We start from the raw sequence: 144,179 nt of genomic DNA on the forward strand, positions 1-144,179 counted from the left end.
ACCTTGAGTACTGTGTTCAGTTTTGGGCCCCTCGCTACAAGAAGGACATGGATGTGCTCGAGCGAGTCCAGAGAAGGGCGACCAAGCTGGTGAGGGGTCTGGAGAACAAGTCTTACAAGGAGCGGCTGAGGGAGCTGGGGTTGTTCAGCCTGGAGAAGAGGAAGCTCAGGGGCGACCTTATCGCTCTCTACAGTTACCTTAAAGGAGGCTGTAGAGAGGTGGGGGTTGGTCTGTTCTCCTAAATGCCTGGTGACAGGACGAGGGGGAATGGGCGTAAGTTGCGACAGGGTAGTTTTAGGTTGGATGTTAGGAAGTACTTCTTTACCGAAAGGGTTATTAAGCATTGGAACGGGCTGCCCAGGGAGGTGGTGGAGTCACCATCCCTGGAGATCTTTAAAAGACATTTAGATGTAGAGCTTAGTGATATGGTTTAGTGGAGTACTTAGTGTTAGGTCGGAGGTTGGACTCGATGATCTTGAGGTCTCTTCCAACCTAGAAATCTGTGATACTGTGATAGAACATTGTCATCTTCTTCTCATAAACACAAAAGGAAATCAAGCTGGCTGAGGAGCCAGAGACTCACCCTGAGTCACACTGAACTGTTGACAGTGCTTGAAAAGTATTCCTGACTTCTTGTTCAGCTCTCACCAGCTGCCTTCTCTGCACCCAGCACACTGTGTACCTTCCTCCAGAATCCCTGCGCAAACTGTTTCTGAGCCCAGGGATGAATCTGTCTCTGCATTTGCACACAGAAGGTGGTAATTCGGGGCACATTTCTGACCTGGAGTTCCAGTTGTGGCAAAGCTGTTATCCAAAAATTGCTGGGAGGTCCAGAAGAATACGTACTTTAAGTAACTCCTTTAAAATCTGGAAGTAACAGAGAGGTAACCAGTCAGGGAGCAAGGACAACCAGAAACCTGTAATAGTCATCTAGATAATCACATATACACTCATTTTGACACAGTGAAACCAACAGCTATTGGTTACTACAGACATGGCATACCTAACTGATAGTAGCTTCACACCTGAAGGGTAGCTCATGCTCATCATTAGCATATTTCACTACTGATGAGCTCTGGATAAAGGCAATGAAATGGGAGAATAACATAAACTGAGCTTCCCCCACTGCAGAAAAATGTGCCCCAGACCTGGAAGTGTTCAAGGCCAGGCTGGATGTGGTTTTGGGCAACCTGTTCTGGTGGGAGGTGTGCCTGCCCAAGGCAGAGGGGGTGGAACTGGATGGTCTTTAAGACCCTTCCAACCCAAAACGTTCTGCTCTTATATGATTGTAAGTCCATTTAGCTCACAGTAGAAGGGAGCAAACTGCTCCCATAACACCAGATGAAAGGAATTTTAAATTTCGTTTAAATCTACTATAGATAAATTTTCAATGCTCATAATATTAAACTGCAGGATATTAACTGAACATCAGAGTCCAGTCCTTGCTTTCTTATGCCTAAGAAGGTATATTTCTGGGAAATAATCCCACTTCTTTCTCCCCTCCACCCTCCCTAAAATCCCAGTAGTTTTACTTGTGCTTTTATGCAAATCTAGAGAATATAACTTCATATACATTAAGTTTTGTTTATTAGGAAGAATTAGATCCTTCGGCAAATGAATCATCTACCATGCAGCACCTCTTCTTCCTTAAGTAGGTAGAGCCTTAGGCCTTCCATCAAATTGTACAGTGTTCAGTTTTTGAAGTTGGACCAATTTTAATTCTAGTTCACAAATTATTTGATTGAGTCAAGTGCAGTCATGAGGTGGAAAAGTGGTGATAGATGACTATGATAAATGCACTTTAAAGAAAAGTGCCCCAAGAAAGCTGTGCAGATGTATTCAGCTGCATAATATCAGATTTCTATGAAAAGGGTAGCCATTGATATGCTAGAAGAACTCCCACTAATGGAATCATAATTAGCGCAAGCTACTTGCATCCTGTGCAAAGTCAACTTTCCCTTGTCACAGAGAAGAAAGTAGTAGTATTTTAGTAAAGCTTGATGCTTTGCTACTTTTATTCCCAAATGGACTTTAAATTATGGACTTTAAATTAAACCCTTTCTCAGACAATAATTGGTGACTGGAATTGCCTACTAGAGCTGTATTTGGATTTGTGATTTCTATATATGTTGTGCATGATATACTGAATTTTAGATTTAATGTTCAGTAGTGTGGGTTGTTCAAGGACCCCGTGGTGTTACTTGGGCAGTTAGTATCACGGCCTGCATGTTCAACCACCGTTTCTGTCTGAATTGGCTGCATCAAAAGTATTTTGGGTAGTTCACACTGAAGTCACTTTTCCAATTGCAATCAGGATATAACCAATGAATAATGAAAGCATTAGGTAAAAATAAAGGAAATTATTGGTATTGGTAATTTATCCAACAAAAATGATTTTATTATTATTATTATTATTTTTGTCATAGGATTTGAATGTTAGATTTTGGACCAAGTTTTTTTCCTGAAACCCAAGGGACTTCAGGGAAAAATTCCATCAGTGTAGAGTAAGGATATTGTCTCCCGCACTAAAGCTGCTCTTCTTTGCAATGGATGTGTGGATACCTGGGTCCCAGTCATCAAGGACGTTTGAACTGCTTTAAGCAGTGCTATAATGAACCTTCATTTCTAGGATGTCAAAGGAGACCTAGTCATCCTTATGCCCAAAAGCCTTTAATTTGTTACGGAGGTACGCCTAGGTTTAAACTCTGCCACTGTTGTTTGTAATATCATGAAACACTGTATGTACTACAGTACCAGGTCTGAGAGCCAAATAAAGAGTATTTGCAATGGACTCAGCAGAGGTCCAAATATAGCTGCTATTTGAGAAACTGGTCCTATGTTTCAATACGATACAAAGAATACAAATGAAATCTAGAAAACTGGGTTCTTTCACTTTGGTGTAATGCCACTGAAAGCATTGGAGCTTCTCTGATTTATAGGAGATGAGCATCTCAACTGTAATATTTTATTACTCGATTTTAGAGTATAAATGAACATGAGGAAACTGTGCAACTCTATAGTTTTTTTGTTTCTGTTTTTGTTTTTTAATCAGAAAAACAGGTTTTTCACAAACTTTTAGTGAGAAGTCATTCTTAGTGTGTAAATTCCATTATTGTTAGAGGGTGAATGTGTAAAGCATGACTGAATCAATCCCATAGTCTTTATTTCAAACCATTTCAGTATTAGTTATCAAAGCATTTTCTGTGGTTCACTACCTTGCTTAAATAGCAGGATTTGCAACAATATTACTTGGTAAGAAAGGGTTAAGAAATGAAAGATAAAGAGCTCCAAGTGTCATTGTTTTAGTACCAGCAGTGTTATGTCTCTGCTACAGTGCATAAAGAAAAGAAGAAATGCTGACAAGAAAGAAATACCACATTTTAAAAAACTTTCCTGAGTCTAAGAAACATACTTTTAAATTTGTGCCAGTTACAGTAATTAGTAAACTTGTTCTTAATAGTGTTGTTAAAATGTAATTTTTTCACACTTTCTCTGACTTTGACACTGCTGCTTTTTAAACTTCATTTTGCACTTTGTTCCATTGTTCTTTAATCTGCTGCACTTTGCATTTAGTATCACTGAAATTTCGCACTTACTATGTCAATAACATCTGGCAAAATTGCCACCTATTAAGAGTAAGTGTTCTTTTTTCTCCTGTGAGAAATGTGATGGTGTATTATATTGGTTTCCCTTGAGAGGCTAAGGAGACAATTTTAAAGCAGATAAATGCATTAAAGAAATAACCTGAACTATGAGAGAAGGTTAACGAAAGTCAGAAACTTTTTACTTTTTTTTTTTTACTTTTTTTTTTTTTTACCTTTGATAAAAGCATCCTGCACATGTGGGGAGTGAAAAAAATAATTTGGTTATGCAATCTTTTGCACATTTGGATGTATGCTACCTTTCATAATGCTGCTGCAGGATACGTTATGTTCTCATAGGCTTTTATCTACATCAATATTTTTCTGCCCATGTTGTATATGTGTCAGTTTAATGATGAATTGCAGCAAGTGTGCTGATAAGTTGAGCACTATCAGATCATTGTGGAAAAACAAGAATGGTTTTCCAGAGATGCTGTAGATGGAGGAGGCCTGGCTTTGCATCTTCCACCTACATTGTCAAGCACCATTCCAGTTCACCTGTGCACCAGTCTCCTTCTCACAGCATAAATATTCTACCAAAAGAAGGTGGGATGGGTTAGAAAGAAGTCATCGCTCTTTTCTCCTCTGCACTTTTTAGCCCAGTTAGAAAAGTTTCATGACCTTTTGCTATCACCTGTGCCTGGATGATTGACCCACTTTGGGCATACTGCTTTCAAGATCTTCCTGAGTTAGCACATACACGTGCATAACTGAAGGTAATCTGGCCTTAAAGTGTACAATATTTTCCTAAACTATGTAAATATATTGAGTATGCCTGCAATTCTTATATATGCATTACTAGTAAATGAAACTGAATTTACAGAAGTACAGTCTGAGTGACAGACTTTTCCTTTGCCATGGATAAAATCTGAGTGAAATTGAGCCACCCGTGCCATGCACATTCTGAAATGATGCTGGGTTTCCAATAATTGGAAATAGGCAAGAAGGGAAAAAGCTTCATAGAAGAAAATTCTGTAGCACCATTTACACCATTGGGTTGATTTTCGTAGTAGTGCCCTCCATGGCATTGCAGGAATGTGAGCCGGGAAGGGCTGAGGGAAATATAGCCTGTTCAGGAGACTGTCACAGCCATAGGGGATCTTTCTATTGACTTCAGGAGAGCTTTGGACTGAGCCCATGTTATAAATAAAAACTACACAAACTGATTGAAAAAAACAGGAGGGATGGGAACACAATGAACTGAGACACAGTGATGTGGGATTTTGGTACTTTGGCAGATGATGGAAGGGCATTCCTTGTCTGTAGATCTTCATGACAGGACCCTGTGGTACAAACACAGTGATACCTAGCTTTGAATGAGGGATGTGAGTTTTGTGTCCAGCTACATGCACAGCTCCAGTTAGCATAATGAGAACTACGCATACAATGAAACACAGAGAGAGTAGACTTGACCAGGAAAAAATCTGTCCCCATGGAAAAGCAACTTAGCAATTAGACTAAGGAAACGGATTGTTCTAAAATTGGTATACTTGATCTTTATTCAGCATATTGTTAAAGAAAAATAGCTACATTCTTCATCTTTGTACAGATACATGTATGAGACTGAAAAATGTAAGCAGCTTGTATCTGTTTGAATTCAAACGAAATTTTACTTGAGTAAAGAAACATAAGGACGAGTTCAATGCCTTAGTTACTTTGATATGTAAGATTATTATACAATACATCTCTTCTGAAGTAATTTGAAGTAATATTACAGATTTGTTATCTAGCTACAGTACAATGCGTCTTCCTATGGTTTTTGATTTGCACGTAATATTTATAATGTCATTTATTAGCTTATTTCAGTGTAAATCTACCCAGGTGATGTGTTACTGCTTAAACTTTGAATGTGTGTCTTGGAGGACACAGAAATAACAAAATAAAGCATGCTTGAACACTGTCATTCTTTTCTTTCTTTCACATATACAATTAAGGCTCAGGTATTTGCATGTGAATTGATCCTGCATTATAACATGGGGTTTACATACCACTGGTTACAAATAATGAGGTAGTGAAGAACAACAATTGCATGTCTCCTCCCAGTTTTTCCCTTTTCTTAAACTTCTCTTCTTCATTCTTTATTGGCTGCAATTTAAAATCTTTTCCTTGACATGAAAGCATTTTCTTCTTACAGAGTGTCTCCTCTGACACTTTATTTTAAAATAATTTTATATCACAAAAGATTTTTCTTAACAACACACAAATAAGACTCTAATGAGCACAAGCATGAATCAAATACTCGTGTGTTGTCCAGTGTTATCCAGCATGATACTGCAGGGCTCATCGTTAGCCTTCCTTCTAGAATTGAGTCACTTCCAATTTCTTAATTTAGAAAAGATGACTTGTTTCCTTGTATTGAAAATCCACCAAGAATTTACAGTGGTGGTTCATTAACTTCTTCCAGTTGGAGACAGAATTAGGGACTCAAGCAAGTTCTTAAGGTGACTGCATGACTAACCTACCCCCTTTTTTTTTTCTTCATTTAAAGACGTGGTAGATTACATGCAGCTAGCTCACATGAGCCTTGTTCACACTTTGTAATGCTGTTCTTGGTAGGTAGTTCCCATGATTTCCTGGGGAGGATTCAGAGAGTAAGTCAAGGTTTGGCAACTTTTCAAAGTTGAGGTGCCAGATGGTATTTTTCTTTCCCAAATTAGAAGTTAAGCGTGCTGTTAGAAACTCAGCAAGAGCTGGGAGGTACTGCCTTTCACAGAAGCAAGATGCTGCCAGTCACCTTATTGGAGGTATCATCTCTCTGCACAAAGCTGTAGTTTCTCAGTCCCTGTTGAACATGGAAGATGGGGGAATCTCTGCCTCTCACAGGTGCCCCCCTAAAGATGCACTTTGTCTCCCAGCTCCTGAGCCCGTATGAGCCCTGCTGCATATCATTCAGTGGCTGCTGCCTGTGGACCTTCTGTCCATCTAAACCATGCACTGATAACCTCCAGAAAAACAACATTATTAATAGAGCAGACATGCCATTGTCTGACCCAGATTAGGGGAACTGGTTTGAATTATCACAGTGGCCTGCCATCTGATAGTTGTTTTTCTGTGTGCTTTCTATGTTTGTTGTCACTGTGTTGTGGCTGTTTTTATGTTTTTTTTTTTCCCCTCCAAATTCAGATCTAAATAAGTGACAAAAAGTTCAGAAACTTGTCCTGTAGTGTCTATCTTTAGGCAGTTACACTGACAACAGGTGCTTCAGGGAAAACACACTTGTTACAGGTAGGCAAGTGATTTAGCTGCCAGCACCCATTTTCTGGCACCTGAAAGTTGGCAAAGATGATCGTCTACTTCCCTGTTCAGCGGCAGCCTGTCAACTGAAAGCTGCTGCAATTTGCATTTCTGAGTCTCTTTCATGTCCACAGAGGTCATGATCCCTAGACTGGGAATCATTGAACTTGTTTGTGAAGCTGCTCTTGCAAAATGGCATGCACTGAATTTACAGAGACACCTCATGTCATAAGGTTCTCTAAGTCTTCTACCTTGTGAGCTAACAGGAGCAAGAAATGTTAGAAAAATGGCACCTTTATAATCTGTGAAGTTAAAGAGTAACTGCTAACTGGTCTCCACTCAGTGCAAGGGAGACACAAGCATACAAAAAAGAGAGGAGAGCTTTATGAAGTGAGTTTGAAGTTTTCAGCTCCATAAAGTGGAATCGGCTCCAGTTCCTGTGAGTGAAGTTTTCAGTTCCATAAAGGTGATCTAGCCTATCCTTCCAACCAAACACAGGTGCTCCTCAGTTGTTTGAATGAGGTGGGTATAGCCAAGATGTGGCTCCTGAGATGACTCTCAGGAAGTGCTTACTTACAGCCCAGGTGATGAGTCCTGTCATGACATGAGTCCTGTCATGCAGCAAGCAGGAGGCCTGATGGTTTGTCTGAATTTGTTGTGTCAGGAAGAGAGGAGCCAGTAAAGCTTTGGAGGGCTTCACTGGACTGCTTTGACACCTGGCTACTTGTCAGATAGCAGAATGGCGCACTGTTTTCTTGGAGAGCTGCTTGCATCTCTCATATGTGGACCATTTCCTGAGCTCTTACCCTCCCTGCCTCCCTCGCAAAAGTTGTGTCTTGTGTGGTTTAGTTGGTAAAAAGAGCTCAAAAAGAGCTGTCATCTCATCTCTTGGAGTTGCAGGAATTGTAGAGCAATGAAGGAAGAAGGATAATGCATCAAGTGGGGGACAAATGAATGTAGCATTTCTCATGAGTGGGGACATTAGCAGATTCAGATCTGACTGGCTGGGGCATGTTGGAGGACCGTCATTGGAGGTACAGAACTTCCTTGCTACTCCCAGCTGACAGCTCATCTCCTATCATATTGGAAAAAAGCGTGAGGAAATCTATTTTGATGCTTTCTCCATCCATTTACCAACTAAACACCAGTTTTAAACAAAAAGGAATGCAAACCAGCTTGACATTTAGCAAGATTGCTCTGATACAACAAATATGTTGCAAGCCTGAAGACAGGTGCATTACCACTAAGAAGGATTTTGTTATGAATGTTCTCATTACAGTGTGTCATGGATAACTAACAGTATACAGTTTGTGCCTTGAGGTTCAGCTTTGCTGTTGTTATATCATTGTCACATGTTTTTATGTTAATCTTTTAGATTAAATGGTAAATAGAGAAGTCCTTATTCAATTAACAAAGAGGTAGTTATTAAGAGAGAGTGATTGAAATAAAATGGTGAGAAATTTAAGTTCTGTATCCTCTTAAATGTGAAAGTACAGAATACGAGAGAGCACAACCAGTACAGTAAGTGATAGAATAAAACCAATAAAAAGTAAAAGCAGTCCTGAAACCTGCCATAGCTCTATGTTCAGCAAGTAAGTGTTAAGGATTTACTTAAGCATTTTTACCCATGCAGCATGGTAAAGGTAATGTAATATCCTAAGTTCTGCATACACAAATGTAAATATCATGTGACTATTCACATGCATAATGTTAGATATTTACTCCCTCATTGGTTTCAAAAAGACACAGCTTAAAATTTGCTGCTTACTATAAATCTGTCACTGTAGTTTGTATCTGAAGTAAAAATAAAGGACTGTTTTAATTTGTTTATCTGTTTATTTGTTTAATTTGTCCGTCTTCCTTCCAGTAAATGACCCAATTGAGGGATGAATTTTAGTCCTGGACCTTTGTTGTGACCCGTATTCTGATCAGATCTGACTGCAATAATTGTCATTATTATTATTTAAGTGATTTCAGTAGACTTCTAACAGTAACCTGGACTAATGGAACATGTGCATGACTGTGCCAGCCAGTGAGGAAGAAGAGAACCTGCCGATGGAGCCAAGAGAGCAAACTGCAACCCACCACTCTCCTTGTTAGACAGCTAGGAAATGTCTTCTCTGCCCTTAGAGCAAGTAGGCAGATAGGCAGATATGAAGTGTGGTAATTATCTGTCCCTTATCTTATCAATAATTAATACTTTCCACTTGCATTCTGTTCTCTTCTTTCTAGTTACTACACCTTGTTCATCACCACACTCACTAGTGTCTTGTTCTGTGCGTTTCCACATCTGTTATGTGTTTGTTTTCTTGTACTCTTCTTGGGCAGAAAGGCACACAGAAAATTTTAGATTATTTTTTATAATCTGTAGATCTCTACATATATGTTGCTATATGTTTCAAAAGAAAGCAAGATCATGGTCATTATCATGGTTTTGTGGTGTGGTGGTGGTTTTCTCTGCCTTACCCTGCCAACTGTATGTCATCTGCAGGTAAAATACAGTATGTGCTCTGAGTCTGTATTGCTTTGCAGGTGTTTAGCTTATATTGGTATTTTTCTTTTAATAGTCCTCTGACATATCAATTGTTTTATGCACTGCAGCTTCCTAGCACTGCACAGACGCGATCTAATTGTAAAAGCCCAGCAGGACATTTAACTTAGTGTCTTATTTGTTTCATTCTCAGAACCATGTTTGCTGAGGATCCTTGGCTTTGTCCTGACTGCAACAGCAGGACCAGGGCTCTGATTTACTTTAACTTTCTGACACAGACAGAAGCCATTGAGGAACCTGTATGACTGGTCTAACTTAGCATAGCTTGGCAACAGCTCAGCGCTGCAGTCAGACAGCCTATGCTGGCTGCAGATGGTACCTTGATTTCTCCCAGCTGAAGCATCCCCTTAGCTTACACCCAGGCTCCTGCTGGGAGTTACTGCCTCCTCAGGTCTACCAGTGCAAGTCACAGAATAGCTTTCTACTCCAAAGTAGCCACACTGATCCAGGTTAAGGAAACAGTTTTTATTGAGTCAGGTTTGGGAGCAACTAGGTGAGCAGGCACATGGCAGCTATGATGGAGCAGATAATCACAGAATAAAAGAATATTTTGAGTTGGAAGGGACCCACAAGGATCACTGAGTCCAAATCCTGGCTTCACACGGGGCCATCTAAAAAATCATATATCTGAGAGCATTGTCTAAATGCTTCTTGAACTCCGGCAGGCTCGGTGCTATGACCACTGCTCCGGGGAGCCTGTCCCAGTGCCTCACCACCCAGCCTGACCCTCCCCTGTCCCAGCTCCATGCCGTTCCCTCGGGTCCTGTCGCTGTCCCCAGAGAGCAGAGCTCAGCGCCTGCCCCTCCGCTCCCCTCGTGAGGGAGCTGCAGGCCGCCGTGAGGCCTCTCCTCAGTCTGTTCTGTTCTGGGCTGAACAAACCTAGTGAATTCAGCTGTTCCTCACACATCTTTCTCTCTAAACCTTCACCATTTTGTAGCCCTTCTTTGAACACTCTTTAATAGTTTTATATCCTACTTATACTGTGGTGCCCTAAACGGCACAGAGTACTCAAGGTGAGCCTGCACCAGCACAGAGCAGAGCAGGACAATCCCTTCCCTCGACCAGCTAGCAACACTGTGCCTGTTGCACCCCAGCATACAGTTGGTCCTTTTATCTGCCAGGACACACTGCTGGTTCATACTCAACTTGCCATCGATCAAAATCCCCAGATCCATTTCTGTGGGGCTGCCCTTCAGCCTCTCATTCCCAAGTCCATACATATATCCAGAGGTTCCCCTTCCCACGTGCAGAATCTGGCACTTGCTCTTAAACTTCATATTGCTGGTGCCTGCCCAGCGCTCTGATTTGTCAAGGTCTCTCTGCAAGGCCTCTCTACCCTCAATGGAGTCAACAGTTCCTCCTAATTTAGTGTTATCCGCAAACTTATTCAGTATACCCTCAAGTCCTGCATCAACCCATTTAAGAAAACGTTGAAGAGAACTGGCCCTAAAATGAGGCCCTACAGAGCCCAACTAGTGACTGTCTGCCAGCCTGATGTAACCCCATTTATTATAACCCTTTGAGTCCAATCAGTCAGCCAATTGTTCACCCATTGCCATATGGCTTTGTCTAGCTGTATGCTGGGTATTTTGTCCAGAACGATACTGTGAGAAGCAGCATTGAAAGATTTACTGAAATCCAAAAAGATTACATCAACTGGCCTCCCTTGGTCAACTAGATGAGTGACCTTGTCATAAAAGGAGATTAGGTTTGTTAAGTAGGGCTTTCCCCTCATGAACCCATGTTGGCTGTGACCATTGACCACACTGTCCTTCAGGTATTTTTCAGTAAGTGGTGAGATATGGAGTGAGCAGGTGAAGGAGAGTCAGTCATCTGCAGTGGGAGATGAGGCCTAAGCACAGTGCATGTGCTGTCAGAGTCCATGCTAGGCTTCTGAGCTGGGGAAGCGGAGAGATTTTCTGTACCCACCATTTTTCCCTTTTACTGAGATGAGTCTAGCCCTCACACAGAATGGGATCAAACAGAGCTAAAACTTGTTTTTTAAAAGAGTGGAGCAGCTCTTATCCCAGTCAGTGAATGGTTTCTCTAACATGACTGTCACTGATGTATGGAGTATAGGATATGTATGGAGGATAGGATAAACTAATTTCTCCCAGTAGCTGCCTTTGCTTGAGCTCTGGCTTTATATACTAGGTTAATTGATTAGATCGTTTTCATTTTACTTTATCTTGCTAATATCTGAGGCTCAAACACTCTCACTGTGAGCAGTGATCAACTCCAATGTCATATGAAAGCTATAGATCTGGTCAGAACTTCAGCAGCAACAGCTTTAGGGAAAAAAACAAACAAACACAAACAAACAAAGAAACAAAAAAACACGATTGATATACTGACTAAGTAGGTTGCAATCTTCCCCTGCAGTAGGTGGTGCTCACTGCTTAAATAAAATTAGATAGTGACAGTGCCGGGCATACCAGTTTTGACCGGTTCCTAAAACCAAAGACTGTCAAATCACGATGGGAAGAAAAAAAATCTTTGAGAGCGTAAAGCCTTGTTTCATAGTCTGTATTTCATCTATCTAATCTTTCATTTTGTATTTTCACTTAAAAATACTCTAAAACTCCTCTGCTCTCTTGTTGTGTGGACACCTGGTATATTTTATTTCAGAGGTGACTACTTTTCAGTGGTTGGTGAAATTCTGCATGTATTTCATTATACTTTAGGCTATTTTTTGTTGAGGAAAATTGAATGGTAATTTTTATAAACACTAACTTCACCTGTTAGCTGCTGCTTCTAAAGCTTCAGAACAAAGTGAATTCAATGAGAATTTGGTCCCAAATGCTTTGGGAAACCCATATAACTGTCTGGATATATTTTAGGCTCTAAAATACCTTTTAAGACACGTGCTTCAGTCCTGTGTCACTTGTGTGGCTCTGCAGAGCTTTAATTTGTATACAGATCCAACTATCCTTATGTGCCTCTTCTCAGCCAAAATGTGCCCTACTTGCAGCCTTATGTGACATTACTGCTGCATGCCTCTGCAGATGCTGAATTGACTAACTTGCCCTCTCTGGCTTTTCCCTTTTTCAGCACCAGCTTTCTGGTTTCCTGAGCAAGCTCAGGGCATTCACCTACAGAGAAAGGGCACTACAGATAAGGGTACATTCTGGTTCAAATCTGATGATAAGTCTGTTCGAGTACTGGGTCCTGAACAGACATGGTCATAGAAGCTGAATAGAGCCACACATGTTCCTTTGTACTAAAAGTTTGGAATTCATACTGGAATTTTGGATTCAGGCCATCATTGAATTTTTAGGAAAGTTTGGATTAAGATCTGAATTTTGTGACTTATTTCTATAACAGTCTTTAACTGGATGCCAAATTTGTGAGGTCTGCTCTGTCTAAGTATTTGGATATTGGCCAGGTACTTGGATATTATTGCCTTGAAAACTAAAAATAATTGTCTCAGTAGTGAAAACCTCTGTTTTGAGACTTTTTTTTTTTTTTCTTCAAAGAAGCTGGACTGGTTACAACACCAGAATAAAAATGTATTAAACAATGTGTGTTAGAAATTTAGCAGTTTGATTTACTATTTATAGATTTGCAAGTCATTATTAATGTTCTGTAATAATATTTCACCTGGCTATAATACGTTTATTCCTTCATGTTTCTAAAGTGCATTGAGAACCTAGTAAAGGGCCACGTTAGTAGAGAAAAGTGTTTTTAAATGAGTTAAAAATTCCAGCTGTTTTCCCCAGAATAGATTTTGCCTAAAGTAAGAATGAATATTAAAGAAGGAATAGAACTTTTTCTACAGTGGATCTTTGCTGACAGTCTGATAAAAGAACATTTCTCTGCATGCTGTCTGTCTCTTTTTCTTGATGATACTTAATTTTAGGTTGGTTTAGTTATTACTTCGTTACATATTTTCTATAATAATGAAAGTTCACTGAGGCTGCCACTTGTCTCATGAGGGAAATCTCCAGTCGAGTAAAAATGAAGTAAACCTCTACTTTTCGGGCAGCAGAGTATTTTTTGTTTTGTTTCGTTTTTGTTTTTCCCGTAAATATCAGTATAGTGTTTAATAATGTCTTCTGGCTCTCCTGAGTAATATGTTGATCTACGAGACTCAGAGATACAAAAATAAAATCCTTAGCTCATTACCTTTAACCTGGCATTTTCTAAATGCAGCGTTCTGCATGGCTTGGTTTTGTTTTGTTTGAAATCATAGCATTTATATTACTATAGAACCTGTTGAAACCCAGGCTGTTAGAGTGCTAATGTAAATTATAAAAAGGAAACTAATTTGTGCTGTTTTCTTAGGATACAACTAAGATTATTTTTTTTGACTTGAAAACAAAACAAAACAAAACAAAAAAGATGATGTAAATGTCCATGAGTTAAACTGCCGCACTTTGTGTAACAAGGATAGAGGAAAAAAAGCTACCTCAAAATACATGTAAAAGTGTGTTTGAGGAGGCAACAATGAACTCTTAAAACAATGCTGTCACTGTTTCAGCACTTTAAAGTGACACTGTGGTTTTCAAGTATTAATAAACATCCAGGGGGAGCTAGGGAGTAGCAATTTTGCTTTTTCTAATGGTATATAAGGAAATATGAATAGAGAGAAAAGTAGTATAAATGACTAATTCTTCTTTTGGGGTTGGGGCTTTTTTTACTAGGAACTTTTGATGAGAAACTGGTCAGCCATTCTGAGAGTGGTGGAAAGCCTGTCAAGGTCACTGCCAAGGACAAGAGAGTCAATTAGTATGCAGATCAGAGCCAAGGAGTTCAAAGGTATTGTTCCAATTCAATCACATTAGCCAGGCCAGTAATGAACAAACGGCATGACCTTAATCAGGGAGCCTGAACCACTCACTAAAGGGAAGTATGTGTGTCTGTGTATGTATTTGAGGGGGACAGAAGGAGGGGTTAGGGTGGCAAAAAGGATGTGGTTTCTTTTGTTGTTATGTTTTGGTTTGAGCTTATTTATTTATTATTATTATTTTAAGAAAAGGCAAGCCCAGTTTGCTTGATTAGCCACCAGAATTGGAAACTTATTCTGGGTCCCTGTGTTCTGAAGTACAAAATTGCTTTTATTTTTGGGTGTTAACTGAAACAGGCTCAAATGGACAGGTGGCTAGAATATTTTAATAAATGCATTCAGTGATATGCTAAAGGGTATGCAGGAGGAGGGAGATAACCTTATGTAAAACAGTAAACCAAATTTTGCAATTACAGTCTCTCTCACACTGTGCTAATTTTCTTAAAGTCTACATGCAAGGAAAATTCTGGGTGATTTTTTTTCCCCTTACTTATAACAGAAAGTAATCCACGCTCTGGTTAATAACGGAGAGGACATTTATTTAGAACAAAAATATTTCTTTAGCATTTTAAGTCTAGAAAATATTGCACTATCCATAATTATATTTCAGATGTCCAAATCACTAGGTTGTTTCATAGGTTTCTCAGTACAATTCCCTGCATGTTTCAGTGTACTCAATATAGTGAAAAGGCAGCATTCTGTGTTATATTCACCTTAACAAATGCCCACTCTCTTATAAACTTACAAAATATCTGTTATTTTTAATGTATACATATACACACTCAAATACTTTCACAAAATGTGTACATGCAAATGACAAAATAATAAAATGACAGGACATATCTGTACTCATTTATATATTGTAATGTCTACATGTTTCTCTAAAGTGGTTTTTGAATGTGTACTTAGGACTCCATTGAAATTTCTACGTAAATCAGGACTATGTTCCCCGTTTTCTAAACCAATGATTGAATTTGGTAGCCAAATATATTACAATAACTCTTCAAAAGGTAACATTTTTCTGTATTTGAATAATGGATATTGTAAACACATGCTTTTTGCATGTGGAAATATAAAAACAACTCCACAAGAAATCAATATTAACTATTGAAAATGTGAATGATGTTTAAAATATATTCACATGGTTTACCTATAAGTTATTCTTTTGTGTTAGTATATGGCAATAACTTACAAGTTTTCTGTATCTCTCTGGGTAACATTTGCTCAACAATTACTTCAGCTGGAGCAGATTATCAAAGAAAGCTGCAGGCTTCATTGGGGAAACTGTTTGCAGAAATCACTTCATTTCTCTATAAATGAATCATGATAAGCAACTAAGATTTTAGGAATCAAGGGGGGTTGTTTTTTTCACTCTCTCCTTCTCTCTTCTTTACTGGGGAGGTAGTTCATCATATCTCACTTAAACGGAAGATGCATAACAGAAAAGAAACTATTCTAGGCTATGAAGCACCCTAGGGGTTCATGAATGTTGGGGGAGGAACACTGATTATACAATGCAATAACATATTGAGACACTATTTCAGTTTTACACTTGGTATCAAGTAAATACAGGATATCTCACCCATGAAGGGTGATTATCTTTCATGAAGGGAGGAAATGAGTTATTAAGGTCTTTCTCAGGAGCAAAACAAGGATAAGAATCTTTATTAATGTAAGAAACAATCTGTTTTTTTCCCCTACAGTAATATACTTCCTTTTTAGCAAAAATCTGTTTTTTTTTTTTTTTCTTGGTGGTTTTCTGTTTTTTTGTTGTTGTTTTGTCTTTAAATTGTCTATATCTCAGAGAGAAACTCATATCAGTTTTAGCTGACACCACTGCACTGCTTGAGAATATTGTTATAAAACATTGCCATTTTTATCTAGATCACAATTAATAATATTTTTAAGCATGAAATGTCTATCTAGTCCCATAAAAACACTTGTAAAGTATTTGATATTTTATTTGAGGATATTAAAAGATTGTTTAAAAATAAACATATGCCAACAGAGCAGAATTTTCACATGATTATTCAGATAGTCAATAGGTCTTCTTTGATCATATTATTATGATGCTTCTGCTGGATTTCAGTCTAAGACAGGCGTATTTTTTTTTTTTCCGTCTCTCTCTCTCTCTCTCTCTCTCTTTCTCCCCCTAAACAAGGTCATAGATTTTTTTTTTTTTTAAATGAGGACTAGAAGTTCCAAGTACAAGATTAAGTAAGTTCTAACAGTGTTATAAAAGTAAGTGCTTTTTTCTATAATAAAAGGTGTTTAAAAGGTTCGCTACAGCTTTAAACAGAATTACAATTTACTTCTTTCAAGTGTCCAGGCCATAAATTCTTCTCAATTCCCTCTCTCTCTCCTTGTCGGAATTAATGAGATCAGATTTGATCAGGGCAGTGATGTGTTCAGAGCCAAATCACACAACAGCGCGCGTGCGGTAATGGAATTTGCATCTAATGCATACATAAATCAAACATCTTTCTGGACATTTTCATATGCATAATGTCATTTCATCCAGTTCTCTCTGTGCAGAGGGGGAGATTTTTCTCTCTGAGAGAATGACTTTCTTTAATGCTTTCATTTTATTTTCGCTGACTACAATCCCCGAGAATGCGCTCGGTCGGAGAATCTTTCGGGGCGCGGTTGACAGTTCCTTTTCCAAGAGGGGTCCTTCACATTTATCATGCCTCTTCCTCGGGGGCTTTGTTATGCAAATGTGGCTGAAATTGATAATTCCAAAGTGCTTCATTTCGGTTCCTTGGCGGTTGGAGATGGTAGATAAAAAGAAACTGACAAGACACACTGATTGCCCTCAATGCTTGTAACTCTCTTGCTAACAAGGCTCGATATTGTTAAAAATTCCTATTGTTATCAGGGTGGCAGTTCCATTATGCAGGCCTTGCAAATTTCTCATTTGAATATTAACCCTTTAATCACCCTCCTCCCCTCCCCCCAGCCCCAAATCAATTGCTGTCAAATGGCACAGGACACAAAACAGTAAATTATTTCCCTATTATGGGTGAAATGTGTGTGGTGGTTGTGTGTGTGTGTGTTTTAAAACAACACTCCATTAATCATTTTTCAACATAAGCATGAGAATTTTTTTACCTTAAAAAAAAAGGTTTAACAAAACAGGTCTCACAAAGATAGACAGAACTGGGTTGTTTCAAGTTAAGCTTGGGAGAATATTTACATGGAAATATGTGTTTGCAGAAGTCAAATTCAGTAGCTCCTGGAGAGTGAAGTTTCATTATTTTTAACTTGTATGTACTTGCACTTTATGTTCTAACTTAGGTAGGCCTCAGGGAGGGGATAGTGTGTCTCTGTATATGAGAGTTAGACAGTTTTTAGCAGTCTGTCCTGCTGCCTGCAACATCCCTGTCTCAAGCTAGCCAACAACTAACTTCCAGCCTATAGGCAGGCGACTAAAATAAAGGAGAAAAACAGAGCTTGAAAACTACTCAGACTTCTGGATCTGTGTTTTTTTTTAACCTTGAAGGTTTAACTCTAACTTTATTTCTACAGTTAGGCACTTCTTATATTGTCAGATTTCACTTAATTACTTACAAAATACTTTTAATAAGTGGGAGAGGAAAGACTGTTTCCAGCACCTGATGCTGTAGTTCACAGGAGATTTGAGGCTCTCTCTAGCAACCACTGTATCAGGCTCTGGAAATGACATACAACTGGGCAATAGCAAGTTCAACTGAAGGCTTAGGTCACACTGCAAAAGAGCATGACTGGTTTCTAACTGATTTACAAATTGATTGATGAAATTGCAATGTCTGAAATTTCAAATATCCCTCTAACATTCCCTGATGTGTGTGTGTCCGTAGAAGGTGAATTCTTTCCCACCAAGCACATGCCTTCAGGCTCAGATTACAATTATAGGTTAATTTTAGTTTGTCATTTTTCTAGGGACACCTGACATAGTTCCAGTTAAAGTGAATCCTGGTGTGACAAAGGTAAGTACTGCAGATGCTGGAGGGAAGTGGAGAAGGGAGGAATTGGCTCCATAAAATGCAGCGTAGTTCACTGCTAGCACCAGGTAGCTGCAACAATATAATATTTCTCTACAATTACGAAGAAGATGCATCTCAACCAGCTCATGTCAAAGGAACATCAAAGTTTTCCACTTTCTTAGTTCTGAAGTCTTGCAGAGCTGTGTCTGCCAAATTATAGTAAATAAAAAAGACACTTGCACAACAGTAACCTCTTTTATATTGGACTGAGGATTTCTCTGCCTCCCCTTATTAAAAAAAAAAAAAGAAAGAAAAAAAGAAAAAAAAAAAGAAAACCCTCTCATGTTATTGTAGGAACTCTTGGAACACTCATACTTCTTTCTTTCATTTTTAGGTGTGATGGCAGATTAAATCCATGGCAGGAAACAGTGATAATGCCCACTGTAGAGCCATGTGAGTTACAACAGCTAAGTTTCCCATGTCGGTGCTTTTTCTTTCAATTATCTGAAAACACCCTGTTAATTTTTAATGTGATCGTACCCTCATTCTGTTACCAAAACTGCTACCTTCCCCCAACCCCTTTTTACTCAGAAATAGATTTCACTAAACCTGGCTGCTGTAAACTCATTATACGCTTCTATCATTTATTCTGTCCATTAGAGTAACCAGTGTTAGTGCTTTTCCCCCTACTTGAGCCTGTCAAGTACTGTTATTTATGCTCAATAGTATTAATATCTCTGGTTGTATTATGGTTGTGCACTCAAAATTGCTAATACAATCTAAACTTGGCAATAGTGACTGCATCAGCTATCAATAATCAAAAAGTCTCATGCAACTTGTAAGTATTAATAAGAGTCAATAATTACATAAATATAATTAACCTCTTCTGCTTGCTATAAAGAATCATCAGTAATTCCGATGGCTTTAAAAAGATCCCCTTTTTCAGAATCAGAGAGTGTGCCTATGTTATAAACAAGAGAATTAAAGATTTGACAGTATGATTGGAATGTTTCTTATTTTCAGTTACCCTTGGCAATGACTCTGCTATAACCTGACTATATTATCTGTTGTCTTTAGGTAGAAGAGGGCTTAAAAGTTGATTTTTCTTTCATTGCTTGATTTCTGTGGGCTAATTTCACCAACAAAAGGATATTCTGTTTTTCTGTAACAAGAAAACCTGTTAGGTAATTTGTGACCATAGAATTAGAGCAATACAGCTAAACTAATATATATGCAATGGCTTCATTATGCATAAGAGCAGGCACTCTTTACTTTGCAGCCCAAAACACACAAAGCACCCATTAGAATGAAGAGGCCTGTGATGTCTCTTCATGTGCAGAGTGTAAAGGTACATGAATGTCCTTGCTTGTTGGCATTTAATTTACCAGTTGCCTCTGTAGTGGAGCCTTGGCAGATTCAGCTTGAATCTGAAAGACAGGCTGTCATACTGAGAGTCTGCTGCCTACTGCTGAAATTGAGAGGCTTGGCAGATATGCAAACAGTAACTGGGTTTGAGTTGTTTTGATTACAAGTTAAACAGAAAGTCATTGGCAGGGCCAATATAAATCTGCTTAGTTTTTTTGGCAAAATCTGTAGAGGTATTTCTATAGATTCTGCAGAATTCTGTAGCACCTTGATTTCACATCAAAGAGCGTCCACCTCTGAACCCATTCTGCGGATAAATGTGTCAGAAACATGAGTGAACATGTTTAAGTTGCTGAGAGCTTCTGAATTCAGAAATATAAAGCACATTAACAACATGCTATACCACACCACCTTTGTACAGTTGTTAAATTCTGGAACCTGATGTTTGTTCCAAGCTCAGGTAGATTTTTGGAGTAGTAAAGTAAGGTGAGTTAAAAACTGTTGAAACAGGAAGGCAAAATGTTTTTTTAAATCAAAGTTCCAGGAGAAAAAAAAAAAACAGAAAAAAAAAAAAAACAGAAAAAAAAAAACACCACTGAACCAGGTCTTGCACTCAGTAATGTTGGCTGAAATGGAGATATTTTACCAATATTGTAAAATTGTATTGTTTTTTATTAATCAAGATTCACTGAAGTTGCTGCCTTCCTGAATGCAGTGTTTTCACAGTGATTTAGATTGGTACAATTTAGCCTGCAACTGGCTTTTTTTCTGCCTTTCTTCAGTAACTTGCCTGAAACACCTTATTTGTCCAAACACACAGAACTGATAAAATCCAAATGCTCATCCCAAATTTATTTCCTTACAGAGTTCATTTGTCTCCCTGCCTGATCTGCGACACTGAGTTGATAAAAGTAACCTAAACTGACACTGTATAAGCAAAAAAAAAGGAGTCTGTACACTTTAATTATATGTGCTTTTACAATGCAACCTCTGCTTGATTCCAACTTAGTGCTTTAAACACTAACACATCCTTTACTAAAATTGCCTTGCAATTTTAAGGCAAAACCATGTTAATTTTGGAGGGAGGGAAAAGAATACATATAATTGTCGCTCCTATTGTTTCTGTCTGGCTGGCTGTAGACAGATTTCTGCAAGGCTGGCTAGCAACAATACATTGATTTACAGAGGCAAGAATATCTCCACAATTGCAAGGCTAAGACACCTTTATTTGAAAACTGAGAATCTGCAAAATGTGGCAAAGTTCTTGGAAGGAACCCAAATGTATGGAATCTTTTTTTCATCTTTTTTTTTTTTTCTTCTCCACTTGTATCTGCTACTTTGCCTATTACAGCTTTCTAGGTGAAAAAAAAAAAAAAAGCCCTGAATTTGCACATCTTATTATATAGCTCAAGCTAAATTTTACAAGAAAATAATTTGGACAAGTTGGTTAGAATATAAGCAGTGCTATCTAAATGCTCTTTATCTCCAGATCTGGCAAACTGAAAAAAATCACATTATTTTCCTGAAAAAAGTAAGGGTTTGTTTTCTTTGAAAATTACTCCACTGATTTTCTCATGCTGAATGTCCCTTTCCTTTAAGCAAATGGAATAAAAGAGTTTATATGAATGGGACATATTGCACTTCTGGTAAAACAGATAACAACAGCATTTTAGGAATTTCATTTTCAGATCCAGGTTGAAAAGATACAGAAGCTTTTTGCTTCTTTTTGCCACCTTTCAGTGTTCTATATTCTTCTCTTGAAAAAAGTGAATTTAGGAACCTTTAAACATGCTCCTCCAATGCTGCAAGCCGATGCAAATTTTTAGAGAAAGCTTACAAATGTCAAATCTCTCTGAAAGTGATATACTTTATTACTGTTCTTTCTTATAATACAAACATTTCAGTGCAGCTCAGATCTTATTTTTCAAAATACACAGGATTTTGATATATGGACAACAGGAGAATATGTATTTTAGATATAATGCCATAAGTGCTTAAAAGTTATTTCTGAGCTGATTTAACATGGAAAATCTCCAGGTAGATTAATTTTATAGGCTGTTTTTATGGGTGTAACATTTCAAGATGAGAAAGCCGTGCTTCTGAAATTTAGTTTCGGCAGATTTCATTGGCACCTCCATTTCCATCTTTTATTACCTTAAAGTTGAAATTTAATCTCATTTTTTTTTCTGATTTTTACTTAATTTCTGACTGGAATGGCTGGAGCTGTATTTCTGCACTCAGGTTCTGTTGCCTCTATTGCTGTCTTGTTATTTACATCCCAAGGAAAAAAAATATATATATCATTACAATAGAGGTACTAAGATAACTGTGTTTAGAAATTACAAGATCTCTGATACTGAAGATTTTTACTGGGACAGGCAGCTAGAATGAGGTTAAGCAGATGTCCCCCAAAAGCCTCTTTCCAAACGGCTGCGTTAATTCACAATGGTAAGAGCAAGCTGCCCCTAAACCAGTTGCTTTATTGTGGTGAACACAGAGCCTGAAAGTGCAGCCCTTGCACAGGCAAAACTTCCAATTGAAACACGACTTTGTAAACACCTATTTCTAACATTGCCAACAGAGGCTGTGTTGCAGTAAAGGGGGAAAGTGGGCTCTCTAAAAGAAGCATGTTTAGTGATGTTTCTGTATGACTCTTAATGTGGATTCAACACACACTGCATTGGAGATGTGTGTAGCAAATGTCTATGCACAATAGCACGCATTTATGTATTATGTACTTTTCTGTATTTCTGCAACATACTCCAGAATGCATCGTAACTCCATATGAAAAGTGGCTTTTATGCATGTGTTAAGAATGCTTTATAATTCTCAATACCTCAGCCATTTGGTGGGTAGTTGCTGTTGTTATTTTTCTCTTTGTACCAAAGAGCTGGTATGTATTCTGGCCTGATGGCCTGCAAAATTACTAAAAAAGAGAGATATGTTTTTAGATTTCAGGAGTGCCAGTGATGGGAAAGAATAAGGAAGCATTTTAAATTCTGATGTGCGCAGGCTGTGTGTGTGTGCATATTTGGAAATTCACAAAATAACACTTTCAGGCTATGGTCTCAGTTTTTATAACTGAATTACATACCTTAAAAAATTGGTCTCACTAATATAAATGCTGAGAAACTCTCAACTATTGTGGTGCTTGTTGTAATAAAGAAATTCTCTGGGAGAGAATGACAGAGATACAAAACACTGAAGAATGATGATTTCCTCACTACCAATACGATTGCATAAATTAGGTGTACATAAGTTCCCAATGATTTATAGCACTTGAAACTTACAAAAAATGATTACATTTGATGTTTCCTTAGAAAATACAAAAAAGCTAATGCTTATTCACAGAGTGGTTAAAAGAATAAGGAGCTAAATTCAGATTTTAGCAGCTGTTTCTTCGAAAGATTTTTGTATACCATTTATATATTATCTGTAAATTTTCCTTGAAAATGTATTTAATTAGGTGAACTTGCATATATACTATTTGTTGATCTGAAAAAAAAAATCCTTTTAGTCTTTTTCCTCTTGCCTTCCTCACTGTTAGCCTATTAGTGGAAGTGGCATTTTATTGATTAGATATTTAATAACAATATTCTTCTATATTTGCACAACTATTTAACTGTTTGCATGGTAACTGGTGTAAAGGTGCCTAAGAATGGTACAAGTAAAATGGGAGAATGAAGAAATGTATTGGCTATGACAAGAAGAAGTAATTGCTTTTCCTCAAAAGATCAGATGTGGTATAGTTGTTTGAAAAACAATCTAAACAACATTTTGTTCACCATTGATTTTAAAAGCATTAAAATTAGTTTTTATGCAGCTATACTCATTAAGCTTTTATGTATACTGTGTAGGGTGAATAGTTAAAAAGCAATAAAGCATTCTGCAGTACAATATACGTTGCCAGTTGTCAGAAGAAATAAAATACATAGATTCAGAATGTTTCTTTCCTGAAGAATATTGTGATATTTGCCATGTTAATTACAATCCAAATAAAGCTATTTTATTTGTGTAGCCTTGTAGTTGTAAATGACTAATACAACTGTTATTGAAAGTGTTGTGTTTGGAGGTTGTGTGTTCATACAGATGAGAAACGAGCACCAGCCACATATATCCAGCAATTCTTGTGTTTTAAAATGAAATCTCATAGAAATTAGTATTCCAAAATCTTATTGTATTTTTTAACCTCAACGGGCAAAATGAAAGTGCCCTTTTGTACAGTACTCCCTTTAGTTTCTCATGTCAATATCTGCATTCATACAGAAACCAGTTCCTCTAATTTCACTGAAGTAGTTAACAGTTTACTTAAAAATAAAATCTGGAATACAACAGCAGACTAGTGGCAAAGGAAAGGAAACTTATTTTGTTATGAATCATAAGAGCATAACCTTTTATTTTGTATCTCAAAAATGAAGAGAGGAGTATGTGTACAGTACAATAACTTGCCATCAGAGAGAATAATGCATATAAAAATGAACTCCTGTTATTGCATTCAGGTGTGTTTGTGAATAAAAAATGGAATTTTGAAAAGTCAATTAAAATGCATTTTAAATTCTTTAACACCAGAATTCTTTAATGTGAAAAATTTGCTAGACAGTTTGTCAGTATTGCTGTAAGCACTGTGCTGTGATCATAACTACTTTCCTCCACCTATGACTGTTAGATGGCTCAGAAATGCATTACAGCTTCCTGTTCCAAAAGAGAATACTCTTGAAAACATGGAAGTACTTATAAAGTAAATAAGCTTTAATTAAATATCATTGTCTAGCATTAATCTTTATAGCTCTGTTCCCTATGGAAATAAAAGTGGATATTCAATTTGTTTTGATTATGCATGAATTTTAACAGCAGCTTTATTTGTATATTGCTCTGTTCTTCAAGACAGAGGCATATTTGTGTCGGCCATAAGCCATTAAGAAGAAGGTTCCTCATTAATGTGAACTAAGAGTGACTCATTTTTATTGTATGTAAGTAGATTGACATTTAGAAAAATTAAATATTATATTTAAGAATAAACAATTCATGTGTTGCTGGTATAACTTTGCCTTTCAGTCTGAAATCCCAGTTATTTTCAGAGTTAACTACAAAGTGAAATATAGAGTTTCTACTGTTAAATAGGCATCATTTTTGGCACCTTCTAGTTTCAAGGATCTTTGATTCCACAAGTCAAGGTAGACTCTTATCCTACAACAGAGTCTGCATAGTGGATCTGCCTGTCCATGAAGAAGAAGGATCAGAGCACATACTTAAATCCTATTTTAATAATGTCTTGTAAACTAACTCCAGTCAACAAAGCATCTTCACCCTGATGAAATTTTGATCAGTTTTACCATCTTCACATAAGAAAATTTCATGACAACCAGGTCAGGAAAGTCCACTGAAATCTAGCTGAGTGCTAGGGCACAGTGACATGGTGCATCACACTTCACCAAACTCTTACAGCTCTCATCAACAGAACCTCTGCTTTTGGCAAAGGGAAGTTAATTCATTTTTTGGCAAAAAATGAATTAGATCAGTACTCTGGTGCTGATCTAATGGTGCCCTCTGTACTAATTATTGTTCAGGGGAAAAAAAGGAGGAGAAAGGTGGTCTTTCCAGCCAGCCCAGTGTTGAAGAACAGTTCGTGCTCTGTCTTCTAGTGGTTTATGGTCTTCCACTAGTAAGCAAGACAGTTTTAATGGTGAACCAGGAGATAGGCCATAATGTCTAAAATAATGAAGTTCTGTGTCATGGCACAGTTTGAGGATGCTTGTCCTCAGCGCAGTAAACTATTTTTTTGTTTGTTTTTTTTTTTTTGGTAGCTGTGCTGTAAGACACACTTTGCCACTACACTATTGCTGTGCAGAAGATGTCAGAGAGTGTTTAAATAATGTGTAATGGCGTGTTGCTCTTTCATCACCTTGGGAAGTGGATGTTCCCTGTGACAGTCATTATGTGCTCAATGCTGAAGCTTAGAAAACAGTTTTAATTCTGTCTGTTGTGCCCACACAGTTAGGCCAGTGCATACATTCAGCACAGAAGAATTATCCTAATATATAAAATGAGATTTAATGCTGAAGCCTGAACAAGCTGCACCAGCACAGACCCTGGGAAACATCTGTGGCAGCAGCAGAGCTGAGGGTAGCTCCGTCTGGGTGGAGAATAGACCCAGGAGAGGAGTTCTCTGCACCAGGGCAGAGATCCCAACAATTCCTCTTGCAGTCTGTTTTCTTACTCAGCAAACTATGTGGATGGAGAGGAACAAACAAGAAAAGTGAAACATCAGATAAAAGGAAGGATATAGCAGAAAAGGGAAGAAGCATTCTTCTCATTCTTTCACACATAATTTCACATATAATAGGGGCTGCAAGACAGAATATTTTGGATGGCCATCAGACCATGTATGATCAGGATCCCAGACTTCCTGCAGAGTCAACAGAAAGGGATGGGTTCTTAATATTGGTGTTTTGAATTATACTTCAGAAGCTTCTCTGATTACATAGGAATCCTTGACATCTATGTTAGGTGCCTGAAGTTGGACAACAGAGGAAATAGTGTCGTACATGGTTGGTATTCAGAGATTACGTTTGCTGGGTAACCTCTCCTTTTCATTTAATGGAAGGTGGACAGCTCATGCTGGGATTTTGGCTACCTGGTGACTACGTTGGCAGTGTCACAGCTGCAGGCCACAGGTGTGCTTTTCTCTCCACAGGAGTCCAACAGATGTGGTTGAATAATATACTGTTAAAACTGTACATCTGTTTTATAGCTTTAGTCTTTAGCTATTGATTTTTGCAGTATATATATATTTTTTTCTGCTGGATGAAGATTCCCCTAGTATTAAGTTCCTATTATGTCTAGAGACATCTCTAAACTATAATCAAATTATCCCTTGCATTTCTTTAAATAAATTGAGTTCTTTATGCCTTTCACTCTAAGGCCTGTTCTCCAATCCGTTAGTTGCTCCAAAGTCTTTCCTGCTCCAAAGTCTTTCCAACATTTCTAGAACAGATCCCACTGCTATTAAAGATACATATAACTTTTCTACTTCTGTTCTGTATTCCCTTGTTTATCCATCTAAGGACCCAGTTAGTCCTTTTAGCTACAGTGTCACACATTAAGCTCATGAGCAGTACATGAAAGGGATTAATGGATCTAGGAGTCAATTTTTAAAAGTTTACACCAGAGTGAATGCTATTATAAGAGCCTTTAATGAGAATGAATCTGTGCAAATATCACTGTCGGCACCTCTTCAGCATTTGTTTTACAGTAGAGGTGGTTGCACATTAAATGTCTTTTGGCAAGGGACTTAAGGATTCCACTGGGAGCAATATAGCATCTAACTTTTGGTACTCTATGCCTTGAGAGATCATATTGTTTTCTACTTGAGTAAGTCCATCAAAACCTGCCCTTGCTCTGAAAATGCATATTTTTGTTAACACTCATTTTCAATCTTTCTAAACTTGCCAGTAAAATATATTTCAATGGGTTGGTTCAATGTGGTATGGACACAGAAAAGAGGATAGTTAACAGTAATGGGAAAAAAAGGATACAAACAGAAGCTGAAAGTTGAACTGAAAATGTTCTGAGTTGGAATTAAAAATGTTGATTATTTGCCATAATTTTGTCTCTAAATTATAATCAAGTGTTTCTGTTAGAGTTGCTACTTCCCAGTGTAAGTGAAACTCTGTGAGGAATAGTGATAACTTAGTAAAAGTATATGGATTAGGGGGTGAAAGAAATGCAGACATGAGGTTGTGGTGAGAGGAAATGGTGAAAGGCCATAATAACATAGCAGGAAATAGCAGAACATGTGGCAAACATTCTGAGGACTGCATGCATTTTACGTGTCAAATTACCTCCAAAGAGGTTCCTTGGAATTTAAAGGATAGTAGAGTAAGAAAGTATACTGCAAAGCTCACAGGACCTAATTATGTGGGACAGATTAGTCTGCAAGACCTTCATAATTTGTCTAAAGATGTGGGTGTAGGAGTAAGTTAATGAGCAGGTTATTGTGAGTGACTGTCTGAAATTCCAGTTGTGCCACATGTAAAAGAGCTTATGTTCAATAAACAGAAAACTGCTGGAGGTTTTAATGCATACCTGAAACAGCATAGTGACATAAGGGAGATAAGGACAAGGGGAAAGAGTTTGCAGCGCTTCACTTGAGCAATATAGACTCAAATGTCTCTGAAGACTGGTATCAAGCATTATAGAGCTATAGTTTAACAAATTATAATGAGCAAATTCTACATCATGATAATCAAACAGCTTTTCCTTGTCAAATGTGGCTCATCTACTACTTTGAAATACCTCAAGGTATTTAAAACACCAGCAGCAGAGCTAAGGTCTTAGAACAGTTAAAACAGAAACAGTATCTGCAATGATAGCCTTCAGTTGGAATTCAGTTGGTGGTAAAAGTAGATGATAAGCAAATGTAGTGGCCTGTCTTGTGTGAGAAATTTCAGATGAGTGGGAATAAAGGTGTCTGTGAGATGTCACTAAACTTAGCAAGGGCCCTCACAACCCTGTTTGTCTTCTTGCTGTCAAGAAATGTGGAAGAGTGGTTAAAATTGTAACATGGAGGTAGGAATTATGTTCAACTGCCCTTCTGTTTATTTCATGAAAGAACAGAAAAAAGAGCTTTGGGGTGGTGGTTACTTCACCGAGCCAGAGTAAAAGGTCTGCAGCCACTGTGCAGACCCTGGGGTGGACACAATGCACCACGCTGCTTGAATCCCAATATTATACCTTCTGTTTTACGAAATAATTGTGAAACTGGTGAAGTGTGTTGTATGCACTCTTTGCTGTCCTTTAATGGTTGGTCCATGTGGACAGTGGCAGACTACCACTATATTAATTTCTCAGCTAGTTGAAGTAGCAGAACTTTGTGTAACGATCCCAATAACACTGAGAAGGCATGCTGGGGATCAGGGTACTTTAGTTTTTTCAGTGTTCATGTAGTTCAAACTAGCTTAAAGCTGGCATTGTTCTGGTTTTGTCATTTAAGCATGACAGGGTATAGCATTGCAAGGGAATACCAAAAATATATCTTATTGTGCTATATATACTTAAATGGGTGAGAAAAGCAGCAAAATGACAGAGAACAGTTGTCAAAAAATTAAAATTAAGATATCTTTATAATATATTGCTGAGGATCTGGAAAGCTAGGTGATATACTAGGAAATCTGATTCCTACCTAAAGCTGAAAAAGTGTAAATAGCAAACTTTGAATCATTAGACCATAGATCAGTAATCAAACCAGCCTTCTGCATTGAGCATTTAGTGTGTTTGAAGTTCTGTTTAATTGTAGAGACAGTGAAAGATAGCTGAAAATCTGTTCTCATTGTAGCTGTCTGTTTCTTGTTTTCCACTACCTGTTTTTACTGGTTCCTTTAGTTTATGCATCCGGAGATGAGACTGAAAGGTCCTTCAGCAGCTCCAAGAAAATTTTGTTTTATTGGTCAAGGTGTCTAGCCAAATGATCCTAAGACATAAATAGTCTGTAATTCAGCCTGATAAACTGCTGCATCGCCAGAAAAGTTCATGTGGCGTACACTTTGAAGAAAAAATTCCAAAAAATACAGGGACTAATCCCTAGCATTAATCCCTGTCTGATGGGATGCATGGTAGTGAACACAGTCCTTTTTACAATTAAAACAATTTCCTCTTGAACAACAAATTATAGGTTTGTGTGCATCATTGTTGTCCAAAGAAGAGGATATATCTTGAGAGGTAGACTGTAGTAATTTTTTTTCCTTTAATTTTTATTTGTTTTAAATATACAGTCAGTCATAATCACCTTAGAAATGATTTGCACTGTGCGCAACAATGTTCTACTGGTTCAGAAAAATGAGAACAAAATGTTCTTTGTTCAGATAAACAAAGTGTTAATCCTTGTTCTAGATATTGATCATCCTTAGTAATTGCACTTCATTCCATTGCCATAGACTGTCAGTTGGGGAGGCATCATTTTTATGCTTTTTATGTGATTTTTAAAATAATGTTTATAGGGAGTGTACTTGCACTCAAAATGTGAATATGAGTTTTACCGGTGCTCTTAAACAACTTCCAGTGTCAGTGTAACTGCACACTGTGTGCCTGTAGTTACAGGTGTTAGCCTTTCTGTTGTGAAACCTTCTATTGAAGAGAGATTTGGGTTAAGGTAGACAGCAAGTATTTTTTGCATTGTTGTTCTATGTCCAAAATTCTAAAATGTGTCTATAATATTTGGACATTTTTATCATATGAGAACACACATATATATACCAAGTTGCTTACTTTCTCTTTCATTTCTTTGAGTGGCTTTAGATTAGGTGACAATCTAGAGACATATTACTTGTTTGATTTATTTTTTTTTTTAATGTTAAAATCAAACATACAAGTTGTATGGGATATAAAAAGATATTTAAAAATGCCTTTGATGAATTTATGAAGCTCTACACAGCAGGATTTCCAATAAGTCTGAGAGCAGTATGAATGTGTACCAACCCACATACACAGAGGCAATTGCACAAAAAAGTTAGTATATAGACATGGAAGCTGGTTTTATGAGTGAATATTGAAAATGATGCTCTCTTGTGTAGAGAGCACTAGTGCGTGTGAAACCCTATGTGCTTTTTACATAATATGCCTCTCTAGTTAACATATAACATAAAGTGTCACAGATCTTTTAGAGCTTGATTCACTATGAAAGAAACACAGCCATCTGTAGTGTGAAAGTTTATGACTCAATTGTCCACACCTTACAAAGTGATTCAGCAAAGACATATCTGGGCCGTGGAAACTTTTTCTTCCCTTATTCCATTAGTTCTTACTTTGAAAGAATAAAAAGATCTTTGAGATGTAGTATGCATTTTAACTCTTGCAGAGTGGGACTGTGTGTAGATTTAAGCATGTGCTTTTAATTATTATTATCATTTTTACTTCACAAGGCCATTTCCTGCTTCTGAGTCATATTTTGAATTTTCAAAGGTGGATTAATAAAACCTGAAAAATGGCAAGTCATTTTCAAAGTGATGGGCGTATGGATAGATTAGATTAGACAGAAATCTGGACAGACCGTTGGAGAAATGTTGTTAGACAAAATGGGACTTCTGCAATTACTTCTAGTCCAGTTGTGACCCATTTTGCAGAGGTTACACAGTGCTATTTTTCAGCCCTCTTTTTCTTACAAATGCAAAAGCACTATGTAGAGCTTCAGTTGTTATCCCATTCTCATCTTCTCATACAAACTATGAGCTAGTGTTCAAAATCCTTAATCTTTTGGAGTTTGATATTATGGGTAACATTCTTTTTCTTTCTTTCTCTATCTCTGTGTAAATAAAATGCATAACTTCCTTTTGATTACAGGCAAACCTTATTCAGCCTTGCTTGATATTCATTGCAGTCAAACAGCACTCATGTGGATAGGTCCCAGAGACCAGCTGATACACGGTAACTACAAGAACATCTCAATTTGCCCTCTTTATTTAGTATTCTTGCTAAGCCTGGCTGCGTGGTGTCTTCTTTTAGAACTCCTTGCATGTTTCCCTTCTTCCTATTTCTTCCTTGATTTGGGTGGATCCACACCTGACATTGTGAGCATCTGAGCTTCATTAACTTTAAGTCCCACTTCAAGTCTTACTGAGTTCTAACACTTCCTGACAGATTGGGGCAACCTTGTTAGATACCCTCTGGAGAACTGGTAAATCTTTTTGCCCTTCATGATAGCTGCCAAGTGGAAGGAGCTGAATGCACATCTAGCTTCACTTTGGAAATCACCTTGCTTCAGAAACATGCTACTTCTCTCATTTGATATGAAGACTTTGCCAAAATCCAACAGTTTCAGATGAGCCAATTTTCTGAGACAGAAGAGCAAGAAAAAGTCAAAGGTATCCCTCTTTTTTATTTTTTTTTGCCTTTCTTTCTTTATTTCTTTTATTTTTTTTTTCTTTTCTTTTCTTTTTTTTTTTTTTTTAATCTTTGCATTCTGCTCATGGAAAGATCTTGCCAACATGTCTGCTGCTTCTCCATCTCTCACCCATCAGATTTCTTAAAATAGCTAAGAACATAGAGTTTCTAAGCCCAAAAAACACACTTACTGGGAAAAAAAGGTCTGTATGAAGTTATAAAAATATATATTTATACTGTAAGCCCTGCAGCCTGGCTTCCTGCCTACGTTTGGGCATCTGTGCTGTCTCTGGATACCTCAACTGACACACACATGCCAGATCCAAAGAGGAAGAAATAAAGGGCACTGCTGGTTTAATGCGGAAGTCATGAACACAGCACAGTATCTTTGAGAGGTGGGTTTTGCCACCACTAAAGCCTGTTCATTATCACAGGCCTCGGGAGGGTAGGGATCTGTCTTTACCATTTGAAATTAAAACTTCTGTCATAATATATGCTGTCACTTCAAGCAAATTTCATTCATTCCTTTCATTCTCTCACTACAAATAATCTGGAATGTTTTGAGGTGAGTGCATCTTCAAGTGCTAATCCCAAAAAAGACATGCAGGGCATGGCAAAAGACAGAAGATTTGATGAGTTAACTTACCACTTAAGTTAAGGGACCTAGAACTAGTACTAAATTCATGGAAATAAAAAAGGAAAAAATCAGATTGGAAGGAAGAATGCTGGCATACAAATGAGGAAGAAAGAAAGGGAAGAGAAATTCTTGATATATGTAATAAGCTTCAGAAAAGCATATGGAAGACTGAAGGAAGAGTAGCTGAATTCAGGATCCACGATGCATGTTATTTAATTTCTCTGAACTTCTGTCTTCTCCCTTTGAAATTACCATAGACTTCACAATGGATTTTATTTACGGTCAGCAGAGATGAACATTCAGCAACAAGCAAAGGGTAATTGTTCCCAGATCGAGTATGACTAACCTTCTTGATCCCCCTAACAGACAGTCCTGAACCCCCCCACCCCCCCCCCCAGCAGCAAATGACACTGTGCCTAAGACTTCTAACAGTCCTGCTTGCACTTGGTCCGTCCCTTACTACCTGGGAACACGTGATGACCAAGGCTTTCAGACTTCAAAGGGTTTCTGCATCACAGGACTGCAAAACCATAAAGACAATCAGCTCCAGAGATATTTTTATCCTCTCTGCAGGATTCAAGGATATGCAGAGAAGTTAACAGATTTATGATACTGAGTTAGGAACCAGTTCTGCACTGGCTGAAGAGATTGTTGAACTTGTACAACACAGAGGGTATGGGCTAGGTGGGTTGTGCCATCTGCTTAGAAAGAAAAGGCAAGGGAGAGTTTTAACAGCTGTTTGTTGAGTCAGATACTCATCCCTGATTGTTTGTGCCACAGTGGCAGATTACTGCCAAAGAAATGCATCCCCTGTTGCTTAATAGACCTGACCTGGATGTTATAAAGATACACCTGCTGGAAACAAGCCTTATGATGTACTGCTCATAAAATACCAGTGATTCTGCTAGAGAAATGTCCTGAAATCAGCATGTTGAGTTCATCCTTGTGTCTCTTTGTAGCTAGTAGCAATATAGCAGGAGGCAGCAGGGATACATCCCAGTTAATTCTACAAGGTGATTAGGGCCTGAGCACGATGTTGCATGTTATATTCAGGTTTTCCCTGAGTATGCTCAGTTTTGTTGGGTATGACATACTGCATGTGAGTCACTCATATTCTGCATGAGTCATATGTTGAAGTGTGAAAGCAATGCTGTGTCTCTGTCGTTGTTACTTGCTGCTCAGCTGCTGCCATACCACATAGCTCAAGCCAATTGAGCTCACCTTCCCAGTTTGAGTCAATTTTCATCTGCTGCCTGAGCCCTCTAAACATGATCCAAGGTGTTGCCTGACATAGGTAAAGTGAACACCACATGTGTTTGGATTTAGGCTCTGAGTCTCTGGTTTAGAACCTCCAGGTCTTCTGAAGGGAGCATAAAGTGTCCAGAAAGCCTGTAGGCATCTCTGAAAATTATTTTGAAATAGAAAAGATTTTAAAGAGTCTTATATAGTACACACATTGGTAGAATTAGGTAGCTGAAGTATGTTTCTCTTCCTCATAAACCCAACATTATAAGACTACACACTGTTGTGTGTGCTTGGGGAATTTCTTGAAGAACAGATGAACCAAGTGTGGCTCACACCTTCAAAGTCTGAGAAACTCTGATGCAACCATACCCTGGAGGTCATTACTCACACATGAAACACCCACTGAGGACTAACTGAGGTGTTTTTATTTCACTGATAAGGAAATAGACCTTTAGTTTATAAGTGAGTGGCAACAAGTTGCAGGGTTGATTTTGGCTGCAGCCATCAAGCTATTCCATTCTGTGGCTGTGGCCACTACATAAGAGCCTTTGGTCATCTGTGACATAGAAATTTGATTCCCATTTGGTGGCAATTAATGCTTCCGGTTTAAATCTGTTTAACAAAGAATACAAAGCAGAGTACAGTTATATTATACCTGTCATTTGTAAGTGTCCAGTGATCTTCCAACATTGAGTGATTCATGGAGCTGAAAGAAATGATTTGCCTAAAAAATTATTAGTGCTCATTCTGCCTGCAGAACCCCTAAATTCCCATTACACATGTCAGCATATTATGACTGGGAGCTGTCAAATTCTAATGACTAAAATTTCATTTTTTCTGTCTTTTCATGCTGTGTTTGAGAACTATAGGTTGGAAATAATTCCCTAGCTAAATTTGTTCTTCAAATGGTAAACTCGATTGTTTTCTCTCTCTCTCCTCTCTTTTTCTCTCTTTCTTTCTAAATTTGTGTTTATATTAATGCCCTTCTCTTTCCTTATGTTTCTCTGAGAAAAAAAAAATGATTTTCTTCCCAGAACCACTGTCCATTTTAAAGAACATAATCTGAGCTGACAGCAGACAGATTTGATGCAAAAATATTTTTTAACCCACTGATTTGATCAAAACATGGATTATTTAAAAGAAGGAGGAAGAATAGGCAAGGTTAGTAGGAAACAAAATGCACAAAAATTTCTTACCATTTCATGTGGTTAAATAACCTTGACACTGGAAAATATTTTGCCATCCTCCTCGAAACAGGAATTTGTTGACATAATGTTCAATAATAGAGGTAGAGGACTAATGTTAACATACTGCAAATACTGCACCAAATAGTATCTATTGATCCACCTGTTATTATGCTTGTTACTGAAATGCTGTATGTAAAGCAAAGGAAACCAGTTTCCAATTTAAGTCATTAATAGATTGGTTTTGAAATTTATGTTACACATGTCCAACAAATCAAGAATAAAAGCATGTGAAAGGCTGTGTAGTCTGTATTGAATTACTCATTCTTTCCACAGTAAAAGCCTTTAGCTAGAGATTGACCAAAGAATTTTAAATATCTCATTATATATATGTCATTGTTCAAAGTGTCCCTAAATGGGATTAAACAATAGTCACTCAAGAGTTTCCTGCAATGTCTCTTTCCCCCTCACACCCCTTCCCCTCCTCACCTTGACTTAAATTAAGGCTAATGATATGTTTTCAGTGTAAGGTAAAAGAAGGATTTTCCTTGAATGACTTTCCAACATTTTCAAATCTAATTCATTATAAGTACTTCTATCAAATGATTACTTATTTCATCTCATTGTCTTAGAGGATTTAACTCTAAAACACACGTTTCGTATGGACTTAATGACCATTTTATAAACTGAAACCAACTGAGGCAGCATTCGCCTACAAATTTCTGTTTGTGCTCAGAATTAAAAATAATGTTAGGACTATTTTTCAAAGAATCACAGATTATTTTAACTACTGTTTTTCCCCTGGTTTGTACTCTTTTGTCTTGGATTGTTCAATAGAAGGTAGGAGGCAGCCTCATAGGGTGCAGGGAAGAGGGAGGAAAGGGGACAGCAGAAGGAACAGTGAAGAGAGAGGCTATTTCTGGATAAATTTTAATTTTTTTTTGAATACCAATTATAATGACACTCCCCTTTTTTTAAAAAAAGCCTGTCACACAAAACATTCCCCTTTCCTAAGCCTATGTAAAAAGTATTTCCTCAACCTTAGGCATACTAACACTAAATATCTTTATAAGGAGGGAAGGAGCAAATAGTTTTGGTTTCTCACCAAAAAAAAAAAAAGTCGGGATAATTAAGGTAGCGAACATATTGCGCTGCTATATTGGTTCAGTCACCTGATCTGTCTCTCCGATCACTATTTGCACGATATACATGGTTTTGACGGGCTTGTGATAGACTGCTGTCTGAAATTCTTTAATCTGGGTCTCCTGTTTGGCAGTGCAGCAGACTTTGCTATTTTGGGTTTTTGAAACGGAGCCATGCTCTGGGAGGATAAGAGATAGCTGTGACTCTGTACTGACTCATCATTATGAAGGAAAGCCAGGTAAACTTAAAACTGACAATGGTCCTGTTTGTGCTGGCACTTGTGCAGATGTGAAGCAGAAGTAATCCCACTGAAATCTCCGGTGTTACTCCTGCGTGCAAGCCTGGACTGATCTGAGAATCAGGCCCAAATATTTTCTGTATAAGGATAGTGTAAGAAAAAAAAAAAAAAACACAAACATTTAAGCCTGCAGGAGGTATTTGGTGAAATATGACCTTTCTGAGGTTTTGTTTCATGAGGGGAAACTGCTGAACTCTGAGGACAGTGTATTGTATAAAGGAATGGCTGCAAGGCAGGAAGGTTGACACTGCTGAGTCTGCCTTTGGCATGTGTAAATTGAGACAAGTTCATTAGTCACTTAATCACAACTCAAACTTTCCTATGATAAGAGGAAAAACTCCTTTGCTCTCTACAAATAAATAAATAATTATTCTGATTTTGTGTGAGGAATAAGAATTCAAGGAACAATTCAAATACACAATACAATTATTTAATCTATGCAAATCTATCTTTGCATTCCAACTTTGAGACAAGGTTGAAGGTGGATTTCTTCTTAGGTGCTGGGTATACAGGTTACATATAACTCTCCACAGCTCAGACAGGACTGAAGGATAGTCACAGCAGGAGCAGGTGGAGTGCAAAAAAGAGGAGTAGGCAGTGGGTGGAAAGCAGGTCAGAAGGCCCTTGACTCCAGGGCCACGTTAGCTCGGTCTGGAGATGTTTCCTGAAAACTTTTTTTCCTATGTGACTTAAGAATGAAAACTGACTATCTGTTTTTTCTATGCATAGGTTTGAAGAGGAATATTACTGAAGGTAATAACATTTTGGAGGTGGGTGCTGCCAGATCCCTGTTGCTTTCATATGCAGTGACTCATCAGGTCTTTCCTCTGTACCAAGCATGTTTTTTATTTTTTTCATCCAGAGCATTACAAGTGTTTAAAAACCTTAACTTAGCTACGATTTCTTTTTAGAAGAGGAAAAGCTAAAAATAGCAAGTGGAGTCTGCAAAGTTTATATGAACATTCTATCAACAAGAGAGATCTCTAAATCAGTCTGTACATGAAAAACGAAATGAATTCTGTTTTCCTGTGGAGTTTGTGGTTATCTCCTGGATTTGTGCACTAGTATGTAAAGAACCCCACTTCTCTTGAGGGGCAGAACACAACTGACTTCCATGGGGCAGAGCCTTTTCTTCAGCATTTACGCTGGCTGAGGACCTAGCTCTGATGTTCAGCAGAGAGTGCAGTTATTTGAACATTGTGTTGATGGCAAAATCAATTTAAGGAGTTCCGTATTCCTGTACTGTAATTTGCTGCATTCTAGGCTGAACAACACCAACCCTTCGTGGAGCTGCACTGTGAACTGACTCTTTGGCATAGACTGTCTTTAATCCACATTTGTTACCAAAGCAAAGAGCATAGCATCAAGGACTGCTTCTTGCTCACATCAGAGAAGCCTGTAAGCAGTCAAAGTAAGCTTTTATTTTCTCTCTCTCTTAAACAGAAAAACAGAAAATTTGTTGCGGGGTTTTTCTGACTGTTGTTATCAAACAGGCATGAAAAACTTTCAGAGGTTGTTGCTATAAGGCTGGGTTGTGATAGTCTCACTCATTCAATAATCCTTTGCTCCTATAGACTCCATGGGATTTCCCTGGCAAGTTATAAATAAAGGTATTAGATTCCAAACCAGTTTAGCCAGATTGTTGTCAAAACAAAAACAATGGGGAAAAAAAAAACCAACAACAAAAAACACAGATTTTTACCATATATCCCCTGAATCAACTGTGAATAAAACTGCTGAGTTTGTTTTGTAGGAAACACAATTTGCTAGTTGTGAATGTGCAGGGCAACTCCCTTGCATTTCTGAAAGTGCCTGCAAAAAAGGAAAGATTCACAGAGTTTGCGATGAATGTTTCTCAAAATTTGCATGAGAGTGTGTAATTTGCCTCTTGTTAATCGTTATTTTCCTTCTTAAAATATTTCAGTCGAGTAACGGCAATGATAGTGTGACGTGGATTAGCTTTACATATTTGTTTACATTTAGTATTTATATTGCAGTCAAGCGTAGCAGCTCTCTTCAGGGACTGATGTCTATTCACTGCCTCCAGAGCAAATTGCTGAGTGCTTTTGTCCAGATCTGATTCTTGTAGTAGAGCTACTCTCACACTTGGAGGTCTCTGCTGGGTGGGATCAAAGATGACCAGCACCTTGCAGCCCAGGTCTGGGACTCCCTACCTCAAGACTTTGTAGGAGCTGGTCTTCAAAGGCTGCAGTCCAGCAAAGACTTAAGTCTGCTTCACTGTATGTGCTCTGAATAACTAAGTTCAAGCTAATCTTTTCAGGATTAAGATCCCAAAATTTAAGTAACTAACTCAGACAGAATGAATGGCAAATAATCTATGTAACCAGACTGTGAACAATCCAAAGGCTGAAAGCTCTTGGTCCTAGCCTGTGAATGAAGTAACCAACACAGAAGAAGGCTAACTTCGGTTCACAAAGAAAGATTTACTAAATAGAAACAAAACAGGGGAGGGAGAGGATGGGGTGGTGATGAGGGTGAGGAGAAACAAATTCTTAGTGAATAGTTTCATTTGCTCACATATTTCTTTGCTGCCAGGGCTTAATTTAACTGCAGGGTATTCAGAGTTACAGAGAGGCAGTGCTACTAAGAAAATGTGCACATGTGAGCTTTAAGAGCAGCAAGTGAATCTGTGAAGAAATCATAGCCCTAATGCAAAATTTATAGGAGCTTATTTCCAAGTAGATAATAGTGTACAAATTCCTCAGGACCAAAGATGAGTTAAAGGAAGATGTCATGCAAGAGGACACTGTAGAAAACAACCCATCAGCTGCTACCCCACGTGACAGACCCAGAGGCAGCTCCAGAGCCATTAACACAACTGCCTGGGGACTTTGACAAGGAAAAAGATTCTGACACTGGAATAATATCTGCCAGCACTTGGCATCTGTGTCCCGTGACGACCAACCATCCTCCATGGGTACCGACTCCACTGCTGGAAAAAGGAGAGCAGCAGTGGAGAATTATCTTTTCTCATATGAACGGATAATTTTCACAGTAATTTAGAATCAGGTCCTGGAAACACAAAGCATTTTGGCAATACGTATTCACAATTTGTATTTACCAGAAAAAGAAATAACAAAAATGTGTATTTGAAAAATATTCTGGGAGCATTTGACTTTATAACATGGTGGGTAATAAAAATCATTGATATGGTATTTTTGCAGTTCCCAAGTTTCACAGAGCCTTTCAGATTGGCTGGTACAAATGGCTGAAGTTTGGATGCTGCCCAGTACTCTGAAAGGCTTTTCGTATGGAGGTCACCCCAAGCCCCTTGGAAATCTGGTCACCCCGCAGTATGAAAATTGTACACTGTTTTTAAGTATATTGGCTATTTAAAATCTTGATCAAGCACTTTATTCCACTGCCAAAGTATTTTCTTAGTAGTTTATCTACTGCTACTAAATCAGGCCCTATGAACATCCGGTGGGATAGGACCGGGTGCTGAAGCCCCAGTGCCTCTAACACCAGTGAAGGACTGGTCTAGCAGATCCAGCCACCAGAGACTCCTGCTGAAGAACGTTCCTCCATAAGCTTGTTGTGCTAATATTCCTTGTGAAAAACAGCAAAATGCCTGTAAATATCCTTTGAGCCAAACTGCAGTTTTACTCTACACTCACATATGAATGCCTCCTCAGCAGCAGCATTTGTCCAGCTCCTGTCATCTCAGCAGGATACGGCCTTAAGAAAGCTCCTTGCTTGAGCCAGCACCTTGTGTTTTGAAAATGAAGTCCCTCCATTCCAGAACCATTTATCTTGTTTGTTGCCCTTGTGGTACTGGAAGAGCTCCCTGCTCCTCGTGGCTGCAATTATCATTGTGGCTGAGCCACTGGTACTGGAAGCAAGACCCCAGCCCTTGAGAACAGGCGGCTGTAGCCTCTAGCACGTTGTTCCAGTCCACTGACATCTTAACTAGACAGCTTTAGTTTTAGCATAAAATCCATATTCCTAACCTTATGGAGGAGTGAGGCAAATTCTGTTTTCTTTCTCCTTCTACCAAAAACATCAAGCAGCCTGACACAGAGTTCACAAGAATGGAGGCTGTTTTTCCATCAACTTTTTGCCTCCACATCTGCCTAATTTACCTGCATCTTGAGAAGGGTGTGGTTCATGCTGTAACTGCAAGATGTAGTGAGAGAATAACCCTATCCTGAAAATAAACTGAATAATTTATTATTTAAATGAGATTTTGTGAGGTAAAATGATGAATCCAGTACGGCCCCCTTCTGAGTTTTAAACATTGTTTCTTCGAAGGCATAAATTTGCTTTGCAAAGGTTTCTTGATCTACTGTAGACGGTATTCCTACTTATGCTACGTGGTGACAAAACCTAAAGAGGGAGTCAGATGTGTGCTCTACAGTACTTGAGAATTTAAGTTAAATCTGTAATTTTTCCCCCTGCATTTCCTCAGAGAAATTAGCTATTCTATTCACTGCATAAATTTTCAGGTTTTGCTAGCACGACACTCAGGGTGTTGAATTTTTTATGACAAAAATGCTGTAATAATTGTTGAACAGATGTAAGTGTTGGAGAGTGGGCTCTGGCAGACCTCATGAAACCTCTATTAGCAATTTAACCCTGTCGTTACTTGAACGAAATGGAAAAGGAAGAGGACAGAGTTTTGAAATGTTTCATTCAGACATGCACAAGGGGTTCCCAGGTGGGGGTAAATGACCTTTAATTAGACATAGTCTTAATGAAAGCAGAGATGAAAAAAAAAAATTAATGAGTGCTCACCCAATATTACTGCACTACTAGGACTTTCGACCGTAATGTGTGGAGCTAAGAATAATTCTGGATGGAAATATCCCAGTCCAGTGATCTGTGATATCTGAAATATTCACAAGATCTAATACTCGAATTTCAGGTCTGTCTCTGTAACACGCCTCCTTGTCACTGCAGCTGAATTAGCAAATGATGACAAGACAAAAAGTTTACATTCAAGAAACCGGAGAAGCTTTAGATTTTCCACACCTACCACATTAAATAAGTGGCTTTTGAAGCCTTCAAGGCAACATTTAGCAGTTAGACCTCAGAAAAATAAGCATTTTTGGAAAAAAAACTTGACTTGCTGTCTAAAACCAGAAATGTTGCCCAGGAACGTTGTCCTTGAAGTGATTAATTCTTCCAAATTCCTCAGAATCAAAGAGGAGAATTGACAAAGAAAGGACAGCCCATCAGCAGTGCAGACACAGGGCAGGGCTTGTGGCCACCCAAAGTACCTAAGAGAACAGCCTGGGATTTCTGCCCTGCAGATCGATGACACCAAAAGCTTTGTATCTGAAACAGAGATTTTGTGTATTTGTTCATAGATATACACATACACACACACACACACACATAAATACATCCATTCCTAAAATATGCACACTTTTAAAGCTAGTATTGGTGATGAAGTCTTATTTTGAAATAGAAGACAATAACTAGTAAACTATTACTCATGGAGTCCTAAGAGGAAATTGTCTGTGTGCTTGGCTGGGAGAGCCAGAACTACATTCTGCACCACACATGGGCAACTTAAGAAGGGTGGTTGTTTTCTGATTCTTTTTTATATGCATATACTGTGAGTTTTTACAATTAATGTATAGGTTTGGTACAGTGAATTCCACTTTGCAATCCCAATTAGGAAAGAAGCTTAAAAAAAAAAATAGTGTGTCAGGAACTATGACAGAGATAAAGATGCAGAAGCCCATCCTGAGGGATGATATCTTTCAAGAATTGTTACTTCTCTCAGTTTTGAATCAAGTGTACAAAAGGCTAAAACTTATTTGGCTTTTATTTGTGTGTTTATATATATATATATATATATATATATATAAAAAATGTATGTGTGTGCCTGCTCCATCTGCTTTTGTTTTACATGCTTCTGTGGTGCTTAGTGAGGCATGGGGAACTTTAGTGCAGTGGCTCAGAAGTTTTGTGGATAAAAACGGGCAAATTATATTCCAGCCCTAATTTATGACACACATGATAACATGCATCTATAGGATAAGATGTTAAAAAAATAAATAAAAATACATAAATGTGTCCAAAGCTCTGTATGTATATATTAAATGTGCTAAAAAGATGTTTGAAGATCTGGCTATTTCTTTTATAAACATTTATCCAACCAGTTGTGTTAGTAAGCATAAATAGAGGTATTTCTGTGCACCTACATTTTCTACAACATATTCAAACATTTGTAGGGGGACTGCTTCAGAGAGATGCTTTCACAGCCCATCCCCGTTGAGTGGCTTGTTTGAAACCTGGCATTTTTCCTGCTTCTTTTTGTTTTTCTTTTCTATGCTGATTTCTGAGAGTCTTATAGGTAAAATAATCTTAAATAGGAAGCAATGTCCAGTGGAAGTGGAGAAAGTAAGATAATGGTCTAAGGAAAATGTCACTAGTGGCTTTGAATATGTTTTCAACTTATCTGCAGCCTATTATCCATATAGATATAGCAACACAAAATATTTGTTTTGAGTGATTTGCTGGAGTGATACTGTTCTCATCCCCAGAACACAGCATTTGTAGTTACACTTCCATTTCAGATTTTCTAAAAGAAAAGTAAGGCAAGTACTTCACAGGGTGCTCTGGGTTGAAATGGGCACTGTCCGTATGGCGTCACTCTGTAAAACTGATGTGATGATGTCAAAATTTATGACAAAAGCATGCAAATCTTGCCCCATGGTTCAATGTTCTGTGTCCCCCCTTCCCCCCAACTCAAAACCCCAAATCCATGGATGCTAACTTTCTGGGGGAAGTGTGGGTGTGGATGGAGGTGGAGTCTAATAAATGTGTTATTTTGCTTAGAAACTCTGATAGATACTAACGTGGACAACAGCAGGGACTGAACAGATGATCTCAGCAGCAAAATCTATGTGGCTGGGTGGACAGGCACAGCTTCTGCAGCTACAGCGCCATGCACAGGAGATGCCACGCACAGACCAACAATCACATAAGAAATAATGTGACTTCTGACATTGTAAGATATTTTGTGGCTTTGCAAATTTGGATGGTCAAGTCTTCTTAGAAAGGGCTCACTTTGTTTGCTGTTTTTCAGTCACTATTGAAATCTGGCTTTGTTTCCCAAGCTTCGAAGAATCTCTTCAATCTCATACAGACCACTAGAGAGACATGGTATTACAGCTAATTGCATTATTTGTTTAAGCAGAAAGAATACTTAAGAGAGCATGAGCTGTCTGAAGCTGTCTAGTTTAAAGGAAGTTGGATACCTGAAGTATTGAATGCTGCAAGTTTGAATTCATTGCTTCTAAATTCATTTCTAATTGCTTCTAATTCATTTTCCTTCCTGTGATTTACTGGACCAGGCATAGTTTAGCAACCTGGTGGAAGTACATTGGTGATTGAGCTAAAACACAAAATGTCACTTACTTGTACCTCCCAGCCACGCAAAAAGGGAAAAGTATCTTCAGTAGCTATAAGATTTGCAGCAGGGAGTATTGCTCTTTAGAGGCCTATGTGTGAGTTTTTTTATTGAACAGAGCTGCAGCAGAAGAATTATCAGGAGTTAACTTGACAGATATATTTTAATTATTCTTGTTGTCAGTAATCAGATATATAAAGAATGCATATTGTTATAAAAGAGCTCAAAGAAAATAATTAATCTGATGTTTATTATCTCTACCAAGGTTGTCCTAAGATCACAGCTGGAAACTCAAAAATTGTAAAGAAACTGGTTAGCAAATGTACCTGCCACTGTGGCAAGGGCCATATAAAAATACTAGAAAACAGATGCTGTTGTATGACTTTATGTTGTGAACAGATGAAGAATGGCTTGGTTTTGCTCAGAACAATGCCATGCAGGTGCAAAACCAAAACTCTACCCTATGCTTTCTAAAGAGGCTTCTGGGTCATTTCTGTTCCCTCAAGTTTAGCATGGTTTTTGGATGCCTGGGTGCCAAAGCAGCTTGTTTGTGCTGGGTTGATAGTGTGGAAATGAATCTTTAGTACTCTACAGCAATTCACAGCACAAAAGGAATGGTATAGGAATGTACTACAAGACTAGGGAACAGTTAATGAGCTTGGAGGCTTTTTGCCAGTGACACTGAGGCCTGAACACTTGTTATACAGGTGAGCAGACTGCACCTAGGGGTTGACCATCAAGGACTTCCAGTACTAAAATCTGACATCTCACACGCAATCTGGAAGCCAAAGTGGAGCAGCCCTTTTCCTTTTCTGAACAGCCTGTATGCCCCTTACTCGAGGACTGAAGGAGGGGAAATACAGCATAATATGTTCCTGAGGCCAGGTCATTACAAAGCTGTAGATTAGAAACTGTAAAAATAAGAGTCCTAAAGAAATGGCACTTACGTTAATGAAAACTTGAAGACTCTTGTCATAAGTCAGAGAATGAATCTACAGAGTAAGTTCAAACTTCATTTTAATCATGTCATCTTCTTATAAGCATTGACTGAGTGGCTAATGCAGAAAAAGAATATATTCCCAGAATTTCAGCTGTAATTCAGGTCAACCTAGCTGGAAAGTGAGCTGAGCTTTGATAGTTTCATTACTGATTTTCAGTGTTTATCTTTCCAAAGATAAACCAAATCAAAGTGGAATTCTCACATGTAAAATAGGGAAATCAAAAGTGAAAAACAAAGCCCAGGCCTCAAAGAACATTGCCAGTGAAGTCATTCTGTTAGACATACACACGATTAAAGCATGGAGGGATAATGTCAAGATCATGCCCTTTATCCTGAGACTTTTGGCTCAGTACTCAAGTATGAGATCTGTTGTCAAAAACAGCATTTGCATTATTGTTTGTACTGATGCAGTCAAAGAAAAGGGCACGTAAGTAAAATTAATTCATTTTTGGTTCAGGAATTTAGGCTTTACCTATTTATTTTTCTCACATCCAGTGAGCTTACCATTTATTTTATTTGCCACAATATTATGGCTTGGTTGGTTATGTTCTTAAACTTTGACTGTTCTGCCATCACTGCTGCTTCTCAGCGCTCATGCATTGACTTTTTCTTTGGACAAAATGCCTTGGTTGGTACGGGTTCAAGGGCAAACAGCAGGCTAATTTTTCTTCAGTGTATGTGAATCATGCTTTGCCTAAGCTCAGTGTAAATCTGGGGTCAGCTGTACTGTGTGTAAAGCTCTCTTTATACTGTTGGAGCGTGTCTGCATTAGAAGTTTATGTTGGTGTAGTTACAACAGCGTAACTTCACCAGTGCAGGAGTCAGTGTAATTAACGCTGGGGGCATAACTACCCTATTGGTTTGATTCATAATGAAGACTAAAGATGGAGCTTTCAAAAGTGCTGAAGTGACTTACAAGCGCGACTTGCATTGTATTGCAGGTTGCAGATTCATTAATCACTCTTAAACCATGTCTACACACAGAGATTTTATCCCCACCAGCCAGAGTACTGTAGTCAAATGGCTTCCATTCATAGTATGGAAATAAATCTGTGATTTCATATAAGAAACTCTATCACAAGTTATTTTTTATGGCACTTTCCTAAATAACATATGCATTCATACTGAGACAGTTGCACCTCTTGAAGTGAAACAGCACAACCCTCCCTGTGAACAAGTTCTAGTGTATTTTGATAATCCCACACCTTAACATTGTTGTTCCTTTTGCTAAGTAGTGAGGGTTTTCGATGAGATCATGTTTTGTTGGTGTTTTTTTTTTTTTTTCAGAGGGGTGAGGGAAGAATCTATAAGCCTCTGGTGTCTGAAAGAAAGATCTGAAATCACACAGCTTGCTGGTCTCCTCTGCACACAGTTGATCAGCTCTGTCCTCATCAGCAAATGGCACTTGTGTTAGAGGGAATCCATATCAGGTTTCAGGGAAAGGGAGACTTTTTGCAAGGAGACCATTTTATTTCTACATGTTGCTGTATTTCTGCTAGCAGTGCTAGAAAAGCAAGATTATGGTGTGTATGTGTTTAATACAAAAAGTAGATTTGCTGATATAACTGTTATTTGCACTGTTTATATTCAAATGTCCTTTAAAAAAAGCATCATCAAAATTTACAGATAGTAAGAGTGTGCAAATCAGAACACTTATCTTCTTTTTATAGACTAAAATCAAATTATTCCTTACATTTTTCTCAGTTACAGAATATTAGATTGCGGTGTCTGTAAGTTACTTGCCTTTTTGAGAAAGGTATATTTTAAAACCAAAATTGAATACCACATCGAGACTTTTTAATTTAATTTTATTTTTTTATTTCTCGGCAGTCATTACTTGTCCTACTATATCAACCTAGTATGGTTCCTAATCCTACCCACGGCAGAGGAGAGTAGTTCACATCACAATCAGATTCCTAATTAATTACCTTGTAGTCTGCTATCTTAAAAATACAGGTCGAAAAATGGTATGTTAACCTTTTAATTTTTTTTAACCTAATAAAATAACCAACTTGCTTTGTGACCTGTAATTCTGAATCTGATTGAGTTTTCAATATACTGTAATTCACAGATTTTCTCCCCTCTAGCACTAGGTTTGTATCTGTCACATGGTTTTCAGTGTTCCTAATGAGCTGTTAACAAGCTGTCAATTACCTATGCAAATGAGGCAAGCAGAAATGGAGGGGTTGCTGTACCTAGAATTAAAGTGTGCTACCTCGGATTGTTACGAAATAAATCATTTCAGTTTTAATAGCTGTCTGTGCCCATGTGGCTTGTGTCATGTAGGCACTTTTTCATTATATTATTTACCCAGCAATAAAATGCTGCAGGGGACTTTGGGGGTGATTAAAATGTGGAGGGGGAGGGGAACTTGCACTTGCAACCTCATTCTTCTGTGGTTTGCACCTTCTGCTCTTCTTGGGTTGGGGCTCCAAGGCTACAAGCTGTCAGGTGCCCTTAGCCCTGGTGAAATCAATGACAACTCAGGAGTCTAGGCCTGATCCTGCCAGAAGATTTAACGAGCATCCTTGCCTAGGTACGTAATGGAGTCGCATGAGTATATAAAATTAAATAGAGTAAATAGGAGTTGAAATATTGAATTTTAGAGAGAAAGATACATCTTATATATAATATATATTATATATATTTTATATATATATATATATTTTTTTTCAGTCTCCTAAGAGCTTTCTACAGAAAGACCTGGCAGGAGAAAACTTGCAGTTTTATTTGTGCTATTCTGTAAGGAATTCTTTCCCCCTTGCTAAAGTCAATGAAATGTTGCCTTTAAATTCTCTTTCCCTTTGCTTTAGCTGCAACTGATGCTTACTGTAAAACATTTTGTGATACTTTGTATGAAGAATGTTATATAAAGTGAAATTGCATTGTATTTATGACCGGCACTATAATAATGGTCTATCAGTGTTTCCATTATAAGCCCCTATTGTTGAGGGCTTTAAAACTTACCCATAAAGATTCACTCAGGACTGCAGCACAGTGTACAAAGGATAAGCAAATCCTCTTGGCTATTTTTGAGTTATAAAAAGTGAAATTAGGAATGCAAATTAGTCTTTTAGAAGTTGCCTCTCTTTCTGGTGTGTGTATAAATGTATGTATGTGTATATATATATACATACATATATATATATACACATTTTAAAAGGTGGTTCAGAAGCATTGTTTCCATTATTTAAAAGTGTGTTTTCAAGAAGTACCTAAGAAAGTTAATGGATTGCACTGTTTCGCACCATCACATGCCTAGGAAAGGATGCTCGTTAAATCTCCTGGCAGGATCAGGCCTAGACTCCTGAGTTGTCATTGATTTCACCAGGGCTAAGGGCACCTGACAGCTTGTAGCCTTGGAGCCCCAACCCAAGAAGAGCAGAAGGTGCAAACCACAGAAGAATGAAGTTGCAAGTGCAAGTTCACCTCTCCCCTCCCCATTTTAATCACCCCCAAAGTCTCCTGCAGCATTTTATTGCTGAGTGAATTTGCACACTCAGCTACCTCAGCTGAAACGTCATTGACATATGTACAGTTCTTCTGTCCTTATGACCATTATGTTTAAGGTTCAGGAACCTGAAAATGTACACACTGAAGCCAGGAAGCCTGGGGTGTAGCAGAGAGAAATATTCTGGTAGGAAGCCAGGATGAGAGGAATTTGAGAAATATGATGACATGAAAACCAGTAAATGGAAGTGAATTAAATAAAAATCAAGAATGCCCCTTTAGAAGGGAGAAACCCCAAATAAATGGTCTGCGGGGGAATTAGTAGGCTAAATCTTTCACTGATCAATCCTGATGGAAACTTTCTGGTCAAAATGTCAGTGGTAGCTTTATTTTCTGCTGGTATGTACAATAATCCTTTTGTTCCATCTGCAAACACTAGGGGGTAAATTTTTAGCGTGATGCTTAGGGATTTAGCTGTAGGACTCCCATTAACGATAATGGGAATCATGTAGCTTGAGCACTCTGCATCGTGCTGAATATTTACCCCTCAGTTCAGAGCACTCTCTTGTTGAATTTTTAATTATATTTACAGATAAATTCCATAACCAAATATCATCAGCTCTCAAGCAGATTGTTTTATTAAAAGGTGCAGATTTCCAACTTCATTTTGAGCTGCAACCTACGGTGATTGGTTTAGCAGCTGAGTAATTTTTTTTAAGTGTCTATTTAAAAATGCTTGATTTGTCAGCTTCAGTGCATTTGCAAGACAATAAATGTTAGAAAGTGTCACACCCTGCATGCATGTGCCAGGGAAATGCAAAATGTAAATATTCCACCTTGTACTGAGCTTTCAAAAGGTGTGTCATGACACAGCTTCTCTACAAGCTCTTTCTCAGAAAGCACACCTTTGTATAAACCTGTGGTTAAAATCAGCAGTTGTATACATTCAGTGCTAGTATGGCATAGCCAGCGTAGTTTTATTTTCATTTGTGAAGATAAATGATAGAAGCCAAAAAAGTTAGGAGATTTACACAAGACCAAAGAGGTTGATGTAAGAGAAGATATTGGAATTCAAGAGTCCTTTGCTTCTATACTGAATAGCCTATGCTTACACCAAAATCTAACACCAGCGGAGGCAGATATAAAAGAGATGATATACATACAGATCTACTTAGCTCCTCCCTGAGGCACACTTCCATTTGCTTCTGCAGATCTTAATACTTGAAGTAACTACAACCAGCTCTGCTGTGACCCTGTTGAAGTCATCTGAGACATAAGAACGGTTCTGGCTGCCTTAGTTTCTGCTTGTCTGTGTAGAATGGTAGAGCTGTTCTTTGTTTTAAGGTATGGGCAAGATTAATCTCTCTTTCCAGGTCTTTTGCAAAGGAGTCTAAAAGGCTACTCAACTGGTCATGGAGGGCTGCAATGTCAGTATTTTTCTAGTGCAGCAATTCTAAGAGCCCCTGTGACAATCCTCAGCTGCTGTCAGCAAAGATGTTATGAGCAGGAGCACAAGGTGTAACAGCTTTATAGTGCCACTCGTGCCTGCTTTGTTTCACATGTTGCTTTGGCTTGTGCCAAAGGACTGGACTGACACAGAACAAGTCCAAGATCAAAAAAGCACAAAGACATTTTGAATGAGTCTTGTTGCACCCACCAATTTCTTCCCAGAAAATGATTAGTCGTCCTCAGTTGAAACTGCAGTTTCAAAGTGTGCGTCTATAAAAGCGTGCTTGCACAGGAGGTTGTCTTTGAAGATTTTTTTTTTTTTTTGTGAATGGACCCAAGAAATCTATAAACTTAAAGTTGCTGTATCAGTTAATGCTCATGAACTGCCCTTGTGAAAGTGCACACCTTGGTTCCTTCGGGATGTGTGATGCTTCCTGTGAAGGGGTAACTGCATTCAAAGAACTGACTTGAACGCAGAGCCCCTCCCAGGATATGTTCTCTTTTTATCCACTCAATTCATACTACAGCTACCAAAAAGTTTGGATAAAACATGATGCTTCATCACCCTTTCCTCACTGTTGTCATTTTGGGCAAAGAAAATATGCTGTCAGTAAACAATGACGTACCACTCTGTAAAGTTTCCAGAAGTTATGCCTCTGCTTGCCCCCAGCATTCAGGTTTGCATTTGAACAGTTCCCTCCCCACTCCAGAGGGACTGGTGGGGCAGCCACTTGACTTTGGTAGAGAAAAAGTGAGCCCAAATCTCCATTCATGGCAGCAGTCTTTAGTCAGCATTGATTCCCTCTCAAAGTCAGTGGCAATCCCCTTCATGGTCAATAGCCTGAGATCAAATCAGAATATCCTTTGAAAAACAATGAATAGTGATCAGTCTGTCTTCCCACTGCTGGTGACTGGCAGGACAAGACAAGGGGAAGACCTCCTTAATATTTCCCCCAAGAAAACTTATGTTAATCTTATATCTGAATATATAGCCTAATCCTAGTATTCATATCTCTGCCCTCAGTGATCATCAGCCCATCTCTAATATTTCTTTTGTTCAGAAAAGGTAAACTCTTCTTACTTTCCAGCAGCAGATTACACAAAGGGAACTTTATGGTATATATTACAGTCACAAAGCAGTTTTCTCCATCTTGCAATCACTTAAAAAAAAAAAAAAACAGCTTTCTTCTTATCTCATCTTCCTTCCTGCATGAATGTCTGAGATAATCAATGAAGTTCCTGTGTAGAGAATAAATTGAGCTCGAATGGCTCCTCTTAAACTGTACAATCAAAGAAAGAGGAGGTTTTCTCCTGATGATTTTGATATTCAGTTTAACTTTCTTCGCCAGGCTGTCAGCTCAGTGAAAGTGAGGTCAATCTGACCACACTCTTCCTAAAGGATCCTCTCCTGAACCATCTGCTTGAGTATACATCTCCTGACAAATCAATGGCAAAATCGAGAGGTATGTACTTTGCCCAGAGACCTAGGGGCTGATTGTCCTTTGCTGTGCATCTTGCGTAGCCATTGAGCCGTTGCGTGCAGAGTGGGCATAGAATAGTGCCTGAAAACAATAGTAATATTTAGCATCTGTGTCCCAGTGATGTAAATGCCTTCCTAAAGATGCAGGACAACAGAGATGCAGGCTTCTGTCCTACAATGCAAAGGGACGTAGGTCGTAGAAATTGTTGGAGGGGGGTAAGGGTACTCACACAAACACAGAAGGCAACTTTCTGTGACAGGGTGGTAAATGGATGGCATTTTTAAACTAGGTTTCTGGAGTTGCTGATTCAGAAATCTGAGTCATTTGCAGGACAGATGTGAGGAAGTAAAGCACTAAGCAAAATACAGGAGCTTACAGAGACAAAGAAACCTGCTTTTCGCTGCTTTAGGGTAATTTTACATTTCTTGGCCACGTGCTGGGCACCCAGTTGCAAGCTCTGGGTAGAGGCTGTCTTGCTGCTGTGAGGTTATAGTATGGTAGGCTTGGTGCACAGGAGTAACACAAGTGTAACAAATGTGACTGATTCTCTTATCCCCTCCATCCCCATTCTTTTGGTAAATTATCCAGATCCAGTCACATTTCTCAGGAGTGAATAACAGTTGTTTCAAACAATTCAGATTTGTCCCTAGGGTTACTGCCCTCACACATTTACCAGTACAGCATTTTCTTGCTCAAGATGAGAAGGGAGCTTACAGAGGAGCAACAAAACTCAAGGGCAGAACTGGAGTGTTGGAAAATTGGTTAGCTGGAGAGATTTCCTTAAAATTCACACCCAGTGTCTCTGAATCTGTGCCTTCCACTTGGGCCTGAGAGGTTTTGTTAGTGAATCAGATGCATCTGTTCACGGACAAACCCTTGTCCCTCATCCTCCCCCTCTCCTCCCATAAGTTCTCTTCTGAGTTGTCTGCATCCTGATGTGAAATGAGGTGGTATGTATGAGAATAAGGGTATTACATCTTGGGTAATATCCATTATGTTGCTCTCTATTAGCTCTCAATTCTTGGGAGTGCATTACTGCATTATTTCTTTTGTGCCAACGCTATTCCATCAAGGCCTGTGCTGGTTTACTCAGTTGTATCAATGATTTCTTCTAAGACGGCCTAGACAATATGTTGTAATATATATTATACTATGTGATTTTTGAATCAGCCTTGCAAATGTATTCTAAAGATTTTGCAGCTCTTCACACAAATCCTATTGTCCATCACTTATGATGATGTCTGATTAGCAGAAAACAAATAAAGAGGTAGTTTTTATCCACACAAAAAAATTGCCTGACTGAACACAATTCTTCAGGGAGCTTAGGAGTGAAAATTTTTGTTATGACCCATATTGTAGAAAGCTTTTCAGTTGTCTTGTAAAAGAAGAAACAAAATACATTAAATAATTTGGGGATTGTACATGTTACAATACAAAAATGTCAAAAAGTTAAATGCGAATGGAAACATATTTTCACTTACTCTGAATTACAATTGTATTCAGATAATTTTTTCAGTTGAATAAATGAATTAAACTTTATTCCCTCAAATTTAAGACCATTAAAATAACGCTACATTTCTCTTTTTTGAATATATTTTTAGATAGCTAAGATCACATTTCTGTTCGACAAATGTTGCAATTTTTAAAAATAAAGTTGATATTTAGGAACATTTTAAAGCTTTTGAAAAACAGTTTCTTACCATGCTTATTTTCTTCCCAGGAAAAGTTGTGGTTGCTGCAGTTTCTAAAATTCCTTTTGTGTCCTGTATTAGCAGTGAATGATGCTAATGTCCAGCTATTTTTCCTAGCAATGTATATAATATAGCCCTATATAATATTATATACTCACTATGAATGGTTAGTGAACCTCACTAACCCAACATATCTTAAGTCAAATGAGAGGAATGGCACAATCTGGGCTGTGTGTAGCTGGGCTGTCACTCACAAGCGGAGAGGGCAAGGCTGTTGCACACAATTTTTGCACTCCCAGCTCTGCTTGCACCATTTACAGCTTCCTGGGGATTGTTCTGGTTTGCGCCAGATAACCTGGTGTGTGTAATATGGTAGCTGGAAGAGGCTGCAGCACATTGTTTTTCTCCTACAGAGAAAAGTGCTGCCAGCTTCCTGTGGGGCAGGTGTGCTGTGCTCCAGCTGTACGCTCCTGGGGCTGCCTTGCACCCGCTCCCTGCACAGAGGCTCTGTGGTGGAGCACAAAGGCAACAACCTCACTGATGGCTGCAGCGGGGTGGTAGGAGAACAGTGGTGGCAATGTAGAAATGGTTTTTGCTAATTGGATCAGAAATAAACTTTTTGTAGTCACTCCTAGTGTTTTGTAAATAATATTTGATGGCGACACTAAACGAGGCTGATGTGCAGGACTCGGGCACTGTTCCCCATTGATGGTTGTGCTCCACCCCTCAGTGCTGAGCAGATGAAGCTGAGGAAGTTCCCTGCAGTCAGAGTCCTGACCTCTCATTTTGACCACTCAGCCTGCCCGATATGCCTTTGTGGTGGGGACACCATTCTACTCAAAGGCAGAGCTCCCCTGCCTTCTCACACTGATTTTTCACAGTGTTTTATTCTGTAATGGCCAAAATCACACTGCAAGTTTATTTGGGAGATGAAAGTTAAGAATGGAAGCATATTTGAGGCAAGAGAGAAAAGAGGGGTAGAAGAAGAGAGGACAGATACTGAAAGGATTAGTTGAAGAGCAGGAGGGATGCAGGACATTTATCAGAAAGATGAAGCTGAAAGGCATGTAAATCCAGTTAACAGCTTGAAAACAGGTAGCTACATTAAAGGGAGTGGAAATAAAGTCAATTAGTGGCAGGAGGCATTAGTTGAGGGTGTCAGCTGGTGAACGGTGACTAATTTGATATAGGCTAATCACATAGTTTGGCTATTTGATTACCAAATTGAGATCCAAATGCCGCTCCTTCCAGGGCAATCACTTCAGTTAAGAGGGTAGCTGGAATCATTGAGAGATTTGATCCATTCCTTAATTGAAATTAGTTTTAAAAAAGCTATGACATATGTGATCTAAAACATAAGGAGCAAATAGTTGCTGAGACACAGTGTGAAACAAGGCTGCGCAGGGAAGCTGAGGGTGCAGCAGGAAGGGCCGTGCAAACCTGTGAACGTGTGCATGGTGGTTCATGTGCACGTGTGTGCCAAGAGTGAGCCGGTGGAGACAGTTCCTTGTCTGCTGTGCTCTGAGATGGGGGATAGTCACTGACCCATGCTCTATTGACACGTGCTCCTATTTGGATGAAATAGGTCAAGAATGCCATGAATCAGCTCCTTTCTTGATAGCTCACCAGTGGAGAAGAGCTAAAACACATCCGAATTTAGTATGTGCCATGCACCTGTTTGTACCAGACTGGGCAGCATCTCTGGCTTTGTTTACGGTCTGGCATTAACAGGAATGGATGGTTGGGGGAAAAGCAGAGGAAACAGGAGACATGTAATTTTTTTCTGACAATCAATGGTTTTGCAATTTCCTGAATCAAAGGTTATATCCAGACTTAAGAAGCTATCTCTCACGAATTTATCTAATCTTTTTTTTCCAAATCTATTGGTGTATTTGGCCTCTTATAATCATCTCACAGAGAAAATTGCACAATTAAGTGCTCTGTGGAAAAAAAAAAAAATGTCTTCCTCTGCTGTAAATATGGTGTTTCCTCATTTTGTCAGGTGCCCCTTCTTTCTGCTACTGTAGGAATGGGAGAAATCAATGGCTATGTACTTCCTCTGGGCCATATGTGATCTTACACATCTCTGTCAAATCCTCAACCACCCATCTTTCTCACTAAAACATGTTAATTTTCATATGTATCCTTTGTCCTTAGCCACGCTGCCCTTCACTCTACCGTTTTCCAGCTCTTTTTAGACTTGATGGTCTGGAAATGTTTTCCAAGATATTGTTCCCTCTGTCTCGTCTGCCCATCCAGTCACTGTTGGTATGTGCTTCAGGAGGAAGGGCTTCCAGTGGAAGACAGCTTCTCCAACTCTTTTGCCATTGCTTTCCTGAAAGAGTTTTGGCCACTGTGGAACTTACCTCAAGGCCGGGCACAGCAAAAGCTCTGCCCAAGTCATAGGCATAATTTCAAGTGTCTGTGATCTATCAAATGGAACCACAGAGTATAGTGTGCATCTCCTTTAAAGGACCTATTTGCTGTTACTTTGTGTCTGTAATTATTCAGGCAATGATTCAGCAAGAAGTTGCCCATCATTGTGCAAATAAACAACCTCAGTGAGATGCTCTGAGTTAGGCATGTGCTTAACGGTTCTACTAAAGTGATGTGAAACCCGACATGATCTGCTAAACCACTGACATGAAAGGTGGGCAAGGGAGCCTAAAGGTGGGAGAGTTTTCATTCCCGCTTTCTAGCACATATCATAAGGGGGGGCAAAGCTAAAGTGATGCTCTACAGAAACAGCAAATCACCCTCTAAGCATCTCCATGTATAAGGTTGCTGCTCCAACTTACACCAGAGCTGAAATGCAGTCTATGTTCTTTCTCTTTTCAGGTAGGGATGAATACCATCCAGGAACAAAAGAACAAGTGAATAAAGTGTCCTAAGCAATTTTTGCAAAGAATATACATTTTTAAGTTGTTCTGGAGATGATAAGGATTGGACCTTAGCACCAGCAACCTCCAGCAGACTGCAATGGCTCTGCCTTTAATACACTTCCACCCGTGTGTGTTATACAGCCGTAATACTGAACACATGAGGCAGACAGCTGCCCTGAGGCATTCTCTGTTAAAAACTTTCATATCACTACGGAACTGAATGCACCATTATAACACCACGTCTCCTCTTCTTCACTGTAAGAATTGTTCTGAGAACCAGGCAATGTCATGGAAATGTTATAATAGACACATCCAGAATATATGGGTGAGTTAGTCATCCCCAGTGATATATTTAAGCTGTTCCTTCTACTATACATAGAGCAGGTTAAATATAATTAACATTGGTCAAAGGGTCCTTTTACTTTACATACTTTATGAATGTATTATCTCAATTATCAGGAAGAAAAAAGGAAAAGTGTATTTCTCCATATCTTCTAGTACAAGCTCCTCTAAGTCATTTACATCACAACACGATTTTTTTTTCTCTCCAAGAAGCATGAATATTTTCTCTCTCCCTAAATCCCATAATTGTTTTATTGCTACATTAAAAAATGTAAATAATCATTCCCCTCCCCATAATAAATTAGATGCAACCTGTCTAGCTCTGAAAATGAACATTTCAATATCTTCAGACACACAATGACATCATATCAATATTTAAAATCATTTTATGCATGTATTCCAGGTTGTCCAACTTCATTAAGGGCATTCATCAGCCCTCCGGCTACAGTGTATTCCCATTGGAGTTGTAGGCCTCAGGCCCTACCAAACAGAAATTTAAACTAACTTGCCTTTTTAATTCACATTATTCTCAAATATTCTCTTTTTTTTACCCCCTGCCATGACTAAGGCATTTAGACCTGGCTATGATTTTGTGCACAGCAACATTTAACAGACAAAATCTCCATTTTTATGTCAGAACTTGAGTACATGAAAATAATAATCATTCCCCTTTAATTTCCCTCCTTCTCTTGCCACATCCATCCCTATTTTCTGGGTGCAATAACAGCTATGCTTCTTTTAATGCTGAATGCTAAGTTAATAATTAGAGCTACAGCTTGATAGGGATATGGGGTTGCTAGATTTTTATATTTAAAAATTTACAAACATTTGAACAATATTAAGTTTCATTATTTTTTTTCTCTCTCTTTCTCTTTCCAAAATAATGGAAAAAAAAAGGAAAAAAAACCACAACCCTACTCTTGATCTATTTTTTATACTGCTGAGGATGCGCAGCATGAATATGTATCCTTGCTAGTGGCATCAAATACTGTTGTATTAGTATAAAACTTTTTTTTCCTCACAAACAAAATAAACAACCTTCCCATTGTTCTGCTCTATGGGATGGCTGTGGATCTGCTCACCAAGATGTTTAATGACCTTCAAAATTCCAGAGTAAAACTTTCAGACACTACACAGGGCTGGAAAGAGAAAATTGTGATATCAAAAAACTTTGCCACTGGTCACACAGTGTAGATATGACTGCAGGCTCTGATTTATCCTCCCAGACTTGTGTGGAGAAGATTTAAATATCCTTCATTTGTTACAAAAAAGGATGGAAGCATGTAAAAGTAGCCAGGTTAATATAATATGATTCTGGGGATGGAACAAGCCTGGAAGAGATACTGGGGGCTGAAAATGTAAAAACTAATGTAATATAGATCAGTGTTACTAGGTCTTCTGTCCAAAATGTTCTGACCATGTCATGCCAGTGTTCATGGCCAGAATCCTGAAAGGCATATACTGATGGATTCTGGCCCATTTGCATCCAAAAAGAAAAGGTGAAAGACGGAGGAATTAAAAGAAGAGGAAAAACAGTAACTGCAGGTTCAGCTTTTGGATACTTTTTCCACAAGTAGCATTTTTTTTTTAAACCACTGTCGTCCTCAATTTTCTTCTTCTTTCTGCATCTCTTCCCTCTCCCTCTCTGCCTTGTTCCACTGTTCCTGCAGTCACTTTTTTCTTTATGTCACTCCAACCCTCTCCCTTTTTACATTTTTTTCCTTTGGCTTTCACAGCCTTCTGGATTGAAGACCTCTCTTAGTTACAGTACAATGCTGACTGTCAGATAAGGGAATTTCAACCTTCTCCAGTTACCTGGGTTTCCTTTGGATGTAGTACAAGTAATCATTGGCTAAGTTTTATCCTTCTAGAGAGAAGCAGGTCTTGGGTATCATTCCCATCCAGTACAGCTGTGAGGATCAGTTTCTCATAGGCATAAACCCACAAAAAGATTCAGCTTCCTAAGGCCAAAGTTGGCTGTTTGAAAACCCTGGTCAGCTCAAGGCAAGTGGAAGCAAGTCAAGGGCTGCCACAAAACCATACCTTACCACAGCTAAGAAGCTGCTTGAAATACTCCCACTGCAGCCCAGAAAGCTCCACAGTGTTTGCTTGTTTGTTTTAAACATAATTATCATCAGACTCACTCCTTTAAAAATACCCAGGAAAATGTTCCATTCTTCAGCCATGGGTTGCTCTGAGTCATTTTGTCTCCCATTCCTTTATTTTATTATTTTATTTTATTTTATTTTATTTTTATTTTATTTTATTTTTTAATTTATTCTTCTTGTGGTGGAGTGTACTGTGCCAGACATGCACAGACAGATTCACTTATAGTCTTCATCTTGAGGGCAATCCTAGAAAAGAGTAATTCTGCTTGTGACAGCCACGCAGTCAGCAAAGTCAGTCTGGAGTCTGCTAGTTCCCTCTCCACAGTCACTAGCCAACCTGATTTTGGAAGAGGTAGAGATGTTTGAGGAATTTGCATCCTTTGAAACTACTCTATTGATACTCTGCAATAAATGAATTGGTGTTCTTCCTGGAGATCATGTCGCAGTGTGGCCCCTTCTCCACAGACTCCAAAGCAAGATGTCCTTGCAGCCAGAACCTATTCTCCTGACATATTGGAAGGACAAGATAATCCTAATATTTTCATTGTCAGGCAGGCTCAATCTGCAGATAGTAAAAAAGGAGAAGGAAAAGACATGTTTGAGACAGAATGCCCTTGACTGTTCATGTAGATCCCTGAGAAGGGTGATGGTGGTGGTGTTGAGAAGACAGTCAAGATTATAACTCTGGGCACTAAGCTATATAAATAATAATAAACACAGGAGACAAGAAAGGGAATGGAACATGTGAAATGATCACATCAAGGAACAGGATGTAAGAAGAGGGTTTTGAAAACAGAGCTAGGAAGGAATAGAATCACCGTCAGAGAGAATGAAGAGAGAAGGCAACAGATAAAGAAGAGATGTAGGGAAGGGGCAAGCAGACAGGCAAAGAACAGAGAGGAGGAGATGCAGAAATACAAAGTAATGAAAAGAGGTAGAATACTGGAAAAAACAGATCCAAAATCGAAGCTAAGTGAGAATAAAGAGGTTGGAAAAGAAAAGAAAATGTCAAAAAGAAAAAAAAAGGACTCAATAAAGAAATACATGTATAAAATCTGTTTAAAAGTGAAAAAAAAAAAAGAATGATTCTATGGAGATGGAGAGAGAATGAGATTGGGAAACAAAGGGAGACTTTCTATTTTGTAAAGTAGTAGAAACTTATGCATAAAAAGGGCTATATAAAACTTCTTATTACTGTCTGTTATTTATTGCTCCTTTCTCACTGGGCAATCTACTCTGCAATGATGATACAGCTATGTCCAGGCCTTAGAAAAGGATTGAGCCACTTATGATACAAGTTTAGATAAAGAGGTCCATTTTTATGTTTGCAGACAGACTCCTATTTTTCTCTGCAGCTGCTGCTTCCTCATAACTGAGACCTGTGTAGTGCAAATGAAAGCAGTTTTCTGGATGAAGCAACCTTTTCCTCAGAGTCTTGGGCTCCACATCCACTCCCTGCCAGGACAGGTGCGTCCCACACAGGTAATACCCATATCAGTTATTTACAGGTTTCTCTCTCTGCAGTGCCAGACTGCACTGTGTCTGGCTAAGGCCAATGCTTTTTACTCTCTCATTTTCATGAACACATAATTCATTCATAAATTTTTAAAGGAAAAAGAATCATTGTTTAATGAACTTTTGTGAAGAAAACGGAGCAAGGGAAGAAAGAAAAGAAAGTATGTGAGTTCCTTACTCCCTAGATTTATGACCTGCATAACTCCAATCATTGTGTTATTTAGACTGCCTTCCTATTTAGCCAACATTAAATTTGTATGCTCCCACATGGTTGTGTTGCTACTTTTATTTTTTGATCTACACTGCTGGGATTCTCTGAGGAAACATGATGGTCAGGAGGAGGAGGGGAGGCGAGGACAGCCATCACAAAAATGAGGTGGATGCGCCTTTCCGGCTCTACGCTGGTTGCACTCAGGCAGGTACAAGCTGACGGGAATCAGTAGTGGCAGCCATGCGAACGAGGTCAGAGTTGGTTCCTCTATGGCCTTTTTTTTCTTTTTTTCCTTCCCCAAGCTCTCTGAAAATGTGGGTGTGCATGTTAAAACTGCCCTATGAGGCAGCTCTGACAAGTGGGGCTGCCTGGCACCAACACAGCACATAATAACACGAAGCATTTGGCAGCGTTACAGGGCTAATCTTTACGTAACTGTTCCTGAACAACTTCTTTAGTGTACTGAGCACAAACAAGCTTTCCATCAGCCTTCGGCTGCATGCAGATTGCCTTGTGTCACCTGCTCCTCCGCTGAGCAAACATTAACTCTGGTCAAGGCAAGGAGAACCTTGTTCTGCATTTGTAGCTGACTCTCCCTAAATGACCTCCTTGTTTTCCAAGGGTGTTCATGAACCAGAGGCGCATTTGTCACGAAGGTCCCTTTTAATAGGATTTTTCCTCATAAGCACGGATGTACGTAGGAAATTATGTTGTAGATTGTTTTTGGGAGAGCTGTGGTAGAATGGTTTGATTTTTCAACAGTTGCTCCACTGTGGGCTAATGAAGAAGTTATGTCTTTTTTAGTTAAGACACTGATGTGAGACTTTGGGGACCTGGAATTGAAATAATGTTTCATTTGTTCTACCCTTTGCCCATTTTGTCAGATGTCAATGCAAGTTCTTTACAGTCATCTCCTATGGCTTTGTTGCCTACTTCAATGGGGCCTGGTCTCCATTAATACTTTTGTGCTGCAGAGAGCAACACCAGGCCACAGGCCGACAATAATGAAATTAGGGTGAAGAAATACAGACCAGAGCTTCCCAAGCACCTGGTAACGAGGCTTTTGCTCTTGCAAAAAGGCAACTGAGTGCAAACTTCCCCTCTGGCAGGCAGAAGAGGAGTGTCTCTAGCTGCCGCCCCGACCCCAGGTACCGGGGCCTGCCTGTGCCACTTCCCCACAGCAGCACTTCTCCAGCCGCGTGCTCTTTTCACTCTGCATTGCGCAGCCACAACACATGTGCTGCCGCACAGCAGAGCCATGTGGCAAATACATAAAAGTGTGTACGTTTCTGAGTGCTGGAAGAGAGCCCTAATTTTGCTGGCAGCGAGGCCAACTCTTCTCCTTTCCTCAGAGCGAGGCCTGCAGCGTTCCTCAGTTCCACAGCCATGAACCCTCCAAAGACTCTTGCTGGTGTGGCTGTGGGCCGCCAACCTGCGTGTCTGCCCTCGGTGGCCTTGGTGTGAGGGGATGGAGATCCTGGCAGGCTCCTCTCCTCGCCATGTTCTCCCTTTCATCTTAACTTGCGAGGAAGCGTTGCGTACCGGGAGGGAGGCAAAGCAGAAGGGGACTGCCAGACCTGCATATTGCAAAGTTGTGAAATTGGTTTTGGAATTCTGAGCTTTAAAAATAATTTGGGTTGTGTGGGGAGGAGTGAGAAGGGGGAGATCTTCCTATTTGCCTGCTAGAATTTCGAGTCTAGCTTCCTGGGGATATGTTTCCAAGTTTTTCTCATCAACTGCAGGGACTAGAAAATACACTCTCATGTTAAATGAAAGCTGAAATCCCCCATAGTCCTACACACTGAAGATCTAGATCTTTAACCCTGACTAAATCACAACAAAATCTTTAGAACCAGCCCATGCAAGATGTCTTGCACCAAAGGAAGAAAAATCTATACAAAAATGTTGTTAAGCAGCTGTGGGCAAGTGCAGCTGTTAAGGGAGCAGACACTCAGATGCAACCAGGAAGGAGGAGAGGCATTTTCTGTGATGTGAAGGAAGTTCATATAGCCAAAGGTGAGGAGACAGGGTCACCATGGTCTATTCCCAAAACCATCCTGTCGCTCCAGCAGTGTATTGATTTGTGGATCTCTGCATAGCATACAGACCAGGTCAGAGATGTCCCTACAATTCCTTGAAGGTATGTTTTTTTTTTGTGTGTGTGTGTTTTTGTTTTCTTCTTCTCTTGCCTACCTTCTTTTCCATCTTCCTTTTACTTTCGGTGGCTTTCAGGGCAGGGGGGTGAGGAGGTAGTGTTATTATTTTAATTATCCTTGCCCCCCCCACCCCTTTGTTTTGTGTAGGGTTCAATTTTTAAATCATTCATGAGTTTGCCTACTATGACAGAATGCTTTTTGATTCACTTCCAAAAAGAAGTGCATGCTAAAAAAAAAAAAAAAAGAAGCTGAAGTACTCCAGTAATTTTAAATTGTTCTGCATAGTGCATGCCCAGACCTCTGATTCTTTCCAAATGCAATGCTTCACTTTTTATTTATTTATTTATTTATTTATTTATTTATTTTAAGAGCACTTCATTTTGGAAGTGAATAGGGTGCTCTGGGCACGGGCACTGTAGACCAATTTAGATTTCCTAGATTGCTTCAATAATCTGAAGAGTACTCCAGTCATTTTTAACTATTCTCCACCACATGCCTGCAAACCCATTCATTTTTGTACTGAAGTGACTATAGTTAGGACAAACTCTGCTGTTCATTTGAAATTGTTCCATTCTCCATATCCATAGACCTCAAATTCCATTACAGAAACTTAAATCAACATTTTGCTCTAAGAACACATTACCATTTCATGGCATAACATTACTGGCCAGCCTTTTTTATGTGTTGCTCCATGTTGTTTTAGGCAGGGCCATGTCACTACTGCCAGTTTGCTGGAGGAGACATTCCCATAATTAGTCAAGCCATTTTTTTTTTCAGTGTTTCTGTGTTCAGCCCTGAGATTTAATTTATTTTATGTCTTTTTAATCCACAGATCAAAATGCCTTTTGGCACATATATTTTATTTCTAGTTTTGATAGGGAGTGAAGTGCATCATTAAATATCTCACAGAGTATCAGCAACAGAGCAAGGAAATAATAAAACACAAGTAATGTTAGTCCATTTCCTCCTTCCTGTGGCACTCAGCTGCACTTGTATCAAATAGGGTATGGCACTTCCCAGTACTAATACTATTGTATCTATACTGTTACTTACTGCTTTTCTTCAGGGAGTATTTCTATTTCAAACACTATCCTGAAGAGAAAGCTCGTGATCTGTCCTGTGAGGGTTTCATGCCCTAATTCCCTTCCCTGCCTTTACCTTCCATATATTTAAAAAAAAAAAAAAAAAAAGCGCTTATTCTTAATTCATACTTCTATAAAAGACTGTCTGCATTTCTAAGAAATATGAGCATCTTGTTCCAGGGAGGCTCTATGCTGCCTTAACTAATTAAAGCTTAACAGTAGGGCAGTGTTATGCTATACTTTGCAGTCCACCTAATGTCTTACTCAATCATGATCCAGCATTAAAATTATTAGAAGGAGGCACAGTTGCATCGATCTGCTGCTGGCATAACTTTTTGCTATATGAGTGTCCATCTTTCACAAGAAACATTAAGAGGGCATGGAAGACACGTGAACATGCTCTGGATTACGAACTCTGTGGCAGTCCTGTGCTGCTCCTGGGGAAGCAACTGCCCTAAGGCTGGTTTTGCAGTCTCTCTCCCACAGGGACAGGCTTTGGTGATGCTTTAGCAACTCTGTTGCTGAGACACTATAGCTAAAATAAAGCTTTTCTTTTTTTTCTTTTTTTTTTTTGTCTCACCATTTTTTTTTCTGATGGAGGTGCAGACCACTATGCATTTTTAGTCTTGAAGACCAAATACTTGCGGCATGAATTAAAGAATCTTTGGGATTGCTATATCATGCCCCTGAGAACACAGCTGGAGCTGAAACTCAGGTTCCAGAAACTGCCCAAAGTCAGTTCCAGTTTGTTTTGCTATTTGCTTCAGCTGAATTTTGCAGTTTTCAATTGCTACTGATAATTTTAATGAGAAAAACAAAACAAAACAACAACAACAACAACAAATTATTGGAATATGAGTAATTGATGGACAGAGAAAAATATCATAAGCATAGCAATACTGTTTCCACTTAATAATTACTGATGCAGCCTGCATAGGGAACTCATGCTGTTTTCAGGAATCTTGCAGGCACAGGGTTAGTTCTTCTGTACCAAATGCTCTTTTCTTGCCTTACAGAATTTCTTTCTAAATGTAATGTTTGAAAGAAAGAAGGAGCTCCAGGGGCAAGAGAGAAGGTGAATCCTGGGTTTGAACTTGTGCAGTGTTAAGATTTCAGCCAACGATACTGTTTCCTCTCCATGTCTGTCCCTGCTTTGTTGGGAAGAGTATGCTGTTTGTGAGATCCCACCTTTTGAATGAAATGTTAACTTGTCCTAGCCACTTAGAGAAACTAAAGGTCTCACAGCTGAAAGAGTGGTATCTTAATCAACTTCTGACTGGGTGATTACATTCTCCCTACTTATATTCCTTGAGATTTCAATTGGGTACAATCTTTTTCTTCACTTACAGTCATCCTTTTTTATGTGTTAAGTGCTTGCTCTGTTTCACCTCTGATGGAGCTGATTTTTAGAAGTAGCTAAAGAACTTTCATCACCTACACGGAACTTTGTGCTCTTTTAGGAAGAAAGTCTCATATATATGTTTTACTGTGTTGCTGCAATATTATGACATGAATAAGAGGGACAGAGGCAGAAGAATTATTTCACATAGTTAAATTAATTTTGAAGAAAAAGTATTTTTTTTCTTTTTCAAATAATTCTTCTAAAGTTAGATGATGGGTAATAGTTGTTTAGTCAATTTCTCATATAAATATGATGATGATGTTGTTTTAAGTTCTGTTTCCCACCCTTCTACTTTTAAGATTAAAAACACTGTTTCATAAACAAAACTCAATATTATTCCCTTATGCTTAGCTTTGCAAAGCTTAATTCTCCTTAAATTTACCTTTTTCAAAAAGCTAATGTAACTCCATGGGCATCAGTAGTTTTTGTGTTTAACTCAAAAGTAAACAAAGCATCATTACAGGCTAGAGTTTCCTTCAGAAAGTTAAATATTAAGGCAGCATTTGCTAACATAGTGATGTGTTATCATTCATCCTTGCACCTGTCCAGTTAGCCATAGATCCATCCAAGCATAAGATATAGTGTAGGAGGATTCAATTCTGCAAGATTAAATCTTCAGTTAAATGAACCTAAAGTGACTTGAGGTGGGTCTGGCAAGCTATCCCACTGAGAAATAAGTTAAAGAAAAAAGAGAGAGGAGGGGATAAGCATATATCCATAAGGCTATGTCTACAATCTGGAGAGAACTCTGTGTATTTCGTGCTGTTTTACTTGTACTCCTAAGGAAATGGTTTATTTTTGAATCTAATTTGGTGGTGTTTAAGGATGTATATATATAAAATAAGAATAACCTCAATCTACTCAGTAGAAATACATGACTGTAAATCTCCTATGCAAAATAAGAATCAGTCCTTAGATCTGTTAGCGTTCCTGAAAGTATCAGTAAGATTCAAACTTCTAGGGGTCAAGTAGCAACCTCAATATAAGGAAAGAGAGGGTGCAGCCTTCTGATTGCTTAGGATTCTGCAGAAAGACAGAAGAACTGCAGAAAACTAATCAGCTTTAAAGCTTCCAAAATGCCTGTTTTTTAAATGTCTCTTCTCTTATCAGAATAGCACCTCCAGTTTCTGTTTTTCCCCATGTGTGTTCTCTATCTCTAATTATCTCTGTACCAGTTACTGGGTAATGGAACCAAATGAGAAAAATGTGCTGGAGTCTGTGCAGACTTTTTTTTTTTTTTTTTTCCCCCACAGGGGAATGGTTTAAATGATACCATGTCACTACTGGTTACAATATGGAGTTCTCCATAGTGCCTGTCCTTGGAGATATTCCAAACCCAACTGGACAGAGCCCTGTGTAACCTCTTCTAGATGATGCTAGTTTGACCATGGGGTTGGACTAGATGATGTCTAGAGGTCTTTGCCAACCTCAGCGATCCCGAGATTTGATGAGTGTTAATGTTGAGAGTGACAAATCCAAATGGTCATATGGAAAGCATTTACTCACTTTCATTCTGACAGGCTGTGTAAGTTTGGATGGAGATTTCCCAACCAGTGAGTTCAGCTACAACCAGAAGTACTAGGAGACATGTGCTGACCTTGTCTATACAGAAATGGCCCCATGAGCAGCAGGGGACCCAGGAAGCTAGAGCGCAACAAGGTAGCTGTTGAACAAATGCTAAAAAGAAGGGAAGCAGGAAAAAGGAGACAATGGGGAGCTAAAAGCCCAGTTTGGGAGAAGGGGTCTGGATGCAGGGAGGTGTTATGCGTTGCCAATTCTCCCAAGCAAGTCTTGAGTGCAGAAAAATTGGGAATCATTGGTCCGTGATACACAGGCTTTGTTGGCTGAGCTCTACCAGGAGAAAAACATATATTGGAGTCTTTTTTTCTTCAACTACCTTTTTGAGTGACATAAGCCATGCCAGCAAAGGGATTCTTGCATCTATACAGAGGGTGTTGCTGGCTTATCTGTATCAATTAAGGGTGTGATTTTTTTCATGCTTGTGACTGAAACAGCTTTGTCAACAACACTTTATAATTTAGACCTGGCTTGAGAGCTGTCCTGGCTCTCAAGCAATTGCAGAGCGCTGGGGATTTTAGAGTGAACTCCTTTATTGCTGGCAAAGAAATAAAAGGACACAAATGCAGCATAGTCATTTTGAATAGATTTTTTTTTTTTATTGTTATTCACATCACACGCAGAATTTCTTTTTTGTTTGGAAAGGTGGTGACTGAAGAAGCAAAAATAGCACCCTCACAGCAGCTGTGCAGCTTCATGGCAGGGCATCCACTGAAATATAGGCTTTCTTCGTAATCAAAAGCCTAAAGGTTCCTGTTATGACCATATCCTAGCTAGAAGGGGCTTGTGATATAGCTAGACTGTCAGACACTTCCATTGGAAGCTAAGTTTACACTGGCACAAAAAGCTGATAAACTGATACAACTTCCTGAACAAGATAAGTATAGGGCAAAAGTACTCTTTTGTAGATAAAATGGCATATATGTCAGGGGAGTTGCAGCCATAGCAGTGCTAGTTAGGAGAGGAAAGTGTGGGTTGCTTTTTCTTTGTCTTTCTTTCTTTTTTTTTTTTTTTCTTCATCATAAACTTAACCAACATAGCAATGCCAACAACAAATCTCAACTGCCAGGCTGGTGTATTTCCCTGTGTAATTCATTCCCACCCTGAAAAAAAAATTGGTTGTTTTTGTGTAAGTCTTGTCTTTTTTTTCTTACCAGATGTCCCTGTATTTGGTTAGAACAATATCTCTGACATGGACAAAATGGTAGCTCTAAATGCAGTGACATAGCACTGTTAAGGGGAATGGTGTCCCCAGTGAACTGATCCATCCTAAAATCCTGTTGGTACTGTGAGGAAACAAACTGCCTTCTCCCTCCTTCTCATGGTGGTTGTGGAGCTTGTTTGATGCCCTAGTAAGCTACTTGAGATCAGATGAGCACCAGTGTCCATGCAAAGCAGGGTGTAGCAGTGTAGAGCGGGGCGCAAGGGATATGAATGTCAGCATTAGATAGATTTAACTGTCTTGCAAAGCTTCCTAACACTGGCTTAAATGTGTGTCACAAAGTGATAAACCAGTGCAAGAAAGTCCATCCACACCAAAATGTGGATTTGTTTAGCTGATTCTGAATATCAGTGCTCCTAGGCTTCTCTGCACTTGAAAGTATTTCTTGATGTGTCTTGACTGTCACACTCCCATCCCTCTGAAGAGATGCCATTTATGAGAGTCACTTGCTGAGGAAGCTCAAACCCAATTCCAGGAATAGGACCTCCTTTTAATATCAGCATTACCAGGTCTGCCTTAGTCTCTTTTTTGCCACAGCCATTTTGATCAGAAAAGGCGTTTTTTTCAGACTTGTAATCAACAGAAATGATTATCATACTAGTAAAACAGAAATGGAGACCAAGTTAAAAGCAGTGTACTTAGAGTTCTTCTGCTGGATAAGAAAATAAGTGTTTCCTTGATCACACAGAAACGGGAGTGTTGTCTTTAAGATGGTGTGCTTAGAATTTAGCAGTGGCCCATACAGCAGTTTCTGTCAGAGCTGCAGTTACAGAAAGTGATGCTTCTTTTCCATGCAAGATGTTTTCATTCTGTAAAGTTATAGTTATTAGTTTCTCTTTTTTTTTTCCCCCTCTCTGTAAAGTGTCAACCTTCAGATCAGTGAACACTTTTTTTTTTTTCTTCTTTTTTTTTTTTTTTCATTGCATGCATTACTTTGTTAATTTTAATTGGAGAAAGAAATGTGTTTGGCTAGAAGACTAGACCAAACTGGGGACTGGGGGGAGACTGGGGGTGGGGTGGGACAATGTGGGGAGCTTGAGCAGAAACCAGTTTGGAGAGTGAATGGTGGAAGGTTGCTTTTTTGTGAGTCACAGGAAGCTCTTTAGTTGGAAATACTCAGACAGCTGCCCCCACGGCAGGGTAATATTTGTGAATGCTGAAAGTTGCACAGATATTAATACGAATCACTGCACATCTGCAAATTTCTCCCTAAAAATACACAGTCCATTGCTTATTATTAGTTGCTATGTAATATTCATGTGTCTAAAATCATTCGGCACAGGAGGTGAAATAATTCCCTGGGTTTGATCAATTTCTCTGTTAGAGCAGTGACTAAATTTACTGGATACTGAGCCTGTCATGGAGCAGAGGTTGGAGTATTTCTTACCTTTACCTTAGGGGCTCTTTTAACAGTATTTTGTGTGTCATAAATACTGTGTGCTTAGCACCGGGATAGGATTGACTAGTGAAAAGCTGAAGCAAACAACCAACAAGCTGAAATGGTTGGGTGAACTATTCAACAAATACCTATGACAAATAAAAGCAAAATCCATTTGCAAATGATTTCCTAATCAAAATGAGATGAATCCTTAACTAGTATTATTTGTAGCTAACAGTTTGTGAAGCTCTAACAGGCAAACAAACACTTGAAAGAAATGAAATACCATTGCTGATTTTAATTAGAATTTTTTTTTTTTTTTTTTTTTTACCATTAATGCACCCAGAGATATTAATTTGCTTCTCATTATGAGTGAATTAACTGAAAAAATATCAGGCCATGAAACAATATATATATATTTTGAATTACAGACATGGGAACAGCCACAGTGAACAGGAACTTCTATTTGTGGTAGTCTAGATACATCAAAACCTAACAGCGACATTAGCAATTGAAGCAGAGATGTATGGTTCCTGGGCACTTACAGCACCTGAAGTCTCTCAGAGGCATTTGTGACCACACTTCTCAATACCCTATTTCTCTGTCAGAGCTGGGAGATTGTCACCAAGACATACACCAGGGCAAAACTACCCGCTACCCATCCCTTTGACTACATGCAGCCTAAATCAGCAGCTCTCAGGCTGATGTCATCGCCCAGTGGTTTTGCACAAGGCTATAGCAAGAAGCCTGCAGAAGGTAGCTGAGGATTATCAGCTCCTTACATTTGTGTGGTTACTCTGATGGCTAGAAAGTTGGCTTCACAGGCTTGGGAACCACTAGACACAGACTTATGTGTGAATCCTCCTGAAATTTGAAGAGTACTGTCGTAACCACCTGGCATACATATGCATTTAAATGCTTGTATTGGGATCCTAAGAGGTATTTTAAAGAGACAAGAATGCCCTTAATAATATTAACTGTAGGTGCCATTTAAACAAACATCTACATGGCTGTCTGGCAAGTGAGAACTTTAAAAGTATAATTACTGCTTGGCTGTAAAAGCAGAACTTTGTTCAGGTCAGGATGTTTGGATCAGAACATGCTGTTTCAAGTTTTATTGAATAGTATGGGAATCATTACATCTTTAAGGTCTGCCCTGAACCAGTATTGAAAGAGAAACCAAAATGGAGTAAGGCTCATTTTAACTTACAATCATTTTTTTTTTCTCAGTCTCTTCAGTTTCATTTAGTCTGTGTTTGCCTGCTCAGTGTATACATCCACTGTCTTTCTCAGACGTGGATGCAAACTACAGATAAGAATATGCACTCTTTTTTTTTTTTTTCTTCCCCTTATGGCTGCTGTGAAGTTACAGTCACAATATTAAGATGACAAGAAGTTCAAGACAAGATAAAGGACCTCAGTGTGATTGGACACTGAGAGAGGTGCGCCAGACTTCCTCCTTTTGCTTGGCACTTCTCTTTTTATTCTTTGATTAAAGTCTTTTTCCTTTACTTACATCCTCCATTAAGATGTCTCAGTGTCATTTAGGGTGTTAATTGAGAGGAGGTTTAAGCTCATCAAGGCGATTATAAGTGATAGTTAAAAATTTCTATATATGGCCTATGCTGGAATCAGCACAGTAGGATGCCATTTTTCTTTTATCTAACTGACATTGGTAATAATAGATGAAATTATTACTAAATCGCAGCTGCAGAGATGATATCATGATTTTTTTGTGTAATCTTTGATGAAAAATTAATTTTTGAGAGGGATAATTTAAAATGATTTAAATAGTATTATACTGAAGTCCTTACTGGTAATTAACACCAATCTTGTCAGAAGTGAATCCACTTTTGCAGCTGTTTCTAAAGATACCTACAGTATTTGTAACTTTTCTGGGAGTGAAATTATAGTGTTTGGACATTATTTTTACTGCATAAGGACCATTAAGAGAAAAGGATGCTAATAGAGAAGGCTTTGTTCTCCATTGGGGCCAAATTCTATTTTACATTTGCAGTGTTTCTCTATGTATGCCTTTAATTAGCCATGCTCAGCATGTAAGCTGAGTTTAAGCAGAGTTTAGTATATGCAAAGCAGACTTTACATGGTATTTATATGTATGTCTTTGCATGCCAGTGTACACATAGATATGTATATCTTTATGGGCTCGCTATATATGTATACACAACTTTATTTGCGAGGGGTTTAATTGCTTGAACAGATGGCTGATCAGAAATGCTTCTTCATCTTCATCAGTGACTCGTCTTTCTTTCTTTGCATCGACTTTCATCACAGTGGCAAAAAAGTGCTCTAACGAGAAACAGCTGAAAATAGATTTTTCTTTGGTACTTTCATCATGCTTTAAATGACAGAAGTGGATTTTTTTGTCCTATATATAAAGACCTGCAGGAGAAGGTTAAAAAAGGAAATATAGTGAAATCTAAATAGAAAAATTTGAATGAGAATATGGGAGAGCCTCAGATTATTCCTCTTATCTTCATATTTTACTTTCTTCTTTTTTAAAGTACATGCTGATTTTTGACAAGATATATAGTCGTGGTTATTCACGCCAGCTACAGTACCTGCCAATCAGTTTTTCTTTTCCTCGAGTTTGGTGCAGAAAGGGGGAGGGAGGGACATGAGTTGAAAGATGACACAATGGCTTAGAGGACTGTTACTTTAGGTATTCATTAAAATAGGAGTTACATGGCCAGCTTCTGCTGTTTCTGCAATTTTATTGTATTCAAATCAAAGTCTGGCTTCTGTAGGCTTTATAAAGGAAACAATGTGCCTTATAAACAGAGTGCAGGGTTCACATAGGAGTGGTTCACTTACAAGCAGATTTAAGGCTTAAGTTGATGTGTAGATATGCAAATAATCTTTCACATTTTTAATTTCTAAGAATAAGTTATCCAATATTTTATTTTTTCCATTTTTGAAGTCTTTCTGCGAACATTTGCTTTTCCTCTCTGCTTTCCTGTGGAAATGTCGCTGTTATTGTAGCATCTTTGCAAATTGGTAAACTGAGGAACACTTTGAAGAAGGGAACTAAGGAAATCTTACATCTGGCTGAGAGTTGAAAGCAGAAGTAGAACTTGGGGATTCGGGTCCGCCTTTTTTTTTTAATTATTATTATTATTTTTTTTTTCAACAGCTGACCAAAACCATTGGAAAAGTATGATTTACAAAGGAAAAAATTGCTCTTTGCATTTTTAGATGTGTTTGAATGGAAGATGGAAGAAAGACCCTATGGTTTCATGACAGCATAATAACCTGAGGCTTATTTTCCATGTAGAGCCTAGATTTCATAGGTTTTTTCCTCAAGCTGAGTCAATAACATGTCCTCATACTCAGTGCAGCTGTAGAAGGACCATGGTCCTTGAAAAATGTACAGGGGACCCAGAGGAACCTTTCTACTGTAACATGGGATGAGACCTGGGGGCTGAAAGCACAGGGTTTTCTCAACAAAGAGGAAACAGCAAGAAAAGCATCAGAGTACCTTACAGATTAGAGGAAGATTAAAGCTCTTCAGAACCACTGTGGTGTGTCAATCCAATGCAGATGCTTTAGAGATGAAAGGGAGAAATATATAAGCAAGAGATTCCTGGAGGTTAAGGATGTGTAGGGACCAGTCAGTGTATCACAAGCGTGAGATACAGGAATAAGCAGTGCGGTCAAGCAAATAAAACAATCCTTAAATTCTATTACTAAAAGTCTTCACTATAGAGAGACTGGGATTCAGGTATAAGTAAGTATATCCACCATCTGGGTCTTCAGTTTCAGTTCTTTGGGTTGGGACAGTCTGGAGATAGAGAAGATATAATTAAGACTATCACCTCACAGATTTGCTGGGGCCGCTCATATGCTTAAACCAGCAGCCAAAAGTTGTAATGAAATTTTCGTTTTCCACCAGAACAATTACTGCAAGATGAACAGGATGTTTGTGTGCTGGAAAGAGAAAGAAAAGATTCTGGGAATAAGAACAGCAGTTTCAGGTTTTTTGAGCCTTTCTTTTCAGATTGTGACCCCTTGTTTGTAGGCTTTGAAACCCTGATAGAGAGGGTGTGGGCTTAGGAGGAGGTAATCTTGGCTCAGGAGGTCCAGCAGATGGTGTTGGCAAATGGCACTGTGGGCTCCTGCAGTGTGGTGCAACACTCTGGAGGTGGGTAGGGGAGCAACGAGGTTGTGGGAAGCAGCTGGTGGCAAATACACTCAAGATGGCTCCAGCGAGCAACCACAAACAGCTTGGTAGGGTGGAGAAGGAGCAGAGGATAGCTCAGAGTAAACGAGCCAGTACTGCATCTACATCCCGCTTCAGGAGGATGCATGAGAGATGAAGATCAGTAGCTGACAAAAAAGAGAGAAATTCATTGCTGTCCTTTTGACTGTTACCCTCTGTGGAGTAAACCTTTCTTAGTGCAAGCCTTAGATCCTGGAAAGGTTGCCATTAGAAATGTATCTTCATGATTGGAGGCACTCAGTTCCTTTTCATAATGAAGTAAATCCATAGGTTTTGCATTGAAGTCTGTGACATACCCTGACGCACATCTGACACTTACTCAGAATCAAGCATAAATGAGAGACAGTCAGAGGACTGAGCTTCTTCCCTCTCTCCCTCTGTCCCAACATTAAATATAATGAGAATAATCAAGGAAATTCATATCAAACATTTCTTTCTCCAAAAAGATTAGTAGCTTGGAGAAAGTAGTGGGTAGTTCTTTTTTAAGCTATTGCTACTGATATGGCTTCAGCTACAGAGGTTTTCAGGAGGTTGAGCACTTGGGGATAAAGAAATAAAAACAGGCAAGAAGCATAGAATTCTATCCTGATTTGTTCAAAGCACTAAGACAGGTAAGAAAAAGGGATCTGTCAGCACTTACACATCAGGTAGCACCAGCTAGGAGCTAGAATATTATGGGCATGAGTTTATGCAAAACAGCTTCACACAGCTTTACCAGTGCATCTCCATCCAAAACAGCAGTAGTATTCACAGCTGTGGACTTTCATCTGCAGAGCCTTGTGAAACCGATGAACTTAATTTTATATTACTTGCAACAAAGGTTTTCTGTGACAGTGAAGACAGGACTAGTGTCACTAGTCCTTCCTTGGGATTGAGCTGTCTCCTGCATTTCTCAATGCCTCAAGATGCCTCTTGATATTATTTACATCACCTCTCTTTTTAAAAAGCTATCTCGTCATGATTGTGGTTTACTTCATAGGGACATCACCTTAAGTACTGACTATGGCAATTAGGTGTTCAGGCCAGAAGACCTCAGGCTGCTGCCTGCAGAGATGAGGAAGGCAGACACAAAGCACTCTTGGTTAGCTGAGTAGGGCATCCTCATTGCAGTCCTTGAACTAGGGTCTATGCCAAACATGCTATGCCGTTCCTTCCAAGATGGACAGATGAGGACCTTATAAATTAAGACAGGATGATTCTTCCTTGCCAAGGGAAATTGGCTGCCTCCATACCTGTTTCAGCTGTTGATGTAAAGGAGCAAGGTGAGTCTCTTATACATCATGCATAATATGCTCGGTTAAACAGAATTGGATATCAATTCTCCCATCTTTTGCTACTGCAAATCAGTGCCCTAGTTCTTCAGTCCATTCCTAAGTAGAAAGAATGGCTATTGGCTATAATAATCTTTAAAACTGAACAACTTGAGATCTTATCTCTATATGTTAGGCAGTAAGGTGTTTTTTGTTTGTTTTTAAAGTAAGAATGGGTTAAACATAAAAAAGGAAAAAGTGAATATAGCTTGGGTTAAATTTTTAACACTTTATTAAATGTAAAAAGGCTTGACAGTTGTATTACATCCCCACCCCGTTCCTTCTTTTTCCTGTTAAATGTCCAAGTCCATTTACTAAGATCTATGTGTGAAGAGCTGGTGAACGGATGACATCATAAGAGTTAAAAAAGATAAAGGGAGGAATGAATCAAGGAAAGAAAAGGAGTTTAACTGATAATCCCTGATACTTTTTGTATTTTTCTTTTGTTAACACTGTAGTAGCTGTAACGCAGAACAACCTTTTAGAGAGGGTAAGTAAGTATAAAATCTTTCTTATTTCTCCATCCTCTTCAACCATGCTGATATGGATTTTTTAAATCGCTAATCAGTTCAGTGATTAAAATACAGGAAAATGAAAACTGACATTTAAAAATATCCTAAAGAAAAAAAAATAACACACCTTACACAAGTAACAAGTCTAAAATAAACCTTTGGCACTCTTGATTCATTCATCATAAAGTATGAGCTATATAAAACTAACTGCTGATAAATTATTTGTAGGTCACCTTTAAACAAGTTCCTGAGATAATAATGCGTCCTCTGAAATAAAAAGGCAAATAGACTTTCTTTTCTTTATATGAGGCATGTTTATACTTTAAAAACATTTTACATTGGATTTAAAGAATGATAAAGATGTTTCACCGTTACATGATGTTTGCAGTTATTCACAGCATTGCCTAATGATCTTAAATACACACACAAGTGCAAAAACAATCTTGAATACTTTGGCAGACATGTTCACATGTTAGTCACTGCAGAATAGTTTCAAATTATCAGAAATGCTGCGGCCAGCAGGACTATGGAAGTAATTTTTCCCCCTTACTCGGCTCTGGTAAGGTTTCACCACCAATACTGTGTTCAGTTTTGGGTCCCTTACTACAAGAAGGACATCGAGGTGCTAGAGTGTGTCCAAAGAAGGGCTATGAAGCTGGTGAAGGGTCTAGAGAACAAGTCTTATGAGGAGCAGCTGAGGGAGCTGGGGTTGTTTAGTCTGGAGAAAAGGAGGCTCAGGGGAAGCCTTATTGCTCTCCTTATCGTGGGTGGGGGTCAGTCTCTTCTCCCAGACAAGTGATAAGACAAGAGGAAATGTCCTCAAGTTGCACCAGGGGAGGTTTAGCTTGGATATTAGGAAAAAAATTCTTCACTGAAAGTGTTGTGAGGCATTGGAACAGGCCACCTACAAAAGTAGTTGAGTCACCATCCTTGGAGGTATTTAAAAGATGTGCAGATGTGGTACTTGGGGACATGGTTTAGTGGCAGCCTTGGCAGTGCTAGATTAACGGTTGGACTTGATGATCTTGGAGGTCTTTTCCAACCTAAAGGATTCTGTGATTCTACGAAATTAATGAAAAGAGTACAATTGTTTCTATATGAGTTCCTCACTCTGGGATATAATTGAAACAGAAACTTAGTGTAGTAGTTTACTAGACAATGATTAATATTTACATTTATCACACGAATAGCCCCAAAACATTATAAAAAAAGGGTAACTTTATGAAGTAGAATTCTTGCTTCCCTGCTATTAAGCAACACTTAGGCATCTAAAGTCAGACTCTCTTTCTCTCCCCTTCCCCTCTTACCAGAACAATTGTGATGCTGACTGTAATGCCAAAGTCATGTACATTTTACTTCTTGTTATGCCATTAAGATGACTCATTTGCAGTTAGACTATATAGCTTCCTCCTTTTAAAATTTATTTTATCTCACAGTTGTACTTTACTTTTAACATACTTTTACTTGATTTGTATATTTTTTAACTCCATACATAGTGCCGAAAAACTTATTTATTCTAAGCTGTTCATGAAGAGAATTTAAATGCATCACAGGATAGGTAGATGTACTTGAACACTCATAGTCAAACACACTCAAAAATATTGTTGTTTCTACATTTGATTGTTCCCTTCTACATATTCAAGAGATATTTGATCCAAATGTATAACAAATATGAAAACATATAAAAGCTTTGAATTTTCTATGAGGAAAAGAAAATATGGAAAATAGTATGATATTGTACTGTACTTAGGGGCACTGGTTAGGGTGTTTATGCTGGAGAAAACAGCAAAATGTGAAGAGTCTGACTAGTTTCTTGGAATCTTATGTTTAATACTTCTTCAGTATGGAAATCATGCAAAATTACTTGAAAATGGCTGTCAAGCGTTTGATCATATAGCAATGTAGAATCCCCCAGAAGAAAGAAGAAGAAAAATCCCAGTAAAGTTCTAAGAAGGTTTGAATATCAAGTAACAGACTGGGCTGCTGTCTTCATACTTCTGGTGCGTTTTTAACTAGGCTACCTTGTGTTCTTTTCTTTCCTTTCCAAACCCAGTATTTAAAAGTCCCATATGGCAATAGATATTGCTGGAATAGAATGCATACCGTTCTGGAATCAATTTGATCTGAGTTAACTTTATATGTTTTAAAAGGCAGCTGATATTTTAAAAGGCAGCTGAAATATTTTGCCTCCTTTACATTTTCTTTTGTCCTGGTCTTTATCCACTCTCCATCCTTCTCACATCTGCAGCCCTCCATATGGGTGTTTCAGCAAGATACAGAACTTTCTATTTCAATCCTTTCAATCCTGGAAAGAAGGTGGGGGGAGCAATATAAGTGTTCTTCTGTCCAATAGCATAAATGCTTAAATTACAGACAGAAGGGGATTGAAGGTGACATGTTCTATATGTGATAATACCAAACTAGGCACATTAGGTATGTGCACTTCATCATTAATGGGATGAGGACGGAAAAGAATGTGAATAGAAAAAACAGAATTTTACTTGGAACTTATTGATGCCAGAAGCATTATTTAACTTTTAAAGAATGAATTTGATGTTTAAACTTAATTTTCCCTTGTGATCTGTACTGATGACTCTGCCTTTTATTGGCAGACCCTTATCATAGGAGTTAACTTATGCCCTAGGTCAATAAAAAATCTGAACTGGGACACTGTTAGGGAATAATCCCAAAACGTGCTTGTTTTACTTCATATACTGCTTAGCAGAGACTTCAGTGTTAGTGACTGACAGCTCTTTTCAACTATCAGAGTTTTTGGGTCAATAGGTCAATAGATTTAATATCCTGGGGATATCCCCTTCAGATTGCTGATCTCCACCTTACAACAGCCAAAGGTCTGACCTTGGACCATTTGCAGATTTAAGCTGAACCAAGTGGATGTCAAACTAGGACTTTGGGAGCCTAATCAGTACAAGGTATATAGTCTCATAGTACAGCCATGATCTGAACTGGGCAGATGCTGAGTTCACCAGGACCTTTTCCTTGTGTAATAAAACTACAGAGAAAAGAAATCATGTATTCTTTAGCTGCTCTTTTCTGGGCAAAGCTGCTTGTGAATTTGGACTGCAAAAAAAGCTACATAAAATTGGAAAACTGATTGTTAGTGGAAAGCTGCTTGCATATTTCTTAATGTACATTTTAATGGTGTTTTTGACTGATATCACTTATGTCACATGTGTACTTTCTTCTTGTACCTGATATCATAACAAAAAGTAAACGTGGCATTATTACTTATGAAAGAATGACAGAAAATTTCATCTGATACCTAAAACTCCAGATCTTATCCATAGTTTTTCAAAATATTTAAAAGATAATTATAACTTCCAGCTTTCTTGAGAAATCTCTAGTTTAGCCAGATTTCTGCTGGAATCAAAGCACAGGAACAGACCCTTGTCAAATTTACTTTTTTTTTTTTTTTTTAGATTCTTTTTCCCCTCAAGATGGCTTTTGTCTGTCTGCCTAAAAACTTCTTATTTTAAGCCAGCTGATGGTGAATCTAAGGTCCAAAGATACAGCATTCTTGCTAGTTTTATGAAAATAGATGGAAAAACAAAGAAGGGACACTCAAATCATGTCCTTACTGAAAAACAATACAAAACTGACACATCACTGTAAGCTAAACTGCATTATTAGTCAACAGAGAATAAACATGGGATAGAGACCTTACCAATGCCCCAGTTACAGTAAAGGCTTCGGACTTAGCTTGAACCCCATTAGATAAAGATAATAAAATCATGAGTCAGGAAGCCATAAGCTTCATGAGTTGTATATCTCATTGTTTCCGTTTCTGAGTCCAAAGGAAGGTCTTGTGCAGGGTCACCAGAAGCTCAAGGATGTGTCACTGACAGCTTGAGGGGAATTGGAGTTGTTAGCATGAGTAGCACTGTCACAGGAGAATGTTTTTTCTCCGTTCCCAATGGATCTCCAGTGCTTCCATACACTAATTAATGATGGAGGCTGCTGTTGTGGGAAAATAATATAAAGGCCCAGATTTTCTGCTGCAGGCAAGGAGCAAGGAGTGCTAATTGGGAGGGAGGTGTGAGCAAAGATGCCACCTTTCACTGACTGATCATTAGCCAGCTTTTGTTCCTTGCCATGAGTTAGAGCAATCTGAGGGTGACTGTAAATTATGTGGACTGCTAGTGGCACCAAAGGACCATTATGCTAGTTAGACCTTGCTGGTGTGTGAGATATACTTGCTACAGTCCATACATTATCCACCAGGAAGCAGAAGTGGAGAACATCATACTTTGATTTTGAGATTGGGCTAAGCTGCCTTAAGGACTATTTTGAATGAGTGGGAGGAAGCATTAGGTCAGAACCTCAGCCCTTTACTGGGATTTTTGCATTAATGTAAGTCTTCATGTCATTCAGATGCTTAGGAAAAGGGCCCTTTACAGAAGATATCGATGTATAGAAAAAGCTATCTGGCTGAATGTATAGCAGTGCTTTAACTTCTGATACTACCTTAGTGTAGTGGTTTCAGCATCTGCTGAACATCCCATGCAGTGCATTAGGCTGTGACTCTAGAGCAAAATCAAACTTCTCAGATGTTCTGCTGTTAAAAATCCCTTATGAGTTTCTATACAGTGTCCTTTTTGTTCCTTTATGCCTTGGTCTTCTTCCCCTGCAGCTGTCTCACAAAGGTAGGGGTGACAGGATTTGGCCAATATGTATGACGAATATGTTTAGGTCAAGGATGACATGAAGAAGTAAAACAAAAAGGAACAAATTACATGCTGTGTGTCTAAAAAAAAACAACGGCCAGTCAAAGATATGGAAGTCTTGTTCGGAATAGGGTTTATGAAATCCATCAGATATGTGAGCTGTCATGTTAATTTTGCATTTGATTTTTTCTATCATATTTATCACAAAGAGTCAGAGCAGAGACAGAATCATTACTGTTCCTGCACGTTATGGTACTTTGGCACTAGGCCATTCTGAGCATACATGCCAAGATGCTTTTATAAAACCATTAAAACAGCAGTACTAATTAGATATTTAGAGGAATAGAAATCCTGAAGGTTAAAATACCAGTGAAGCAGTTATGACCACAAGTGGAAGCCCATAAAAGGGCTTTCTTCACTGGTGAAAGCAAACACTATTAACTCAACATATATTTTAGTACATATAGTACAGTGTATATTGTATAGTATAGTGTATAGTACAGTGACTTAGTCTTTAAATGTTCTTATATTTGTGCTGCTATTCCATACATTTGTTATCAGTATTTACTATCTTTGTTACAGTCATGTTTAAAGGCACCACCATCATAGGTGTTACTGCACGCAAAGATACAGTCTCTACTTTGAATTCTTTGTAATCTCTTAATCTTTCCATTTATACACTTGTTCAAAGGCATATTTTAAGATAGCAGATGGAATGCTATCTATGATGTAACAGAGAATTAATATGAGCATGATGTAAAAGTTTTTTATTTAAAATTGTATGCTTTCATGCATCAGTTTCCATATTCTGCAAACTTGTAAGTACACTAGGCTACTTAACTGGGCAAAACAAAAGATAACCACAGAGAAAAAAGTCTACTATGTCATGAATGGCTTGGAAAAGGTGAAGACAGAAGAAAAATTCAAAGAACAAGAACCTGGGAACAATCAGTGAAAGGACCATGGAACAATTTAAAAAACAAAACTACTCCTTGTACTTTCTCTTGAAGAAAGCTTGTACTTTCTCAGAAATATTGTGCCTGGCTGCTAGAGGATATTGTGGGGACCAAAAAGAAAAATGGTTTCAAAACAAGATAAGACAAAGTAATGTAACACAAGGTCACTTTGTCCTCCTGTTGGGACTATTAGACACAACAATCTGACGCAACTCCCTACTAGACATCAGTAAGTTGTCAGATGCTGGAAGCAAGGAGGGTATATTTAAGGAATGACCATTCTACTACATTTCTTCCCTAAGCATTTAATACCATCAATGGTCACAGAAAGGATAATTGGTCTGATCCAGTTTGGCAGTTCTTATATGTGTGACACTGATCCTTGCATATAGTTGTGGCTGACAACTCATGTGAATAATGTGATAAGGTTTAAACCTGATTTCACTGTGGATACATTTTAGAGACTTGAGTCCAAAGCTGAGGAGTGTTCTGAGGCTAGTAGTCCTTCACTGCAGCTGTGAGGTACAAGCATCACTCTTGCAACATATCATGTGGTTGCAGTCATGGAGTTGTTCCATCCATCCTCTCCTCCCCATTTAAATTGTTTGCATCTACCTTTACCTTCTTTGGTTCATAATAAATGTGACTGCCTTCTGAAGAATGATTATCAATCCAGAAAATTGGACAAAGCCTTTCCCTGCAGCAACATTTGGCCACCCACTGGATTAGCCCAGTTTTATACCTTTGTGTAAAATTAACAGGTCCAAGAAGTCCAAAACTGGTAGTAGCTTAGCTCTCAGGTTGTTTAGATTGTAATCCCTGTATCTCACTGAGTAGCATGAGCTTTGGTTTCAGAAGGTGACGAAAAAAGAGGCTATTTTTTCCAGCTGAGTACAGAGTATAGCTGAGAAATAAAGGTGAGCATATTTCTGCTACATGTCCTGATTTGCCTCTCTGCCTGTTGTTTGATATTCTGACCTTGCTGTTTGTTTCCCAAATAACTTTTGTTTCCAGAAATATTGAGAGGCTCTCCCAAACAGCTGCAGAAGTTGTCACAAACACTGAAAAAAAGTATTATATAAATCTAAACATCTGAAATGCAGAGTAAAATTATTGTCTGGGCTGTGGTGATTCAGACTCACTGTATTCACACTTACAGACTAGCAAGTACACATGGACACAAACACATGCAGACACACATAAAAGCACAGAAATCACAGGGGGAAAGGAAAGAAAATTACACAATTATGAGGCTCACGGAAAACAAGACAACAGGGCTGTGATATTGTACCTACAATGGTGTTTGATTCAGAGATTCCTTGCCTTAAATGAAATACATTATCAAAGTTATCCTGTGTGGATGTCTCTCTATTTTTGTTCCCTGGATTTTGTAATCCTCTTTCAGCTTGATACCCTACTTTCCTTAGCCGCAGGGTATAATATAATAAAACAGGTATGCATCCATCTATAAGCTGCACTTAAGTTGATGTATGCAACTGTGTGTACATATACATCATATCTTTAGAAAGTATATAAATGTGGTACATATATAGGCATATATATATATGCATACACAAATTAATACTTTGATGTATTTAGCATTTTCAACTAATTATACCTTGCAGTCTCATGTTAATTCCCATTTGAAACATTTGGCACTATTCCTCCTAATTCATTTATATTAATGAGGGGAGGATCCTCTGAGCAATAATCAGTTAAAAATCATGACTAGCTTTGTTAATAAATACCAGATTGGTACATGATACTGTATTGGCTTGTCCTTAATTAGGAAGCACTGAAAGGAGTACCAAGAGGGAAATACTCATAAATTTTTCTTTTAAAGTCTAACTGCTCTCTTTCTGGAATTTGCATCTTTGAAACAGAGAGAAAAATGATAACTTTGATTTTTTTTTTAATTTTCCTGCACTTAAAACAGCTTATCTTTAATTAAGATATACATTTGATACAGAAGTTTTTCTAACCCAAGTCCATGTAGGAAAAGAAAAATCAAGAGAAACATAAGCAGCATTGCTAAGTATTAGGTAATTGAAATACTTAATTTAAATATTAGAAATCTAGAAGTTTTATGAAGCATTTGGGGAGGCTGGATGGCTCAGGGAACTGGTAATGAACTAGTGAAGACTTCATTTGTAGGTGATTGATTGCAATTGCATCTAGTAAAGGCTAGAAAGTCATTCCCGTAAGCCTGTGTGCAGCAATGGCTGGGCCCTGCTTTCACAGACCAGCTCCTTACTCTAAGATGGGGGAGCAGGAGTGAGCAGGCATCAAAACTGAATTACAGATACCAGGAAGAACAGGCATGATATATCTTTGGAGCCCGAATGGTCTGGAATGGTGATAAGTAAGTTGCCCATATACTCATGGAATTTTTCCTGAGTTTTTAAATCTCAGAAACCTTTGGAGTGGCAACTCTTTTTTTTTTTTTTTTGGCATCAATTACAATGATTTCTTTTTCCTCATGTCTTCTTAAATATTTAACATCACTGTAGGCTTGCCAATGTGAAATCCAGTGGTGCTTGTTTATGCCAGATACCTCCAGCTTATGTAGGCTTATTTTATTAGTAATCAGTAATATGAGTTATTAATACAGGAAAAACTCAGTTAACTAACACCACTTGATCCCCTGTTTTATGTTATGGTGAAAACTGATGACATCACCTTTTCTTATAAGGATCTTTACAAAAGGTTAGTACTTTGAAGCTTGACTTGGGGATATGCTGATCTGGAGCACAGCAGCAGTGAACTCATCTCCTATCAGGACAATGGTGCTATAGAGGAGATGCAAATATGAACCTGGTTTATGTTGTGTTTGAAGATGACCTCACAGGGAGCCATAGAAATATTGCTTATACATCCATTTTATCTGTGACTCTTTTTTGGTCTATCCATAGCTCTTTGCTCTGTGACATGCATATGAGTGGGGAAGATGGGGGGGTTGTTCATGGACAGGCACTTGGCATAGTGCTTAGTCTAGCAGGCAGCTCAGATTACATGAGACAAGCCTTAAAGGCTGCTTGTGAAGTTATACTTCCATTTTCACTTTCAACATTTGTTTGTCCAGTCTGTTCACCCTGGAAGCAGCTTGAGCAAGACAGTGTTTGCATATGGCTCCTGGCACCCTGAACTTGACCTCCCTTTGAGCCTCAAAAAATGTCTGGAGAACAGAAAGTCCCTCAACGGCAACAAGAGGAGAAAAAACTTGAGGAACAATGTGTGGGAAAGGGCAACATGGGAGGGATGGGACCACAAGATGTTGTAATTATGGTTGTGAGGAATGACTTTCCAGGGCAAACCGAGGACATGCCCATTGATAGGAATGGGGTGGTGATGTCCTTTGGTGTAGTGCTGCTCAGCTGGCTCAAGGCATGGGGTGGCAGGCCTTGGGTGCTCTGGGAATGAGTGGAGAGCAGTCATGAAAAGGCAGAGTGCAGAGGAAAGGAAAATAGATCTGTCTTGAGAAATTGTGGTTTTAAGGGACTTCCCTGTATCAAATGTTCTCTGTATGTCTCTTAGCCCCCGTTGCACCTTCTCCTTTCATGCCTTTTCAACCCTACTGTCCTTACTCATGCTCTCTTTTTCAGGACTTCATCTTTCCTGAATGAACAGTTTAGAAACATCTATTTGTTTGGGACCAAAGTGGGACTGGATTATGCCTCCTAATCTGACCAGTCCTGACCCGGTCTTCCCTTCCTCTGGTGCTGAGACACACCATCAGTTTTCCCTTGGGCTGGAAGGGAAGTGCCAAGGGATGAGGAAGAAGAGGGATCCTTGAGACTAGGAAAGAGGAGGTGGTCTGGTCACTTGAATAATCATCAGTGCTTATGAACAAAGAAATAAATAGCAGTACTGTAACAATTTCAAATGCTTTTTAGCAGTTCTGAGGAGCAACTCCCACTGTTTGTCAAATAAGAGTGAGGAAAAAAAAAGAGAGAAATTATTTAATTTTGACTGTTTTTTTTCAATTGTTCATAAAAAAATAATAAAATATTTCTAAAATAATAATCTGAAAACTGTTTTAAAATCACTTGACATGGTCTTTTTAAATTTACCCAAGACAGAATGATTGCAAATGTATATCAAACAGCTGCTTTCAAATGCAGGTAAGCTGTTGTTGAAAATAGGTTTAATCCTAACTGTTTATGCCTGCTTTTGATGATAGTGCAGTAGAGTATTGTGTTATTTAATAATGCATTCAAGCACCTGTTTAGAGAAGGTATATTCCACTATGGTCCAAAATGAAAACAACCCCATTACATGTCGGGGTTTCATTCATAATTCTTGTATCATGCTCTGATTAGAGTATACATTGAACCTCAGATGAACATTACCTAAGGCACATTGAGTTAAATGCACTGTATAAACTAGGCACAAACCACAAAGCTACCTTTAACTTGCACAAAACAGCAAGTAGAAATTGATTAAAATATGCATTCTACTAATATAATGGCTGGTCTCAGTATAGAAATTAATTAATGCTAATAGTACACAATCAAAACTGCTTTTAGAAATCTTCTTAGAACATTAACTAAAATGTTCATCTTTTTAATGCATTTGACTGAACCTCCGAGACTAAAAGCTTTGCTTCCTCCATGCAAATGTGAAAAAAAAAAATCACAGCCTGAATTTTCAAGTGGTTATTTTATAGCAACCTCCCCCAGCCATTTGCTTTTGGATTTCTTGTTAACCTGAGCCTGGTCCCAGGCCATGTGTGAGGTTGTACTATTAGCTACTACAGATTAAGGTGGCAGCCCTGGGAATCGAGGCCAATAACATATGCAGATTGAGCCACAGAGCAGAGAAGGAGATAACTAAATGAAAAAAAGGGAAAGGGTATTGTGTTTAAAGAGGCAGCTCAGCTATATTCTAGGCTTTCAGCTCACAGTTATTCTCAGCACAACATATGAATGTTTGTCAAAAAAGACTCCAGGGTGCTCTCTTCCTCGCAGTCATGTTATGCTATATATTTTTTTTTTCTTTTACATTTGGACAAGGCATTACACTTTATTGGCATGAATTTTCCTTAGCCAATTTCATTTCCAAAATATAAAACTTTAAAGAGCCACCACTGTGGGCACAGCAAGGGTCTACTTCTATGACTCCCACAGGACCTGGCTGAGAGGTTGTCTGGACTGACCTTGGACTTTGAGTCTCCAAAGCAAGAATTCCCTTTGGATAGTGTCAGTTCTGGTGGTATCACTGGTGCGTATCTCCAGGAATCTCAGGATGAAAAAAAGCCTTCAATCTGAGGCACCAGTTACTTAATAATAGAAGTGTTTTTGATACATGTATTTTATATATATACACACAGGCACACACACATGTATACATATACATAAACTCCTCATTATTCACAGGTACTGAGTTATTCCCTTTCTTCTTCTCACTATTTGACCTCCCTCCTTCCTATTCCATATCTTTTCCTCTTCATTTTTCTTTTCCTTCTCAGAATCCACCTCCCACCTCAAACCTTTCTGAGTTTCAGGTCCTTGTTTTTCCTTATTCCCCAGACACTTCTGCGGCTTTCTAAAAACCCAGACAGGCTTAAAAACAATGGCTGGCCTCAGGAACATACTACTAAAACCTACAGAGACAGTAGCAGTTTACATTGCAAAATGTGTTTGTATGGATCTTAATTGCAGCAAAACTTCTTAGATACCTGCTACCATGAAATACACGATCTTTCATACTTCTAATGCCCATCAGATTTTTTCCCATGCATTTTTTTAGCAATATGAGGTGATGCAATTTGATGGCATCAGTTAAAAAAAACACACATCTCTGCTATAAACAAAAGCAAACTCCCCACTTTGTTGATGTGCTCAGCAATCCTGGAAAGCAGGAGGACTGGATTCAATTTCCAGCTATTGGAGATCATTGCTTTGCACACTCCATTTGTCAGCTTTCCCTCTTCAGAAGAAAGGACTGTCTATGAGTGGCTTCTTATTTGCTACATCCCTATTTAGTTGAAGTAATTTTGGTTAGGTTCCTCATTTTCCTGAGGGAACTTAGGGAAATTCATCCAGAAGAAAACACTTGTTTGCCTTAAATATCTACCTCCCTGCTTCTGCTCGGGTATGGTTGGCATAATAGTAGCTAATTTGCCATCTTCTCAGCTTTGCCTTGGGTACATATTTTGCTGCCTTATGCCTTCTTTACAGTTGCATCTTATAATCTTTTTTTTTTTTTTTTTCCTTTCTAAACTTACAGTGACCTGGCCCATCTCAAGCATGAATATCTATCACTATTAGAGATCCAATGTGCTGTTCTTCCATGGAGAACTACTCTCAGTGCAATCCCCGATGCTGTCCATTCCATGTTTTTTTCCTGTGCTTATATGTTTTAATAACCAAAACATTAACATACAGAAGCATTTCATTATAAGCCAGGTGAGAGCTAACTAAGGCGCCTTTTTTTTTTTTTTCATTTGTTCTAAGTTACAAAGACAATTTAACATTGCAAAATTTGAACAGATGACTTAAGGAGACATTATTGATGGAAATATTAAACAATTAAAATCGAATGCCTAATGTAATTGAACAAAATGTTCATCCACTCTGCCAAATGGAGTGAGTAGTTATAGGTTTTGAGAAGACAGATGGATGTGTGGTAAGCCATCTAAGTTCCTGGGTAGCTAGAGATACCAGCAAGCTACCTAGAAAGACATGGATAACTGGACCTGTGGGATACTCAGGACTAAATGATCCTAAAAAGAAGACGGCTTTCTTTCAAAAGTATTTACAATTACACATTAGAGAATTTGCTAATCATTACGGAATATTCTATAAGAAGAAAATACAATCCATGATTACATACTTTACAGTTCCTGTCTAGGGATGATGATTTATTGGTAATTCTGTGAAAGGCTGCTTCCTTTTCACTATTCCAAAGCAGACAGAGATAAAATTAAGTGCTAAGAAGCCTACAGACTGTCACTTCAACTTCTTCTCAGAAAGAGTGGTTAGGCATTGGGAAGGGTTGCCCAGGGAGGTGGTGGAGTCACCATCCCTGGGGGAGTTTAAGGAAAGGTTGGATGTGGTACTTAGGGACATGGTATAGTGGGCATTTTTTGTGGCTGGGGGGACAGTTGTAGTGGATGATCTTGGAGGTCTTTTCCAACCTTAATGATTCTATGATGAACTTGTCTAAAAGATCAGTGGAAATACACTATGAAGGGTATGAGCAGCAAATCTGGCTTTGGCTTGAACCTATCTGAGAACTGATGGGAGCCACACTGTCTATTCCAACTTCATTAAGCAAGATTGATAAAAAAATACCTCCAGTTAAGGAAAGTCTCATTGCTTCAAACGAAGTCCTTACAACTTCTTCTCCAGTAGAGCAAACATTTTCTACTGGTATTCATTGTAGAATTTGGATCTTATTTGAAAATTTTCTTTGGTCATATCTTACCAAATTACATTAAATCTAATATAAGAATGCAAATACTGGCAAAAAATCAAAGGTCCATCAAATCAAGTCTACTGTCTTTAAAAATAGCCTGTAATCATTGTTTAAAGAAAGAGTATCAGAAAGAAAGCAAGTGTAGATGCTTCCCCAGCATACTAATCTCACAGTTTCTGGTAATACGTTTTCCAAGGGAATTCCAAGCTGACTGTGATATCTGATATATATCCTGGGAGATTTTATTTTATTTTATTTTCATAAAGATTCCAGCTATTGTTTTGTTTTTGTTTTTTTTTTGAAATTCATTATACTTTTATCATTCAAAACATATCCTGGCAAGGAGTTCCACAGTTATATCAACAGATAACTTAGTTTGTTTTAAATCTCATACTTGATGATTTCACTTCAAACTGACAATCCAAGTTACTTTGTCACTTCTTTTATTTTTTATTTTTATCTTTTTAATTTTATTTTTAATTATAATAGCTACTACAGGACCTATCATTAACTAGCTTTATCTGAGAGTTTTTTCCTTTATATCGACTTGAATTTTTATTGTATCTGCTGTTTTATCACCCAGATACTCAGAAATTAATTCTTTTAGTCTAAACTTAACTCTCTGGATGTCAGATATTACAATATTAAAATATTTCCAACCAATTTGCCCAGTAGAGAAATTAGGCTTACTGCTCTACAGCTTTCTGGATCTACCTACCCACTCCAAAATGCTTTTAAAAATTTGTAGCATATTTCCCACCTCCATTCCTTTGGTACTGAGGCCAATTTAAGCACTAGGTTACACACCACAGTGTGTAGTTTGGCAATTTCATATTTGAGTTCCTTTAGAGCTCTTGCGTGAATACCATCTGGTCCTGATGATTTGTCACTATTCATTTTATCGATTTGTTCTTAAACCTCTTCTACTGACACTTCAATTTAAGACAGTTCCCCAGATTTGTCCCCCCGTAAAGAATGGTTCCAGTGTGGAAACCTCCCTAAGCTCCTCTGTAGTGAACACTGATGCAAAGAATTCATTTAGCTTTTCTGACATGGCCTTATCTTCCTTGAGTACTCCTCTTACACCTGTAGGCCTGATTGACTCTCTGGCAGGTTTCCTGCTTTTGATGTATTTGAAAAAAAATTATTATTATTTTTATGCCTTTAGCAAGTTATTCTTCAAAATTTTGTATCCCCTGTCTTCTTTTGGATTTGTGTTTAGGCTGCTAGAGTTTATATTCTTTTCCATTTTCCTGTGTCTGGAAACATATCATGAGACACAACAAATAAAGGAAGCAAACAAGTAGGTTATTGGGGACAGGGCAAGAGAGAGAAAGTAACAAAAAGACAAGAGTGACAATTCTTGAACAATCATGAACACTATGAAATGTCACCGCTTGCCTGGTCTCCTCCAGATATTGTGAAAAAGGAGAATTTTACTAAAGAGTTAGACTGGTTGCTAATATTTATTTGATAGGTTCATTAAGAATCTTGAAAAAAAATATGTTCATTTCAAATTTTAATTTTCTTATCAGGTTTGAGAAAAGTCACTGGGTATTTTTGATATCCACCGATTAGTAGAAAAGCCATATCAAAAGGCAATAACATTTTTCAGTTGTATTTTAAAAGAAAATGAAGTGACTGAAGAGGAAAGAGCTATTGTAATGAGATATAATTTTATTGGTTGCAAACTTATATTTCTTGGCTTCAAATGTTTTCAACCAACTTTCATTTCAACTTTACAGTTGCATCTGTATGTTCCCTCTTTCAGTTCATCGTCACTCTAGATTTTGAGGAAAGCTTCATTAATATCAGCCTTTTCTTTGTGCTCTCTTTCTCTCTCCCTTTTTGTCTTTTATTGGAGGAATAGATAATAGCTGAGTGTAAGTGGAATTTTCTCCTCTATATCTGATTTCTATTAACTGAGAAACAACATGGGTTCATCAAGGGAAAGTCCTGCCTTAGTAATGTGATTTTCTATGATAAGGTCACCTGCTCAGTGGATGAAGAGAAGGCAGCAGATGTAATTTTTCTGGATTTCAGTAACTTTCAGTAACCTTTGATATCATCCCTCATGGCATCATGCTGGACAAATTGTCCAACTGTGAGACAAACATGTTCACACTATCACCCACGAGCTGGGTGATGAACTGGCTCAACAGTATTGCTCAAAGGTTTGTAGTAAATTAAGCTACCTCTGGCAGGTGGATGGTGACTAGTTGTGTTCCCCATGGCTCAATTCCAGGCCCAGTTCTGTTAAACATTTTTATCATTGATTTGGACACAGGAATGGAGTGCATCCTCAGCAAGTTTACCTATGGTACTAAACTGGCAGGTGCTGCTGACTCCCTGGAGGGATGAAATGCCTTGCAGAAGGAGCTAGATAGATGGGAGCACTGGCTGATTAGCAATGGCATGAAGTTCAACAAAGGAGAATGCCAGGTGTTGCACCTGGGACATAGCAGTGCTGGACCCAGACACAGGCTGGGGGCGAGTGGCTGGGGAGCAGCTCAGCAGAAAGGTACCTGGGGGTACCAGTGGGCAGCAGGCTCAGCATGAGCCAGCAGTGTGCCCTGGCAGACAAGAGGGCATTAAACCCAGCATACATAACTAGCCAGTCCAAAGAAGTGATCCTCCTATACTTAGCCTTGGTATGGCCTCACCCAGAATATTGTGTGCAGTTCTGGGCTCCATAATATAAAAAGGATGTTAAGGTCCTTGAAAGTGTCCAGAGGAGGGCAACAAAGCTGATAACAGGACTGAAAGACACATCCTGTGAAGAGAGGCTGAGGACACTTGGGTTGTCTGGTCTGGAGAAGAGGAGGCTCAGAGGTCACCTCGTTGCTTTCTGCAGCTCCCCAAGGAGGGGAAGCTCAGAGGGAAGTGCCGCTCTCTGCTCCCAGCACCCAATGGCAGAAGTTCATAAGGGGAAAGTTTCTTTCCTCCACCTGGTTTCTCCTCTGTGAAGCTCGTCACACCACATCCAGTGGCCAGTCTTTCATCTACGAGACCTTTGTGTGAGGTATCAAGGGACCTAAATTTACATAGTGTCTTTACCTTGATATTTACCTCATCAGCATGCCCGATGAGAGACTGAATAAGCATATTTCTGCTTTCTCTTTATACCTCATAAGGGCAAAGGACAATCATCAAGGCAGCTATTTTGGCCTACTATGAACACAGGAGAATCAAAAGGCTTTTGTGGCTAGTCTTCCCCTGGTCATTTCTTCAGTAGAGATTTTAACAGACAGAATTTATTGTTTGCAGTTATCTGTCATGTTTAAAACTTGAAAGAAGAATAAATCAAATCACTCTTTTTTTTTTTTCTCTTATCAGTCCAGCAGTAAATAACAACACACAGAAGTCGTATTCTTGTAATGTCTTTGCTCATGCAAATTGCTTGACTTTCATGCCTAGTTTAATTGATTTTAATGGGAGCTAATTATGTCAAGGAGGTGTTCTCACTTGTGAAATAATTTTCAAGATTAGATTTTTGGATAACATAGATAGCAAAACCCCATTTTGGACAAATACCTGAGGCAAGGTGGAGAATCATAATTAAAGGTGCAATTCTTGTTAACAGACTAGTGCAAAAATGTTTTATTTCTTCTTTAGTGTGTGGCAAAATTTTACTGTGTGTAAGTATTGGAGCTGGATTAACATCAACTCTTTGCTGACTAGATTATCAGAAGAACTGGTGGTTGGTTCTGTGTAAGGAATTCACCATTTCAAGGCAGTTACAGATGAGTATGTCTCCTCACTCATATCTGAAAGCAACAACAACAACAAAAAAATCACAATAAACTACGTATTCTGGGAGAACACCATTTGGTGATCATTTTGGTTGGTGCTTTCCAACAAATTAATGAGAATATAAATAAGAAAGAAAAACACATTTTATTTTACCTGTGTTTTCCCAGATTTTCTCTGAAGAACATGTAACTTTCTTACATAGGAATCAAGTATCTCTACACTATAGTGCAGAAAGAAGTGCAGATGGTGGGGAGTGGTGCCAGCTAAGGCGACACTTCAGCTCACACAGCCTGGTCACAGTCACACAGCTGTGCAGAACCCTCCATCCAGAAGGCATCAGGATCTAGCCCTGAGAGAGTCGAAGCCAGATATCAGGATTTTTTCATGCTAAGAACAAAAAAGGGGGAGAATTGGTCACAATTTTCTTCTTATACTGCTTTTAAATTACCAAATTACACATTCACAGTTGGTGTTCAAATGTTTGAAGTGCCTCTGGATGCTCCTGTCCTCACCTGAAATTGTGGGTTCTCTCTGACACGGCAAAATGGGTCTTTTGGAATGTAGTGTTTGCAATGTATTTAGATAATTAAACTTTTTTTTTTTCCCCCTGTTTATTTTATTACTTTATTTTGCTTGGAAATGTAATTAACCTGTTAGAAAAGAAGAGAAAGTATTTGTAGGTATATTGTTGTTGTTCCAGAGAACACCTTATTTTTAATTTTACTGCCTATCTTTCCATATAACGTAAAGTGTTATTAGTACTGCAACATAGAATGTGTCTCAGCGGGTCATCGGTATGCTTATGGGCCTCATAGCCAGGGGTATCAAAGCTAATGGATTCTGAACCATAATATATTTTACTTTGCTTCTTTATCTCAGACACAACAAAGAATCTGTGAATACCATGGTATGGTATGTAGAAGGTTTGATGAGTTAGACATCTCAACTTGGGGTTCCATAGTTAGCTGTTTCTCTGTTTACACTCAGGTTACAATGACTTAATAATTCTGCAATTGCATAGATATTATTGGGCTGGCAAAAGTCAGTCATTGTGGAGTGGCAAAAATGCACACTACTACTAGCCAGTCTGACCCATCAACTCAGCCTGATGCAGAACGTGAGTAAGAAAATACAGTACTGGACTGCTTTGGGGGGTATAACCTCTGGTTCAGGAGGGAGCTGGGACAGAGAAATGGAAGTGGAGCCCCTTTATTGCCTCCAGCACAGTTTGGAAGAACTTCTCCATAGGAGCCGTAACAGTGGAGTGACAAAAGTGCTAAGTGTAATGAAGATGTATTATTGGCTGACAAATCTTAACATCACTGCAAAACACAGAAGGATTGTCATCATCATAATAATCATCATCAAAATATTAATTTTCCAATAGGCACAACATCATCTAGTTGAATTTCTGAGAAAAGAGCAACAAATTTCTCTATGTGTTTCACTACAGTCGTAGTGACAGAGACATGAGTATTCCATCTCAGGTCTGGACAATGATCAGTTCATTGCGGAAGGGTATTTGCAAGCACATTCTAACAGAAGAAAGTAACAGCTGCACTGCATTTACAGAAAGTTACCTTAGCTTATTTATAGTCTTGCACTCAGGACAAGCTTTTCATCTGCCCTCATCTGCAAAGGCAAGTTATCATAATGGAGGCCACCAGCAGGCTAAGAAGGGAACGTATGGAAGAAATGCATGTCAGAATCTGTTTAAGACAATATGAAAAACTGCTCACGTACATACAAATAGGTGAAAATTCTTTTCCAGCTTTATTTACCTGAGAATGAATTTCAGTTTGAAGAGGCCTTTATGTCGTTTCAGGCAAAGCACCTAAGATATAAGCAATTTTCAACAAGAGTACTACACATTTGTCTTTATAACAATTTGTATGTAACAGCTTTTATGCAAATGACACTAAAGTGGCACCTTTTTTCTAAATTGGACATTTTTATGGTTATAATTTTCTCCTGTAATAACAGCAAAAAAATGGCTGTCCCAGTGGAGTTGAGCATTTCATCTCTAGTGCTGTTTTGTGAAGTTGGAATGACAAGTTTCTTTCATTTGTGCAGAGAATGACAAAAAATACTTTTTTTGTCATTCTTGTCTGACTTGGTTGAGGCAGTTACACTTGGAAGCAGCACCAGTCCCCTGACACCAACCTCTTCTGTGCCAGCAAGAATGGTCTCATAAAATCATAATAAAACTTAAAGGAACTAAAAAATATTGCATTCTGTCTCTTTCTGCTCTTTGAAGGACATAAATTACTTTGTTAGTTTAAGCAGTTGTTGCTTCGGTTTGGTCTTTGGCATTGATTCCCACTCATTCTCCAGATGTCAGACAGGTGACTTTTACAGACCGTGGTCTTGGATTTAATTAACTACAATACAAGAGAATTTATGTATTTCATGCAAACATCCCAAGGCATTAGTATAATATACCAAGTAAAATAGACAGGTTATTGTTGCTTAATTGACTACGCAGTTCTGCAACAGCAATGTACGAAATTGCAGGTCTTTAACAATGATTAAAATCTATCTCAGTTACCAGTTAATTAGTGATCTGTAACCAAGAAACTTTGTGATGGATGATTTTACCCTCACAAACTGATAGATTGGTAGACTTTAATTGAGGCATACAATTAGGTTAACAAAGTCAAAGTTGAAGTCTGATACTTCATCTCATAAAATAGAATCTCATAAAATGTAATTAACTGTAATTTTTAGTAAAAAAACCACAAACGTTTATTTTAATGGGAGCAGCTCATAAATGCTAAAAGGCCTTGTGCCTTTCTATATAAACTATGCGTATAATGCATATATATTTTTTTGTTATATAACCACTTTTCTGTTAGTGCTGATTTTTATTCCTACTACTCAAGCATTAGCAGAAGCACCATGGCTAGCTTAGGAAAGCACATATGTACCTAAATGCAGCATTTCTTACAGAGAAACTAGCTGACTCAGCCTGGGTCCATGAACAGTATGTTTTGGCATGCAGAAGCCTAGAGCTGCAATGAAATAAACCGATGTTTCAGCTGCACCCTGAAGCCCCCAAGCCCAGGGTACACTGTCTCTGGGAAATAACCCCCTGCTATCTGCAGCAAAGACTATGCAGGGTTCTATCATTATGGCATAGCACTGCATAGTGCATATAAACCCAGTTACATTCCTTGTCTTGAACACAAACAAAAGAATAATTAGTCAAGGTAATATATTTCAGCTATTACACACAATGCTACATTTTGAGGAATAGAATTGTTACTGCTTACCTCATCCATATGAGCTTTCCTAATGAGTGGGATAAACCCCCAATATAGGAGAAGAAAGACCTAGAAGAGCCCTCTGTTTCACTTGAGCTTGGACTAAAGGCAGGGAATGCATCCTCACAGCCAGGGGATGCTTTAGGGGTTGAAAAAAACAGCAGCTGCCAGTTTCCGAGACAAAATCTGGCCATTTTTAAGTGAGGCAGAAGGAACACCAGAGTTCAGTCTTCCTGCGGTACAACCAAAGCAACATGCTGCTCATGGCTTGTGACACCCTGATTTCAAAGCTGCTGTAGTTGCTAATCCAGTTGTCCTAAAAAGGCAAGACATAGTTGCTGATCATTTTTTTCTAAGCACCAAACAACTACACAGTTGGTGTTATCATTTAGCTTTTCTGAGTCTGGACATCCAGTACAGATAACTTGCTCCACTTTCATTGCAGGAGGTAAAGTTATCTTTGAAACAAGTGGTTTGTGATCCATAAGTCACTCAGTATGTGGGGAACTTCTTAGAGCTAACTCTGGTTACTGTTTTGATGAGTTCAGCCTATAGCCTGAGAGAGTTTACATTAGAAAAATAAGATGTTCTCTGTCTGATCAACAGTTTCTGTCTCTGATGTTTCTGTTTTGCACTATACCTTCCATTTCAGCTATACAGTATCTATACATATAATTGGTGAACTTCAAGAGTGACTTGAGACATCTTAGTATTCCAATCAGACAAAGCTTCAAAGCAATTAAAGAAATAACTTTCTACGCAAGAGGAATTTCCTGAGAATAACGACTGGGGGGGGAGGTGACATTAATAAGTATATTAGAACATTAACACTGAAATTATGCTTTAAAATCCCCAGAAAAAAAAAAAAGAAAAAAAAAAGAAAAAGTCCAGAACAATTAACATTCTTAAAGAAAGATAGTGGAAACCCCTATCCTCCTGTTCCTCCTGTCCATCCCCCCCACCCCCCCCCAAAAAAAAAAAAAACCAACAGTGTGAATACAGATGAATAGGTGAAGCAGTCTGTATGTTTGGAGCACTTCCATGCCAGAAGTTGTGTTCATTTGGATTACTAAAATAATTTCTCAGTACACCATATAATTTATAAATATCTGCTTATGAAGAAGCACTTACAGTATTATAGATGGGTTTTAATGCATTATTTACATTTTAGAAGCACAAACGTAGTTTGCTCAGCATAATATTAATTAATAAATACTTTGTGCATTTAATAGCACCTTTCATCTGAAGACCTCAAAGCATCTCTAGACTTTTACAAGGGGGCAGACTGAGGCAGATAACTACTAGGCTGCATTTTCAAGGTTATTCTCTATGTTCCTGGTGGAGCTAGCAATGGATACCCTCGTGTGTTGACTATGAATCCTGAAACCAACCCTCTGGCCCATTGCACTGCATGAACAACTCTATGTAGACTAATAGATTATTAATGTTCTGACAATCTAATGGTTTACTTAGTTTGACATACCTTTAGGGCTTTATAATTAAAGAAATATGTGTTAACATTAGTATTAAAAAATACTTGTTGTAGTCAAATATTCAATGGAATCAAGTTAACAAATGCTCTATTTGCTCTCTGAAACCTTGTGATGAAGACGGCTCATACAAGGGTAGTGAACAAAAGGACTGATTTCACAAAAAAATTAAAAAAATAAATAAAAAAAATAGACGCATTTTTTTACCTCTTCTAAATAAAATGTCATAAAGACTTTGAAGCTCTGCATTGTCACTCAAACAGCAGGGCTAGGAAAGAAGGCACATTCTAAAAAAAGAACTACATTAAAATTTTTTTTGAAAATCCTATCGACCTTGGGCCTAATCCTTATTTGAACTAAGGCCTCTCTGCGCTTGCAACATAAAGTGACCTCAAAGTGTGGGTGTATATTAAAATACTTTTCCCCAATAGTATAAAGGGATTTAAGAGTCTGAGGAAAAAAAAATATTGTTTCAATGTTTCCCTCTGCTATATTCCTCATTACTTTAACTCAGTGGGAAAACAAAAGAAATACGAGCTCTTCTGATAAAGTTTTTAGTTTCATGCATCATATTTACCTTCGATTAAAAGTTTTTTTGGTACAACCACTGCTATCTAGAGTGATCATTGCATCATGAATAATCAAATAAGATTAGCCAACTGTGTCCAGGTACAAAAGTCCTATTATTGTCTGAAAGAAAAGCATCATCTGGTTTTAGACTATTTTATAGTCTACCATAATCCTTGCTAGCCTATCACCAGAAACCCACCTGAAATCCTTTTTTTTTTTTTTTTTTCTGAAAAAGCATTGAATGTCATTTATCCATTTTCTGTTTATCTTCTATCTGTAGCATGCATGACAGTTCACTATTCCTGTCATACTGGTGTGTTTTGTGCTTCGTTAATTATGAAAATCACATGGTGATTGCAAAGCCTTCATGTGCAAATCAAAAAATGTAACACAAACAGTTACATATAGCCCTTGACTGTTCTCATCACTCACTACAGGACTGCAGAAAGAAGGTTCACAATTCCCCTAACACCATTATTTCTCACAAGTGTTCATTTTCTATAGCAAGGTAACCAACTGAGGAACGGGACAGATCCTGATCTTACCTTGATCCTGATCTTATACCTTGGTGTAAGTTAGGAACAACTCCTCTGAGATTGGAGCGGTTACTCTGATTAACCAAACGAGATCAGAATCTGGCTCAGAAACTTTGCATAGTCATTATTTAATTTGGAAGAGGGAACCCCTGTCTGTCTCAGTTTCTCAAGTGCTATCTGTCTGTTACCAGGCACATGCACATTAATTGTGTGTTTTAAACTTTGTTTGGTTGAACCTGTCATCCTAGGCTAAAATTGTGTGACCTAACTTGTAGTAGCTTTTGCAGTGAAGGTATCATTTACTGTTGAGTATATTTTACTGTGCTGTTATAGATCTTTTCACTCAACCAGCTGTCTAACATGTTGAATAGTCTTTCATCTTGTCAAACACTTCCATTCCCCTTTCTACAGCTTTCTCAGCCAACATGTACACACCTAATCAATCTAATGCCACTGTCTCCAGACTTTAAAACCAAAAAACACTGCCCAAACTACTTTTTTAAAGAGACAGTCATCCTTTTCCAGTAAATTCATCATCAAAAGGATGGATAAATTGTTAAATGAGAAGAAACACTTCTCTGAAACTGTTACTCTAGGTCCAGCCTTAGAGCTCTAGTTCACTCACTGAATCTGTCATTTGGTAAAGGCTGTTGGGGGCTTCCCTTCACACCAATCGTGTATATGTTAATGTAATTTAATTTAATAAACAACTTACCCATGGAACTGAGCTTAAATCCTTTTGCTTTTGCTTATATATACTTTTTTGTTGTTGCCATTTTTAGGCAAGCAAGATTAGTCTGTCTCAATCTGTCCAATGCTTTTTTTTTTTTTTCCTTATCCTTCATCAATGGGAACTCCATTAGTAGATTGATATTTACATCATATAAGAGGCAGGTGTAAAAAAAGCCATTGGCACTGCTTTCAGGTGTCTCCTGCTATGTGATATAGTACATACCTAACATGGTATGTAGTATTCATTAGGGTTGCTTTTATTTTTATTACTTTTATTTTTATTAGATATATTACCTCCTGAGACTGTATGAAGTGAACCATGTCACTGGGTGAGATTACTACTCAGTTAATAGCAGTTCTGAAATCAGTCAATTGGGAATAGGCTATGTTGCAAGAACCTCTAAAATGCGTATATGTGCAGTGGGGGACAGGGCAGCTCTCTGAAGGGGAAGGTTTTCTGCTGTTGCTGGATTCTCCAGTGGAACATTTTTCAATTGCATGCTCATTTCTATATGTGCTTTTAGTTAAAACAGATAACAACAACTGAAACAAACACTTTTATAGCCAGCAGGTACACATGAAATAGAAAGGCCTGAACAAACAGGTAGAGGTGGGTGCTTTGTATTTTCAGCCTGGTTTTGAATTACTAAGGATGGAAGGAGGTAAAGACACTTCAACCTTTAAGTCCCTTTGACATTCACAAAGTGCTAAAAGTCAGCTGGGGTCTAAGCTCTGACAAATTTGCATCTCTTTGAATATGACGCTTGAAAAGCCAAGCCGCTAGATTAAATTTTGCCATGGAGAAAATGAGAAAGGCTTCCATCTCCCAGGTCTACTGGGAGGATCTTTATGGTTGATTTACTTTTTTTAAATAAATGTTTCTTTATGTGTTTTCTCTAGTTTGTGTCCAGCCTTCCTCTATCAGGCATGCTGTAACTTCTGCCGTTTTTTTCAGCCCACAGTGAGTCAACCTGGGCATAGCTGAAGGTGAGAGAATATTTCAATCCATACTGCATATCCCTTCTGTGTTTTCTGATTAAAATTTGCAAACAAATCTTGGAATAAGTTATACCTGATATGACTTCTAAAATAATTTACAGTTTATAAACCAGGGGCTAAATCCTCCAAACCCTCCCCATGCTATTTGTATGCAGAAGTGATGTGGGTTTGCAGGAGTGAGCCCAGCTGTGTAGCTGAAACCTTACTAGGACAGCAAGCAAAATAATGGTTACAGCAAACCCATAAAAATAATAAACTGATTGTCCATTCAACAAAATCTACTAAAGTGTGAATTATCTAATGAGCTGCTGTGGTTCAGGCTGACTTGTCCTGCATTAACAGTGACATCACTGACATGTGGACATGCAGCAGTGAGGGTGAGGGCAGGATTTGGCACTGGTTTAGGTGTGGAGCTGTTTCAGATAATGACAAATAAAAGGGTGTACACAGAGGCAATTTTTGGGGGGTATATAAAAGCTTATAATATGGACTCAATTTATTTGCTATTTATATATGGCAATTCCCAATTTATGGCTATCTCAAGAAAAAAAAAACTTCACAGATGTTGAATGTAAACATTGTTTTAATGTTCACTGAAGAAGCCCCAAATACATTGCTGTTGTCCTTGCATTATTAAAGAAGTGTAGTGCTTGCAAACGATCTAGATTTTACAACAAAACTTAATACCACTCCCTTGTATCTACATTTGCTACTACAGGAGACTCATTATTTTGGGGATTTCTAAAGCAGAACAAACCTTTCCTGTGAGCCAGGAGAAGAATCCCTCAGTACTCTACTGTCTTTGAATCTTAGCTATACATGAAACATGTACATAATAGAGATCATACACAGAGCCAGTAGGAGATGTTGTGTATGAAAGTTTGTGTGTTTTTTTTTTTTTGTTCTCTACACAAAAATCATTTGCAAGCTCTGTGAACAGCATAAGTAATGAAAAAAATCAAATATAGCTAGTTTCTCTCTTATTTATTTATTTTATTTATTTATTTATTTATTAATTATTATTTTTAATTCCTTGCTGGGTTCTTATAATTTTCTGGCAGATCGTATAACATTAGAATGAAATGTGTTCTGGAGTTAGAACTTAGCAATGCATCTTGCAGTTTTAACTCAAGTCACTTGGGTTCTGATTTAACTTTAAAGGACATGAAACTGTTTATGTTTGGTCATGTTTTAAGGACATGAAACTGTTGGAGAGTGTACAGAGGAGGGCTACGAAGGGCTACGAAGATGGTGAAAGGCCTGGAGGGGAAGACGTACGAGGAACGGCTGAGGTCACTGGGCCTGTTCAGCCTGGAGAAGAGGAGGCTGAGGGGAGACCTCATCACAGTCTACAACTTCCTCGTAAGGGGGTGTCGAGAGGCAGGAGACCTTTTCTCCATTAACACCAGTGACAGGACCCGCGGGAATGGGGTTAAGCTGAGGCAGGGGAAATTTAGGCTCGACATCAGGAGGGGGTTCTTCACAGAGAGGGTGGTTGCACACTGGAACAGGCTCCCCAGGGAAGTGGTCACTGCACCGAGCCTGTCTGAATTTAAGAAGAGATTGGACTGTGCACTTAGTCACATGGTCTGAACTTTTGGGTAGACCTGTGCGGTATCAAGAGTTGGACTTGATGATCCTTAAGGGTCCCTTCCAACTCAGGATATTCTATGATTCTATGATTCTATGAACTCAACATGTGTCTCTCAGAATAACTCAGGAGAGCAGATTGATATACTAAGAAGAGGAAGAACAGCACTAAAGACTGGCAGTACTAAACAATCCAGTTATTAAATGCATTTAAGCATCTGAAGAAGTCTAACTTTCTGGGGAAAATATACATATATATATTTAGGAATCCAACAAAGCACCTGCTGACATTGAAGGAAGGTGTAGGGAGCAGGACTAAATTGTGTGTCCAGCTACTAAGTTCATCCTGAGCGTTTTAACCTCAGCATGTTACTGTCATATCGGGGTATCATTCAGGTCTATTTGCTTCACTTGACACTGTGGCACTCCAGTTGCAGACCCTGAAGTTTCTTATCTTTAGAGAAGGTTTATCTTCTTTTCTTATCTTTAGAGAAGGAACTAAGTGGTTTAATGCTTCATTTATCCACCTAACTACTCTTTTGCCTTTCAGAGGCCGTTACTCTTGGTACTTTGGTTTTCCTCCCTCAAGTCCAGTTGCTCGTGGTGTTCTCAGGCCAGCTTCCACCTCTGCATGGTCTTCAGACTGCAGGCTGTGCATTCGTCCACATCATTCTCTGCTCCCAGATACCCCACCTAAACATGGCATTTTATTGGTGATAGCCATCACCTCCAGGATTATAGCAAACAAATAGCAGTGGGCTCTGCCAAGTGTATCCTTGCTGAAGGAGGAAAAGCATATTGCTACCACCCAGATACATCCCTCCACAGACTAGGAAAGCTCAGGTGTGCAGTGATCTGCTTGCTCCAGCTCTGAGCCAGCTGTGGTGGGATGGTGACCAAATGCTGCCTACCAGGTTCAGCACAGCCCAGCAGGTATTTTTTCTCAGAATTAGGCCCCTAACTCCTGGCAAGTCTGCTTCCCAGTGAGGATAATGACTTGGATGACTTTTTTTTTTTTTTTAGAGAAAGAAAAAAAAGTGAGTGATCTGGGAGCCTCTGAGAAAAAGCACTTCAATACCTCATTTGAATAGAGTCTTATGCGATGTATTGGAGTTTCTAGGACAACTCTCTTACAAATGGATCATTACAGCGGTAAAAGCCAGTTTATTATTTAACCAATTCAGGCTGAGTGGAGACTGGAGAGTATTAGCACTTGCATTGATTGTAAGTAAGAGTCTAGTAATTAATGATCAGAGTTTTCAGCAACAGTCTTGAGGAGAGAGTGCAATGTGCCCGAATAGGTATGACTGAGGAGGTGGTAACTGAGGTGGTAACTGAATTCAGAATTAGCCTGAAGACAAGGGCAATAAAAAGCAGGACATTCCCATAATCCATTGCCAATACTTTTCTACACAACACAAATGTTACTCAGTGATTGCTCGCTACTACACAGTGAGTGGATTAAACTAGGCCCTTTGGATCTGGATTGGCACAATAATTTTCAGCCTCTGTATGATGCTTATCCCTGGTAGTTGCTAGAATACTTTACAGAAGAAGGCAATTGCCTCAAAAGCCTCCTGGGAATTGATTTGAGTGGTCAGAAGCCAAACTAAGGGGTGAGGATATGTCTCTGGTAGCCAAAGGCTGGAGCTAATGTACAGATACGACTAGAAAAGGCCACCTTTGTCTTGGTCCTGGCATGGTGTCTTGGTCAGAAGTGGTCAGACCGTGTTACAAATCTTTGCCTACATTTCTTCAGTAAAGAGCAGTTCTGAAAAAAAAATAAATAGTTTTTGACTGCATTCTTTTTCTGCTGCTTATTTCCCATTTCTATGGTAATATACGCCAGGAACTCCTTCTTTAAATCTACCCAATGGATCCACATTTGCTAGAGCCTTGAACTTACTTTTCCTCCGTAATAACAAATTTCGAAATTATTTTGTGTTTAAGAATATAGGGTGATATAGATGACCCTACATTGCATTTATACATATGGTGGAAAAGTGTGGCTTGGAATCAGCCCTTTACCACACTTTGACGTGATCTGCTAATTTCTAAAGCTTCAGGATTTGCTGTGGTCCATTTTAATGCTTAAAGCAGTAGGCATATTTATTTATTTTAACGAAACAAGAGATGTATAAAAATGCCATGACTTCTGAACTTCCAGATTTATGAAATCCTCCTTTTTCTTGAAATATTTTATTCTGAAGGGATAGGCACATTTGGGACAAATTTCATCCACTGTATGACAATAACACAGCTGTCTTTCCATATCTAAGAAAGAGACAGATATTAGTCTTTTAAGGATTAATTTATTCTATAATTCTTACAGTGCAGGTCACTAAATACTACTACTACTACTACTACTACTACTACTACTACTACTACTACTACTAACCCCTTAAGAAATAATTAATAATTAAAATGTAATCAAAATAAATAATAATAAAAAAAGCAACAACACCCCTTTCCCCTCCTCCTCACATCATCATCGTGCTTGAGTTCTAACTGTATTTGTCCTTCAGAAGGCATGATCTTTAGCATACTAGCTTAATTTCTGATTCATTCACTGGAGACTATATGGTCAACATATAGCAAAAGAACACATAATAATACACAGAGTTATGATAGGTGCAGACACACACTCTGGGTGCAGTTCTTCAGTGGCTATAAATCTGAATGCATATATGGTTGCTTGCACATTTAAAATCGTGCATGTAAACAAATGAGGACAGACACATACACGTGAAATGCTATCCTCATAGCACCCATGTCAGGGTTGTGCAAATTGTATTTTTTTTTTTTTTGTGTGTGTGTGTGAAGTACAAGCAGATACCCATGATCTTAAAATGTTACTATTAACATGGCATGTTTAAATCCAAATGGACAAGTTTATGTTCCCTTCTGCCCCTTTCTTTCTCTCTCTCACTCCCTCTCTCTCCCTCTCCCCCCTCTCTCACTTTACCTTCCCAACGGCACTATTTTATTTCAGACGAAAACTTATGAAAATTGTTGAAACACACACTACAAAGCATTTCCTTTTTTTTCTCTCCTGTTCTATTTTTTTATTATTTTTTTTTATTTTTTATTTCAGCAGATAGCCCCCAAAAAAGGCAGGGATGTCAAAGGCTTCGAGTCCCCCCTTTGACATTCACGCAGTGCTGAGAGTCAGCCGGGGTCTCAGCTCTGACAAATTTGCATCTCTTTGAATGTGACGCTTGAAAAAAGCCAGAGCTGCTAGATTAAATTTTTTTTTTTTTTTTTTTTCCGTCGAGAAAATGAGAAAAGCCTCTATCTCTCTGCCGAGTCTACTGGGAAGATCTTTATTCTGATTCTTGTTAGAATTGTTTATCACCCTGACAGACCAGACTCGGACGAGATAAAGGCGCTGCTCCATCACGGGGCCTGACAGTGGTAGGACATGCAGAGAAATGAAAGGAGCAGGGGAAAATATTATTAATAGATGCCGACTTGATTTGCCTCTATGGCACGTCAAGGAAGGAAAGGAGGGGGGAGCCACGGCTTGATTGCAAGCCTATGAAGTTCTGTCCAAAAAAGAAGCTATTTTTCATTAAGTGATAGAAGGGCTTTTTTTCATGTTCTTTCCTGAGGAGCTGATAACTTATGCAGTTTATTCTAACCCTGCTGATTTCTGTCAGGGAAAGAAAACTCCTGAAAGATGGCTCCAGCTCGTCCTTTTCAGAGAAGGAGGCTGTCTTGTCAAAAATGGTAGCAAAGCTTTAAAGCCCTGGCCTTGACTCCTGCAAGGTCCCTTCGATGTGATTGGGTGCGTGTGTGTTGGTGAGCGTGGGGGGCCAGGGGAGGAAGGCGTTATTATGTGCCCACTATGGCCCTCCTAAGGAAAACAAAAAAGCAAAATATATATGCAGGGCAGTGCTTGCACACATATACATGCACGCATGCACTGCATGCACTGGGGCTTTGCATGTTCGAGCATACACGCAGAAACATTCATTCTGCTGCCTAATTGCTCTGCAGTTAGAAAATATTTGTCTGATATGAGCAGGTGCTGAATTTGGGAACAGGAGGCTGGGCATAAATTTAGAGCAACCTTATTCAAAATGAGCATTAAAAATATAACCAGTTCACTGCTACCTCCTTTATGTAAGGGCTCACATAGAAAACTGACCAGCGATACCAGCTGAGGCGGTACCGCAGTCATGCTGACTCTGTTGAGACTCTCACGTGTTCTGTGGCAAAACTGCCTCTACATGACTGTCATTACTCCTAGGCTAGATTTATTCATTTTCAACAGGGAAAGCAGGAGTGAGAAATACCATTTGTGGGCATCATGGACACACTTATTTTTGGATCTTTCTTATCTGCAGCTCTAACCATTTGGGGCATTCACTGCAATCACAGTGTTGCATGAACACAGTTCCTTACTTTTAACTTCCTTGTTCTTCTTCTGAAAGGACTGTGTTTGATCACTGAATTTTAATTCCATTTAAATTAACTGCTGGAGAAATGCTTGCCTGAAGGCAATGGAGTAGGTCTGTTTCTGTGTACCTGCTCTTTGAGATCACTTCCTGCTCACTCCATCCTACAACATGTTGAGCATCCCCTAAGAAGCTGTGAATGCTGCTTAGCTCCCTTTGGTTTTAGTAGGATGGGAATGTCTGCAGTTCAAGGGAATTACTCAGCACTTTTCTGGTGGAAAGGAGAATGGCTTTTTTCTGGAAAGCTCATAGACAGTCTGACTGCTAGGCAGGTCACTTTCTCTTCCTCCTTCAGATTTTTTCTAATGAATTGTTCTTTATAGTAAGACCAATAAATACTTATGAAATCCCAGATCTTTTCCATTCAGTTCACAATAAAAGATGAATTACTGAATTTGAAAGTGAAAAGTGCAAAAAATTAAATAGTAACACGTCCACACAGTCCACAGAATTTTAATCTTTGTCTTTTATTCTCACTGCCATTTGTTTCCCTTATTCATTGTATTATATTCAGAGCTAAAGAGATTTTTTTTTTTTCCAAAGAGCTTAAGAAAGACTTGAGGCATCTGTCTAGCTAACTAACTCTCTATCATGTCTCTCCCATACAGCCAGTAGCATAGTCAAATCTGGAAATGACTTTCAAATTCAGATGCAGAGGAAAAAGATAGGGTCTACCTTGGGGAAGTCCTGGTAATACTGCATGTAGGAAGTACACGGATGCTTAGGTTAGACAGTTGCCCAGTTTGGGGTTATGAAAGATTTTTACCACCTTTTGAATCACTATTTTGGTGACCCTCCTGACCCCTCCTGAACACTTCTCTTGGTACATTGTTGCTTTTCTATTAAAGATGTCATAAAACATTATGCAGCCTGATGTGCCTGGTGTTGTTGGAGAATTACAGACTGCTGTGTGCTAAATGCATGTGTCATAGTTAGCTGTAAGCTGATAACTACACGAGACTGAATTTGATAACCCAGTTATCCAGCTGTCTATTCCTTACTACATTGGATGAGAATCCTTATGCAAATCTGTTGAACTACTCTTGGATTTAAAATTAAGGACATTTTTACCTACTTCTGAATGGTACTCTAGTTACCATTACATAATAGCAATAATAAAGGTAAGGGTGCTGGAGCGCTTGATCAAGAGAGCATAGACTAGAGAGCTTGACCAGGAGAACATATGGAGGGAGAGCATAGACTTTGCTCAGATCATCTCAGGGGAAGCTAAGGGGATCTGCAAGCTGAGAACGTGAAAGCAGCTACTGTAGCTTGATATTCTGGTATGCAAAAAAAGGCACTGAAAACTTCCAGCTCGTGACCTTTCTACATTTTCTGTGTTATTTACTGGGCTGATGTCTGTGAATCCTCAAGAGCCTTGTGCATGGAAGATTTGTTCTGACTTCAGGGGCTACATGAACATTGTGAGCAATCCTGCCTTGGCTCTGTGTGATGAGTGTTCTGGTAAAACATAACGACCAATTATAATAGATAGCTCCATTTATTGATAGTGAAATGACAGAAGTATTGTGTGAGCTCAGGATCATGTACTCAGTTCTGTACAAAGCATGTAGCAAAAGACTGTCTACACACATCAGAAAGCCAAAGGATGGGAGAAAAGAAGTATAATGACTGCCTTTTCATATCTCCGGATCTGAAGGATGTAGATACTGAGCAACCCAAGATCACACACAAAGTCTGCAGAAAGGCTGAATGATTGAACAGAGACCTTTAGTCCCAGTTCAGTTTCCTAACCACAGCACAGCCCTTCCTCAGCCCAACCCAGGGTGGCTCAAGGCTGTTTTGGCTGAGCTATGCTCTTCGTATCATGTTCTGTTGTAATGTGGACATGCAAAGCAATTTAAAAAGCCCCCCCTTTTTTATGACCACATGTAGTCTACTCAAATTCTGTGAGAAGCATGACGTAGGTAGGGATTTGCCTCTTTTTTCAACAGCATTTGTTTACATTGCTCCAGTGACAAAGGGGGATATTGTTAATGTAACTTTGAGAAAGAAGGCTGAGTTATGCATCCCCAAAGTCCTCTATTTGCATACTTTTAGAAAGTGGATATATTTGGCAGGCGTTCTCTTTATTCAGCCAAGGTTTTGGCACATGCCAGAGTACAGAGGCTGAGTGAGCATCATGTAGCAATTTAAACTGAGAAAACAGATGTGGTTTTGCATTTTGGTATGTGTGGAGTCTCAGGCTACCATGAAAATATCTTTGGGTAATCAGCACACCCAAACTGCACAGTTCTCATGTAGCATAAACTTACAGTTATGCTACAAAAGGAAATATTTTACTGAATCTTTTACTGATTTTTTTTTTCATTAACTTATGCTGCTCCAAGTTAACTCTGCTTTGTGTATAATTAGAATTGAATTTATGAAGATTCATTTAGTGTCAGATAATCATCCAGAAGTTTGGGTACTTATATGTACTATTTAGATCTTTGGATCTATAAGATAAGAATGAGAGAGGGTGACATCATAAGATTTTTGGGGTAATAATTCCATATGATCATACTGCAATACCCAGATAAAATTATTTTTCTTCTGGTACTTCAGCACTTCTAATGCTGAGTGGGAGAACATTTTACACAATGTGTAAAAACTAATGAAACAGTGAGTTAGTTAAGCAGCACTGAACAGAAAAAAAAATACTTGCTTAGAAATCAGTTCAAATTTAGACTTAAGAGCTTATGAGCGAAGTACAAATTTAACAAAAGGAGTTTAATACCCAGTCCCATATCACTGGCAAAATTACCTTGATTTAAATGCACATCAGTTCAGGTCAATAAAAGTCAATTTTTTTTCACCTGATGATAAGTAAGAAATCCTGAGTAATGTCTAGAATGTGTTCATTGCTAATTTGTCTGAATTAGGTGCGGAAAATAGTAACCTTTGCATTGTTATACACTCCTTTATTAGATAATGTTAAGTGTGATGGTTTCAAGTTGTAAAGTAGGAAGTTAGGGCTATTAAATCATGACTTTTGTGTATTTATGGAAAACATGTATTTCTACATTAGAATAGTTACTGGTTTGCTAGTTTTTTTTGGTTTTGTTGCTGTTGTTTGTTTGTTTGTTTTACAAGATTGTGTGGAAAAAGTGCTACTAACATGTTCAATAGCACTTAATTTTCAACTGAAAAAGCAATTGCAGATTGACTCAGAGCAATCTCCAAACTAGGTTTAAAAAGTTGCTGTAAAGTTACTTGCTGGCTGAGTAAAACGCATTCATTCACACTAACTGTCCAGTTGGCTGCCATTGTGAACATTTCCTTTTAAGTTCCTACTTTTATCAATCTAATTTGTTTTCCCATAGAAAGTTTTGCATATGTGGCATTAATTTGTGGATGTGGCCCTAGAGGAATTCATTAAGATTGTATTTTTAATATCACCTCTTACTAGAAGGGAGTTAATAATTCATAACCATTTATCTACAAATTTGACCTTTTTTGTCTTCTTCTGAAATGGTCTGCAATCACACTGCAGGTTTTGCAAAAAACAGTGTCAACGGAAAATGCTTTTGAAGATTATTTTGCCAATTTCTGGCATTTGGAAAGCAGACTTCAAGAGATGTAACAAATGTAGCCATCAGTCACAGTTGGCTGTCACATGGTTTCAGCTCTGGTGAGGGCCAGTATTAACAATACCACTTCAGGGAAATGTGTGTACAGGTCCATCTATTGCTGCACAGCCTACAGGAAAGTGCTTCTGGGATATCTGATCAGGGACTAGATCCTGTTTAAAGACTTTGTTCAGCTCTTCTTGTTTAAGGACTCGTTGAAACTTGATTAAAACTCTGTTTCTCTCTAAATATCAAAGCATGGAGAGCTCATTCATTTGTTTCTCAAAATAACTATGTTAGGGTATCTGAAGTAACTTTTTAATGATATCCACAATATGCACCCTCCCACTCCAAAAGTGGCATTAATAGAAGAATTGTAAAAAACTCATTTAAAACCACTTTTCAGTCTCCAAGTAACTCCACTTCTTAAGTCATCAACTTTAAGTGAGGAAAGACTGACAATAGAGTGTGCTCTTTTTAAGGGGAGCAAAAGAGTGGGGGAGAGCTGTCCTTTGATATTGGTTCATATTCAGGAAACAGCCTGGGTTAATAATTTAAAGGTAGGAAGTTAATTTATGCATCCCTGAAAACCTCCTTTTGTGCAGTTTTAGAAAATGCATACATGTGACAGGATATCTCATTGTTCTCAGGATGTGTTATCGTGTATATGTGGAGTAGCTTTAGTGCGATATGAAATGCAAATTTGCCTCACTTTGTTCTTGCCACTTTTATGAATATTAAAAATATGGATAAAATAATTGTGAACACTTTTGGAAAAGGTCTTTAGCTCCTAATTTCAGTGCTATAAAATTTTTATATTGGTTCAGTAGAAAAAAAAATTGAAAATTTTACCAGTTTATATTGGCATGATTATAAGAAATTTAATTGAAAATTTGCATTTTGAGTGCACTCTGAGTAGAATTTTATGGTGGCATGAAACCCTAATGCCAATAAATAGCACAACAGTCTCTCAGGTCAAAACAATATAGTTCATTCATGTTAAGTCAAACAAAACATCATTATATAGTTGAGTTTAGACCAGCAACATGTTTGTAACAGAGGAGGGGCTCAAGAAGAGTTGATCCTAGACAGACAAGGCAGTTATATCGCAGCATATGGGGCAACACCAGTGCTATTGTTCTGAGTGTTTTAAGACTATATCCCTCACAACCAATCCATCTCAATCCTCCCTGCTAAGTGGACTGATTTGATGAGAAGCCTTTGTGTAGCAGTTTCCACTCTCACTAGCAAATTCTTAGTCATAAGGGTGTCTCTAAGGCTGTCGTGCATGCCTCGTTTAACATTTAGCACTACCTTTGTAAGCAGTTCCTGATTATAGATATATGCTGAATAGTGCTCCAGAAATTGAAATTATGTTAAATCAACAGACTAGGCTTGTTTAAAATATTGTGGGAGACCAAAAGGCCAAGTCATTATTTTTGCATGTGATTCTTTAATGTAAAAATAAAAACCGGTAGACTTTGCTTTCCTAGCATCCACTAATGTTACACCTGTGCATTAAGTGCAGTCTCAAATACTTCATATTGCAAGACAAAGAATTACAGTGTAAGTACTAGAACAGACTATGGCTATGCAAGAATATGTAGATGATCCTTTAATTTAATAGCAGTGTATCTGGGAAGCTTTAGACACAGAATTATTGGTCTTATTTGTTTAGATTATTGAAATAATAGTGTGAATATAATTCACAGCTTGGGCTGAGATTCTTTTCTACTTTAACTCTTTGGAAAGCTGGACCTATTTCAGGACTGAACACCTTTTCCTCAGTGCAGCTTTTAGGCTGCAGTTATAAAGATCTTCATCAGCATGTAGTGACTTCGCACATTTCTTTGACAAAAGACTGATAATTTGCACTAATGGCTTTGGCTGACTCATATATTTAGCTCCTAACTGACTTTGACTGACAAACTGAAGAATATGAGTAATATGGAAATGAAGGTTGATCATGGGAGGAGACGGACAAGCATGCTGAGCCAGATTCTATGTTCCTTCCATAAGAGTTTACTTCTTTCAGAAGTTGGACTGCTCTTACACCATATTTCCTTTTCTGGTAACATAAATTTTCAGGTCTTCTCAGATATAAAGTTATGCTTGAGTGTGAACAGACACTTACTCCTTAAGAGGAAGATATTAGAAATATGAAAACCCCCTCATTTTCCTTTGAAAAGCATTCACATCCAGGATCTGGATTTATAACCACTTGTCTAGTTACCCACTTCATGAGGACCTTAGAGTGTTCTTTGTTATCACCAGTGATAGGACCTGCGGGAACAGTGTTAAGCTGAGGCAGGGGAAGTTTAGGCTAGACATCAGGAAGAGGTTCTTCACCGAGAGGGTGGTTGCACACTGGAACAGGCACCCCAGTGAAGTAGTCACTGCACCGAGCCTGTCTGAATTTAAGAAGAGATTGGACTGTGCACTTAGTCACATGGTCTAAACTTTTGGGCAGACCTGTGCGGTGCCAGGAGCTGGACTTGATGATCCTTATGGGTCCCTTCCAACTCGGCATATTCTATGATTCTATGATTCTATGTGTTTTCTTTCTTTGCTTTAATTTTGGAATGGTGGTACTCTTCTGAGCTTCTCGTCCATAGTAAACTCATGCAGAAACTCCTTTCTCCATGAGTAAACTCATGCAGAAACTCCTACAAAAAAAATTTGACACCAACTCTGGTATTTCTTATAGACATCAAGTCCTGTGCTAAGCCACAATTTCCAGCAATAGCAAACCTGTACACCACCTATTCTTTCATGTAGGGTTATAAGAATATGTACTCTAAGACTGAAAGATTAAAATGGTGAAAAGTTCTGTACAGAAGAATTTTATTGTATACATCTATGGGTTATGATAACATGTGCCAAAAAAAAAGGAAAGGATTATGGAATCATAGAACCACAGAATGGTTTGGGTTAGAAGGGACCTTAAAGACCACCCATTTCCAACCCCCTGCTATGGGCAGGTACACCTACCACCAGACCAGGTTGCCCAAAGCCCCATACAGCCTGGCCTTGAACATCTCCAGGAATGGGGCATCCACATCTTCTCTGGGCAACGCGTTCCAGTGCCTCACCACCCTCACAGTAAGGATTTTCTTCCTAACATCTAATCTAAGTCTACCCTCTTTTAGTTTAAAGCCATAACTCCTTGTCCTATCACTGCACATCCTGACAAAGAGTCCCTCCCCAGCTTTTCCTGGCCCTCTTTTCTCCAGGCCCCCTTTAGGTACTGGAAGGCCACTGTAAGGTCTCTCCAGAGCCTTCTCTTCTGCAAGCTGAACAACCCCAACTCTCTCAGCCTGTCTTCATAGGAGAGGTGCTCCAGCCCTTTGATTATCCTTGTGGTCCTCCTCTGGACTCCTTCTAATGTATCCATGTTCTTCTTGTGCTGGGGGCTGCAGAGCTCAACAGTATTTCAGGTGAGGTCTCACAACAGCAGAGTAGAGATTAAGTGGACAGTGAGCAAAAATGTACTAACACAAAAATTCAGAAAGATAAACATCATCCAGAACTACGCCTAGCAGCTGGACTGTTCCTCTTAAGTAAAAGGGATGGAAGTTGAAGTTTAGGCTTTGCTACTGATTTAGACGCCCTATAAAAAAAAAAATTTGACAAAAATAAAACTGAATTATAAAATTCTAAAATAAATTCAAAGTAAAAAAGATCACTATTTCAAGGTTGGAAAACAATGGTTTTGCCTTCCATGGGTTATTAGAAATGACACGCAGGGAAAAGGGGAAGATGTTCAAATCAGCAATGGTTTTGCATCAAGAAAATATTACCTGTGCAAAAGATAAAACTTTTTAAGGAATATACACATGAGGTTCAGACAGGTGTTTAAGCTTGACTTTAGTTTATTGGCAGGTAATTTTGAGGAACTGTATACTCAAAATAATAGAGAAGACATTAAATTATTTCTGACTGTAGGTACCCACCTGTCTTAATTAGATAGCTTTACATAAAATATGAAGCATTCTGAGAGTAATGGGGCCCATTGACTTTCCATTTCATTTTGAGCTTACTCCACCACGAGCCAAATCAAAAGGCTGAGAACTTCAGTATGAGAAACTGAAAAAAGAAATTGTTGAAAAAAGTGAAAAGCCAGTTACTGAGTTTGATCTGAAGTTTGTCTGTCTTCTTGTCTTTGACAGGAGCTGATCAGAAGAACTGGAAGACAACTGTTCTTTTACAAAATATATATATATATATGAAGGACAAAAAACCTCTCTCTGTCTCTGTGGCTCCAGGGACAATTACATACACATACACATAGAAGTATAAAATACGTGTGATGTTACATATCATTTTGCAGTGGTGCTGTAGTATTGTAGAGATGGAGACATAAACCTGTCAATTCAGATTTTACTGCTGGGAGTGCCAGATGCACTGTCCAGGTATGCAAACAAAGCAGCCTATGCCACCAGCTCAAGAGGCCATGTCAGTTATTTCCTCTGCTGCTTTTGCAGTTTTCGCACTTGATAGACTCATGTTCTCACACTGTAAGTACCATGGCCCCACTCTGTGAGTTTTTTGCTTTTGATAAAGATGCTATTGTATATAACAATGTTTATGTTTCTTAAGAGTTCCCATATCGACTGTAAGAAAATCCTTAGGTGCTGACCTAAAACAGATGCCATGAGTGCTCTTTTTTTCTACCCTTTAAATGTTTTAATGGTTTGTGTATTTTAATTTTACCACTCGCTTAGCCTCCTCATTATATGCTGCTTCTCTCTCAGTTGCCTACAGGGGAGACATGGAGAGATAACCTTTCTCTTTCTCTCTTTCCAAACTCAAATTAAAAGAAAAACATGGGAAAAATTAGTAGCCGTGGTGTGACTGTGGGCAACAAAGCTTGCTTTGCTTTGCCAGAACCTGTTAGCTCTGTTTCAAATCTTGCACAAGAAGATTGGGCTTGTCTGTCTCCCGTTCAAGGAAATGCAGTGGGCTCAGTTTCCTTGGGTGTCACCACTGAAATGTCCATGAACAAGGCTGACAGCAAAACCTGAGACCCAGAAAGATGGCTGAATATATAAAGATCTCAGGATAAAAATAAAGTGAAGATATCGTCACTGTCTTTCAAAAGACAGTTCCAGCAAGGAGATCAAACTAGTCTGCAAGAAGATTGAAAAGCTGGAATGCCTATAGCCTAGATTCCTGGTACCATTAAATGTTGCCCTATGTTTCCACAGTTTTTATCAGCTCTCCACAATGTTTCAGTTCGATCACAGAAAATACAATGAAATAGAAAACACAGTAGGATTTTGAAAAGCACTGCTGTGTTTTCGAGACTCTCAGCTAAAAGTTACATTCACAACTGGCTGACAAAATTTGTTGTGCCTTAGCTCTGTCTTCCTAAGTCACAGAAACTCCACAGGAGTTATTGTCCCATCAGGAAAGGGTTTTACTCCTATTACGGAAAAGGAGAACAAAAAAAAGCCCATAGACACAGTCAAATCCACTAGGCCATGAGAATTTCACTTCCCCTCAATGACACTTTGCTGCAACTGTGGGCAGCAGATTGTGTTTGGATTGTCAGGGAAACAGTCGGGCCATTATTGTTGTTGTTTAATTTTTTTTTTTCTCCTAGCCAAAGTATTAAAAAAAAAAAAAGGAGGAAAAAAAAAAGTTGATTTCTTCAACAAGCAGCTGCAATGACAGATGGCTGATGAATGCACTACCAGCAGTTCCAATGGAACTCGACTCCGTGGGAGTCGGGGCACCGCGCACCTTCCAAAGGGCGCCACGGTAGTCGCTTGGGAAGGGGAGTGAGAGTCGGAATTTCTAACCATGGTGAAAATGTACTGAAGGAAGAGAACATGATGACAAGGGGTGAGAAAGGGAAGGGAGTGATTGAGATCCATCCAGCTGAGTCTTTATCCCTACGGATGAATTAAGATGAAATAGGGGCCTGGAGCCATGAAAACTTCAGGAGCACTTTAAAAATAATGCCTCCTCTGCTAAAACATATCATCTTAGCCACCCACTTGCCGTTAGGCTTTGTTGATCTTTCTTCCCTAGCCCCCAGATGGACTTTTCCTCTCTCTATTCTTTCTATATACTTTTCTACTTTCTTTCCCATTCCTCCTTTTCCCATAGCTTCTTCCTAGCCTCATGACTGCATGTGATTGTGAAGGAAATAGCTAGGTTGTTGCTCTTCTCAAAGCTGTTCCAAAGCTAGATGTTTCCTGATGCCGGTCAGACCTCCCCCATGAGTCTTCCTTTATACCCCAACAGCAGGTAACCCCTGATCAGCCCTGCCAGGTAGGTCAGCCCTACCTGTGCTTTCACTGCTGATCTGTTATGCAGTGCCCTCCTCATAGCTCCCAGCCTTGAAAAAATGGTTTGCCCTGGTTAGTAATCATCTCATTGTCCAAACACGTCCTATTTAAATGGATAGTGAGCAAAGTTAATGATGCTCTGTAGTGAGCCTCCTCTTATTGCCTGCATGTTTTCGCTCATTGTGGTGTCAGAAACACAACAGAGAAGGAACAGAAGGCCCACTCTCAAAATAAGTAGATAGTTTCCCACATCAAGCAGAATTTCATATCCTGTAACCCCCCCAGCCTGTGATAGTCCCCAAGACTGATGTTCGCCTTTCTTCACCTCCCTGTGTGGAGAATGAAGTGAAAGGAAATAAACTGATGGTGGTTGAAAAAACAATAGGGGTTTGCAACAGGGCAGTGAGTACAAGAGGAACAACACTCCTCAAGCAGTAAAAGCACTCTGTAAACATAAACAATAACAACAACCAAGACACATATTCCAAATCCATCTCCAGTGAGTATCAATTACATTATATATGAATCAGGACATGGGGCTAGTGTGAGAGAAAGGGGACCTATTATTATTTTCAAGTCAAGTCAACCAGACAGATCCGCAAACAAAAGCATTTTCTGTCTTTTTCTCTCTGTTTTGTTGATCGCTTCCCCTCGTCTCTCTTCCTTGGCATATTTCCTGCAGTTTCCCCATCCAGCAGTAGTTATGTACATCTGAATAACAGTTCAGATCTAACACCAAAAGAATTGTTTTCCTATGGCATCTAAATGTCTCTTCTATTTCCTCGTATTCATAATCCTGGCATAAGCAGTGCTTATCAAGGGGTGTTATAAAAAACTCAAGTGTGTCTGTCTACGTGTGTGCGTGCGTTTGTGTGTACCCACACATACATGAGTACATGTGATCAAGGAGGCAAGAAAATATTGTAGATCATTAATGAAATAATGATAGATATTTCTTTTATACCTGTGGCTGAAAAAAGGATAGCTTTTATTCTTGTATCTACACATCGCTAACTAGTGCTAACACACACACAGGTTTTTGTTTGTTTGTTTGTTTTTTCTCCTGTATCCCCAAAATCACAAAGTGGGAAATGAAAAGGGGAGGGGAAGAAAGAGAATTGCTGGAAATGATTGTCTCTTAGGGTGTTCTCTAATAATGAGAAAGGAGCCCCACTTTGAACTCTTGATTCTTTGCCAACAAAAGCCTTACAACAAAAAACCTTAAAGCATTTTGCTACCTTTAATTGTATTACTCTTCTAGTAATCAATAAAGATAAAAAAGGATCATTCTATGTACAATATGAAATCACACAGGGTCTGACTATGTGGAGATAGATTCCACTTATCTGTCTCTAGGGGTAACTTATCTTGTAGTAGAAAACTCAATTTTTATTTGGATTTTAAAAATGTTTCAAATTATTCAGTCAATGCTACATGCATATTAAAAGATTTATTACCAAATATTCTCATCTTGATGGACTGGATCTATGCACCCAATTCCCACTAATGTTAATGGAACTGCATCTGCAAATCCCTGTACATCAAAGCAAGACAGTACCCATAAGTACTGCAGATACAGAGGTATCTGGATAAACAGCACAAAGATTAACCACATCTACCATTACTGTTTTTCATCCTCATGTAAACCTTGATCTCATCTTTCTAAGGAGTAAGTATCTGACGTAAAGACATCTGGGCCAAGTTCCCCCACACTTGAGCTGAAGCATTTAAAGGAGACACCCAAATGCAGCATGGCAGCACCCATTCTAATTAGAGGGGAGAGTGTGAGGGGCACCTCCACAGGGTGACTCAGATTTCAGGTGGGCTTAATCATCCCTGGAGGTGCCTGTTCCTCTCCACTGACTATCGACCGGGGGCGTAAAGAACGCTGTTAATTTAAGTAGCTAAAGGTAGATAGGTGACATCAGGCCTTAAAGTATTAACCCCCGTTCCTATCCTCTGCCAGGGGGTGACTCAGAGGATCCAGCTCACACAGTGGCTCTTTGAGAATAGGCTGCTCATCTCCTGCTGGGGTCCCTATTATCGTTTAATTTTAAAGGTGAGAGGAGAGATGGAGAAAGGGCAATGAAGATTTTCAAACATGGGTTTCTGGAGTTTTAAACTTAAGTCCCTAGGTGGGCTTTGTAAAAAATCAGCTTGGATTTCACTACTCCAGAACTAGAGTTTGGGTTAATTACCTAACCTTAGGCATCCATGTTTTGTAACGTTTGGGTCATGTTTTAATATTAAGAGAAAATCCATGTATTATTATTATTAATATTATTAGTAACCCTATTAATTAAAATCCCTATATGTATGCCAATGTAAACTCTAATTAAAATAAATTAAATATACTAAAAAGAAAGCTAAATAAACAGACACATACCCTGTTAGAATTCAAAGCAAACAAATGCACGTTTTAAAATGAAAAAAAGGATGAGGTAGAAAAATGAATTAAGGTGGTGCCAATAAGTATATTAATTGTAAGAAGAGGATACAGCTGCAATAAAATCTGAAGGAGTGCACACTGAATTTGCAAGATGGGTGGGGCAATTAGAGCACCGACAGGCTAATAAGTGATAATTAATAATACCTCTGAAACTTCCATTTCTTATCTGTAGATCTGCAAGTACCTTACAGAGGAAGCATCATTAGCCCCATTAGGCAGAGGAAGGAAAAAGAGGCATAGAGTAATGAAGTACAGTGGCCAGAGTCACCCAAGGGTATGGCTACACAAACAAGTTACCACAAGTTAAATTAGGATATAGATTAACAGTCAGCTGCTCTGCTCTAACTTCCTATTTGCCTGCTCTTAGCCTGCGGTAAATGAAACCCAACTTAGCTTGGGTCTAATGAGAGACTAAGCCTCCTCTCTGGCTACAGGAGCCAGTACCTGGTATTGTGAAGCTATGCTGGCTAACTTGCTCTAATGACACCTCCATCAAAAACCTGCCATCCCTGTGTTCGTGGGATGGCAGCGATCGCTCTGCTAGCACTGGGATGAGCACAGTGTATAAATGGAAAGGGTTGCTGGGAAAGGAATGATGCAGTGGGGGTGAGACACATCATGCAGTTCAGCACAGAAAAGTCAAAATCTGGTGCAGATCTGCGATGTGACGGTAGCTTTCCAGCAAAAGCAGGTGGTGTGGGAACGCAGCTCCCCGTTAGGACAGGGCTCAGAGAGAAGGGGGTCAGCCGTAGCCAGAGCCTGTATTGTTTAAGGCTTTAAAATCCAAAAGAACCAACTTAAAATCAGTCTGCCACTTTGGAGGCAGGCAGTGTAAAGCATGCAGAGTGGTGTAATGTGTTCCTGCTGGCTCACAGGGCTGAGCACACATGCTGCTGCACTCAGAGTGAGTGGCGAGCAGCGCTCAGCAGCCTGGCTCTTAGCTCTGCTACATGGGTATTACAATAATTGAGCTTTTTGGTAACAAGGTCTGCCTTGTTATATTTGTGATAGGCATGGGACAAACTAAGCGTGCAGCCGGTGCATGCAGCATAACTGGAGGAGGGGGGGGAAGTGCCTTTCTGACACTTGAAGTGGAAACCTGGCTTCAGCTTAAGCAATGGCAAAACTCCATTAACTTTAGTTTGAGCCTGTGCTTGCCAGGTACTTTTCCAGCAACGCTATGGCCTAGCAGAGTACCAACATGTAACCAGCTCATGACCTCTGAAACACATTTCTTCAGCATTCACAGAAATAATAGAAATCATTCCAACTGAGAACCCTCACTCAATGCCTGCTTTTACCAGCTCAGCAAAGGAACATACCCTGCTGCATGAGGACACCCTCCTCCCCCTCTACAGTGGAAATAAAAATCAGGACATTGTTGGCATGGGATTATATATTAATTTCACTATTGCATTCTATTTTTTTATATTGTATTTTAATTTTCATCTGTTCCAAACTTACAGCATTACAAAACTTACATTACATAACTTACTTTATTACTTACACTACTTACTGCCTTACAAACTTACTGCATTACTGCATATTATATTACAAAATTTGTGACAAGATCTGACACTGAGACAGTATTTTCCCACATGCATTTTCCTGTGGCTCATTTTCACTCTGAAAACCCTCTTCATCTAAAAGACCAAATACTTTGTCCAATCATAGCTAGTGACATAAGGTCTGAGTCAGAAACTCTTTAGTTATCGCGCTCTACTGTGAGTCTTGCATTCCTTCAGATCTGGATCAGGAAAATGCCTAAACACGCTCAGTTGTGGAGGCTGCAGGGACACTGGCTCTCCCTTGCTCTCTGCAAACTACCTTCCTTTCTTTCGGCAGTTTGTCTGGTTTTGGCTTGATGCATTAAGTACACTTACAGAAATCCAAAGGGCTGCAGATGTGCAGAGGAAAACTATTCTGAGGGAATACTATCCTGACAGATATCCTGACAACGCCAGGTAGGCAGCTCCTCCTCACTGCCAGCACAAGGGCCTCCTGGGCTCTCTGCTTACCCCAGTGTGTCTCTGTGCAGCCATGGGGTGGACAGGCATCTCCAGAGCTAGGTCAGCATATCGGAGACCTGCCATGCCCTCCACCAGTGCCTGTCTTGCTCTCAGAAAGCTCCAGCAGCTGTGCTCTTTCATCAGGCTTCTTGGCTAACAGATACAGTGGACCTGGGTATCTCTAGTGGCTTAAACTAGGCACTTAGGTGCTTTAGTCTTGCTAAGCTTATGTGGTAGTAAGCTAGGGATTTGAAGATCAAAAGTTGGGAGTTAGACAGGATTTAGGTATTCAAGTCTTCTCTGGATTGAGCCCTTTGTCTAACCTTTTTGGCTAACATCATTTACTGCTCAAGAATAGGCATCTCAATATTCTGTAGTCTGCAGTGTCAGCCACAAATTAGAAATGGAAAATACATGAAAAGAAATTATTCCTAAATACATGTATTATACATAAAAACTATGTGTGTATGTGTGTATGTGCACCTTGAACAAAATGATTGATTTCTAAACAAGTAGAAAAGCATTTTTTGAAAATGAATGTATGGTACTCTATGTGAAGTCTACAGTCATAACAGGAAATCATGCAATTTCTGCAGAAAAATTTTATTAAAAAAAAAAAAAAAAAGCAGAGTGCATCTCATTGACCTACATTCAGCTTCCCTAGCATACACTGTACCTGCAGAACTTTTCTGCAGAGATACATTGTAGATACAGATCAAAGGGAAATGCTGGTGTCAGAATTGTCTAAATGTCTCTTTTTGGTCCTGAAAACCTATATTGTTGCCATGCATTTGCACTGACTTCTTAACTTTAATCAACCTGTAAACTGTTCCTTGGACTGCTGTCTTTAAAAGCCAGGTAGGCTGTACATAGGGATAATGAATGTCTGTATCTATACAGCAGACAAATGAAGCTCTCTGTTGCCTCAGAATGAAAATACCTATTTTTTTTTTAAAGAACTAAGATACATACATTTCCATATGTAACAGTAGCAAAGTAAATTTAACATCAGTGTTAAAAGAACTACCATCCACAACTATTAAGATTCATCCTGTTCAATGTGTACGCTAATTGTTTTGTAGAACATTTGGTCCCCTCTAGTAAAAAGGCCATGGAGGTGTTAAACATCACCTGTCAGGGGTGCTGGATTTTATTGCATGCATGTCTGTCTACTGTGACTTAGAATGAGACCTGTCAGCTAAAAAAAAAATATATATATATTTCTTAAAAAAAATAGCATAGAAGGGGAAAAGAGGAGTTACTAAATATCTTCCTCTCCAAAAATAACTACTTTGAGCTTTAGAGAAAATTATTTTAAACATGAAATATTTAAAATATTTCAGAGAAGTACATGTCACAGAAAAGTATAATTGAGAAATGACTTTGTATCACAAAACATTACCATTTTAAATGATCTGTAATTGTTAACAAGTCTCTAAACCTGTAAGCCACTGGGATGTAAATCTGAACTGATCTGAAAGCATCCTGGAATTTACTTTTAGAAAAAAAATTATCACTTTTGTGTTGTGTTCTGTCATGCTAATCTCATAGTCTCATAGGTTCAGCCAACCTCTAAGATCTGTCATCAGCACTTCCACAAAATCATAATCTATTTTTTTAAGGAATAGGAATTATTTTGTGCTGTTTGTGCATGAAGACCTTTAAGTAAAATCAATTTCATTGATAGTTCTTTTTCTACACCAAGTACTAGAAATTCCTCCTCTTTGCCCCTAAATGCCTCCTCAAGACAGCTTGAATTTCTTTTGACTTTCTGATGGCTAGTCACAAGATAGATTTTAATCTTATGAGCTCAGTTTCCATTGAACCTAATCATCAGCCTCTTTCATGAAGTTACATTGACAAGTTAGAATTTTCTGCCAGAACATATGATACATTTTATGGGATTCTCCTTGGGTACTGTTGGCTACAGATAGTAAGTGTTTTATGCTTTTATGGCCTTTACACAATCACTTTTTTGCTAACAGTTACCAAGTAGGAAGTCTAGCATGGATCCGTGCTACCTCACCCAAAGGAAAATATTGGTCATCCACATTGCTAACGCAGCTTGTAGGAATGGCACAGACACATCCAGGTGAACCAAGGACTGTGAGTTTTCTTTGATGGGCATAAAGGAAATGCTCTACCACTAGATAAGTCCATGTTCTTTATTTGTACTGAATCAGCCTAAAATCATTAACTGTAAATTTACTTACTTTAAAAAGGGGAACAGGAAGGACACAAGTGGGAGGAGAATATAAGTATTAACACCTTTGTTTGAAAAGTAGCTAAGATAGTGAATCTGGGTAAAAGAACTCGGAAAAGATTTTTCAAAAAGGAAGTCTAGACAGGAGAGGAAGATTGCGTCTTAAAAAAGATCTAAAAGGTCCTAAAGGGAATATGTTCATTAACTTGCACGATCATCCTTAAGCATACAAAAATACGGCAATGAGAAATCAGGCTATGGGAAATTAGAGATTGCTTTAAAAATGTTCAAATGCCATTACTGTCAAGCAAAATGCCCCAAATATTCATATCTGTTGAAAAGGAAGAGCTGTAGAGTTCAGTCCTTCCCTATGTATCTATTAGATTCATGCCTGTGGCCCATAGATTGTGCTGCAGAAACTTCCAATTTTTTAAGGGATCAGGGAAGTCTGATATGAATGTGACAGCATCTCTTCACATTCATTGCTTCTGGTTTTGCTTGTAAATGAAAATCCATTGTAATTTTGGGCCAGAATCCCTCTGCTGAGTATTGATGGGGTCATGGGTAATACTCTTGTCAGTAAAGTACAACTGAGTAAAGATGGGAATATTCTGACCTATTCAGTTGGTACTTTGGGATAAACTGGTAAATCCATTTAAACTACAAATGCCATTGCTTGTAATTAAGATATTTAAATAGGCTCATAATGTATACTTATTATTAACAGATAATACCTTAAAAATTCTAAATTCCCATGGACTGGAGGAGAGAACAGCTGCATGTCTCTTTGTCCTAGGACACTGTGCATTTTATTAGTCAGGAAATGCTAGAATGTCCAATCTCTTGATGCCACTAATTAAATAAGAGTTGCCTTTTGGGGAGCAGCATGTCTATTTCTTTAAAGATATAAACTAATCCCAATCACCTCAGTTCTCTGAAGTGTTCTGAAAAAGAAAAACATATTTTTTAGAAAATGTTAAACCATTACCCTCTGAAAAATGCTCACCATGAGTAACCTAAAGTTTGGACACCCAGAAATGAAGGCACCTGAATACTATTAGTCACTAAAAATTTTGCTCTTAGGCACTGACTTATTAAAGGTTAAAGTCCCAGACTAGTTAAAGTCAATGGAATATATGCAGTGATTTAAAAGGACCTTGGACCACATGAAGAAAGAGAATTCAGCTGCTAGGCATCAAATTGCCTTGTTTTGGTGTATTCTGCAAGTGATAAAGTTTAAGAATTAGAGCACTGTCAATATGTGCTATAAAACCACATGTCCTTTAAGAGGATAATGCTCCACTAGACCTTTTGCCACAAATTACTCTATATAATTGGACCTAAGATCACAAAGAGTGCACATTTACAAGATAAATTGAAAATTAATGAACAAATAATATAGTAATTACCAAATCCTTATTATTTGAAGAATATACACACTATGGGGTCTATTTCTTCCTCGATGAGCATGTGTAACCCCCATTAATTTTAATGGGAGTTAAGCGTGCACATCAAGGGAAGAATTAACTCATGATTTTAAAACTGACTACTAAGATTAAGACCTGCACTTTTGGCTTTGAGTTGAAAATGTGGCATATCTTTTGATATTTATCTATTTTTTAATTGTGTATTTGTAACTGAAGCAATTTGCAAATCATTGTTATCCCTATCAGTACAAGGCAAAGATAAATTGCATTATATACTCTACTTCTCGGACTCCTTGATGTTCTTTTCTGATTAAATTGAACTGTACCAGCAGTATCATAATTAATAATCTATGCTGATCAGGTTGGCAGTGCTAAGGCCGTTTGGTATCTGATGGTAACAAAAAATTGTTCAAGCAAGGTGTGTTGTTTGTTTATTTTTTTCACTAATATGAGAAACGTATAATTAATAATACCAAGTCATGGATATTGTCAGATAATGTAAAACCTGCAATTTAGATTTGGACAAGGAAAAAACACCCAGTTCATAAGACCTCTCAGGCAATTCACAAACTATGATGTTAAGCCTATGTAAAAATGATTTTACTCCTTGGAAAGAGATTATAAGACTCTCACATGGAAGCTTTTGGTTTCAAATGAATTAGATACTGGTGCCAGTTGTTTTTTCTACATCTCTACTTGGGGCAAGGACATTTCCTTGTGCCTCACAGCTGTTGCCCATTAATAAGTATTAGTTAAATGGCTTCTAAAGTTGTTCACAGTCTTTTCAATGTTGATCTAGGTGTTGCTCCCCCTTTTAAAGCAGGAGCTGAAAATCTTTGTAAAGTTAAAACCCACATGGTTTAGATTATAGAGAAATACATTCTAATTTATTAACAAACAACAACAACAAAAACAACAGTAAAACCTAGTTAGTGCTTTTTAAAAAATGAATTATCCAGTTCAGTTATATTTTTACATTGGAACAAAACATTGTTAGCTGCGAAAAGCTCAGAAATACAACTAACAAGGAGGTGACCACCACTGTAATCTTAATGTGAGAGCTGAATGAACTGAAAAAAAAAAAAAAAAAGACTGGGGGAAAACAAGTTAAAAATTCAAAATTATTTTCTTTCATATAGGCTGCTTTTCTTGGCATAAATAGAAAACTAACACTAGGAGCAGATTACAGTAAATAAGATTTTTATTCTATTTGTAGGTCTCTAAACCACTGCAAAGTAGAATAATTTTCCATTTGTTTGGTTGTGTAGAAGTACATCAGAAAGAATGCACTTGCAAAAATTTTTGTCCAGAGCTATTATCATTGAATAGCTATTTTAAGTTCCCCTTCATTTTGCTCATGTATTCTTTTAACACTAAATGTTTTGAACTTTTGCAGCTTCTATCTGCCATTCACATTATCTCAATCATTAATGACCACAATTTAGTACTGTTCTGAGCTGGAGAGTCAGGTTAGAGATGGGAAGACCTAGGTCTCAGCAGTGGAAATCAGCCGAAATTGTATCAACTCTATATTCTTAATAGCGGCTAGTTATAGAAAGTTTCTCCACATTTCTGTACACACAATAAGGTACCGCCAAAGGACACTTTGCAATACCTTCAAACATCCAAAATGGAGGCAGTCAGTATCATTAGTCAGTTATTCGCCTCATGAGGCAAGTCCCATTTTGTCCTATGGTTAGCGAGGTGATGTTTGAAATAAATGAGCTTCACCATTTTGCTGCGTCTGTCCATCAGAGGATGAGAAGTTAGAAACTGATCAAAATGAGAGTGTTCTGAGTGACATCTGTAGTAACATTTGAATACTGAGTAATATGAAAAGGGTTCAGCAAGAAGTCTCTTGAGTATTTTCTTGAGGGAAAAAATAATTATGGACTATCAAAATGAGGGTTAGATGTAACAATAAATATATATATATATATCATAAAACAACTTCCAATGCAACCAATGTAGATTAGTCATTTTGAAACAGGCAGTTCAAGATGCATGATCGTTATAGTGGTGACTTGCACTTGTGTATCCAGTCAACATAAAGTTGCAGAAGGTGAAACAGATATTACATCTTCAAATGAGAAGATTATGTTTTAAGTTATATGTTTTAAGACAGTAAGCATGTGTCCTTCCTGTATTAAATGTTGCTAAAAAAAAGTATTAGTGGATCTCAAAAAAATTGTTTAATGAAAAAAATATCTCCCCCCTGTTGTGGTCCAAAGCTAAGAAAATGGCTAGAAATCAAAAAACAATCTCTGTTTCTGAGATGATTTTTGATGTTGTTTTTGTCATTTGTTTGTTTTTTTTTCTTTGTATATGATGATATTAGGCAGACTTTTAGTCTTGTTCAGATGTGATTTTGTTTGTTTGTTTGTTTTTGCTTTTTTATTTTAATTTTTTTTTTTTTACTTTTATTTACCCATGTGAGACAGGACCTTAAATGATGCAGCATTTCAGGAAATAGTAGGACCTTCTGAGCTCCATTGCTCTGAGCCACAGACCTTATCATAATTGTAATGGTGTCATCTGCATGTGCTGTATTCTTGCTGCATCCTCAGAGCAGTCACTACTGCAGTGCACAGTAAAGCTGAAGGAAGAATCTGCTGCTGTCTACAGAGGCATTCAAAAATGTTTTGTTCTAAGATTTCTCAACTAAATCAAATATGTTATTGTGAGGCTGCTCTCTAACACCTTGTAAAAGTTGTGGCAATGTGAGAAGGTCCTTGATGATTGGAAAAAGGCAAATGTTATGCCTAACTTGAAAAAAAAAAAAAAAAAGTAAGAGAATCTGGAGAACTACAGGCTGGTCAGCCTCACCTCAATTTCAGGTAAGACTATGAAGCAAGTCCTCATGGAAGACATTTTTAGGCACACGAAAAACAGGAAAATGCTTAGAATAGCCAGCAAGGATTTACCATGAGCGGTGAGAGGATTTACCATGAGCAGAGAGTCTGATTGTGCTCTAAGACAAAATGACAGCTGGCTGTCTGGATGAAGAGAAAGCTGTGCATGTTGTTCACCTTGGCTTTGGAAAAGTTTTCAACACTTTTCCATAGCATCCTAGTATTCATACTGGGGCAATCTGAAGAGGATACATTGAGAAAAGCTTGATGGGGTGACAGTGATTGGCAGTTTGAATTTCAGTTGGTTACTGGTTCCTCAGTAGTCAGTTCTGGGGATGTTTAATATATTCATGAACAACTTTGATGGTGAGATGAAGTTCATGATGACACAAAACAGAGGGGACTGTTTGATACAATGAATGATGTGGGTGTTATTTGGAGGGATCGTGACCATCTAGTCAAGATAAAGGGGACTTCATGAAATTTGATAAAGGTAAAAGTAAAGTCCTGCAGGTGGGTCAGAATTATGCCAGACTGAAGTGCAGACCGACTGGGTAGGTTGCAAATCTTCCTAAGTGTCTTGGTGGACCATAAACTGAACTTGAGTCAGCAGTATGCCTTCACAGAAGAGTTGGCTGGCCACAGACTGCACAAGGAAGCTATAGCCAGCAGGTCTGTGGAAGCAATTCCCCTGCACTCAGAGCCTATTTTTGGGGAACCCAGTACAAGACAGACACCAACCAAATGAAGATAAACCAGTGAAGAATCACTCAGCTGAATAAGGGGCTGGAAATGACAATGAATGAAGAAAGGCTGACTGAGTTGTGTTTTTCTAACCTGGAGAAGAAAAGTCTAAAGAGGGGACCCACCTGCAGTCCACCTGCTGTTCAGCTGCAGCCAGAGGAGCACTGTAGAGAAGGCAAAGTCAGACTTTTCTCAGATGGTTACAGAAAAAGGATAAGAGACAAATGGATGTGGAGTCACAAATTACAGAGAGGGAAAATCCAATTGAATAGAAAGAAAAAAAAATTTCACAACGAAAGTGGCTAAGCACTGAAACAGGGTCCCAGACAGTTTGTGGGTTTTCCATGCTTGGGGATTTTCACAGTTGTCTGGAAAAGGTCTTGAATGACCTGGTCTAACTTGGAAGTTAGTCTTGATTTGTACTGGTGGTCAAACAACTTAATCCATCATTTCCAACCTAAATTACCTAAATTATGATTCTATGATCTCACAACCAATTTTCTGACTCCTTTTATATTATGAAAAGGAGAAAAAAATCCTGTTAAAGTGTATTACTCAAGACTTACAGTTTCTAGAACCAAAATTCATTTGGTTTTGCATTTGTTTCTTAGGGGATTTTGGTGGAGTATGGAAGGAAAATAAAAAAGAAAAGAAAGATAAAAGATAGATATTCATGGCATGTACTTATTAGTTACCTATATAGACATCATCATCCATAGCTATCTATTTATTAAATCACCTAAATATCTATTAAAAATCAAAATGAAGCCCAAATTTTTAAAAATGTCCTAAAAATACCCACAAAAAGCCTTTGAATTCATGCTCATCTGTGCACTGGCAAAGGATTCAGCATCTTACCATGAAAACTGTGACCTTCAAAACTCAAAGAGTTATAAAAAAATCAGTACATATAACTTAGACGGACCTGTGCAAAAATGCTGAAACTTTTTAAGCTGACTTCTGCATAATTGTTTATGTGAAACTTGTTGTCTTCAGTATTACCTTTGAATTGAGATAATAGTATTGTAAAATAATTATTAATTTATTTTTCATCAGAATGTGGTTGGTATTTAGTAAGAACAGCTGTAAATCCTAGTCATTGTGAAAGGATACGGTGTGCTGTATCGGAAAGCAGAATTGATTCTTAATGCCATTTTTTTGTTGGTTTATGATTCAAATGACCATTTGCTGAGAACAGTAACTAGTGCCTGGTATTTTGTTTTGGAGATCTGGATGAATACCCAAATAGAATGTTTGCTTCCAAAAAATCTTGGTGTCCTTTTGAAATATTTACACATCTGACTGCCTCTGAGTTTGAAAGGATGGATTGCATGTGTTGTGGTGAAAAGAGCCCCAAAAGCCACTTGAATTTTCAAACTGTGTCCCCTCAGTTCTTCTGATAACGACCTGAGTTTCCGAACAAAAACATCGTGGCTTCAAAATGGCAAATCTCTAAATTTGCCCATCAATGACTTGATTTAGTGCCACTGAAATCATTTGGCTCTTTGCCATTGTCTTCATTAGGCTCACTATCTCAACCCAGAAGGTCTCTGCCATTAGCAGGAGAAAAAGATACTTAGAAACCCCCGTTTTTTTTTTTTGTTTGTTTGTTTGTTTGTTTGTTTTTCCCTGGCCAAGATGTGATTTTTTGACAGCATGAGCTTTCTCTATTTTTCTCAGCAGTTTGCATTTGGGGGTCTGACACAGCAAGTCTGCCATAGCAAGACTATGTTACACAAGCATCGCTGAAAGCACTGTGAGGAAGGCTGCTATAAACTTCCCTGTTTGAGCTGTACAGTTCTTTATTAATGACACTGTCAAAGTTTGTATTGTGCTCACATTGGAAGGGGAACCTTTATCCTTACAAAACCAATAAAAAGTTGATTACATACATATGAAATCTATGGATTAGGGGCAGGATTCTTGGATCCCTTACAAAGGAAGTGTCATGTTTCATCTTCTGTAGGGGGGGGTGGTTATGGGAATTTGTGTGTGAAGCCACAGAACTCCCTTTCAGTAAAGATCATACAAATAGAACGAAGTTCTCTTTAAAGCACAACTGCAGGATTACAGTTAAGAGGAGAAAAATTCTCTTTTTCTTTTCATCTTCAGTGCCACCTGAAGGCTGTCAACAGAAATTAATGACTTTGCTTAGGGGACTAAGTGTAGTAGATATTCCTAGTTAATAACAGTATAGCAACAAATTGTATTAGTCCATGCAATTCAGAATGGCAGTTCGTGAGGAGAGGGATTGTGCCAGACCTGTGACTGAAGGGCCAAATATTCTAGTGGGACCAGTTAAACATCAAAGTTATATTTTTCAAAAGCAAAGTGAACATTATGCTGAATTTGAAATTCTCTCCTTTGCTACATCTATAGGGAATCATTTTGGTTCCTTGAAAAAATGCAGTCTTTTCAAAATTTATTCTAATATTCAGTTTCAGAATACCATGTGTTTCCCAAATAGAGGTTTTTGCTAATATATTGCTGTTCCTATAGGATCCCAGATTATCTCCAGGAGATAACATTCTACCTTGTATTGCCATTGTCTAAATCCAATTCCTTTTAAAAAATGATTCTAACTCTACAGCTAATTGATGAACCTGAATGAAATGAGTGCAGTACCATAGAGTAAGTTTAGGACATACAGTCAAACAAAATAGCCTTTTATAGTAGGAGAGGTTTTGGCATAGTCTGTATGTAATAATCAAATACATAACATAAATCAAATCCTAAAAGTTAAAGGAAAACATCTGAGATTGTGAAATATGTGATGAAATATTTTTCACATAAGCATGTATTTCAGAAAGATATTCGGCTTGATAGTTATGTTTTATTAATTGAAGGTAAATGTTGAAATATATATAGCAGACTGGGAAATTTCTAAAGGGCCATTTTACCTTTATTTAATCTCATACTGCCCTTCTTGACTTCCAGTGACTGCATGGGAAGGAGGAACAGGTCTTCAAGCAGTCAGACCATTTGTTAGGTAGCAAACTACAGAAAAAGAAGGAAACCTTTTTTTCCCCTGAAGCTGTAGAGCGGTGATGCTGTCCATTGGTTACTACAAACCCAGTGACTAAAGTAATCATCCAGTCTATCCCAATAGCCACAGAATTCCCCTTTAAGATCCCCTAAGACATTCAGGACATTCAGGACATTTAGACTTTCTTACAGTGGCTGTTCATATAGTCCTTCTCTGATTTTCTTTCATGAAATTTATGAAAATGTCTCAGGTTTGAAGACTTTGAAAAGTCATGGACAAAACACTTTAAGATACCCATGCTTTTAATGCTGTAGAGGGACAGTTCTTGGTATTTTTTTGAACTATATAATTGTAATCAGCATATACTACCCACAACTTCCATGGCTTAAAATTAAATAAGTATTCTATGTTACTGGATGCAGTAAACAGTATAAATATGGTTTGGATCCCAGTTCTTCAATGCAGGACCACTAAGTCATACGCTTAGATGCTCAAATGGACCAGAGATCACGGAAATACTCATGTTTAGCAGTTCCATACCAGTCTGAAAATTTGCTGTGTTGCCGTAAGTTTGTTCTGCTCCTGGTGGAAGGAAAATCACCTGACATAATTCATCACATATCAGACTTAAAAATCCTTGTTTGAAAAAATACAACACTGAGAGTCCTTAATCTGTGATTTCTGGAAATTTGGTAATACTAGGTTGCATCTAGTCAGAGTTGGTAATTTATAGAAACCAGACTTTCCTTGGAATATTTTTTTTTCACACAGGTTTCACAGATTTTTTCCCCCTTCTGAAAAGGTACAGTTCTGAAGTTTAGACCATCAAAGCAAAAAGTTCGAACACCACTACAAAATATGTTTGAAGACAAAATATTAAACATTCAGTAAAAAAGGCACAGAAATGATTACATAACTCTCTAGGTTAAATATAATCCACTTAAACAAATATCTGGGGCTAAAAGAGTTTGTAAAATCAGTAAATTCATTCTCAGTGGTTTGAATGACATAGGTTTAAACTGATATCACAATCAAATTTTATCTTCTTCAGCACAGTCATCTCATACCTATTCAAATGAATCTCATCTCAAAGGTGCAAGATCACTCCAAGGTGATAATTCCATTGCACAGTGGGATCTAGGCTAATACAGTTGAACTCGGGAACAAATTCATGCTTATCCTGGTTTCAGTGGGATCAGAAATTTGCCATCTCTCTAGAATTAGGAAGATCAAACTTTAAAAGAAGAAATCTGTTATTATAACATTTGGTCCATGATTTCAAGTACAATCTTTGGTTTTCAGGGTCTCTTTTAAATAAGATAGGTAGAGGAGAAGATGGAGAGTAATCCCAAGATGTGTTTTCAAGGGAGAAAGAATGAGGAAAAATGATAAACAATGAGGGAGCAGGGGGAATTGTGACTTAATTAGATATTGAAAATATAATTAAAATACATTAAAAGATGATCAAGTAATTCCATATATGTAAATATAATGTATCAATTAAGCTGTATACGTTGGCCCTATTTCAAGGGCATATTCCTGTTTATTACTGTGCATAAGCTTCTGCTTAAGTGCTTTTCTTTGAGGGAATGTCTTAAGCTCTTATTTAAGTGCTCTTGAAATAGGGCCAATGTGTAACTCTATGCCTTTTTCACTCACTGTGAAGACACTCTGCCTTTGCTCACTATGTTCATTTATTCTATGTTGACCCATGTGCAAAAAACTCTTCCAGATGGGAGGCATGGCTCTGCATTTATTGGTATAGTACAGTCTCACTGTCTTGAAGTCCTGAAAGGGGTATTCAGGGTTCTCTGGTGTTTCTTCATTGTGCTGTTAATACTAGTAATACAAATAACAGTTAATAAATCAATCTGTTTCTTCCAGGAATTTTGCTAGAAGGCATTAACCCCTTCTCACCATCTTCCAGGCCACACCCCTGCACTCTTTACAATGAGTGCAGCATATTTTTTATTTCTTCAACTGGCATTTGCAATCTGTCCTGACATAATTTACACATTTACACATTTTACAGAGCAAAGCACAGTCATGCAATTTAATTCCAAAAAACATAAGCATAGGAGACTCGGCACACTCGATTAGCAAAGCATATGATCGAGTTTTGCCAGTATGATATCAAAGGCAGACGTTTGATTTGAATTTGTGTCAAAATGTACCTGCTGCTCTTCATTTCAAAACAGACATGTGCTGATGTGTTAGCCCACATTCACACACGGGGGGCTTTTATATGCTGCTAACTGCACGTGTAGACCAGTGTCCTTTATAAATGCACTTTCTTTCCCTTCCTTTTCTCTTATCTCAAGGCAGCTGGTCTCCACATCCTTAGGGAGAGAGAAGGCCTGTCATCACCTGAGAGACATAGAAGGGGAGAGCAAGAAATCACTGTTGAACCTAATGAAATAAAGTTCTGACCCAGATAAAGTCATTTGGGTTCTGCCACTGATCATTGCCCTATTGAGCCACCATTCCAGTTCTATTATTTCTTTTAAATAGGGATTTAATGCTCATGAATGGAAGGTGAATGCTTGAAAATGAAAGGTGATCACTGCAGTAAAGGACAAATCAATACAGAACCAAAGTGCTTTACTTATCCACAGGGCAAACTAAAGTGAAAGGAAATGTCTTCAAGACCCTCTCAAGCAGTTGTACTAATAGAAACGATGATTAAATTCCCATACTATTACACTTGGACTTACAAAAAAATCAGTGATTAAACATTTACTAGGAAAGGAATTGGCAGCTACCTGGACTGTGGGCATTTTGTTGTTCATTTTCCTTTAGTGTGATTTAAAGGAAAAGAATTTGATTGAATTTTGTGAACTTTTAATTAATAAAGATTTGTAACTGCAAAGAGCAGTCTTAGAAGAGGCAGGGGAAAAAAATATCCCCTGTAAGCTATTTAAAGTTCAGTTCCTAGGGATGCAAGGAATTGAGTACTTTTCTTGGGTTCTGGGTCATACAAGTATAAATGAGTGTATTTGGAATAATAGCTGGAAAGCTTTTTCAGTAGGAGTAAAATGGTCTTTTTTTACCCCTGAAAGTGAATAATACTTGACATTGTGTGTCAGCAGTACAAAGTGCTGACACATGTTACTGCTGTAATGTGGTGGCAAGAGAAGTGCTTATGTTCACAGGTAAAATATTTTTGAATTTCATAGAAATTGTAAAAATGAAAATAGAATTTGGGCCAGGAACTTTCTGTGCTAATCTGGGACTGACATTTGGGGGCGTTGGTGTCAAGAGATTTGGTTTGGGGTCATTCTCAGCAGTAGATGAAACAATGAAGAATTCACTTCCTTTGAGCCTCCTGTAATCCCTGATTGGCTGGAAGCAGGGAGAGACAGTTAACTTCACAAAGTCAATAAATGTGGCCATCTGGGAGAATGCAAATTTAGACAAATGTGATATATGTGGGATGACACTTTTTGCTTAGAACATGCCACACCATAAAAGCATTAAAATACATTCATATGACCCAGAGCATTTGATTAAAGCCTTTAATATACAATAAATTCAATCCCAAGCAAACTTAAGAGTACAAATTCCAGACCCAGATTCATTCAGGTTTAGTTTTCTGCTTCCTTAGCCTCTTCTGTCTGTACTATGTGTTTCCTTTCAATTCAACTAACTGAGTGGAATCTGTGTCTAAACCACTATCCATTGTGCCACAACTCCTCCTTATGTGGAAGATTGTTTTTCCTCTTTCAGTTCTTTACATTTCATCCTTTTGAGCCATCAGCTTGGGAAAAAAAAAAAAAAAAGTTAAGTATCTATGTACATGCGTAATTTCTTCTGGAAGAAGTCACAGTACTCCTAAAATGAATAAAGCTACAGGACCTGATATTCATTGCTACTGGTAAGAATATTTTGTGTTCAACAGCATGTCTTTCCCTACCTGCAGGAACATCACCTTGTGATATACTTGGGCTCAGCTAGTCCCCAGGCAGGAAGAAATCCAAAGCTGCTCACAGTCTTTTTCCATGTAGTAAAACATGCAATGCTGCTATCCAACTTCAAGCTCTACAGCTAGCTGCACAGTAATATTTATCTGTCGATACATATTTAGATCTTTAGATCAGTCACAGTGTGCTTTGGTATGACATAAAATGCAATTTTTCTGTAGACTGGACTGTGTCTTGAACTTGCTTACTTAAGCCAAATATGTTACTTAAAGGGGACTTATAAAAACGATGAACAACTTTTTGCTCAATCAGATAATGACAGGACAAGAGGGAATGGTTTTAAACTTAAAGAGGGGAGATTTAGATTAGAGGTTAGGAGGAAATTCTTCACTCAGAGGGTAGTGAGGCACTGGAACAGGTTGCCCAGAGAAGCTGTGGATGCCCCATCCCTGGAGGTGTTCAAGGCCAGGTTGGATGAGGCCCTGGGCAACCTGATCTAGTAGATGGAATCCCTGCCCATGGCATGGAGGTTGGAACTGGATGATCTTTGAGGTACCTTCCAACCCGAGACATTCTATGAGTCTATGTTGCTTAAAATCTGTTTTAAAGCAGTGTATTAACTACCTCAACCAGTAGAAGTCCTCTTTTTTTTTCTTTTTTTTCTTTTTTTTCTTTTTTTTTCTTTTTTTTTCTTTTTTTTTTTTCTTTTTTCTTTTTTTTTGTGGCAGCCAAATACCTACATTATGTGTCCCATAGCATGTGAATGGCTAAAACTAAGGATCGGCTTTTCCCTACCATGTGCATAGCTGGACAAACATGTTATGTTATGATTTTCAGCTGATGTAAATACTTACATTAAGTCCTTACTTAAGATTTGTCATTTCTCTATAAGAGACTGAACAGCTCTAGTTATAGCAATAGATATATAGGTAATGAAACAAATCAAGAATCTCAAACTGAGGATCAAGATTGCAGTAGAAGAAAAGCTGGTTTATTCCAAAACAAAACAGTATGCCTGGTCTTCAGGTCAACAAAACTGCTCCTGTTGCCCCCAAAGCTCTGTTTTTATGGTAGGTGAGCAGACTACCATGCCAAGGTCATAGCTATAATCCTGAAATGAGAGGGTAAGCTGAATGGCATTTACATATGATGGGGAGGCCTACTGGAAACCAGGATGCAAAGCAGAAAGCAGAGGACATGCCTGTTACTATCTGTGTTTTGAAAGGTGAGACAGACAAAAAAAACCAAAGGTTTCTGAGAAGGAGAAAAGAGGGTGGGGGACTCTCCCTTTAAAAGAGCAAGAGTCCAAAGTCCAGTTTCCTGTAAAGTCTCTTGTGATCACGTCTACCTGTGGTTAGAGAATTAAATATTCCACAAGGCTAACTGTACATTCATTTACTCTTACTTTCTGCTCACACCGGTCCTCTAACGGCTCTGTGCAATAAAGTGCACAGTGCTAACCAACACAACCTACTTCATCTGCACTTCATCAGATTAACATTAGGTTGAAATCTCCAAGACAATATAAATGAGATCAATAAATAGTGCAATCAATCTCAGCTAGTTTTAAATGTTCAGAGAGAGATTTAAACAGAACTCCTCTAAGCTGACATTGCTTTAGCAGCAAAGAGAACAGCAAACATATTTGTACTGATACTAACGTGTGTGTTACCCCTTATGATGTTTCTTACACTTAACCAGCAAAGCCGACAGGACTCTTTCTGCTGATTTACTGGTGCTTTGGAGTAAGTGTTTAGAATAGAACATTGTTGAATTTGCAGTGAAAAAAAAAAATATATATATATATATGTATTTACAGTTTTACCTTTGCTTTGGATTTCCAAACGTACTCTGCTTGAGTTGGGCTTTATTTGGTTTTGCATTTCTTTTCACATTTCCCAGGTGTTCAGTCAGGGACTGAAAAATTTTGTCCAGCTCTGAGCGCATTGTCATTGGCTAAGGAATAACATATATATTTCCATGATTTTCCAAGAAAAAAGAATAATTATCTGATATGCTGTAAATGAAGCAAACATACAGAACTCCCTGATTCCAGATATTATAAAGATCAGTGACAGAAAACTTGAAAAGCCAAAGCAATAGCACAGTAACAACTCCTACAGATAAAAAGGACAAAACTAGTTGAAATTCATATACTAAAAAAGTACAGTACTTGAAAAAAAAAACACAAACAAAAACAAACAAAAAACAACAAGAAAACAATCTTCTTCATGGTACAAGCTTAATAATTTTCTTCACTTCATCTTTAAGCAGAAATCAAAGCAGTTGCAACAGACTCAGTCAAGAACGGTGGTGATTCAAGCCCTGACATAGGTTCCAGACTGAAATAGGGTGAGACAATTCAGAACATTCCACTTTTAGTATCGTTTCAGTTTCCCCAAAACTGCAACAACTGCTTCATGGGGCTAAAAGAATCTTCCTCTCATAAAAAGAGCTTGTTTTTTTAAATGCAGCAAAGCAGGTAGGACTTTTCCTATATCCTTTCTTTCTTTTTACCTTTCTGTGACCCCTAAGAAGTCACAGTCCTCTCACAGTCTAATCAGCATGGGAAACTGCAGAATGAATGGGCTGGAAAATTCCTTTGAAAGGCAAGAGTAATATATATTTTTTTTCATATATGAATTACAGCTTGATTTTTAGGAGCTCACAAATTGAAGTCACGGTTATTTTTTTTTTTATTTTTTTACTCCTTTCTAGAGCTTTCCAAAGGCATTCACTTTTGCATAAGTTGTAAGTTTGTGTTGAAGTCCTACGCTAGTCTGTGTTACATGGTTTTAGTGCGTTCTGTACTGCCCTGGGAGCTAACCCCCTCCCCCAAAGAACTCCTTCTCAGCCCCTTCATCTGTAACCTTTCTGCAAGTAAATGCTAATTGAAAAAGAAAGAACACCACTAATCTTGGAATTTAAATGCATTTAACAAAACCAATCTCAATCTAAATTGTTGTTTCACCATTCCCTTTTCCCCAACAGATGTTGAGAAACTGCAATTCCTATTAAGAACACTTGACTGTTTACTCAGCAAGAGAACTTCAGGCTCAGGCTGCATCAATCTAAATGCGTTTCAGGACGTCAGTCTTTTGAAAAGTGCAGACTGTTAGTTGGTTATTTTTAAATGTAATCTTCACATAAAAGAGTTACTGCATTTTTTTTCTCTTTTCACTTTGTCATCCTTCTCTTCCTCTTTTTTTTTTTAATGATGGCATCAAACATAGATGTCCTGAATTTTTATGTCCCATTCCATTTAAGGTTCTCTCCATGGTGCTTTCTTTTCAGCTTCGATCGAAAGGGATATTAGTGAAGATTGTGAACATTATTGCAGGAAAAAAAAAAAAGGAAAAAAAAAGATGCTAGAAATGTTATGTAGTAAGAGTGTTAGACATCAAAAGGATGAATATGTTTTCTTACAGAGCTTTACAGTAAAGCCCCCGTGGGCTTTGACCACAGACCTACGTAAAGTTATCTGTTCAGATAAAGGCGACTTTGTGTGGTTTTGTTGTTTTGTACCCTGGGCGTCGCTAGTTAACCATGATCAGGAAAGTAGACATGTCTTGTTTTTTTCTTTCCTTTTTTTTTTTTTTTTTTCTCTCTTATCTCTTCACACGATCCCTCAGTTACTAAATGCAATATTGGTATTTGTGAATATCTCCTAAAGTGATAATCATGAAATGAATCTTAAGCCTCAGTTCTGCAATTACAGTCTGGCTGTAAACCCACATGGTGACACTGGCGTAAACTCCTGTTTAGCATGAGTCCTTCAAGACCGTTTTACCATAGAAGACATTTCACTGGCGTTATTCATCAGGTTTTGAAGTGTGGTGGATCAAGTCCTCTCGCTGTTACTGGGGGGAGTGGATGCCAAGGCCTGCAGGCTTCACTATGTACCTGCATTGCCAGGGGCAGGTCTGCGGTGGCTGAGGCCACCCCACCTCCAGCAGTATGTTGCCCTGAGTAGGGCTGCTGGTGTTCTGAGGTCTTTGGAATAGCCTCCATTTTCTCTGACAAGAGCACAATCTGTACCACGCAAGATCAGGCCTAACAGCATGGCTCCACCCTGCCATGGCTCCTGTTGCATGTTGCAATACAGGGAAAGCAGGAGCATGCAATAATGGCACGTCAGGCAAAAAGACAGCTTAAATTATGAATGCGAACAGGCAACAGGTAACTGGGTGTATGTGTGTGTGTGAGGGTGAACGTCTGAACTTTTGAACTCTCAAGCAGAAACCTCCTACTTGCTGGCTGCTATCTGTATGGGCTGGCTGTACATTTCGGTAACGCCTGGTCTAAACAAAATTGGTCCGTCTTGAATCCTCCAGTTAATGACGCGGAACAAAACACAACCACCAAATAGATGTCTGCTCTGCAGTTGGGCTGTTGCACAAAGATTGTCTAGATTAGGAAAAGGGGGGGGGGGGGGGGGGGGGTCTGTATTCCAGAAGGCAGAGCTGGTGCTAAAACAAAGGTGCTCAGAAAGAAGTGCTCTCAGAAAAAAAAAAAAAAAAAAAAAAGGGGGGGGGGGGGGGCGCTGGGGATAATCTGGCTGGAGGAAGGATTCTGGAAGATTCTTGATCTGGGAGATCAAGGAGATGATAACACATGCCAAGAGATTTCCAGGACAAGTGCTGAACAACACGACATTCTGCAGACCTTCCCAGGCCAGCAGTGATCCCTGCTTGCAAAGGAAGTCAAAATGAATTTAACATTGGGGAGGGGAGTGTGTAAATGGGTTTGTGAGATAATCAAGTTGGATAGATGCTCTGATCCTACTGTCATTTACTTTGTCTCACGTGTGACAGAAGGGTAAAGAATGCTGAGACAAGCATCAAAAGCTGATACTCAAATATCTTAAGCATCAAAACCACTCAAATACATAAACATGTTTTTAAAATGGAATAGGTATTTCCTTAACATTTCTAAGAAAAAATAAAAGTGAATATGCAAGAAGGAAATCAAATAAACAATGGACTTTGATTAAGATTCAAATCAAGATTGCAATATTCGAAGATAACCTGAATATAGAAGCAGTTATAAAGAAAAATAAAATGAAGAAACATGAAGTGCGATATACAAAGAAATTTCTTGCTGTGGCAATCTAATGGATAAGTTTATAGCCTTTACCCCAGTTACATATCCAGAAATCCATCGGAACCAATTACTTGTGGGTAGAGCAGGCAGGAAAGAGTTTCTTATCTGCAACATGTGAGGATATCAGAAATAATTTCATTGTGCAGCATAAAAAATAAAAGGGGGGGAAAAATCAAAGTTTGAGAAGGTTTTTTCATTTGTGCGGTGTATTAAAAGTGTGCAAACCCACAGTATTATCAACTCTGCACCAAAAAAAAAAAAAAGTATCTGTATGGCTGCAGAGGATCTGAATTGTATATACAGTTTCTCGAAATAGCCTGTACCATACAGTTTGTTAAAACCAAAGTCAAGAGTTCTCCAGTTTCATTGGGTGGCTTTCTAACTTATACTAATGCACCTGATAATCCTAATGGCCAGGGCAAATAAAAATGCCTGTGCAATAAGAAAAATCTACTTCTAAGACACTATTGCTTAGATGATATTTTTTAAAATTCAAAAACAATATGTAGAATCACCAGCACTTCCATCAAAGTTACAAATGTTTAGGTAAATCAGATTTCTATTTTTGGTCCCAAAAGTAGCTTTGGCAAGAAAGTAAATTTTATTAGAAGACTGACTTGTAGCAGAACAATTTTTCCTTCTAAAATGTTAGAACTAAAAGAGTTCAGGTTTGTGGTTTCATTTTGCTTTTCCTTCAATATCAGGAATGCAGGTGTTTGCTCTCTGCTTATATTTGGTTCAGAAAACACGTTCATTGTGGTCACTGCAAGGGAAATTCCCCTCTCTATGAATGTGTAGCTCACCTGGGCTCCCCTCTGACCCTCTTTCGTAGCATCGCTGTGTAGCAAGAGTAGAAAATCTTGTACATTTTTGTTTTGTGTGAAGGATCATCCTCTTTCAAGATCTTAGGGGTAAAGGTCAACTTGTAGTGTTTAGTTTTCTTCTCCAATAACATTTCATGTTAGGTTTGTGCCTTTTCTGGTGGTGGGATTGATTTATTCATTCTGAAGTGAGAAGACCCCTCCAATACCTGCTCTCTGCTCTAGGAGTCAGCTGCAGGAAAGAAATAGCATTTGTGGAGATGCAGCACTGCCCTGTGACAGGAGAGGAGGCTGGCTCAGTCCCTTTTCAAGTAAACACGTGGCTTCTGCATACCAGTCTGTGCTCTCAGCACTGCCTGGAAATGTGAGAGCCTTTCTGACCTGTGTGGCAACACAGCAAAAGCTAGAGCTGCATGGTGTGGACGATAAGCAAGATGGCCTTCTACCTCTGGAGACAAAGCAGCCAGACTGACAGTCAGGTACAGCTGCCTTATCCTCCAGAAGAAGGAATGCATCATCTGGAAGATGTATTCTTGAGTATTCAATGGAGGATGAATTGTGGAGGGCTGCAACATGTTGCGTAAAACAGGGCAGCCCTGTCCATTGCTGTGTCAAAAATGTTGCATGTTGAATTTGGAGCAAAGACCCATTCAGGTCTATGTTCTTCCTTCTAGTAAAAGTTCCCTTAGCATCCAGTCTAACTATATTCTAAAAGGTAATTCAAATGATAATTTTGCCCCAGCCTATAGTGTCAGTGGGAGCTGCACCCTGGACTTGCAGGATCAGGGGTGGCCAGCCAGCTAGCCAGCCAGGACAGGCTAGATGCTGGTCAAACTTAAACAATAAAGAAATGTATTTGCAAAGAATAAAAACAGAATCTTTGGGGGTCTGTAAAACAATTGCAGATGGTCATTTTTGCATCTCCCGTTTAGTAATCGGAAAATATGCAGTTCTCAGATCTGAATGTCAAGGTCACTGTTGGCTGACCAGGTTGGAGAGGTCAATGAAACATCTCTTCATATATAAATATTTGTTTGCCTTATTGTCAAGGGCCAAACTGAACCCTTTACTGTCACATATTTGTTGCCATGTGAGTTGGTTGTTTATCGTTTTGGTTCCAGGACACTGACAAAAGATCTAAGGAAATTTGTTATTGCTGTGCACAAACCTAGACGTCTCCTACTGATAGAGTACAAATAAGGTGCTACTTGCACTTCTCTGCAGAAGTTTTCTATCCAGAGTGAAACGATGCTTTTTTTTTTTTTTCCCAAGATTGACTTGCAGTATGTTCACAAACTGCAGTTAGTAGAAGAAAATTTTCACTTCAACAATAGTCACAGCAGTACATGGTAATGGGTAACAGTTAACAAAACAATGCTGAAATTTGTAGGAAATTCCCATTAAAAATTGTTTCTTCAGTTAGGAATAAACACCTGTAGTTTTTATAATTATTTAATCTGTCCTAAATTCTTCATGTTGCAGACTGTGTCCAAGAATCTTTTGGGATTAGACATATTCTGTATAGCATTTTTCATACCCTGTTCAATTGAAAGGTCAGAAAATGTAGAAAACTTACTTACTTCTTGTGATAATAAGCTCTTTTACTTCTGTGCCTTGGTTCAACAATTATGTAGGTTTGTTTTACTTTTATTCTGCTTGGTTTTAAGTATGTACTTAAGCACTTGAATTAAGATTTTGATATACAAAGCACCAAAGGAAAAACAAATATATTTTTAGCTATTTAATTCACACTTGGGAATGAAGACTCAGACAAGTTATTTCCTAACAGTGATAGTTATAGCACTAATACAATGCAATAATTCTAATTGGTTAATTAGAATTGGTTAATTCTAATTGGTTAATTAGAATTATTATTTAATAGCAACGTTTAAAAAAATATACAGAAATCTATGGATTACTCTTGCAGGGTATACAATTATTATTATTCCCATTTAAGGTGAAAGTGAGAAAGAGAGATTCCTGTTTGGTATTATAGGATGAACTGCTCTGTCTGGAACTAGAAAGCCTAACTTTTGTCTCATGATTAAAATCCACAGCAAACTTTAAAGAGAGTGAATAAAAGAGAGTGAAGAGGTTTTTTTTGTTTTTTTTTTTTCTTTTCTTGAGAACTAAACTTGGTCACTAGTTAGCCCACAGCTTTCTAGAAAGTCATTTTAGGTTGTTAAAAGTAAAATAGTACCTGTTTAGTGAATCAAAACCAAAAATAATCACATACAAAAAGATAACGGGTATGATGAGTTTTCACAAAAGATTAAAGATTTGTAAGAATTGACACACTTTCAATAAATGTTTGATTTCATTTAAAAAGCAGTTCAAATTAATACTGTTCTCATTAAAAAATAAAATAATAAAAATCAAGGAACCAAATCTACAAGGTATTTAACCTTTTTATTCCTCGCTTTCCCTGTAAGGGCTAGTGATATGTACCGCTCACAGAAATGCTGGAGGTGTCATCTTTTCTGCTGGATTAAGACCATGTATTTCATGTTAGGGAGCACTTACTCTAAGGAATACCCACATTTTTTATACACGAACTATTCATTCACTTGTGGGAATAAAATATTCAGGGCTTCAGGATTCATAATCTGTTTCTTTAAGTTACTGCTGCAATTGTGGATAAAAGGTGATATTGCAGTGAAAAATGCTGCTAATTACCATTTATTATTATCCATTATTATTTCAATTTATAGCTCACTATTTTTAACTTGCTCATATAATTTCTCTTCCTATGACTTAGTCCAGATTGTATGATAATAACTGAATAAATAATGCTAGTGCTTTCCTATTTTCTTTCTTTTTTTTTTAATGACACCAGATTTCTAGATGTGAATCATCACTTTGTATTCCCTACCCCTCCCAAAAACAGAGCCATAATTTTGTAGATGTTGCTAAGTATCTGAGGTGAGTGGTTGGTAGAATTCTGCAGGCATGTGACAAACAAATAAGTAAATAGAGTAAATACAAATACAATGCATTCTGTGGATTTTGCCAGGATTCTGGGAACATTTTTACTGACCTGAAAAATAAATATTTTTTTTTCTCATGTGCTGTTTTCTGTATGTTGTGTCACACAAAGCATATTCTGTACAATCTGTGAAGCCTCACATTAGACAGAGTGAAAGTTAAGTGAATTTTAGGAGGATTATTTATTATATTGCAAATCACAGCCTGGCATAGTGCATTTCTTCACTGAAATATGTTTTTAGCACTTTGGAAATCCCTTTGTATGCATCTGAGTCGATTAATTTCTCTGTGAGCATACGTGCTACTCAATATACTTGTTATGTGTTTGTAGCTCTCGGTGTGTAATGAGACATTTTTGCTGTTGCTGATAATTCTGTAGATTCCATTGTACCCAGACATATGGTGTCAGTTGTTTGAAGGCTTTAGAAACTCTCGGATTGGCTGTGATGTATAAATGCAATAATCCCCATAGAAAACTTCGGACTTCTAGAATCAGAGTTTAAAATCCGCACGCTCACTTGCAGACAGGGGAGTTTTAAAAACAAACGGGCCCTTGTAGATAATTTAACATTAATGGCCCGAGTCAACAAGAAGTGCAAAACATTGAGCCCCCAGGAAGAGCTATCTAAAGTCTGAGATGTGCTTCTACAGGGTATGAGCCAGATGGAAATATGTATAACCAGCATTTTATCCGTATTCAGTGTGTATTAAATTAGTGTTATTAAAGGACAATGGTTAAATACTTTAATAAGGAAGAACGATGATTTGCCTTTTCTGTGTAGTCCTAATCCCAAACCAGCAGCAGCCAATCGAAAGACCCCACTGATTTTGGTGGGTTTTCTATTGAGCCTTATGTCTGCAAGCTGGATGAAAGGCAGCTGCAGGGAATTGGAGGGCCCTGGTTTAGCAGATGCTCCTGGCCTCCCCTAAACCCATACAAGTCACCACAGTTCCTTCGTAGCACGTGTATCTGGGGTGAAATCATGGCTCCATCACAGTCAGGAGGAGTTTTACCATAGGCTAGGGGTAGAGTTCAAATTTCACCAGTAGTGCTCAGTTTATTTTGTTTGCTGTTCTGGATATTCAATATCCCTGATGGAGGTGTTCTGCTTGGATTGCCTCAGTAGGCATGTAAGCAGCAGAGTTTGGCTATTACATGTCTATAGCCCTGTTGCCTGAATTGAGGCATAAATACATTCTTTCTATGTGCAAAACCTTGGTGCAAAGCATTTGTTATTGTAGCAGCCTAATAAAACAAATGTTGGTCAAAAGCCCAAACTTAAGTGAATAAGGACCATTTTCCCTGCAATATCATGGCCTTAAATAGTGTTTCACCAAGGCTAAGCTGGGCTGCAGTATGATTTGTTAAACATGACTAACTACAGATAATGTTTGAACAAAATAGGAATAGCATTTCTTCTGTCCTCCTAAAGCATTTGCTTCCATACACTGTGGTAAAGCTTTTTTTAGGAAAAACAAGTACATTAATGGAGTCTTCTATGCAATTTAATGAACCAGTGGGCCTCAAATTATTCATTATTTATATAGCTCCTGTATTTAGGGCAGCAATGCTCTAAGTCCAGGTTATAACTAGGCCCCATTGTTCTGGATGCAATACAAACACAGAGTTAATCAACTGAACAATGCGTAACGATTTGTAACTTCATTGCTGTTGTATATTGCAGGAATACCAAAACAGGTGCAGCCCAGGAATGTGTGACCAGCTAGGAATTATCCCCATCTTTTCCTCTCCCAGAGAAGGCTACTTAAAACTCTTGGATGAACATCCACCAGCTGTTATCCAATGAACAGAAGTTAAATATGCAGCGGGGGGCAGGGTGAGGGGAATTAGCCTGCCCATACAGCCTACACGTGGGTGCGAGAAAAAGGGTAAGTAAAACGGAAGCAAAAAAGCTTTTAGCCTTATATTCCCCTGGATTCCTCAAGGCTAAATGGGAAATTTGTCAGGTCTTTTAGGTTATGCTGAGAATAATATCTCTTTGGTGATGGCCAGGCATTTTTTCCTTGTGACACCCTTTCACT

The 144,179-nt window shown here is 38.4% G+C and overlaps 2 long non-coding RNA genes across 4 annotated transcripts; both read left to right on the forward strand.

Moving 5' to 3' along the window:
* The first annotated feature begins 18,125 nt into the window (after positions 1 to 18,125).
* LOC106036194 (uncharacterized) lies at positions 18,126 to 38,340 on the forward strand. 2 transcript variants are annotated; one of them, XR_007165752.2, is made up of 5 exons: positions 18,126 to 18,180; positions 18,572 to 18,630; positions 30,877 to 30,960; positions 31,237 to 31,397; positions 36,653 to 38,340. It is a non-coding gene; the product is annotated as an uncharacterized lncRNA (long non-coding RNA). The 2 variants fall into 2 exon arrangements; XR_010831989.1 differs by lacking the exon at positions 36,653 to 38,340 and adding an exon at positions 32,311 to 32,371.
* Positions 38,341 to 49,573: 11,233 nt separating this feature from the next.
* Positions 49,574 to 113,124, forward strand: LOC136790982 (uncharacterized). 2 transcript variants are annotated; one of them, XR_010831991.1, is made up of 5 exons: positions 49,574 to 50,669; positions 59,066 to 59,192; positions 98,621 to 98,707; positions 99,916 to 100,081; positions 112,511 to 113,124. It is a non-coding gene; the product is annotated as an uncharacterized lncRNA (long non-coding RNA). The 2 variants fall into 2 exon arrangements; XR_010831990.1 differs by lacking the exon at positions 112,511 to 113,124 and having other exon boundaries at positions 99,916 to 100,641.
* Positions 113,125 to 144,179: the final 31,055 nt, after the last annotated feature.

Source organism: Anser cygnoides, chromosome 5 (genome assembly GCF_040182565.1).
Source record: "Anser cygnoides isolate HZ-2024a breed goose chromosome 5, Taihu_goose_T2T_genome, whole genome shotgun sequence".
Lineage (NCBI taxonomy): Eukaryota > Metazoa > Chordata > Aves > Anseriformes > Anatidae > Anser > Anser cygnoides.